The following is a 144,179-nucleotide window of genomic DNA, read 5'->3' as shown; positions in this document are numbered from 1 at the left end:
TTCATCTAATAATTCATTTATTTAATGCCTGAGGTTTTCAGTAGCAAGCAAAAACTAATTAACATTTCAGTTCCTGCACATAAACATGTCAGATGATACAATGACAGCCAAATGCACAGGCTCTATACACTTTACTTGCATTTTCATTTCTAAGAATAAAGAAAGATAGTTTCTCCCATTTTCTGAACTCATAATGATTGACAACTTGGACTTGCTTTCTGACAACAAAAGGCGCACAATTATGTGCACATCACATGTAGTGATAAGGAACCATAAACCAATCAATGATGAAATGTCTGCACAACATATTATTTCAAGTATATATATATATATATATATATATAGAGAGAGAGAGAGAGAGATAGCTTTTGACCGTCACAATCCATGTATTTAATAATGCATTTATCTACCATTCTTTCTGTGTACAGCCATAAAATAATAAGGGAAAAATAGAGTGAATACAAAGTCCTCATAACACCCACGATAAGTAGACCAAAAATATACTGCTGTTGGGTGCCTGCTCAATTCCAAGCTACAGATGAGCAGAGTAAGGCAATAAGATGCACTCACATTCTTATATTTACCCTTTAACTGTGGCATTTCAAGAGTCTGAACTCTAGCATTTGTAAAAAGTTCTCAGAAATAACCTTGTCACTCATCAGCATTTTACTTCATGAGGTCTCAAAAACAACACGGTCAACGCATCATTCTGTGTGCTGACATCCTGAAAGCGCTAGCATGTTGAGTTTTGCATGTATAATGCGAATTAATGCAGATACAGTTTGTGTATTATCATTTATAGTTTTCTGGGAATTGGGTCATACTTAAAAGTTATTATTCATCCAGTGTTTCATGCAAATCATTCTATTGATTATTGAACTAAAACCTGTTGGTGTCTATTTAAATAGAAATCAGGGATCGTCTCACATTATAAGACAACACAAATTGATGGCGTTTGACAGGGATAACTTCTAACTTTATCCTCTTTTCTCTCTGTTATTTAACCATCCATCCGCTCCAGTTTAACCACAATTTTTAATTTCTCCCCAATAACAAAATCTAGTGCATCATAATAATCTAGGATGCAGGGGTGAAACAGATACAAGGCTTTCATGGGAAACTTTTTAAGTCTAAAAATATAGATTCTCAGTCGGTCAGTTGGGAAAAAAAAGAAAGAAAGAAAGAAACAGTTTTCCAGAAAGTTTCCATCTATTTTGGTGTCAAAGGGCCACCTGAAAGTCTTCCATTACACAAACTGTGACACTGAGAACAAAATGTGTCCTTGTTAGGTGACTGTATGTGTGTGTGTGTGAGGCAGGAAGTGTGACAGCTTAAACAGTTGAGGGGTCACAGGCTGACCTTGAAATCTGTCTCTTCAGACAAGATAAGCGAGTGAATGGGAGCCTGGAGGCAGGAGCAGCGCTTGGCCTGGCTTATCCTCCGCTCTGATGTCTGCTGTTAAACGACCGGTTCACGGGGGTTTTTGTCCTCACCTACATCAGCCTCCAGCCTGACAGGGTGACAGCTTTTCATCAAAGGCTTTAATCATCACTGTTATCGCGGGCAGGTAGATGGATATTTCCCCTTTGTGACCATAAAGCAGCATCATTAAGCAATGAACCTTTCAGCAGGCAGCATCATTTGATAGGTAAAGTCCAGCTGAGTAGGTATGCATAATGCTGCATGTGTATGCTACGTATTTTTTCATGTGGTTGGATTATAACAGGGTGGCTTTAGGCAGAGGCAGTGGTGTTGGAAGCTGATAATTATTTGAACTTCTTTATATTTTGTGAACTTGCGAATTTTTCATACATGAAAACGACATACACCTCTCTTCTCTGTGTGATGAAAGGAGTATTACTAAATGGCATTTAAAACATGGGAAAGTACGCTGTTTGGGAAGGTAGTCTTAATAAATGCAGGCAGAAACGTCTGAGTGTTTTGTTTTTTTCTTCCACTCCCAAGGGGGGCTTGAATTTACAGAGTAATCAGTTGAGTAGAATACACCCTCTAATTTAGCCCTCGCCCATCCTGCTCTCCTCTGCAGCAAAGTTTACATTTGGTAATGAATTAAGAGCCTTGTGCTATTAAAAGGGGGTTTTGCTGACATCTCTATAAGCTTAAGATAAGCTGGGCCTAAATCAAGAAAAATGCAGACCAAGCACATTTCAGTCCAAGGAAATCTTAGTGAGAAGAGCTTTCAGCAGAAGATAACAGTAGGTATATTTGCCTTTACATTAACCATAAAAAAATCCCGTTTTGACTTGCTTTTGGAGGGAGCTATTCAAAAGAATAGAATCGTTGCTGCTTCGTATATGAACTGATTGCAACTACTGTTTACATGTGGAATTATAATAAAAGAAATCATATGACAACCCAATTTAAACTGATCATTTGAATTAGTTTCAATCAATGTGGCAATAAAAGCTTAGCTCATAATCCTCCATGTACTGAGTTTTACTGCTCAAGTCTCAAAGCAGCCCAAGTGCACTCGTGTTATATAACCAGAGCCTGTTTTTGCCACTTTCTTAGATATACCCCGGGGATGGGAGCTCACGAAAACAAAGGGTAGGTGATATTTTGGCTTATTTTGTCAGAAGCCGGTGATTTTATGCACAGCGGGCTTTGTCCCTCTTACTCTCTTTTCCACAGTCTACATGCACTATATATTGCATATATCTGACAGCTGTCATCCAACATTCTCCGCCAGCTATTGTCTCCTGTCTGCAGCTCTGTGGTGAACAGGACCTTTTTAAAATGATTCAATAAATCATTGTAAAACGGATGGAAATTAGCTCCATGGTCTGGGTCAATAATGTTAATTATGTTGGAAAATTGGCAGCAATGAAAATGTGATCTTAAAACTTAATCTACCTTACAACCAAAACAAGTGGCACAGAGGGGTTGTTTTAATGGCAAGTGAAAGGTTTGACCCAAAAAAAGTTGTTAAAGTGTCCTTGAGCAAGACATCCAACCCCCATTTCTTACGAAAGGCTCCACAAATAAAAGCAAGTGAATGATTGAGAGTGGGCTGATAAAATGTGTATATTAACCATTTCCATATTACACATACATAAGTTATTTTCATAAGACTTTCTGCAGGTGCTACAAAACCTTTATTTGGGACATCCTGTTTTCTACAAACAGGATGTCCAAAATAAGGGTTGAATTGCTGCTCTTTTACTCATCAACAGTGGCCTCCAGTCTTGGAAATGAAATGACGCATGTCCTTGCATCTGCTGAGATTAGCCTGCTAACCAACTGTCCCCAGCCGATGTTTATTCACTTTCCAATAGTGACTCACTGGAGTCTACAAACTGGTCCTCAGCGGGGGGTATTATGCCTCCTTGTCATGTGAATGCAAGAATAGATGGAAGTGATAACACAACACAGTGGGTAAAGTGGGCTGTAATCAATACTTTAGTAACCAAAATGTATCAGTTAGCATTAATTAATAAATGCTGAAGCAAAGTGAGCAGCGTGTGGTGTTCAGGTTTTATTGTGATGCAAATTGTTGACTTTTTTCCATTGCAATTAAGATAACAAAAAAAAAAAAGAAAAAGAAAACAAACAAAGCTGAAAAACATGCTGCAGGTGTTCAGTAAGGGAAACAAAACAAACACAGACTATTGGATGGAGACAGAATATGAATTAGATTCTCCAGTTTGCCCTCACTCACAGAAAACGTATGAGCTGTAGCTGCTAACTAAGAAAGCATGAAGCCAAAGCCCTGATCCCAGGGCATAAGAGCTCAACTAAAGGCAGGAGCTCATGACATCGACTGAATCTACACTGTTCAATATGATCACAAATTCAGATTTTAATGAGCTTGGGTCTGTCCATTAAGGATGACACAGAGAGATGAATTCAAAGACAGGAAGGGCTCTCCATTGAAAATTAACTTTTTTTTTTGCTTTAGACAAAGTGCCAAAATGTTTTACTTCAAAAGTGACAGCAATCTATTAGAAATGTGTGGAAGGACACGAACACTGGTCGCTGCATTGCAGAGATTAAAATGAGTCAGAAGCCATTTTAACACAGTTTCCTCTGACTTTTAGTTTCCAAAACACGACGTCCATAAGCATGCTGTTACATGCACATTATAAAAGCCCGGGACGACTTCGACTTTTGCTGAATAATGGGGACTCAACTACTGAAATGCAGCTACAGCTTTTTTTTTTTTTTTTTTACATAAAATTACTGCTGCTGTAAATTTATGCGCTCATTTTACTCACCACAATCTTTTTCAGATTCTCGTGCATTTGTTTTCACCAAAAAGTGACTGAAACAGTGGAGCATTAAGCAGTGAATACAGTGCTTACTTTCAGCAGGTGGACACAGACAAATTTGAAACGAATGCAGATGTTGCTCTGTTTATCTGGGGTGATTAAAAAGACGGGGAAGTTAAACATATTAAAGATCAAATTTTATGTTTCTAGCTGATGGATTTCAACCAAATTCATGTTGACCTTTTGCTTTCACTTTGTCTTTCACTGTGTCTTTGCCCTGTTTAAAGTCCCAGTTTTATGTCTGACAGAGCTGTTTGTGATGCAAATTAATTCCGAACTAATAAACGTTGCACCAATGGTCGAAGTTGAAGCAGATTTAATTCATTTATTGTATTAGGAGGAAGACGGGAACCTCAGCTGTCCTTCAGCTGTTCATTCCTTCCAGTTCCAGCAGTTACTGACCCATCTGTGGAGGGGCGAGCGGTAAAAGGATTTCCAGAGCTCAACAGAGGATCACATCATCCTAAGACAGTTCTGATAAACGTTTGTGCTCAAGTGCAGTTTTTTCATTACAGTGATGCTTCTGCACACACTGAGGGGTCAGGGTTTGTCTTTTAGGTGAACACTAAAGCAATCTTCTTCTTCTTCTTCTTTCTAATCTTTCTTCTAATTCTGGAGGTTCTGCTAATGATCAGTTTTCACATTTTTCACATTTCATTTCATTTCACATTTTTGCTAAATAGCATATTTCAATTCGCGTCACAAAATTGTATTAAATTAGTTTTAGTGGATACAACTTGAAATTCAAATTTGAATATCTTTTCCAGATTATATTTAAAGTCAGGATTGTTGAATGTAATCAAATAAAAAGTCAACTTAAGAAAGTGTTGTACTTTTATGTTGGCTGTATTGTTATTTGATAATCCATGTTCAATAGCAGCAAGCACTGGTGTGCTTTTGCATTTGTACAGTATCTTGTGAAACCTTGTCGTTAATAATGTTGTGAACCATTTGGCCTAAATACTGTGTACCCTTCCACTCTTCAAATGAATGAGCTGGTCATAAACTAGAATATAGTCTTCTGTATTGAAAACAACCAGATGCCTTTGAACTGGAAATATATTGTAGGCTCACATTGTATTATTTAATCTTAATACTGTGTATGGCAGTGTGTTTATTGGACTGGCAGAGGGTGTATATAATGATATAGTTTGTATAATCATATTAACAATGAATTATAACTTAAGTACACACACAAAGTATAGAAAAGAGGTTGAAATTACTAAATAAAATACAAAATGGCCCTCAGACTGCATGACATTGTTATACATCATCTTATTAGTGTTATTGCATAGCAAAATTTCACCATTACTACACAGCATTAAAGTCAACGCAGCATTTCCTGATTATTTTCCAGATTAAATTATTTGAAGAATTGTTTAATTAACACAATTTCCGAGAATAATGACACCTTCTCGAGCCCTGTTCTGTTCAAGTACCAGTCGTAACGTTGGCAATACTGAAAGAATTAAATATTTGGCTTTTTTACATGCAAATAAATGTACATGGTTACACTCTACTATGGGCTGTGTCTTTACGTGTCGCAATCCAAGGACATTTTTCCACAAGTAATTAACAATACCTTTTTTTTTTTTAAATAAATTAATCTCAATAAACTTTCTAAAACTTTATCTAATTGATAAAGATTTTACAGTTTATGAGGGAGGATAAAGAAAGAGCATCCTCATTAGTAAATTTCTATCCCCCTGCACAGTGCTGCAGCGTTTATCAGCAACATGTATTGCATGCACAATTAATTCCACTGTGCAAACAATTGATGAAGAAGCTCAAAGAGAAATCACCCCCCTCCTCATAATCTGTGACCTCAGTTTTTTCTTCCTGCTGTATGCTGCAGCACAGGCTCATTCATGTTTCTGCCGTGCAGCGGATTGGTTGACGACACTTCCCGACTCACACAACCAACATTATGTGACACAGCAGCGTTATGTGAGCAGGTGCAAATAGCTGATGGCAGCTTAAACTGTCACCCTTGGTTCTGATGCTCAGTCACTAAAAGGAGTGAGGGTTGAGATCTGGTGGAAAAGTATCTGGCAACAGCGGAGCTTAATGAGCACTAAGTTGATTTAGGAAATCCAAAGATAGGTGGAGTCCTACTAATTTAGAGGCCTTTATATGTCTGCTTTTGTGTACTCTTCTTTCATTTTAGGTAAGTGGAACTTTTTTTTTTTTTTTAGTAGATCAAATCTGCAGTTGTAGTCCACATCCATGAAAATGCGTTTTCTAAATTTGGCATCCATTTCATTTTAAATGATTTTCACATCTCAGTCCATGGAGCCTTGGAGGAAGTATGCACAGTCTACACAAGTGATGCAAAAATACTTTAGTGCATTAAAAGGAAAAGTACAGAAGTATGATCTGCAGTGATTTGATTAAGATCTGAAAATGTTTTGGGGTGAATGTTCTATGAACAGCCCATTGAAATCTAAAACATGACAAGGGGCCTCAACTAGAAAGTTGAGTTTCTCTATGTGTAATTTACGGCTGTCCGACAAATGTAGTAGAATTAGAAGTGCAATATATCATTTCGTGATGTGGCTGTGTAGAGAGCTGAAGTAGCATGAAATGGAGATACTTCAAAATAATGGAGGCAGCCCAAACCGGTACTCATATGTGCAATACTGAAATAAACCCAACATCACATCCATGCAACTATGTTTGCTGAAGATTGCTTTCATCTGCCGTGGCTTCAGTGGGTGTCGACACATCCCATCACCGTCACATTTAGAGGCGTAGCTGTCAACTGCTTCTTATCCCCAGTAACTGGAATCATTCATTCATTCATTTTCTACCGCTTATCTGAGGGTGCTGGAGCCAATCCCAGCTCACACTGGGTGAGGGACAGGTCGCCAGTCCATCACAGGGCCAACACACAGAGAAAGACTGAGACCAGCAACCTGGGAGCTCTACGGCGTACGGTTTGGTAGGGTACCACATACCACGTAGGACTCCACGTCCTCGTGGCTGGGCTTTGTCTCCTGGCGCTGTGTGGTGCTGGGTCAATGGCCGCTCCCTGGTGGCCTCTGTTGGTCCGATGCTGGCCGGTGTGTGATGGCTTGCCGCTTCCTCTCTCCTGAGTGAGGGGAGTTCAACGACATTGACTCACACACTGCATCAGTCTGTGTGTAGCTGGATGGTTAATTTGATCATTTTTGAGGATTCGCTGAAACTAACATGTATGAACACATTGTTGAAATTGATCAATTTATTTGTAAAACACACAATGGTCAATGGAAAATTTGCTTTTGGACCTCAAAGTGAGGTAATCTTTTTCTCCACATCATGAAGAAGCAATTCCATCTGTTCATCTTTAGGTATGCTATTATTTGTCAGGTCTTATGTAATTGCGTTATCTATCCACCACATTGTTGTGAAAGTTACAGTTTGGGCTCAAAGGACTTTTTAGGCTGGTCTCGCACACTACTGTGTACTTTCTTGTTTGTTTCTTTCTTGCCTGTGGCTCATCATTATTGTTTTTTTTTTTTTCTTCCTGTGGCTAAAAGGCACCTTTTTCTGTGTTTATCATAGTCAATAGATTTCAGGACTTGAGAAATGACAGTGCCTACTGTAGACTGTATCAAATGGAATAGAAAGGCAAGTACTCCTAATTACTGTCTTTAGAAAAGCGGAAAAATGTTTGTGTTTTGTTTCTTTTTTCTTTCCTACCTCAGGCTATGCATGTTAATATTATTGTGTTCCCCTTTTGCACTTGCATTTCTGAGACATCCCCAAAAACACATTTGCATAAACATGTAATCTGTGAGTGTCCACCCCTTTGTCTTTCCTTTGTTGCCTCATTATTTCCAATTAATGCTCAAAATCTTTGCATCAAAATGGAATCAGCATGGCCTCTCACAGACACGGGAAAACAGCTCTTTATTCTCCTGCACCCTAGCTTATTATTGCAAGCTGTCAGGCACTGTGTTGTGTGGGGCGATGCTGTAAAATTGTTTTTCTAAGAAATGTGCTGTTGAATTTAGAAACATTTATGTAATCGCTGTCTCATTTGCATAAGACCATGTGTAGTTTGCGAGGGAGGGAGTAAAATCACTCCACGAGATGATTGTATGCTTCCCTCAGGGGAACTGAGAGCTCGTCTCAGACCCTGCCTCAGCCTTTAAAAGGTGGAAATAGATTGATGTCTTTGAAATGCCCTCTGGAGTTCCGTCCTTTACAAGTGAAGGATGTGATGATGGTGTTGTAGCGCAACATTCAGGCTGTTTACACATAGTAGCAAACATCTGTTTTGACATCAAACTATTCGTTTGGTAAATAATAATGTTCAGGGTATAATCTTTTTTTTTTTTTGCATATTTTCTACTCATTTCAGTATGGGAAGACATGCAACATATCATCAGTGCAACAATCAGAGGACATATTTCTGCTAATCACAGTGGAAGCGAAGCGTCAGGCCTATCTTGCTGTCACAAAGTTCAGGATCTGCTCACTCTGCTTTTTGTTTTTTGGTTTTTTCACTCGGTATAGAGGGGTTGTGGAGACTAGAGCCTGACAAATGCATATTTTCTAAGCCAGATACTGGTTTCAATATTTGAGGATGTAAAAGAATGTAAAAGAAGTAGCAACTGTTTGTCCCTGTGCCAGGACAGATTAACATTATGCAGATATTTAAAATTCCTCGAAAAGTTCCATCATTTTTGAAAATTCTTTTGTTGTCTTGAACTATTAGCTATGCTGCGTCCACGATTTACGGTGGCACTGCTTCGTTTCATCTGTATCTGCAGGCATTCAAAAACTGTGCACAAAAATGGATTAAATGAATGCAGAGTATGGATGGAAAGCTAAATCTGGATCCTTAGCATTAAGCATATATGAGCCTTTAAGCTACACAGTAAACTGACAGTCAGAGAAAATGCTGAATCCATGTTGAATGCATCATCGTGACTATTTGAAAGGAGGACTTCTGACTTTGGGATTTCCAGCTGCACATTAGAGAGGGAAGCTAGATGACTTTGTTTGGCTACCAAGCCATGACAGATAATTGTCCAGCTCATATTTATTTACATGGTATCTCAGGTTTAATCATTTTTGGTGCACCTTTAGTAACTGGAGACATATGAGTGAGAGCTATACAGTATTAATCATTACTTCATTTAGACAGAATAAAATAAACACCGCAGTTCAACTGTTAATCAATACTAGTCTTCAGCTGATAAACAGTCCATTTGCTACATAGCTTTGTGGGTAACCTCACTGAGCAATGATACAATTATAAACTGCTGTAAGCATGGTGCCAGAACATTTTTAGAACTGAGGGAGAAACGATAGGACTACTGTTCATCAGAACTGCCACGCTGTTTCATAAATAAAACTACAATTAAGTTTGTCGACACATTGGCCGACAACACTCGAGCCTGATGTTTAATCTCATTTTGATGTTTGACCGTTAGTGCTTTCAAATAACTGCAGCAAAACGGCTGACATGATTCTTGTCACGCCTATTTAGGCAAAGAGACGAAATGATTGGGAATGCTTATTATTTTCATTTGAGTAATATACACCCTTACCAGGAACAAAGATGATATCTGTCTTGGGCAACTCTGCCCCCAGTCAGTAAGAGTTGCCTAATCTGTCATTTGTGGCTTTTGCATGTGTACTTACCAAATTTTTAATCCGATTTGTTTTTACAAAAGTGAAAAACAACATGTCTGGCTAACTGAACTCAAGCTAGCTGCAGAGCTGGCCTTGCCAGTCTTAGCAACCTGACCTAATAAACAGACTGTCAATGGTTGAACCATCAAAACAAGAGCGGATCCCAACAATACGGTTTGCTATTATTAACCAGGACTGGCAGCCTGCTGGAGCCAATCTGAGCTGGGATTGGCTCCAGCAACCCCCGTGACCCAGAAACGGATAAGTGGTAGAAGATGAATGACGAAATAAATTATTAACCAAGCATTTAAACACAAGAAACTTGCATTCATTAACTGTTCATATATCTGCAAAGTATGATATAATCATATAATCATTACAAAATACGTATGTGAAATACCGTTGCAAACCTCCATTAATTTACAGCAGTGTAACACAAATACTGTTTCATTTATTTACTGTTATTGTTCAATGACTGATTGAACTGTTAATTTACATGAAAGGGCTCAACCCAAATTTACAATGACAAAATACAGTAAGACACTGTTTTAATTTATCAATTGTATATGCGCAGCAATTTGGGAAAGCAGCTCACTATAACTGTTACTTTTGCAATTTTTTTATGACAGCTGCTCATGTTGTTTATTACTTTAAAGGTGTCAGACATATTGTGAAAGTACCTGCCACATATATAGCCTTTCAAATATCTAAGAGTGTACCTTGTACCTAAAGAGCGTACTGAAAGCCATCCAATATTGAATAATATCCAGTTTATATAATATACATTTTTTCATGTAAAACTTTGACTGAGGCATTGTGAGCACATTCCTGGTGTCTGAGGACAGGTGAACCTTGCTTTCACCTGCTCAACACAAATGATGTTTGACCAGATCGAAGTCCAACGAAAACAAAAAGAAAACAGTATGAAGAATATTGAACGGGCTCTGGTTCCCAGATTGATGTTGGTTCTGGTTTACTTACAGACCTGTCTCAGGCTGGGATTAAAAGCTTTGTCCTGTTCACGGTGTAATTTGTTCTCTTCTCTCTTGTAATTCTTGTCTTTTCAGCGACGCAGCACTTCCTACCCGTCTGCCCCAGCAGTTGTTACCCCAGAAAAAGGACCTTAAAATGCAGCCCTATTTATGGTGACTTGTCACTCCAGAGTGAAAAGGACAAAGTTGGGTGATTTTAATACAGGGTGACAAAATGTTGCTTTTTCAAAGTTGGAGACTGCTGTTTGTTTCCCGTTTCCTACTGACAGCCAACATTAGTTTCTTTCAAGCACCACAATCATAGTCAGTCCCTAGCCTTAGCCAGGTACCCATGACAACAAAGGTGCCCTAGGTTTTCTTTCTTCTATTTTTCTGTGAACTTCACTGAGCAAAGGGAGCTCCTTATGGGCCAGGAATAAAGAGTTTCATTCACCAACCAAAGAGATTTTAGATTGTTGTGCAAAAAGGGATTAAATATGCATGTTGTTACTGAAACCGTAGTCATAGGTGATTTATCATTGCGTTACAGCTGTCTGCACATCAGTCTAAGAGGACAAAGAGAGCAGTCGCCAGTAGCATCAGAAATCAGCAGAAAACTATTTGTTCCCTGGCGGGCTTGAAAACATAACACTCTTACATCAGTAAAAAAAAAAAAAAAATGTATATTTTCCAAGGCTTGAAAAGAACTCAAATGAGTCAGAACATACCCCTGGAGTTGTGACACTTCACTGTTATGTCAAAATAGTTTAAAATCAGAGCATCCATGATTTTTTGTTGAGTTTTGAAGTGTGTGCGGTCAGTATCGATTTACTCATTTGTTCAGTGCCTTATTGAACTGTGTGTCCATGTTTACACAGAGCTGGAGTGTGAAGCATGGTAAAGTCTTTTTTGTTTTGATATAATATTCATCCCCTCTTTTTTGAGGGTCAAACCTTTTATATTCACATGGAGCTTGAAAAAAAAAGGGACATTGTCTTCAAAGCCGTATTTGCAGGACTATTGATCGCCTTTTTGGAGAACAAGCGAAGTATACAGAGTCCCTACAGCAATAGCAGTTGAGGTAATTCGTCTGTGAAAACACACAGAGCAGATAGGGTCATGGTGGTAAATCAAGAAAATGTGTGGTGTGTAAAAAAAAAATACAAAAAAAATAAAAATAAAGGAGCCAAAGGTCAACAGCCACATGTGAATCCACTGCCAAGGTAAAAGGTGACGAAACCAAGTTGGGCCGAAAGCAGCGCTGCCGCAACTGCAAGTAAGTTGCAACTGACTGCGACATCAACCATTGTCAGCTGTTGTTTTGATGCCTTGGGGTTGTAATTTGGCTCGTATTTAGGGCAGAATGGCGCCGTAGTGGTTAGCTCTTTTGCCGCACAAAAAGAAGAAGAAGAAACTCTAGTTTCCTCCCACCATCCAAAGACATCATGTGTTGGTCAGTTGGTGACTAAGTTGTCCGTATGTCTGAGTGTGAGTGGTTGTTGGTCTCTGTCTGTCTCTGTGTGTTGGCCCTGTGATGGACTGGTGACCTGTCCAGGGTGACCCCGCCCTCATCCAGAATGGGTGGATGCCTCCAGCACCCTGCAACCTGGAAACAGAAAAGATGGCTAGAAGATGGCTGGATGGATCTAATTTTTAAGAAACCAAAAGTTCCAAAATTTGGAGGGAAAGGTGGAGCTGAAGAGGATTGCAGGCTGGAACTGATCTGTTCTGTACTCTATTCTAACTATGTGGTACAATCTGCCAGTCAAATGGCATACCCCTCTGTTTTCCTCTCAATGGGACCATCACCTTGTATTAGAAAGGAGACATGAAACTAGAGACTGACACCATAAACTCATTGTGAAAATGTTTGTTGTGCTAATAATTCAAGTCAGAAGTATGGCCATTTACCCATAGATTTCAGTACAAGCTGACTTCTTTTTACAGTCAGTTGCCTCCTGATGATCTTTAAATGGATACAGGTTTAAGGCTCTTCAGCATGGGCTTCACTCCACAGCCCTGAAGATGACACCAAATTCTTATTGACAGTGCTTCAAATTTCAAAAAGTTTTCCTTCAGTTTTCCTCCATCCTTTTTTTTTTCATGCTGGTCTTAAAATATGTCAGAAGAAACAAAAAAAAGTCATCAAAATGTAAGCATCTGTCTTTCAGAAAGGGACATAGAGCAGGAAGGTAAACAAACCACACGGCAGCTCTCCATCCGCAGCTAGTTTCAAATGTCATCGCTTTTACAAACACAACATGACAACTATTTCTAATCCAGAACAATGACCATTGATTCACAACTATTAACCGCCCACACTTTGGCAGGCTCCATGTGACAGAGAAGACCATGCTATTGTGGTTTTATTTACCATACAGCAGCAATAAGAAAAAAATAAACTGAATTTAAGCATAATATTTAGAGTTTTGAAGACATGTTTTTGCACAGTCGTCTGCTCTGCAGAGATCAAGGGCAGCTGAGTTTCCTGGCTGAATTGCGTCGGACACATTCTTGAATGCTGTCCCCATTCTGTTCTCATTCTTTTTACACTATTCTATCACATATATGAATACAAATGGCCAAAAAATAACAAACACGCATAAAAGCGTTGCATAGGCTGACTGGCAGCAGGGAAATAACATGTTGACAGGTGGAAGTTGCTGATACGTTTACTTTGTTGACATGTAGGAAGTGCCAGTGACAGGGAAACTGAAAGCAAACACTACTGTTTTTTCGGCTGAGGTTATCAAGCTGTTGAGTTTCGTGTGCTTTCGTCCTTTTTCGTGAGAACGTGGTTGTCTGCTTTTGATAACATTACGTCTGTCCATGCAGCGTCCAAACGTAACATAATATTATGCAATGAACGCAATATTTCTTTGGGAAGAATAAAACTAAATTGAGCGCCTCTCTTTTGCTGTAGTTTCTCTGCTGTTGCCACCGTGTCAATGCGAAAGGCATTTCAAAGCTGGAAAGTTGCTTTAATTCATTTTACCTGCAGCCAAAGACAGATGGTGGGGATTTGGTTGTTGTTAAGCACACTGACGAGAAGAAATGAATTTTAGAAACTTGTTAGCTGGCCTGCATCCATAAAACTACACTTCAGTCATGATTCTACTGCATCACGATGTTGACAGTGATAATTTTGCCAGCAATGTGACTTAACAGCTTTTATATCACGTTGAAATTCAAGAATGAAATATTCCAATGCAGCCTTTGGATAAAAAGAAAGAAAAAAATAAAAACCTTGGATGGGGGCGGAGGACAGATGAGCACCAGGCGGTTTACTAACTGCGTAGTATTCTGCAGCAGCCTACTGTCGTTTCTGCGTCATTGAATGAAATTTTAAGATGATGGGCAGCTGTGCACGATAGCACTTCCCTCTGGTGCAGCACAAATCTGACGCTAAAGCTTTGCTAACATTATGCGCCCGCTGAAGGCTGCCAGGATTTGATGAGCTTAAAAAGAAGCTTTTCATAGAGTGGTCAGCAAATACTGTGACCTGTCTCAACTGTTTGATAGGCAGGCAACGTTACTGTTGCTCTGACCTTATTCTGGATGCTGATTCATCAGGTTTGAAAGTTTGTAACTACCAAACGTGTTTACACAATAACATTGTGCAATTATTGCCGCTGATTTTTATTCTGTTTAGTTTTAACTCTGTGAGGTTCTACAAGAAACAAATGTTTAATATCTAATTTCAGATATAGGATATAGCTTTAACCTGCTGAATGAACCTTGCAACTGTTTGTGCCTCTCCTCTTCACATTTATGGAGGGAGGAACTACTGTCATTGCACTAGCAGGTTTAGCAGCAACGCAGTGATTAGCCAGAAAGTTTATTTCCTCAAACTTGTGCAGCGTCTCTGAGGATAGTTTGGTAGGTCCTTCACATTTATATGTCACCAGTTCATGGCAGGGATCTATTCATCAGTAAAATAAATGATGGAAATGTTTTTTGCTCCAAGGTGTTTCAGAACATTAAAAGAAGCCAGTTTGGGATTTTCTGTGCCTTTGAACTTTTCCAAAATCAAAGTTAATGTAGCTTCTCACTTTGCTTGTATCCTTAATTGAACCTGGCAGGCAATACAAACCAAATATATATTTTTTAAGACATAGTGTCCAAACAAACAAACAACAACAACAACAACAAAAAAAGATTTACCTTGCTAACAGCTGCTTTAAAGGAGAATAAAAAATGTCCCTTTTAGCGTGTCCCCGACTGCGTGCACACATCTGAAAATCAAAAAGTGGCAAACTGTCAGCTTGTGTGTCAGAGGATGTTGCTCGGTGACAGGAAAGCTCAGAAATAACCTATTTGGCTTTATAACACCATGAGTGGTATGGAGAACCAAACCCAGCTGGGGGCAAAAAACTTTTTTACCCATTGATGTCACTCTTTTTTTATTTCGCTCCCACAAACTCTGGCAGGAAGTATGTGGCTTTTTACTTGCTAAATGCTCATCTCTCTTTACCAAGTACTCCTCAACTTTGTCTGGGTGCTAGGCTTGTGGTGATAGTGGGAGATTGATCTTTTTCCCCCCCAAGCAGGAACGTTTGTGTTCATAAAACCCATTCAAGGTGCTGAAAGCAGCAGGAAGTCACAGTGGAGTTGCAGGAAGCTGCAGAAAATCATCATTAAGGGGGATACTTTGTAGGCTGCATATAATAAGTCATTTGAGGCGATGTAAACATAAAAATTGTGTTTACTCATATAAAAATAATTTCAACTCTCAAATGTTCAGACTGTTTTAACTTTAATCTGTCATGTCAAAGACAAATTTCCAGTGTTGCACAGTGGACAAATAAAGGGTTTTTGATTTCTGATTTCCCTCCTATCTGTAACAAGAAGGGGAGCCAAGAAATTGTGATCTTAACACTGTTTGTCACATTATTGCAAGAGGAGCCTCCAAGTTTCTGTGAGACTTTAATGCAGTCTGAGTCAATTAAGAGATAAAACTATGCTGCAGTTAACATTCATGTTCACACTGACTGATTCATCATGACAGGAGTCTCAGAGTTAGCAGATTATCAAAAAAAAAAAAAAGAGAGAGAGAGAGAGAGAGAGAGAGAGAGAGAGAGAGAGAGAGAGAGATCCAAATATGACATGCTTCCTGTGGCGTCCCTTAGATTAAATACATCACTGTGCTGGCAGGAGGCATCCACGCTCGGCCAAGAAATTCGCTGTGTTAAGCTGCGCCCACTATCCCCATACTGCCCCCCATCAAAGCCCCCACACACAGGCCAGAGGGGTTTTCTGTGTCCCCTGTTAGCGGAGAAAGAAAGCCTGCAAAACTACAGCTCACATTAAACATGTGCATCTATATGCGTAAATATATGATTCGTATAAAGTTCTCGCCCTTACTTTTGTTTTGCTTTTATAAAGCTGGTGGCTTTTTGTGAAGTACAGGTGAGAAAGTTTGGTGTTTATACGGTACTAACATTCAAAAGAACAAAGGCCTCCTGGGAGCTGTTGCCTGCTTTCTGGCCAACCACAGCTGACAGCCTGTTCCCAGTTCCTAATGCGTACTACTGCTCACAAGTCGAAGAATTATGCTTTTTATTACACTTGTGCAGTGTGGTTACGTGTGCCTGTGTGTGTGTGTGTGTGTGTGTGTGTGCGTGGTCATGCTAATCGAAACCTGTTTATGACATTGAACCTTTATGAAAAATATGGGACAAACATTAGATTCCAGTCCCAGTACACCTCAATGTAAATGTTATTGTGTTAATAAAAACTGTAACTGAGTGGGAACTGGTGGCTGTCTGCAAATCTTGAGGTACCACTGACTAACTGAAGGAAGAAAAACATGAGTTTATTTAAAATATACATTTGTTTTAGGAGCAATTTCCTGGGAATTGAATTACATGAAGAAAACTAACATGACTTCTGTAATTTGTTGTTGTTGTTGTGTTGCTCATGACATTGCGAAAAACACAAATATTATGCCTTGTTGATAGCTGAGTGTTACAGAACTCTCAAAACCAAGAACATAAACCAAAAAAGCGAATAGAGCGGCCTTATTTCTATTGAATTTACTGAGAGTGTAATCAGTTTAATTTCTCCTCCAATTAAGTTGGGGGGGGGGGGGGGGGGGGGGGGGGGGGGGCATAGGTTCAGAGGGTGGGGAAGAGGAAGAAAACATTTCCCCTAATTAGAGACATCTTTCTCAGGGGATATGTGTCAGCCAGAGCCTTCCAGTTTGTGATCAACTTGCACTCTGTGCATTGAATTAGTGAATTCTAAAAATGCATCCACTGAAATTATAATCAAGATTGAGCAGCATATTAATGAACAGGCAGTCACTGGGTGAGAGTGTTTTGTCGTCAAGGCTTTTCTCCATAGTACTGACATCAATTAAATGTACAAGAAACTCAACTCAGGGTTACACAATACATTTCTCTGTGATTTCCTGTTCACTATTTCATTGTTGTAATGACTGATTTGAAAGGCAGCAAAGGTGACTGTGGGAATCAGAGAGAGAGAGAGAGGTGAATTTATGATAATTCTGTGTCGAGGAAAAAGACACGTATAAGAACTGAAGTAGCATGTGCATGTTGTCATTGATGCTACTTGAGAGAAACAAACAAGGGACCAGATTTATTCCAAATGAATGATTGAGAACATTGATATACCAGAGGCCCAGCATGGCAATGCACTCAGGTTTCATTACTTTTTAAGCAGCTGTGAGATCCTGCACTCATACATGGCTAAAGTGCACAAGACGTTATAACTTCTTCACTAAAGTGCTGCTTTGAGCTGAGAAAAAAGAGAAAGAAAGATTAGTTTGTGGGTTCAGTGCATTACTCTCCGGTTTGTTGGAGCACAATGCTCCACAAGTTGCTCTTTAAAGTGGCACTAAACGACATAGTTTTGCCTAAAGTGCAGAACATCCTGCAGTTCAACAATGGCCTCCAGAGAGTGAAATTTAAAACAAAAGGCAGTATTGGGATGGAGCTGATGGCCTCTTATTGTGCTGGCATACAGGGAAATGGTACGATAAAAGCCGCTCACGCATCCTTGCCAAAGATGTTACAACTTGCAGGTTCTGGGTCCTATAAGACGGCTCCTTCACTTTGGAAACCTGTCAAAATACTGCAAACACAAAAACTTGGGAGAAAATGTAGCACTAGCCTCGTGACTATCCACAGGTTAAAATGTCTTTGAGCAACACATCACAACTCCACAAAATAACCAACAGCACTGGTTGAAAGCACAGAATCCCTTGGAAAAAGATCAGCAAACCGAAAACAAGCTAGTTCAAGACTGAGCAACAACTGATTTTATCACCATCAATTCCTCTCAGGTAATTTCTTTTCATACTTTCACATTTGTGACAGAAAATTAGAGAAGAAGGCGAGAAAGCGAAAGAAAGAGGAAGACATACAGCCACAGGCCAGACTTGAATCCGAGCTGCCATAAGAAGCACCGAGACGCAAAAGCACAAACTCTATCTCTTAATTTGTCTCTTACACATACAGAACCCATGTGGAATCCACAGTTTATGCTTTATTTAAATGCAACTCCTGAACGTATGGACAAGACTTTTATTAGAAGCATGTCTTTATGTCCAGCTGTTGGACATATTGGATATATAGAATTGGTCATAGCTGTTACTATGAAACTGCGTTACTGACGACATCGCTCTCCTTCTTTCCCACTTGGTGTGTCAGATGTTGAGTTATCTCTTGGTTTGGTTGAGTAAAAATGATCCATACAATAAAAGTAATTCAGTTGCCATAGCAAAGCCAAAGCACAGTGTAGTGGAAGTGCTTCACTGCGTAACTGCTGGTAAACAAGCGCTGCTCAAAAGAGTGTCTGTAAAAAAAAAAAAATAATAAAAATAACTCTTGTCTGCATCAGAGACATCTAGCCAGTGATGAATAGTGCTGGAAATATGTTCAGACAGTCAGTTGCTTTCTAGGCCATGAACCTGCTGTTTCAGTCCAGCCCACAGGTAATGTAAGCATATACTGCTGCATACTTTAAGAGCACAGTCGCACAACATCGATCTCAGCTGATAGACTGCATTTGGCAGGAAGTATGAACTGGCCATTTTCACAGCTTGTTTTCTGAGAACTACATGCAGCTCTAAAAAGGGGTCGCTGGAGCTCAGTAAATATCATAGAAAACAAATTAAGGCGTGAGAGTCTTCTGACTCAGTTTTTCAAGTGACGGTTTGCATTATTTTTAATGCACTTGTGTCAGGTACTTATCTGCTGTATAGTCGATTCAGATCAGCATGGCATCACTTGAGAGAAGCAGCCACACACGGACAGGGGCAGTGGAAAAAACATTGAGGAAAAAGTTAATCTCACTTAAAGTGTATGCTGTAGGCGGGATGTTTTCATCACTTTATCTTCAAAAGCTCCTTTCTGTTCTGATTGCACAAGCTTCCTTCAGGGAAAATCTTCGTTAGCCTACAGTTAACGCAGCCTCACATTCTCCCCTTCCAATCCTCAACGCCATTATCACGCCCATCCTGTTCCCATGTTCCAAACAAGCTCCAATTCATTAACCATAACAACAACCCAAACCTTTCCACAACAACACTGGGCTGTAAGCGGCATGAGATGGAAACAGCGATGCGCATCGGCACATCTCCCTAAGCCTGTTTTTTTTCCTGGTTTGACAGCATCCAAGACCGCCATCTGAGATTATCGCCGATTTCTCCTATACTGAACCATGCTTGGAAACATGTTCTGTTTATGTTTCTACCCTTTCATCCTCTACTTTCGCCCTGCACTGTGAATTTTCCAAAGCATCTCGTGAGTGCTACATTTGAAGTTGCATCATCTTCCAACCCATCCCAGGTAATACATATTTCAGTGTCACTTGCACTGTCATTGACACTAAGTTATGGCTTTGTCTCGACAAAAACTTGGCAGCGCTTCATGCATGACTCCCTGTTCAATATTCGCGCAGGAGTCACAAAGGTGTTAGTGTGTTGCTGTGTACGGAGCAAAATAGGGTCCTGCTGTGATGAATCCAATGTGAAAGTACAGGAAAAACATGAATTTGTTGTTTTTCTTTTGTTTTTCACCCATGTTGAGGCTGAGTTATATATATTTCTACATCTATAAGTATATGTGTTTTTGGACAGAAGGGTGGAAAAAAATCTGCCACAGAAAAAAGCAAACTTACCTCACATCAAGCTCACATTGTACCACCCCACAGCTTTTTTTTTTTTTTTTTTTTTCCCTCAACAAGTCAGGAAGTTTCTTCAGCTTTGTAAATATCTTTACAGATCAGTTTGTATCCTGTAGAACAACAGTCCAAAAGCAGGCAACCAGTCAGCAGGGTGGCTAAAAGTCAATGGTCAGTCAGCTTCGGTTCATCTCTTTTCACTGGACAGCTTAATGTCTCCCCCGTCCCTCCCAGAAAAGTTAAATGAATGGGTCGGAGCATGCCCATTTATTAACAGAGAGAGAGGCTGCTGCAGCAGGTGCCTGGCAGCTGTTTCTTCACTGCAGTATTTGTCACATCAAAACCAAGAATAAATACGAGCCTCACAAACCTTTCTCAAGGGTTGGCACTAATATGAAAATATCATCTCTCACGGACAACAGCTAAAAGCAGTTGTGAGCATCAATGTTTTTCATCCGTAGAAAGATCTGTAGCATGAAAAGCGCTGGAGTGAGACCACCCTAAAGAAGAGAAAATATAAATCTGATTTGCGCAAAACACTTGAGCAAGAGAGAGAGACAAGGTCAAGTAAGTTTGACACAACTGCAAGAAGATGAAATATAAAGTTATCCCATGTTGACCAAAAGCCAAAAATGACACAAATGAGAGATTCTGATTATTTGATTTGGCGTTGTGTGGGCTTACACATAGTCGATATGATATGTGCTGTAGTTTCAGTTTGGCACACAGCTTGTATAGAGAACACTGGAGGCTCCATTCATAAAAAGCAATTGGAAGCAATGCTCTCCAAGAATATCTTCACCACTTTATCCTGGCCCATCAAACAGCCTTATTAGTTTGGAACTACGCCTTTTCAACTGTTTTATAACTGTATTACCACACACACAACCCCATGTCAAGTGACCTCAACTAATAAAAGGAATTAGAGGTAAATCATGTTACATCTGTAGGTTTTGCCAGAAGCCTGTCTTGTAGGGTTGTGCCGAAATAATCGATTCATACAAGCATCGTGATTCTCATTTACTATGATTCAGAATCGAGTGTGTCCCAAAATCGATAAAAAAAAAATAAACCCGCAGACTGTCTGCCTCCATTTTGTATGTGGGACGTCCTGACATCACCATGGAGCCGCATGCTCAGTAAGCAACATGACAAGGAGGAAACTACAATAATGGAGGAAAGAGAGAGTCAACTAGCCCCATCCTCACTGGAGGCAAAGATTTGGACTCATTTCGGTTTTGACCTAGAGCCCTACAAAATCTGTATTATTTTTTTCCCAAATTCCGTTACTATTTCTCCCATATTGTTTGGGTTTCTTTTTTTCCAGTTTTTAATTTTTGAGAATTACGTTTTCAGCGTTTTACTAAAATGTAACCCTCACACAGTGTTTAAGTAATGAAATATAGACAGTTTCTTCAGTTATAACTGAAATCGTTAATGCTTCCACACATTTATGCAAAAACATAACAGTAAAACAATGAAACATACGTCCCACAACTTTGGTGGAAATGTCAAATCCACTAAACTTTCTTCTATCCCCATGCTCTTTGGTTTTCCACCGATGACTTACATCTCCATTGAAGTTCATGATAGTCAACCTCTTTGTGTTGAGCTCAGTGAGTGACTCTCGTTTGCCTTAGCACGCAGACGGCCGCTTCACTGGTGGGGGTGTACATTATTAATGACGGCCTCTGAGAATTTTCCCGACAGATACGTTCCTTTTTATTCCAAAAAAAAAAAAAAAAAGACCGGGGTCCTGTTTCTGTGGAGGGGCCCAGTCTCTCATCTTGTCTAGGCTTTAGTCGCTGGAGGGGTCAGTTTTAGTCTTTGGGGGGGGGGGTTCCAGTGACTCGTCTAGTCTGGTCTGATCTGGTCTAGTCTCTACCGTCTGGTCCGGTCTAGGACCTGGGGGAGTTGCCGTTCCTTGCTGTAGCCCAGTCCCTTCTTATTGCGCGGCGGCAGCACTAACCACTATGCCACCATGCCGCTCAGATCGCCACATACATTTACATCAATGAACCTAAACATGTCCAGGTGCCCCCACTACGCTCCAGTCCCCACATTCATTCATTCATTGGTAATTCTGTAATTGTGGATTTTATAGGTCCCTATTTACCGAATGCCCAGGAAGACCGAGCTTGACATGAGCTTCACACTGTGCAAGGTTTGCAAAATGAGGAATCCATGTTTTACTGCACTATTTTTACTGAAGCAATATGTGATATTGCTTTTATGCAACAATGGCAACAATTCCATCTTAGCGTGGATACATTTTTAAAACTTAATAAATGTGAAAAAGACACTTAAGAAGTGATGAATAAGGCTAAAAGCTAAGCTAAATAAAATCTGTTTCATTTCTCTGTAAATTAAGATTATAGTATAATTATAATTATTATTGTGCATATGTTGTGCATATTTCATTACAGATGTATTGCTAGCCTGCTGTCTTTGTAGCGTCAGCCTGAGATTACAGAGATTTCCAGAGCACAAAAATAAAACCCAAGTTTTAAACTCTGGTTTTCCTTTAAATAAGTAATTATTTCAGCCCTGGCTCCATTCAAACTAGGCCCAAGTTTACTGTTTTTGTCACTACTCATTAATGCAGTGTTCCTTTGGAGAGAAAAAGGGTGAGGAAGAGAAAAGCCCCAGCTGTGATCAAAAGCATAATTTATACTGGCCGTGTAGAATCTGTCAGATTTCGGTGCTGATGCAGTTTTTAATGTATGAAACAGAGATTCATTGTGCATGGCAGAGGTTAGTGCAGAGAGACTGCACTCTGTGTATAAAACATGTCACTTCATCTCTCTGATCTTCCAATAACTATTGATAATGACTTACTGTAAGATTTAAACTTCAAACCGGCGCAGCCTCTGTGTCTGCAAGATTAGACAGCATGTTCAGTTCACTTGACTAGCGGTTACTGGGTTTGATAAACTGCCAGTGACAGTAGCTTTGGATTCTTCTTCTAAAACTCCTGTCATTTCAGAGTATTTTGCTGTTTGGGGACCGCATCATTCAGCGCCGTTCTGACTACAACAGCCTTCCACTTATCCATCTTGTTCCATTACTGATTCAAACTGAATCTTTTATCAAATTGAGAGTAAATAAGGGTTGTTGAGCTGGCATGGAGAAAATTGAAGATTATTCACTTTGCCCTGCTCTGTCAACAAGTGCTGTTTACAAGAGGCACAGTCATACTGTGAAATTATAATCAAACTATGTGTCACAGTTTCTCTCACAATGCTAAAGGTTTAGCTAATGATGATAGATTAAAATGAGCCATTGATTACACGAGGTTCACATGACATCACCAACAAATAGATACAGAGTTGGATGCTCTCCCGCCCTTTATTAGTTCAGTTTCTCATCATTTAGTCTGATACAGACCATCTGATAAACTGCAACTTCAAGTTGAAAATGACACAATTTCTCTTGATTTTAACGTGCACATTTGATAATTATGAAATTAAATTGGAAATTGGAGGATTTCTTATCCCAATCAACCGTTCGTCCCATAAGTTTAACTGTGCCACCTGTTTTCCTTTTAGAAAATGATTCAATCTCTTTCTCCACTTTCCCTCAGAACTGAAGTGACATGATTCATTGCGCTACGTATTGATTATTGATACTGATATTATACACTCTTCTGTTCTTTATCCAGCTTCGACAAACATCCATAACAGTAGACATCTTGGGCTCCAGTGTGCTCTGATCTTAGATCCCTTATCCTAATATATGTAATGCATCTTTAATGAGGACTATGACAATTTGAAGTGGCACTTGTGGGGAAGTTGTGTGTCTGGTGACGCATGAGTGACACAGAGATCAATACAGTGCAAATCACTAAATGGATCAACAGTGCCACGGAGGACAGACAATTTCAGTAGTATGTATGCAACATTTTCACATCTCTGTGTGTGAGGTTTTCACTTGTATGGGTGGAAGTGTTTCAATTATAAATGTGAGCGGACACTTCAGTTATTTGTGTGACAGGGTTTCAGCTGTGTATGTGAAAAGTTTCTGATTAGAGACATTTTTCGTTCGAGGCATCTCCAGTCGGATATGTGTGAGTAAAAATTCTCTCTTGTATGTGTATGAGTGGAAGCTTTTCGCTGCTGTGTGAGGTTTTTACATTAAAAAGTGAGTGGGTTTGTTTTCAGGTATGTGTATGCATGGTAATTCTAAATAATGTCCCTGGTGTCTTATAGTCAATGATGGGGAGACATTAAAAGACACACTGATCTATGACAGGGGGCCTTTAACAGTTTACATTTATTAAAAGATCTAAACTGCTTGATTCAGATTTATTCTTGTATTTATTACAGCGACAGGAAGGTGGGGGGAGAAGAGGTTAACATTCAGCAAGGGGCGCAGGTTGAACCCAAACCCAGGCGGCTGAGGCCTCAGTTGAATGTGCTCTGCCGGATGAGCTACCCAATTTTACTTTCTTTAAACCACTGATTTAGTTTAATCAGTTAATCACTAAACATTTTCCTTTCACTTTATTGCTTAGGTCCACAGCACCACAGGGAGGCCCAGCAGTTGAGTCCAGTGCACCAGCAAATGAAAACTCAGGGCACATCCTTCCTCTACAAAGGCTTTTTCTTTTTCTTCGTTCCAAACCGTAACCTCAGACAACTTGGGCTATTTCTGTTGAATCCTCCAGTGACATTATAAGCACCACAAATGCCATGTGCTGTCACTCTGACCACTGACAAACATTCCAGATCACTATTTTGTAAGGGATTAGAATCCCCTTTTCTCAAATCTCAAGCCTTTTGCAGACCTTGCCCTTCTACCATGACTCCACAACTTTGGAAAACTTGGATGTGTCAATCCAAAACAGACGTAGTGTCATCCAGCCTAAAACAGTATGACCATTTCTGGCAATCTTGCATTGTCTTTACCTCCCATTTAACAAAGGGGTTAGCAACAACTGTTCATCAGACAAATGACGGACATTGGGGCAATCTTTTCCACTCTGTCCTTCACCTTATCCTTGGCTGCACCTGATCACTCTGAGGAGACTGAGGAGGCAACTGTCTGAGCTGCCTTGTTGATAGAAAGAAAAGAAGAGAGCAGGGAGAACACCAAAAGGAGATGAACGTCTATCCCTCATCTATCAGAATGGATAAAATAGAAATGTCATATCCCAGTGACCTCCTTGGCACTGATATAACCTATTGGTTACTTCACAGTGTGTGGAGACACGAAGAGGACAAGCAGCAATAATAAGAGGGGTGGCTTTTGCTGTTTCTGTTGGTGTAATAATCTATAAGAACAGATCTCTTCCTCCATGGAGGAGGATTTACTTTTTCTTGGAAAGAAGTGCTTGAAAAATTAGTAAAATGTGAAAGCTCTTTGTGAGCTGGGATTTGCAATAATTAAACATGACAAATCAAGGCAACAAATAGTTTAATGTTACTGCAGCAACGTCATATGTTAAAGCTGAATACAGCTTCATTAGCTCAGCTTCTTCTGCCACTGACATTAGCAGGAGTGGCTGTAAGAAGAACCCCCACACTCTTTGCTTTCTGTGGGGATTGACTGTACACGACTGCTGCATCGGATTCAATCCCGGGGCCTAATGGCAGGGTCAGATTTACTTTAAAGGCATTCGCTACGGTGGCCGACAAGGGCCAAACACACTGCACCGGCCGAATGCTTCTCAGTTAGAGAAAACAGCTTCGAGTACAGAAACGATGCAAATTCACAAACTCAAACTAAACGAGGTACAAACAGAGGGATGTGGTGCAAATGAAAAAGCGTGCTGCAAAAAACAAAAACAAATGCATCATCATCAAACGCGCTGCAAATAGAGATACCGTGCAAAGCACAAAACGATGCAAACCAAGAGAGCCTCCCCTGCAGGTTGGGGGCACACCATTTATAGTAGCCGGTTATGCAGCGTTTTTCATTTGCAAATGGTTTCTGTATTTGCAGCACGTCTGTTCATTTGCACCATATTCTTCTGTTTGTGTCTCGTTTAGACTTGTGTTTGAGTTTATGAATTTGCATCGTTTCTGTACTTGAAGCATTCGGCCGTTGCAGTGTGTTCGGCCCTTGTCGGCCAGCATAAATTCCCAGGAGAGGGAGGAGGAGCGAAAACACACCAGCTGACCGATCCGTAGCATCACCTGGCTGATGAAGTCACAACTGTTTTTTTAAGGCGCATAAAACCACACAATATCACCATTTAGCCACACAACCAATTACATCAGTGCTTTATATATTCTGAGGTTAACCATTCATTGACTGTAAAAATGCTTTTTATTTTTTAGTTATTTATTTATTTATTTTTTACATTTTCTTTGCTTTTTCACTTTCAGCATTTGAGGGGAGGACATTGAGGTGGTGCACACTCGGAAATGCCACGGTGTGCACCATGACAATGAGCTGGACTGGTCTTTGATCACTTATGCCATCTACAGGAAGGAGAAGAAGTGGCTCTTTTTCCCCAGGAAGTTTCAAAATCTGAAGTGAAAGCGGTACCTTGTTTTTTTTTTATTTTTTTTGCTTTTAATCAGGCAGACATGACAAATGCCCCAGAATGTCTGACATGAATACAAGGAGACTGGACAAGATGGTCAAAAAGGCTGGGTCTGTACTTGCCAGGAGTCTGGAAATACTCAGGACTGGTGTTGCAGGCACTGTAAGATCCAGGACGTCCTGGACAACCTGTCCACAACATGAAGCAGCTACATCTGCAGCCAACATCTCATCTCGGTAAACAACAAAATATAGAGTTTCAGCAGAGCCTTTGAACTGCTGGAAACCTGAATTTCACCAGGGGGATAAATAAAGTATATTTCTCCATGTTATTTCATGGTTCCGTCTTATCAGTGGGAGAAAAACACTTTTTTTTTTGTTGTTGTTTTTGTTTGATGGTCTGCCAAAAAACAAGACATTAATCATCTTACTTACTTACACCGATTACATTTTTCCTGTAACTTGAAATTTTAAAGATTTTGAGGCAACAAAAAGTTTTCATTTTCAGAGAAACATCACAAAGGACATAAAGAGAAGAACCAAGATTCTAGGAAAGTGACAAAGCTACACAGGTACATACAGTACATATAGTAGATGTAATAGATACGTCAAGGCTCACACTAACAAGGCCACACACTTTTTGTCCAAATAATCTATTCAGAGGACATTCTGTCTCTATGCTAAATCATAACACATCTCAAAGCCCTTCACAGTGCCGTGTCAAGACCTTCCAACATAAGCAAGCACAGTGCATCTCGTTACACAAAAAGACCTTTTGATCTTTGTTGAGTTGATAAAGATAATGAAGAGCCAAATATAGCAGACATGCCAAATTACGCCATTTAAGGGCAGCTACCACCTTCAAGAAAATAGCACCATGTGGTATGTGCTGAAACAAACGCTGCCTATGCAATTATTCCAATTATAAAGCAAGTGAAAGAAGGATAGCAGGGATTGTTCAGGTGCTTTTGAAAGTGCTATAATGCCAGTGTTGATGCAATGTGAATACAAAGTTTTAAAATGTGATTTGGTGGAGTCTCTTCTTTAAGTACATCTCACATACTGTTGTGGAGGTGGACAAAATGATCACTATGCAGGGTGAAGAGATGAAGCTTCTGCACTACAAGAGGTAGCAGGGTAAGCATGGTGACAAAAAAAAGAACCCCCCCAAAAAAACAAACACTGGAATTGTGGGTGTATTATGGACCCATTTTTCTGTTGCTTCATTTAGCTGTTGATTTTCAGTCTTTTTATATGTAAAGACAAGAATAAATGTTCTCCAAGTCAGTTGCAGCTGGTTCACAGACCACTTCAGCTCAAAAGAGGCCACAAAAAAAAAAAAAAGGGAAGGAAGGTAGGATAAAACAACATGGAAAAATAAGACTTTAAACTGAACTGACTGCGTGGCCAACATCTTGGCTACCCACAGTGATTCGTTTGATCCATCTTAACAACAAGGAGGCCTATAGGAAGGAGGCGTGGGAGCTGTATCAGCGATGTGAGGAAAATAGTCTGCCTCAGAAACAAAACTATCATTGATTTTAGGAACTTTTACTTTACCATCAGTTGACTGCATCAATGGTGCTGTTGAAATGGCCCACACTCTAAATGTTTTATGATATCAGAGTTCTTATACCTAAAAAAAAAGACATTTTAAAGTGAAAAAAAAGGAATGCCAAAATACACAGACCTAATAATAAGTAACCTGGTCCGTTACAAAAAATCTGAATAATCTCAGAAAAAATGTAGCTCTGGCTTTTACAGTGATGGAGATGTAGGTCTCACGACAGCATCCAGTAATATCATCAAAGATAATTCTCATCCAACCCATCATTTATTTACTACATTGTTTCCATCTGATGTTTTCTAGTGCACTATCAAGTCTCACACCACCTGCTTCAGAAGGAGAGCTTTTATCCACAGGCGGGGAGACTCATCAACAGTCAGCCCACAGGGTCACGGATGGGAGGAAGATCCTCTTGTACTGATTATTCATGGATGAAATTAGTGGGCCATGTTCATTTTCAGCACTTTACAAAGAAATTTTCATTTAAGCTGAGTGCAACATGTTTGTAAGGAGCCTCCATATTTTTTTGGCACAATTTATTCCAATGCCAGTAAGAAGTAATTATATTTTTAATATATAATACTTCAGTCGCTAACGCTTTCTGTATATGGATGGATGGTGAGCAGTCCAGAGGGGCATAACCATTTAACTCCAATGGAAGGCCTTGCTATATTTTTTTAATGTGTAACAATAAACTGAACTGATTCTTGGTCCAATCTGAAACCCTTTTTCCAGAGAAGGCTGAAAAAAAAAAAACAACAACCCAAAAACCCCCCAGAACCACAACCCTCTGCCAAGTTGGCTGAATGTATATACAGCTTTACAGCTTTTGTGTGCACAGGCTGTTTAAATGCACACACTGTATCAGAAATATGGCAATGGCAGACAGAGTGTGTCGGTTTAGTAAATACCCAAGAATTAACTGAGACATCCTTGGACCACAGCTTATGTCCCGTTCACACATGCAGACAAGTGATAAACTGAATTGGAAAAAAAACAACAACAACAACAAAAACAACACTTGGAGAAACAACTGAGAGTTCACCCATTAGAAAAGATCCCGATCAAATTGGAGGGAAAAAGGACAAGTGATGGAAGCAAATACAGAAATAAAAACAACTAAACTCACACAAGCAAAATAGTGTTCGAATAAAACAGGTAATTACAAACATTAATTATTCCACAGGGAACACCATACAGTTGGGAATACAGAGCTCGACACCTCCATTATCCAAACAGTATTTCTTAGTGAGACATTAAGTTATGATAAATTAATTATTAAATTCACAATGAAATAACAATAAAGTACACATATTGCTGGAACTGAACTGTGAGAAAATGTATAAAATGGAAAAAATGGAAATGCAAATGTGTTGGGCGTTTATAATAAAATATAAAATGGATACATTTTAAATATCAGTGTATGTGTCTTTAAAGTCTCTCATGATTACACCACTGTGTGCATAAAAGTTTTTGTTTAATCATATCTGCCACAGAGGTTAGCTGCTGAACTGATTCGATCGAATTTGGACAAGCATGATCTGTCGGGATAACTTTCTTTAGGCTGGCTTATTCCATCAGCCTCATTATCGCTTTTTCTTGTTGTGTTTAATAATTCCAAATCTCCATTTCCCTGTAAAGTTTGGCATGAGAATGCAGCATTATGCCTTCACATTTAATTTACACAAACAGCTAATCGTCATGCATAATGCAGCGAAGCAAGTGTGCAAACAAGCTCACAGGCTTTGGATAATGCTAATTGAATTTGAAGATGGAGTATCTTGTAGACAAATTGTCTATGACTTCATTCTGTGCTATAAGTACTCATGTTAAATGAGGGCGAAACATGCAGCAATGTTAAAAATGCATTCCTCCAGCAAACAAACACGATTCTTTTATTTTAATCTCCTCCCCACCATATATTGTGCATGATGCAAATTTCACCAGCTGCTTCTTTTGTTCCTCTGTGAATCTAAAACAAGAAACTTAAGAATTTGCATGCTTCATTTTAATTGCATCAATAATGGACTTTCAAGTTTGAGGAATAAAAGTCATGAATCACAGCTTTGTCTTCTTCAGTGATGAAGTTTTTTACATTATCAAACCTCATAAACCACAATTTTGAGGGCATATGTCAATGTTTTGTGCAGCTTTTGATTTTACTGCAGTAACTTCACCCAGAGGATGGCACAATGGTGCAGAGGTTTGCACTGTTATGGAAATCTTCGGGGCTTTTCTGTGTGGTGTTTGCATGTTCTCTTTGTGCATGTATGGGTGAACTTTGTGTACTCTGGCTTCGCGCAGTGCAAAGACATACATTTTTCAGTTAACCTGTGTCTCTGAATTGCCCCCAGATAGGAATGGCCGTTTGTCTGTGCATTTTGGCCCTGAGATAGACTTGTAACCTGTCCAGCGGGAACGCCGTCCTTGGTCATTGTCAGCTGTGATTGGTTCTAGCACCCCGCTGTGACCCACACAGATAAGCCATATAGATAACGCACACATGGAGTGACTCATCCCAAGCATTCTCTGTGCTTTACACGCATCTTTAAAGAACCTCTCACCCACATAAATACACATTGTTCACATCCATGTCAGTTTGCCAAGACTGTCATTTACGATAACCTGAGCACAACGTCCTCATTCGTGTAGCAAGCAAGCACAAAAAATGTGACAGAAAAGTAGATACAGTTTCAGGACTAGTAAGGTTTCCCCACAGGTCCCACCCAGGCCACTCGGAGCAACTGAACAGACATGCAGGCCATGACATGTGAACATTAGTCTCGTGAAAGCAGATTGCACAGATTATAGCACTTTCAAAAGATTACGGCCAGAGTAAGTTTCAATCCAAATAAACATCCACTTAATTCCATTGTGTCAGATAAAACCCTTAGTTTAATAGTTAATAGTTTGCTCTCTGCATCATAACAAACAGATCGAGCATTTTCTCCCCGAACTCTTAAATTGCTCTGCAAGGGAGCATCAGCAGAGGCAAGATTATAGGCGTAGTTAAAAAAAATAAATAAATAAATAAGCAGCTGTATATTTATCCTTACTTATGTACAATAAGTATACATTTTAAATCAAGACCTTGTGATGTTACCTGGCAGTGCTACACTTTGCCAAAACTGAGAGCTCTTCTGGTTGAGTGGGTGGCAAGACCTTTCAGGGCTTTGGCACTGTGTCCTATGCTCACAAGGCATCATTGTCAGGCCAAGTTTTCTTCTTGGGCTAAAGCACGGGTAGCCCATAATATCTAGTGGGCACTTGGTTCAGTTCACATTAGGGGGTGAAAATGTTTTGAAGCTATATTTCTCCTGAGATTACGGACTGTTACTAGTATTAGAGCAAGCTCTGCTAGTTTGATACTTATTTGTTTGTTTGTTTGTTTTTTCTTTTTTGCCCGCAGTAAAACACAATCTGTGTATCCTTGAGATACGGGTGCTTGAGGTTTGGGAAACATGTTGGATTCACGCTGAGTGCATAAACATTATTAAAAGATGAAAACCATCACAGGATCTTTTTGCCAGTAGTGATTAAACCTCCCTGGGGCTCCTTTAATTAATCATCTAAATCATGAAACTTAAAAAAAAAAAAAGAAAGAAAAGAAAAAAAAAAATCCAAAACCCCCAAATAGTCAGTTAACAGTGATACTAAACAAAGATAATTAACACTGATTGTCAGAATTGCTACTGTTAAAAACCTTCTCTTTTTTTTTTTTAACATTTTGTGTCCTTCGTCACTTAGTCTGGGACGAGGCCACGATGGCAGTAGCTTACATTTTTAATCACATTATCTGGGTCCTCCTGGGGGAACATTCCATAGGACATTCCCAAATATAATATAAAAGCCCTGTAAATCTTGGGGGCTCTTCATAGCTGGACATGAGCAGAATACTGTCCTTCTAGCCTGTTATTTTGGTCCACTTCAGTTAAAAGTCTATTACACTGAAAACTGTGCCTTTTTGTGTCTGGCAAAAAGCTCACAGCGGGTTCAGAAGGAAATGTACAGCTGTACAATGTGAGGATTTTTCTTTTTTTTTTGATGATGATTATTTCCTGCAGCATGCTGCAGAAAGACCATGAGTGTCTATCATACTGCCAGTTTCTGTTCAGCATGAACTGGATTGCAGTAATTGGTCCAGTTCTTTTTGATGTGAACCTTCAGAGTCTTTGTAATATCAAACTTGGCTTCAAAGAGTCATCATGTGGCTGCAATATCCACCTGTGAAACTCTGCTGTTGACACTTTCTACTGATTTCCACAATACTTGGAAAAAGTCCTCTTATGCAATGCCCCCCTGCCCCCCCTCGAAAAAAAAAACAAAACCAAAAAACTGTTCAAAGTTTTACTGGTTTAGTTGAGCATATAATGCCTCAAAAATAGTTCTAGATATTTAGGGTTTACTGTAACCATTTGTTTCAAAACTATATGTGGAATTGTATTTCAGTGTTGTTATATTAACATAAAAAGCCCTCGAAATGTCTTTGAGTTCCAAGCTTTTCACAAACTTTCTTTATAAACTGATTGACACACAAGGGAGTTTGAAAATGGAAGATAGGAACTGATAGTAATTAATAAGTAAAGCAGACCCAGAAAAGGCATTCGATAATTTGACTGCAAGAGATAAATATCAGCATTAACAGAGTAAGAAAATAGGATCAAGGTGAAATGTGAAATGTGTTCAAATCCAATGAGTAAAATGAGCACAATATAATGGGGATTTACAAAAAAATAATCCTCAGCTACAAATGTCCAATATGGTGAGTCTCTATACGGTGAAAGCTTTCCTGTACCTTAAATATGAGCAATAAAACTTTAATATCAGTTCTGAAGAATTGACGCCTGTGGCTTGAACCCATGGCAACAAAAAAGAGAAAGAATATGGTTGTAATTTGTGCCAGTTCCCTGGTAGCAGTATTTCAGTTGTAGGCATGAGTAGGTGTTTCGGTTAAATGAGTGAATAGATCTAATCATAGCTATGTCCCTAAGCTGACAGAGGCTGTCATTGTAATGAAGATGATGAGAGAAGTTGAAGTCGGAATGAAAAATCACCTTTCAGTCTCTTGTCAAAAAGCTGCTGGAGCACACCCTGGACAGGCAATGATTTCTGTTTTATCTGCATTTAACATGGGAGAGTCACTGTCCACTGAGGGCAGGTTGAAACTGAGGTAAGAGAAGGGAGGTATGTAAGATATGCCTGTGTATCATCAGCATAGCCGGGAAAAAGATTATGGCTTGGCTTGACTTGAATTGTAATTGGAGAACAATAAAGGGCCATGAATGCAGCCCAAACAGGCACTGACTGCTCTCAAATGATGACTCACTAACACACATAATTATCAGCTTGAAACAAATCCTGTCACATCTATCCTTTGTTTTATGTCAGTTGATTTGTAAAGATGGAAGAAATGTAACCCCCCTGGACCTGCATTCATCTCTAAATGCGTCTTAAAATATGGCCGGATCCTCATCAAACTTAATAACAGTCATGAACAAACAATCTATTTATCCGATGATAGTTATTTTATTCATGCTGAAGACATCATTAGAGCAGTCAGAGTTGAGGTTAAGGAAAAAATGTGTGAGAGCCTCAAAGCATAGCTTCGACTACAACTTCAAAAGCTAATTGGAGTCAGGGGTTAACACACTCCGGAGGTCAATCAATGAAACCAGTTTACCAGAATAAGCAGTTTGGATCCACATAGTGAATACTATGTGAGTTATTTAGATGATACGTTTTAGTCTTTTTTTTTTTTTTTCATAGCTGCTTCATGTGCTCTATCTCGCAGGTATCCTGGAAACGGGTTAGGGTTAAAATCCTCCGTAAATCCTGTCATCAGCTAGCAGGCCTGCATAAAAACAGCACTAAGCTCCACCTCCACAAAGTCTCATGACCAAGTTCCTTTCTGTTGTCCCTCCTGTTGTTAATACACTCTTGTTTGGCTTCTATGTTGATTTCCTTGAAGAAGGGTCATGAAGTGACACATACAATAAATTACAGCACAGTGGTTGCCCCTCTGTGCCCACATTTCAGCCACTTGCCTCAGTAGTTAAAGCGTGTGACTGTAATTGAGGGTTTGAATCCAAATGGACTGATAAATTAAGAGGTTCGACCTCACCTCCTTGTCCAGCCCCACAGTTCGCCTTCTGCATGGATGAAGATGGGTCTTCATGCCACCTGCTGATCTGAAGCACCCCCTAATTCTCACTAAGACCTTTCACTTGGAGTAAGCCTCCAGTCGTAAACTGCAGGGCTTTTTTTCCCCCCTTTATTTATGCTTTATCTTCTCACTCATATGTGGTCGCAATACAATGATTTTTACATCACAATGTTGGCATTACTAATCCCATTTCTCATTTTCAAGCCTAATAGTACATTGATTCTTTCACTTGAATGAATGCTTTAATTACAGTAAAAAGCACAGTACAAAAAAAAAAAAAAAAAAAGCGAAGCTGGAATCTGAATGTTGTTTACCTAGCAGCTATTTGCTTGCCTCAGTTTAAACTTGTATCTTCCATTAATTGGTTCTTGAAGTGCATTAATCCCTCTGAGATAGCTTTATAGTGCTCTATATTCAATGGCGGGTATTAGAGAGCCAGCAGCAGCACCTTGCCTCCTCCTCTGAGACGGAGAGAAACAGTGGGTGCTTTCTCCAGAGAACAGACAGCCGTATTCATTAGGATATTCATGGGTGCAGAGGGATAGCTGAGAGCAGCTCTGCGGCATACAGTATGCACAGCAACAGTTTAAACAGAAAAGTTAGTGCCTTAGCAGCCTTAGTTAGCAATTATTCAAACTCGACATCACATAAAAACAGGGAAACGCTTGGATCTACCAGACACACTCACCAAATCCATGCTTTGCTTCTCGAAGCACATTCATCTATGAATGCCAACTGTAGCTGCGTGTTTTCACCCTTTGCCCATGGCCATTAGCCTGTTCCTTTTGCTTTTACGAAGGTGCTATGTCTACCCCCTCCCCACCACCACAAAGCCATACAAATGAAGTCGGGCAAAGAATTGTTTGGAGGGGGCAAGTTCTTTTAGCCGCTTTTGATGAGTTTCCATGGATGCATCTGCAGCTTTTGGCTGATGCAGAGTAGCAGGCAAAAATACAATGTTGCCAAAACAAAAAAGATGATGCACCGACATGCTGCTTGTCATTTCCTTTCACAAGCTGAGCCTCTGTATGGGGATTTGATTTATTTTATTTTATTTTTTTCTGGATAGATGTGGATTCAAGGAAATGTCCTCAATCCTCACGCATACAGGCACATTAATGCATGTAAGCACGCACACCCCATCACACACACAATTATCCCCTCCTAAATGTCCTCCCCCAGCAGAAAGCAGCATTGTGGAGTTTGAGCTGCGGTGTGAATTAAATTGATGTGGTGAGTAAAGTACACTCTTCACTAACAGTTATCAGCTGCCTGCTGGTGGTGGGGGGGGGGGGGGGGGAACAGTGACAACTGTGCACGTGGGCGTGCGTGTGCGTGTGCAGTGAGAAAATGAGAGAAAAGGGGAAACACTCACTGCGTCAGTGGAAGATTGCAAAAGCAAAAATGTGAAGGAGGACAGTATCAGAAGAGAGAAAGAGGTCACTCAAGCTTTTCCTTTCAAAACAGAGGGACAATGTCTGTGTCTTATATAAAGATGGCTGCGGTATTTAATAAAGGAATGGACAAGGACTCTAAAAGAACCACAGACTGTAGCCAAGTTCATGCTCAAGTAACTCAAGAATGCATTGTGTGAATGTTTGACATCCATTTAATATGTTGGATGAGTTTGGAAGTCCTTGAGTTGCTGTCCTTTTTCTCCTATCTGAAATGCATATATGTCTCCATCATTTTTCCCTATGTGCTGAGAAACATACGATGGCTTCAATGTTATTTTAAACAAACAAAGCGTTGAATTTGCCAGGAAGTGGGCTGGGTGGATTAGAGTGTCCAAACCACAGAACTGTCACACCACATACTGAGATTGAGTCAGAGTCCTCCCTCTGGTTAGCTTTCGTCAACAAACACATTTTGGCTGAGGCTCGATATCAATCTAGACCACAATCTGTCCATAACCATAACCAAATGCTCTGAGTTTCTAAAGACAACTATATAAGAAAAAAAAGCTTTAATAAAACTGTAGTCAGAGAAAGTTTGGATAGTTTTAAAGGGGGAAAAGTCCAACAACTTCCTAATTATATACGTAATACTCCTTGTTTACCCCTCTCCTTTTGTTGTCTTGTCTTCCTGTCTTGCTTGTGTGTCTGTCTGGAGCTGGGCGGATCTGGAGTCACCACTCACCTGCACAACTGCCAGCCATCTGCAATCCAGCTGACTGGTATCTATCAGCAATCAGGCCACCGCCTCTCCATTGTGTTTAAAAGCCCAGTCCAGTTCGCGTCTCTTTGACTGATTGTCTGCTTGCCCGTGTGGTAGCACACACTGACTCTAGACGATGTTCAGTCCCAAGTTCCTCTACCTCTGTTGTGACTTTGAATCCCAGCAACCTGCTTTCCTGCTTCCATCGCTGCTCTCCCCCTTGGACCTGGATCCCCCCAGTCAGTGACCCCACCCTGTACTGCCACAGCAAGTCGCTTGAACAGCTAAGTCACTGATAAGACGGACTCTGTATCTCAAACCCTTGTGTTAAATAAATCCACTTACTCATGAGATTTGAATTTATGTTTTATTTTTTTGTCTGCATTTTTGGGTCCAGCAGTCCACTCACTATGACACACCATGGTTATTTCAGCTGATCCTGTGGAGAATGCCAGTGGCAAATTTATTTGCAAATCCAATTTTTGTAAAGATGTTACTATGATATGGGTTATAGTTAGGGAAAGGGATGAATACAAAAAAAAAAAAAAAACACAAAACAAAACACTCAGGGAATCAGCCAGCCATTCATGTATGATCATGGATCATGGATTCATCATCTGGGGAACATGAATATCTTGTCTGGTTTCACAGTAACCCATTTAATATCTGTCATCGATCAGATGGCCTAGCAGCGGCAAATTACAACCATGAAGGCTGTTTAGAGATTCATTTGCATTATTTGACCTTCTGTTACTGGAAAAGAAGAAGATTTTGTTTCCTCTAAACTATGTTAATTACTGTGCTCTTGTAGCATTAATCCCTTCAGTAAACGGAAAATCTGTCCTGGATGAGATACAGTTTGACATGGTTTCATTCATATATATGAAAAAAAAAAAAAAAAATCAAAAACAAAAACAAACAAACAGTGTGGCTGTTTTTGCTAAAAGACACATAAAATGACTATTCCACAATAATTTTGTTGATCTGCTTCTTCAATAAACATTGCAATTGTGGCACTGGCAGTTTAATAATGTTGACATTGTGGCTTACTTCTGTCCAGTGTTGATTCAAATCAGAATCCTTGTGACAGTTTTGACTTTCCCCTTTATGGGATTTTCGGAGAAATCACTCAGGTGATTTTTTTGTGTAAGCTGAGAGTTAGATGTTGGATTAACAAACAATTCCTTTGACATCTCATGAACTGTATCCCAACTGTGCATGTCTGTTTGGCTTGAATGTAACATTGGCTTGCATGTGTGACTGGTTTTCCAGTGTTATACTAAGAATGACAGGCTGATCTCTGAACTCTTTAGGTGGGATGATCATTCCTGTCACACTCACTTCCATAGTCTCACTGCCTCAAAAGTTGGCTATTATTAGTCACCAGATGAGAGCTTGGACACCACTGACATTAAATAACTTTAATGAGGTGAAACACCTGAACTTATCACGGAGCCAGTATGAAATGATTTGATGTGTGTCTGTATATGTTGGGGCTCTTTGAACTTGGTGTAAAGTGGCATGTTCACCAATCGGGGATAACATTATGACCACCTGCCTAATGTTGTGCAGGTTCCCCTTTCGCTGCCATTGTTGGTGCTTTTGGCTGTGCACAGGGGTCATCAGGGACACCCTGACTGGTCTGCAGCTATGCAGTCCCATACACATCCATAATACACCTTGGCTGCCCATGACCCTGCTGCCGGTTCAGCACTGTTCCTTCCTTGCACCACTTTTGGTAGATGCTGACTGCTGCAGAACAGGAACACCCGACAAGAGCTGCAGTTTTTGAGCCACTCTGACCCAGTCTTCTAACCGCCACACGTTTGCCCCTGCCCAACCCACTCAAATATTTACCCTTCACATTTTTCCTGCTAATAACATGTCAACTTTGAGGACAAGAAGTTCTCTCTCCTCACCTAACTGGCCGACCCGCTCACTGGTGCCATGATGAAGAGATAATTTGTGTTAATCACTTCACCTGTTAGTGGTCAGCATTTTGTGCCTGATTGGTGTACATTGATTATAGCTCTAAAAGTAGCTATAAAAGAAATGTCATGTCTTTTTGTAAATGATTACAGAAACACAGCTGTAAATAACTTAACAAGTCCCTTTCTATTTGATATACATGAGCTTTAATATCAGACATTGTGGAAGTGAATGTCTTTGGTTCCTCTTAAAGTAAAGAACCTGGAGAACATGGAAGGAACCTACGCAGATACAAGGAGAACACACAGGCCCCAGGCCCAGGGTTCAAACCCAGAACCCTCTTGCCGAACCTTCTTGAGGCAACAGTGCTAACCACTGCCTCACTGTGTACATTCGCATGTCTTGTTTCTTGCACATGTGAAGCATCAATGATTCCCTTATAGTATCTGTCAGCACAGAATCCTTTGAATCCTCTAGGTTACAGATTTATTTGTTGACCAAAGAGAGTATACAGTGAAACGAGTCCACAACATAAAGAGCTTATATTGATGTCTGTTTTTTAATTAAAAACCTTGAAACTCAGGACATAATTTTTGTTTTGGCTGCTGTTTTTTTTTTTTTGTTGTTGTTTGTTTGTTGCATCAGAACACAATAAAAGCAGCAATCCAATTACCAATTGAAAAATCAAATTTAACTGTTTTCCATTCAACTTTATACAGTATATAGTGAAAATATATTTAAATAGGTTACTATTGGTCACTTCAGTTTATTGATTGATTCAATGAGAAACTGAACGGAATTATTCAGCAGCACAAAGAATGGAAATATCCTGAAAGGGGTCAAGGAAAAGAAGAAAAAGAAACTGAAAGACAGGAATAAACATGGCTATAAGGAACTATATAACTTTTCTGGATGATTCAAGTTGAAGGAGAAACATTTCAGCATAAACTTCTGCAGCTGTAGAACAAGAGTCATGGCTAACAGTAATGGTTATGAAAGCTAATGTGATTTTATGAGTCACTGTGCTACCCCTCCAGTCACTTGACCAATTAATTCATGCAAACCAGGCTGTTGCAAATACCTGTTCACAATTGAAAAACACAAACAGCCTGCAGTCATGCTAGCAAATCTGTGTGAGCACACAAAGGCAGAGTAAGCCCTTCGATTAAAAGAGGTTAACAGTATGCCAACACGCTTGCACTGACAATACTGACTTGATGATGCTAAGCAGATGGAAATTAAAATGAAAAATAAATAAATGGCGTTCTCAAGGGGAACATCTTACCAAATTTCACAGTCCAGTAGTTGCCAGCTAGTTGGTACTTTGCTCAACCTCAACTTCACATTGGATATAGACAAGAACCTTCAAAGTAACTGGGATTGCTTTTCCGCTCTGATGAGCACAAAAGTTTTCGTGGAACCCCATCTTATAGTTTGCTTTGGAAACCCGATCTGTTGTTGGTACACGTTTAAAATGAAGAGGATCATATAAGTTATTATGATTCTCCCTCTGGGGATCATGAGCTGTTGATATATTTTGGCTTGGTTTTATTTCACTCTTTTGCGTAAGTGTAACGTTCTCTTGTGTACCGATGTATGCCATAAGATGCCGACAAAAGAAAAAGTATTTGTGTTGTTTTCTGCCTTCTCCATATCTAAGCTCTAAGTTAACTGTGCGGGAGCATTTATTTTATTGCTGTGTAACTCCTCTTCAGACAACCTGTTTATGTGTTGTGTATTGAGTAATAGTAAGAGAAGACCACATTCAAGAGGTTTGTATAGTGCTACTTTAATTCAGATGTGTGTGCCAAGGTGAGCTATTTTACTGTGTCTACAGTATGTATGACATAGTTAAGATGGGAAATGGTTCTTTGAGAGGATACATAGAAATTTATATTGTATTAATATTTATATTGTATGACATAAGATGAGATTTTGTTCCAGGTTGATTTTTGCTTTCACCCATGGCCTGAATAAACACATTATAGTGAAATGATGGTTAAATTCAATTATTTATTTATTTGGTAGGAGAGCCACTTTGACAACCAATGGACTGAGAGACCAAAGAGCTTATTTAGCAGATTTACTCCACCTAATGGAGTAAAAAATAAATGAAAAACAAAAAGAGAAAAGAATTTTATAAATATATAACTAGTGTATATTATATAATTATGTTATATATGCATATATGGACACACTTTGTGTCCAAACTTTTGACTGGTAGTGTGCAAAAATAGTTTATTGATTATAATGGACACTATGGAGTGTTGCCTTTGAAGGTTTAAATAACCCTAAAGTCTGGTCCTAGTAAGGGAGACAAAGGCTAGAATTTAAAAAGCTAAGATGTGCTGTTGTTCACATTTTTGCTGCACTGCTTTTGATTGTGAACAGTTTACAGGATGGAAGGGCAGTGACTGTCTCTGCTTTATGCAAATTTAGTTTAAAATTAAAATGGCTACATGCAAAGAAGTTCTCTTGACAACACAGATAGAGAGAAAAACAGCAGCTTTTCATGACAGATGGTTGTTTGGCGAATTGGCAAGAATCCTGAGTAAGAGGCAGAAAAGGTACAGTAAGCACGACAACATCAGCAGTCTGTGTAAATGGACCGAAACAGAGAATCGAGTTGGGAACGGTGTGCGTCCCTGACCAGTACTGTCATCAATAGTAGGCATGTCTGCCCAGGAGCTAAAGAGTTGAAGCTACTCAGACGCTCTTCAGCATCATATCAGTAGAACATGTGTGCAGAAATCCATGAGAATGTATTCCACCACTTCTAACCACAGTCTCGCCTAAAGCCTGCCAATCAAACACAATCCAAGACAAAAGTGCATAACGGACAAAGAGCCAAAGGAAGAGAATAAATGCGCATCCGTCAGGTAAAGGAGATCCACAGGGAAAAGTGATTAAATATCAACAGCATACCAAGCTTGCCAGCTGTTACTCTTTTCATATTAGTTCAAACACGACAGAAATGTAGCCATAAACGCAGTTTATTGGATTTTCTCTGGGAAATATCTGATGCAAAATGAATAATAATCGACTTTGATACAAAGCTAAAAAGTACAGTGTTAGTGAGGTGTAATGGCATGCAAGGGCCGCATTCTGACATTTGACTGACTGCACCACGTAAATATTAAAGTGGCTCTATCTAAGTGTGAATCTGTCAAGTAGCAAAGCAACTGAAGAGTTTATGGGTAAATAAATTGCCTGCCTAACTATAGCAATATCCGGAGGCCACCAACCTACGAGTGAAGTACGTCCTGACACAACTGGACATGAACTTGATGTAAACTTACACGGCGAAGGTAAGCATTTTATTCACAGTACCGACAGGTTTCTGGTTGAAAAGAAGATTATGCGCCGCTGCGCCGGCAATTCTGATGCTTTACATCCACTCAAATGAGCATATGAACTAAAAAGGCAATTTTGAATGGGGGACTTTAATGTGGTAAACACGTGGCAGGGTTGATATTTTCCTGCATGGAGAGAGCGATAGTGTGCTTTCATTTATTTCGTTAGTAGCTATATTTAAAAAGTAATAAAAAATTAATTGACGAAAGCATCAGCACGTTGTGTATCTTCCTGAAGAGCAACAATGAAAGAAAAGACAAACAAACACACCACCTTCTGTCTTCCAGCTGTGGGGAGGCTTGCCCAGCTGTTCACTTCTTTTCTTTTCTTTTTTTTTTTTGATTTCCCTTTTGGACTGCAAAGGTCCCAGGGACTGGAATCACAGGGCAAGAGCATCCTTTAAAAAAAAAACAAACAAACAAACAACGGCGAACCCGCACGATCATTCACGAGGAGAAAAATCCAGGATGACATCACATTAGACAGGTGGAAATGAAATATTTAACATAGCCAGGACAGATTTAGGGCAGAATATTTGAGTATGTTACTTATCTAGAGTCACTACACCAGAAATGAATCCTGAACAATTTTGGTGTTTCTAGTAGCAGAGTTAATTTGACTGAGCTGATAAATGACAAAAGTGGAAATTATCAAGCAAGTAGATGACAACACTAAATAATTTGGAGATTATGTTGATACAGTCTGCAAACAATTTCAAAAGATTAAGCAGACTGTGAAAGTGGATGGGGGAAACAATGTAATGACTCAGGAGCAAAGTAACACAAAACACACACACACACACACACACACACAAAAAAAACTTTTCGTGCAGCTTGAGGAGAGGAAAGGGGGAGAAAATGTGATTTCGACATAAAAGCATGAACAGGCTTATCACTGCCTGTCGTTATGGCACAATAGGAAGACAGTCAATTGGTACAACATTGTGTCACAGTGAGTCTGGGAGAAGATCTCCTATTCATCTGGTGTACTGCAGGACTGTGCCGAGGGAGCATTTCAGGACAATCTGCTGCATTAGTCACTGTGGGGAAGCCAGTAATGAAACGTCAGCACATTAATATGCAACAGTGAATGTCTAACAACGACAAACTACCTGAGAATTCTGGAAATGAAATAAACAATTCTGACATGAGCTTTAAGCTGCATTGCCATGCAAATAGACCTCTGCTGTATGTGAATTAATCTACACAGTTTTGTCACTGTCGCTGCAACATTTTTATTACTATGAACTTGTGCAAACATGACAAAGTTAAGCAGCAGCAACTATATAAATATAATTATGTTTAGGTAATTTTTCATTAGCCTTGACTAGTGAGGACTAAGGCTGCTTTAATTAACACATTTGAAGAAGTAAATAATATGTTCTAAAACTTTTTGTTGCAACCCTGGTCGCCTGATTTGTGCAGACGTAAATCAAATCTTTTTAGACTGAGCTACCATCATAACTTTATCATGCAACTAATATTTTTACTCAGTAATTATACCAAATGTAAAAGTAGAAATGTAAAATATTTGAGTCAATGACTTAAAAAACACTTAAGTACGAGTAATGTTACAGTTTTTTCCCCACATAGAAATACTCGCGCACAAAAAAAGATAAACAAAGTGAAAATAATTGAAACTTAAATGTACTCCCTGCGATTTACTCAACATTGGTCGGCATTGGCCGGCCTTTGCAACAAGTCACTGTGGCCTTCAATCTGCCATGAATATTCTAATCACTTGCCATGTAAATCTAAATGTCAGTCAAAGGGCTTGTCAAGCAACAATTACTACCTGCTACTGTCAGGTGGTAATTGTTGCTTGAAAACACGCTGCAAAATGTATAAAAGGCCACTTAAAATGTCAACCTAACAGTCAGGCAGTTCTGTTTTATCAAGTCAACTGACAACATATATATATATATATATATATATATTGTGTCACATGCAAAATAGACACATCACTTTCCACTGGTTGATATCAAGATTATTCAGCACAGTTTCTTAATTTCCCTCATTTTGCATTAGCAAAGCGAACAACAGTGGCATAGTTTATTAATGAAGCAGCAAAGTGTGCAATGGAGCAGGCAGACAAACTATTTATGAAATACAGGCTTTTTTTTTTTTGTTGTTCAGTTGTACTGAAAATGCAGAATGTGAACAGATAATTACATAACAAACATTTATTGTTTATTGTTTCTTTCTAGTTCACATGGTTGGCTAAAATTCAAGTAGAAATTGACAAAGGTACACTTTTTAGTAGATACGATCAGAATCAGAATCAGAATCAGAAATTGTATTATTGCCAGGTATGTATAAACATACTAGGAATTAAACTCTGGTGTTTCAAACTTGGACAACGGAAAGACAAAAAGGAATAATATATATATATATATATATATTTCCTTTTTTATTTTTTAAACACCATATATATATATTTACACATATATATTGAAATTAGAAATATTTGAAGTGGGATATGGTACAATAGTACAATAGCGCAGTCATGTGCAAACGTTCATGAGGTTGTCAGGTGGCTTATGGGGAGATCTGGGAGACAGCCTGGGGGAAGAAACTGTTTTTAATCTGGTGGTTTTGGTGAACAGAGCTCTGTAGCGCCTACCAGAGGGAAACAGTCTGAACAGTTTGTGTTCACAGTGTGAGGGGTCTGCCTGGTTCCTGACTCTGGATGGAGGGCAGGTCGGCCCCAGTGAGCTTCTCTGCAGACCTTATAGTCCGTTGCAGTCTGTTCCTGTGCTGCAAATTGGACGATGGTGGTGTAGAAGATGACCAGCAGCTGGGCCTTCTTCCTGACAGTCTATGTGGGAGGTCCACTTCAGGTTGCCAGGAAGTTGAATAAGTCCCCACTAGACACTGTTCTGTTGAGGATTGTTAGGGGGGGGTAGGGTGGACGGGTTCCTCCTGAAATCCTCTGTCTCCACAGTCTTGAGTGGATTTAGCTCCAGGTGGTTCTGACCACACCAGAGGACCAATCGGTTCACCTCATGCCTATAGGCAGACTTGTCGCTGTCCTGGATGAGGTCAATGACACCCTAATTGCACATTTCTCCTTACCGGGCCTAATCACATATGACACCATTTCACAATATTCAAAATAATAATAATAATAACAAGCTTTGTTTCATTTTCACGGTAGGTCAATATTTACAAAATCCAACTCAGTGGCCATTTGTTTATTTCTGTGATGGTACATGTCAATCAAATATTTAGCCTGCTCAAAAAATTCTCAACATGATCAATATTCTTTAGTAGGTTTGTTGCCTCAACAGGCCACAGGCAAGCCTTGAAAAGTCAAGTGCAAACCCACTGTGATATCACCCATTGGTTTGTGAGCTGCTGTTCTGAAGGCTGGTGTTGCCATCCTGATTTTTTTTTTTTTTTTTAAGCGTATTTGGAGCACAGTGTGGAGCTGGGGAGGAGTGAGGGCTGGATCTGACCTGCCCTGTGCTCTACTCTACTGATTGTCAGGCAGGTCACTGTTCCGTGGCACAATCAATCAGACACCGGCCACGCCCAATAGCATTCCCATCCCGTCTGTTTATCACCCAGTTTGGGCTGATGGCTAGTGTTTTAATTCCCAGCTGCTCCATGGCTACAACAGACCTGCATACATACACGTCAAACCATTTTCCACCAGTGTATGAGTGCATCATTGGTATGTCTGTGTAGGTCAGGGTTAATCAATAAAAATTCAAATAGGTGCGATTACTAAAATTTCTTCCCAGCAAAGGTTTGACCCTCATAACATCCAAATTGCATCCCTTAACCTTCCCCTGTCTGTGGAATAAAATCAACGTGATACATTCCTTATCATTTTAGCAAAGTTCAATTTTAATTTTCAAATAAAATTAAAAATGCAAACGTGCAAATAAACTTTTGAGCAGTCCCCTTTCTCCAGGTTTTCCTCCTGCCTCCCTTCCTTTCCTAACAGTGTACATACTGTACACTAGTTTTGGCACTTGAGGCCAAAATTTCTATTAAAATATAACTAGCACAAAGAATTTGAGGCCTACACTACAAACGTTAATAACTGTGAATTTATATCTTCTACTGCTTATCCGTTTCTGGGTCGCAGAGGTGCTGGAGCCAGTCCCAGCACCCACTGGGTGAGGGCGGAGTGCACCCTGGACAGCTCACCAGTCCATCACAGGGCCAACACACAGAGACAGACAGAGACCGACAACCACTCACACTCAGACCTGCGGACAATTTAGAGTCACCGGTTAACCCAAACATGATGTCTTTGGACGACACCCACACAGACACAAGGAGAACATGGAAACACTGGACAGAAAGCCAGAAAGCCATGTGGGGCAACAGTGCTAACGACTATGTAGAATGTAGATAGACTTCTTAGTAGGCTCTGGATGATATGTTACTTCATCCCAAAAGATTCTTCATTTCTAAAAGCTGATGGGGAGTTCAGGTAGAGTGTCTATCTCGTTTAGATGCACATGTGCAGCTGAGCTTTTCCCGATGAACTTTGGCTCCTATGTTTTGCCATGCGGCTGTGGAGCTGTTGTTTGGTCTCCACTACGTAAAGGTCTGCATTGCACCACACACACACCACACCGCTGAGCTCCTTCCTGGATGTTTTGTCCTTGGAGGACATGTCTCTCGGGACACAGAAAGCTTGAAAAAAGATTACAGGAGGCCAACAACCATCCTTGAGAAGAGGCAGTGGTTCACGACACCAAGTATCAGCCACCTATGATGCAGTCTTGAGACGACTTCCAGGCTGCTCAGCTCCCATTTACAACTCAACACAAGTGACCCTAAACACTCACATGACCGCAAGGTTGGATAATGACCCTCAAGACCAGCTCCAGGGAGACAACCCCACTAGAGATTAAATACCTGGGATTCCCTAGCGGCTTTTCAAACTGAACAAGCCTTTTTTCTGTGATGTCAAAGAGTTTCTAAAGCCAAAAAGAAATCCTGTTGCCTTTGTCTCAAGCACTTAAGACAATTATGAGCTGGATGACTCAGACATACCTACCCAAACATACCTCTAAGGCGAGATGGTTTAAATGTCCAGAAATGCGTTATGTAAATGCAATTAATTTACTTTTAGAACAGGACATTAGATTTGCAATGACCTTGCTTTGAATTCCACATCTAAATTTAGCTTAAAGCCATGCATCATGACATAAAGAAATTGATTCACTCTACTTGTGAAGATTTGATAGTCCTTAAGTAGTATAATTAAGTCTGAATAATTTCTTAGCTTCATTCAAATAATTTATTTTTAACTCAAGGGCAATGAATAACACTCTGCTTTTAGAAAATGTTATTCAGCGGTCAAAAGGATTTGCCCTGAAAAAGTTTATACTTGGGATTCCTCCCAGCAAATGTTTACATATGAGTCAGTGGTCCCCCGAGCCAAACTAGCAGTGCATGTGTCAGCCCAGTTGCTTTCTGAGCAGATCACAAGCGTTGCAGAAAATGCCAAAAATATGGATGCCGTTGTCACCTCTGCTGTGGTGTATTTTTCCAGATATTGCTTTAAAATGTTCCCAGACAATGAGAAATGCTTGGTCTGTCTTGTCTCCCTGAATGCTTTTGCATATTTTAAGCCCCAAACATAACCCTGCTCTTTTGCATTAGGGCACAATTTTCTTGCTATGATCCATCATGCATTTTGGAGCATATTTAGAATTTTATCCATTTGAATATGACCATAAATTTCAGGCCGGATCCAGCTCACCTTTCGCATCTGTTCAAACTTATGAGTAGACAATAGTCCTTGAAGACGCGCTTTCTGGTTCCATCACAGATGAGTTTTAATCGGGAGATTTTACACTTGAGGGATGTTGAATAACCCTATAGCAAAGATGGGGAGTGCTTTTCTAACCAAACAGACTGGCCCCAGCAGGTGTGGAGTTTGTTTATGTCCTGCTAAAAACATTATATCCACTAACGCAACCTCTCTCTGCTTGAGCACTCAGTGATACACAGTCCTTTTGTTCTACATGTTCCAATTTCTATCCAATCCTTTTTCGAACCCCTCCAACATTCAATCTAGCTTCCACATCCAGTTTCATGTCAAACTAATGCAATCTGACCTTTGGAGAAATTGTTAATGCATACATACATACATGCATACATCTGTGTGTTCAGACATTGAGAGATAATAATACTCCTTTGACATGTAAAACATTGAATCACAGAGAATCAGAGCCTTCATTAATGATTCATCAGTGTGTTCAAAGGAAATCTGAAACAGAAGGTGTTCAGTGCCTCCTTCCAGAGCTTGTGAATTGTCCAAGTACAATAGGAATAGGAATTTAGCAATTGCCTTCCATGCACTGCAGGGAGGCAAACATTAACAGTGCTGACATCAGTCCTTTAAGCTTTCTGTAACCTTGACCAAGTGTTTTCCCCTTCGCCATCATCAGTGCAAGAGAACTCATTTGTTGGTATATCTGTGAACTAAATGTGTTTGACATAAGGTTATACATGTACAGGACACAACTCCAAACAGAAACAGGAGTCTATTTCAGACTGACGCAATTAGCATTTTCCAGCCAGCAACAAAGTTGTTGAAATTGTAAATAGCCACCTGTCATCGTCTTGGCAGTATGGATCGGCGCTCTGTCGCTGTATTTTTATCTTGGGGCAACAAAAGTTGCAGTCAGTGGCACAGCTTTTCAGTGTTATTTTAAGTGAAAGTTATAAAAAGTCTTACATAAGCCTACGCAGGTGGGCACATATTGCCCAAACACTGTGCCTGTTTAGCAATTATCATCCAGACTAAAGATGTCCCATCAGTTTCATGAGAAATCGACAGGTTATTTACATCCCTCATCATTGTGATTCAGATTGGTGCGTAACTTCAGAGATGCACATAGCACATTTATTCTCTCATTCCTTCCTTTCCCCTCGGACACACTGCGTGCGTGTGCCTGAACCGAAGGTACAATGTGTCACAATATGTTATCAATTTCCCACTAGAATGTAGTTTAATGGAAAATACTGCACCAAACAGCAACTCAACAACGTGCAAGTGTGCTTTGCTTTCAGATGGAACTTTGAATGGCTTTCAGCTTTTTCCTGTTCAGGGTCACCACAGCAAGTCAGCGTCCCGCAACTTGATTTGGCTACTGTTTTACGCTGGATGCCCTTCCTGATACAACCCTCCATTTATCCAGCTTTTGGGACCTGCACAAGAGTACTGCCAGTGGGTGCCTTGTGGCTGGGGTTCCTCGTCAGGGAATCAAACCCCGGTCTCTCGCATAACAAGCGGGTAAATTCACCACGATACTAATGAGGCTGACGGGCTTACTGTATGTTAAGGCATAAACACCCCAATGAAGAAAAACTTACTATACAAGTTCAAACAATTGCAATGAATAATGTTCAATGTTAAAAGGCTAAAATTGACATCAGCACCATGTGTTTTGACCATTTTCTTTGGACCAGAGCCCAAATGATGAACCCCAGTGGAGCCATTGTGTGAAGGAGGACATCTCCAACCATGCTCAATAAGAGTCCGGTGAACCCAGACATGAATGTTTTGGGAGGAAAGAGGAGGACCTGGCTCCACACAATATAGCTCCAGGGGTGGCATCAAACCCATCAGAGTATTGCTGTGAGGCTTACCACTGGCACACAGTGTCGTCCTGTGATATGAATGACATCAAAAAATGTCACGAGAGAAAAATTCATACAATTACCAAAGTCATCCGCCTGGGATGTTCAATATATGCAGCACGTTTTATGCCAATACAGCTGCTAACTTCAGTCAGGACCACAAATATCAATCCCAAAAGGGCACAAGAGGAAAAAAAACAAAACAAAACACATCAACCACATCAGTATTCTTTTGAAAACATGGACCTCATGGGGATCCGTCCATTAACTGTACTCCATTGATCTAAATGATACAAACTGAAAACTGAAAACTGAAATATTAGGTTTTTGGGTTGCTGTTTTTTTTTTTTTTTTCTTTCTTTTTCAATTTCGTACAATTTCGGATTTTCTAAACAGTAGGAGTTTCTCACTTATCAACAGTCTGCTGACTTTCTTGTGTGGTCTTTTCTCCGTTCTTTGCTTTTTGTGATGTCTACGTTCGATAAGCTCAAATCAGATATGGCCCTCTGTCTTGTTGTCTCTTGTTGTGACTGTGACTCCTAAAAGGTTGATTTTGCTGTCCAAAAATATCAATCCATTAGACATTGAAAAAAGAATGAGAAATATTGAACAATATATAAACTGTTGGTGACATTTTCAGCATTCAATTTTCTACTATGAAATACATAATACCTAATATTTGTCAAACTCCAGAAGAAACATTGGTATTAGTATTAAGTACTGGTTGTTGGTGTGATAAATCAAACAAACAACAACAATAAAAAAAACAACTATTGATAACTTCTGTCTATTCCCTGTTCCAGTGTTTCAACCCAGAAGTAGCTATCCCCCAGTTTTTCATTAACTTGTTTATCAAATGGTTCCTCAGTCAGTTGGCATCAAGACCTGTCAGCCATTTCAATTTCTGTTTTCTGGGTTGTTTTTTTTGTTTGTTTTTTCTTCTCTTCTCATGTGTATGCTTTCAACTAATCATTCTTTCCCCGTGCTTCAGGATCATCTGCTGGTTACCTCTTTGCCCGCTCAACTCTCCATCTGCCACGCTCACCTGCCCAAAACATACCCATCTGCAACAGCCTCTACCTCCCCTCAATTAAATGTCTTTTTCTGCTAGCTCCTCTCTTTTAATTCCCCAATTAGCTCAACCCAGCCATCTTCATTTTGTCCTCAACCTTTACACGGTGACACCCCATTCATAGTCCATTATCCCAAACCTTTTCACAATAAATGTTTATTTGAACCATCACTACCACAAAGTCTATATTTTGGTTTAAATGTTGAACATGGAGGTGGGATAGATAAAGTCAGGCAGCAGCGTTACTAGAGATCCAACATATTGTGCTTAATTAAGAAGACTCTGAGATGATGGTGGAATGGAAAATATATGAAGTTTAGTCAGAAAGTTAGTCATAAAACTTGTCACAGCTGAGTTAACACACTTTCTTTCTGAAGAACACTGACACGTTTGTGCCATGGTTCACGAACAAGGGAATCCATTTACTGACTCTTACAATAACTGTCTTAATTGCATTGTCAGTTCAGAGAAAATTTGCATAAACCCAGTGAGAAAATTATTACATTTTATGGATGTCATGCAGTAATGTCATTTTATATCAATGAAAACATCCTTCTAATTAATTCATGTTTGCAGCTTTATTAAATTAGAATAATGTGTTAATTGTTTCAACACAGGACTAAAGTTGATAAGGTGTTGTTCACAGATATGTGCAAAACAGAAAATTAAAACAGGTTTTATTATTATTATTTTATTTTTTTAAGTTTAGGATCAACTTATATTGATAATATCTGTGTTTTGTACTACTGTGGATTTTGTAGAGAAAGACAATAAATGAAAGCATGTATAATCTGAAGCCCAAAATATCTCTGAAGTGAAAAAGTGATTTAAATATCTAATTTGGCAAAACAGCTATAGGCTGTTATTCTGATTGTATAATATGCTGAACAGAAGATTACAATCTCCAGAATACCTAAATTATATATATATATATATAAAACCTTTTGTGTGCTCATTCCAGACACACTTGTGTGCCGTGCTGAGAAACAGAAAGGACATGTACTGTAAGCTTGTCTTATCAACATTGAACAAGGCAATACTTATTGCAAGATAAGAGTTTTCCAGGAACTGGGTGTATGATGATGTAATTCCCCGTTTTTTCCCCCAGCTGTGTACAAAAAGTAGTTCATGTTCAAATCTAACAGAGTATAAACTGCAGTTTTTAGAATCCATTTTAAGAGGCCATTAGAGCGCATGTATCATCACCAGAAGGGGAAAAATATCATTTCGCTTTCAGTGAGTGACACGCTATCATTTAACGCTGTTCTGACACGTCTATGGAAATTAGCGCTGTTCACTGACAGCACTAATTTATGACATATATCCATAGGAAGTTACTGTGCTTACGCATGCCTGTAATATAGATTATTTTCATTATGAACCAGACAACATGCCTAACACAATCAATGCAGGATGTTATCTCAGCTTTAAAAACGCTGCCAAGGAGCTGCATGCTCAGTTAGATGCTGCAGCCGAAAAAAGCACCACTGCTGAAAAGATGTGCCGTTCGGGGCACAAATATTCCTAAGTGGCCGGGTAAAAATGTCAGCCATTTATCCAGAGATACAAGAAGCTGCTCAACTAAAACATTTAATTAGAAGAAAGGCCACTAGTTTTTCTGACGTGTTCAGATCCAAAGGCTATCATTTCAATGCCATCACCCCTCGTATCCTCATTTTAACCTGCTTGGAGCACAAGGGCTCACTAATGACACACACTGTATACTTGTTCACATCATCACCATCAGTGTCACTGATGAAAATTTTAACCCTCACACTCTCTTCACTTTCTGTATACACCCACGTGCCCTCAGGGTCGAAAATCACTCGCCTTCACTAAACGCCTATATTACAGCAGCTGCATTGAATTTTAAGTCTCAAATCTATTTTGCATGATGAAACAACCTGTCACTCTCCACAAACTTTTCCTTCACCCCTTCAACCTCTTCACACTGCAGAAAGACTGCATTTAATCAGTGGACGCTGTTTTTTTTCCAACACACCTGTCATAATAAGCACAGGTTACAGCTTGCCCAGTTGTAACATGTTACAGCCCTCTCCCCTACTGTCATCTGCAGCACATTTATCATCATATGGTTGTTGGTTTCTGTCTGTCTCTGTGTGTTGCCCCTGCCACAGTCTGGCGACGTCACCAGGGTGTTCCTCCCCCTCGCCCAGTGTGAGCTGGGATTGGCTCCAGCACCCCCGAGAGAAATGGAAAAGCGGTAAAAAAAAGACATCCCTAGGACAATCTTTGTACCCTTTGTTGTGTACAGCTGTCATGGAAATATGAACAAAGGGTTAGAGTTAGGGTTTCACTTTTTCTAATGTTTGGATAACTGGAGGAAAAGTCATCAAATTTCAAGATTTTTCTGTACTGTTAAACATGGTCAAGAAAACTGGACGGTCTGAAAAAAATTGATTATTGAGCATTTATATAAAGGATATAGCTTAACCTGAAAATGAATAGATTATCAGGAGACAGTTATTATGGCCTCTTCTAGGTTTTAATGAGTATTGTGCTTAAAATCATATGTAATATCTAACGATTCAAATAAGAAGTGAAACACCAGCGAAGTAGCTGCACTGAATCTGCACACCGGGTCAATTATACAAGGACAGAAACAGCCACAACTGTATCTGGCATAAACTGAGACATTTGGAGGATAATCACCCAAACTAAAGAGCTAATGCTAATTAAATGCAAAAGATTTTGCTGAAGAAAGAACAATCTCATCCTGAGTTTGTCTATGGACCAATCAAACTGCAAGCATACGTTCCTGGTAGATTACTTCAAATTAGCTTTTTGCAAGTTTTTCTATTGGTATCACCGCTGTTGCTTGTCAGTCTAGAAGAAGTGTTCAGCATGAAACCTCATTCCTTTTCTCAGCAAGAGCTTTTTCAACTTCATTGCACTACTGGGGTTAGCATATGAATAAAACAACCACTCAATAGAGCTGATCAGAGGTCAAATTCTTGTTTTGTCAATGCAATGGTGATTGAAGCTTTTGCAGAGTCGGGAAAAGTCAGGTGGTTATTGCACAGGCTATGAAGCAGTAGCAAACACTCTACATAGCTTTTAAACTTTAGTCTTTTCGTGCAGCATTTTTTCTGATTATTTTTCAGTAGCAGTTTATTGCAGCCTCTAATCAGCGCTGCTCAGAGGCCATATTATAAGCATTTGTCTGGCCATGAATGTCGTAGCTCTTCTCAAGTGATAGTCGCAACCATAGGCAACAAAATATTGTATTGTAAAAATCGCAGAAATAGCCCTTTAAAAGTAAAACTCACTCTCTTTACAATGGCTGCTACAAGACTAGTTAAAGCAGTTGCCATGCCGTATTTACCCATTGATGTAAATCCCTTCATTATAATGCAATAAGCCCCTGGGAAGTGTTTTGGCACCCTTTAAGCCCTCAATAACATCGACCTATTACTCCAAGTCGACCTCTGATTGCATGTCCTTTTCTCACGTCTGTCTGTTCCCACCAAAGCAGCCCCTTGCATTTCTCTCAACACAGGGATCGTTTCAGCCTGAGAGCTTGGCTCTGATAAATCCAGGTTATTGGATGATATTGTGTGCTATTTCCATATTCCAAAAAATTGGAAATGTAAATGGAGATAAATATTCCATATATTTTACCTTTAATGCCTTGTTGTTAGAGAGTTATGACATTATGTTTCCATTATTCTTCATAGGGACATATATATATATATATATTTTTTTTTTTTTTTTTTTTTTTGGTTTGGAAAAGGTCATAATAATATTTTCAATAGTTTTTATTGTGTGCTGCTGACTCAAAATATATAAAAAAGAAGATATCCTTGTTTCATAGTTCTGTAAACAGTTTGGTCCATGCTTTTGCTGAAGAAAAAAACAACAACAACAACAACAACCAACGATTTAGGCTAAATCCCTGCAAATTGCATCACCATTTCTGCCATAAGCTGCTAAAGAAAACCTCTGTGAAATCCTTTGTGTACTAAGTTATGGTTCATAAGTTGCTACAAAGTCTCTGCCACAGGCTGCAATCGAGATGTGGTAAAAAATATTACAATCCCTTTGAGACAAATAACGACACGTACTGTATGCTCATCTACTCACTGTCAGGCATAGCAAAAGGACATAAACCAGTGGAGCAAGTCTGTGAATAAATTATCGTATTCATGAAACTGTCATGTGTGTGATCTGCTTCACTGCTGTGATTTTCAGCCTCTCAAAAATACAGCAATATATTAATTGAATGCTAAGTCTCCCTCACAAGTGTGCACAGAAATGTATTCATTTGTTCCGGAAACAGTGTGGGCATTTATGATTTATGAAGAATATTAAGATATTTTAAGAGAACCCTTGAATATGCGATGCAGCTCTAAAAGAAGATTTGTATTCTGAAGCAGCACAAGCTGAATGATTTAAATATAAGAGTAAGTTGGAGGTAAGGCTGAAGATCACCTCTGTAATGGACTCCAGCGTGGAGATTATTCTGCTTTGTTTGCTGAAAGCAGGCATGAGGACAGTTTACAGGGCCAGTCCAGCCTGTGTAATATATACCATATTATCCATTCACCAATCACATGCATCTGCTGGCTCATTTCCTATTCAGTGGCTTGAAAGCAAAGACCCAGTGCAATTATATCAGGGCAGGATTCTCCTTTCAGCTTACGTCAAGGGGTGAGGAATCAATGTGTGCTTATCTTGTCTGCTGTCACACGACTACAACAGCAGTTAGGGATGTGCATTTCCCCAAAGACTCTGATACATGGGCAGGCTGGGAGTTTTGTGCTTCTGTGGGTCTGGTCAACAGATTCACTTGGCCCCTGCCGCATGGGGAACCATTAATGGCTTATGTTCATGGGCTAGAGGCAGCCCTGTCGCTCGTCCTCAGAGTCACACAAGAGGCATCGCTGTCAGGCAAAGATGAATGAACCACACCAAAGGGGAGGGTGGAAAAGGCAGTCCAGGTTGGAGTGACAGTTGAAACAGTGTACACTGGGAGTACGCCTGCTGGGTGCGTGTAGGGCACAACTTGACAATTAACTGTCGTGTCACTGGCGCACTATCCACCAGCCGCTCGCACAAATACTGGGATATTTAGAACAATGAGCATCATCCATGCAAGCTGTCTTCCCTCTGGTTATAATCAGAAACCCAGTTGTGCTTTCTCCTATACAGAGTGTGGTCTCAGCGGGCGCCCCGTCAACTTGCACTATTTCAGACCAGACAAGCAGTTACCATCAGTGTCAACTGGAAAACATCTGTCTAATCTTTGTAGAGCAGATTTAATATTTATGTAATTGTCTATAGCCCGGTGGTGTTTTGCATTTGCTTCTCATGGCAGTATTTTATTTATATATATATATTTTTTTTTGGATGTATTACTTCCACATCTGAGGAGATGTTTTCCAAAAGTATTTTCTCAAAGTATGTTCAAAGAAGTGACATGTACAGTTGCAACCAATTATTCATGGACTTCTGGGGGAGAAAAAAAAAAAAGCCATTGTGAATGATGTGAAAGGTATCAGCGCAGCGCAGAAATATTCAATAGTCTCTTATTCAGACTATTAAATATTAAAAACATCAGAGACTCAGCTGCAGGGCAGGGAGACTTATACTTAAACTTGGTCAAACACTTTAAAGGAGCAGTTACTAAGTTTTGTTACTGATAAATGGCAAGCTGTAGACTTAGCAGTTGGTTACTTACCAGTCTTTGCGTTGCATTTAAAAGGTTATAAAATGCCCTGCGAGCCTAACCATCAGCCCAGCCTGGATTTTACAACTTGCTATCAGAAAATCAAATAAAGCCCCTGGGCTATCTGTTACCTTGCTAACTTCAGTAGAAGAAAAGTAGTAATAGAAACAGGAACAAAAAGCTAGTTGATGGATATCAACTGCTGGGCACTGCTCTTGGTGAGCAAAGGCATAAAGTTTGCTGGACTTCTGGGCAAGTAAAGAGAGTTTGAAATCGAAATGTTATTGAAAACTACTTTTGTGTTGGCATGCTACAGAGTCGCTCTCATTTCAAGCTATTTTGTGCATGATTTGGGGTGATTTTCTTGGGGGCAGTTCTATGTGCAAATTAGCCTTACAACCAAAACTGCAGGTTGACTCGGTGAGACATTTGTTCGTAAAATTGTAGTACCCACCTAGAGGAAAACGGCATATTTTTGGCTCCTAGAAAGTAGTGCTGTTTATTGCCTTACCCACCTCTTTCAGGCAGCGACTTGAACCTTATATATTCAGCAAGTGATGAAATCCTAGTCAGTGGCCATTGCTGCAGAGTGAAGTGTGCTTGATAGGGTCTGCAGGGGTCCTGCTCAGCTCCACAACTAATGGACTCCACTGTGCGCCAATCACATGAAGCCAGCGGGAGCCAGAGGGCTCCACTGAGGTGAAACTCCACCATGATTCAGCCAATCAATGCAACCTAAAGGAGGATAGGATGTCCAGTAGCATTGAAGAGGCAAAGAGGGGATGAAATGACAAGGCAGAACGATGACCAATATGACTTGATTAAACTGACTTATGAAGGGGGTAACTGGCCAGACAGACTGCGAGGCCACGCCCGACCTGAGGAAAAAATAAGTTGGTGATAGAGATACATTCTTCTCTTAGAGTACCATCATGTAATTTTCAGGAATGCTGATATTTTAAATAATGCCTGTTTCTGCCTTATGAAGGGAAGGGTTAGAGTTACATGACAGCTTGAAAGGTACTTCATCGAATTGATGAAAAATTCAACATTATCACAAAGAGCCTTAGTCATTAATTTGCTGTTTTCCCCAAGAATGGCCTAATACAAATAGAGATAATGCAAGGCCAAGCCAGACCCATCAGCAAATAAGCTCCACATGACAACAAAGAGTTTTATCTCAATTGTGTTTAATCTGTGAAATGTATTGTAAAAATTAAAGAAAGATTGTCCTTACAGAAGAAAAAATTGATTGGCTGGGTGTGTTGTAATGGATGTGGTGAACTGGGAGTCAAAACTCTATTGAATTTTCATAATGTCATGCTGTTCCTCTTTTCCTGAGCTTGGACTCAGGACTTTTCCATTCACCTGCCGCTGCCTCACTCTGCCTGCCAGCTTACTCCTCACACCTGTCTTCACTCACCTGATCACCCACCTGCAGCTCATCTCTGCCAATTTATCCCTGTACACAGACTTCAGCCCCAAACTCATCCAGTTGCCAGATTGTTCTTAGTCCTCATGCAAGGCTCTCCGGCGTTTTTCTGCCTGATTTGCCGGTACCGACCCTGCCTGTCTTTGACTGACCTGTTTAGTCTGCCTCCTGGTAAATCACCCCAGCCTTCTGTCCCTGATCACATGTTCTGGCTTTGCCTTCCTGGTTCCTGTTCGCCTGTCAGAGATATTCTGAATAACTCAGAGACTTTTCACCCGATCCCTTGTCTCATTGTACTCCACCTGGGTTCACACAACACCCGTTACAAATAAAGAGTTAGGCATCAGTCATGCGTGTGGTCTCAGGAAAATAGAGAGAAAGAGAGACATGGAGCATATTATGTAGACATGACTGACAAATTACCGTTAATAGTTTTCATAATGAACAAACACAAAATATCTTACGGACAGTTAATGATTACAGTTCATGCCAAATGTCGGGCAGCACGGCAGCGTAGGGGTTAGCGCTGTTGCCCCACAGTACGAAGCTTGTTTGGTGGCTGCCTAAAACCCACCGGCCCCTTTTAGATCCAGAATGCCTGTTACAGATGAGGGAAAAATACAGAAACCACCAAAAAAATCTTACCATTGACCAAAAGTAGGGAAGAAATTCATTTTTGATCATTCGATTGTTTTATATTATTATATTTATATTTCGGTGTTGGGGGAAATATCATTTCATGGGGAATTACATTTTCCTCTCCCCTATGTCATGTGATGCTACAGATATGGATACGATAGATTACAGCCCTAAAACAGAAGGATTTTTTTTTTTTTACATTATAAAATTGCATATTATAGCAATCTCAATATCATCCAAAAGAGCCCCAAAAAAAAGTACAATTTTGTATATTTATTACGCATTTTATGCAGACTTCAACATCGTGGGCTGGACATTACAGGACATTGAAAACACATCCTATACATTCTATTATTTATCCAGTTGTCTCCATCAAATCAGGAAAAGTCATGGAATATGAAGCAAAAAAAAAAAAAAGAAAGAAAAAAGATGTTTTTCATATTTCATGAACATTGAACATCAAATAGGGTCAGCCTGACATCAAAGGTAATAAGAGAATTAAATGCATCATTTTACTCCACACAACCGATTGGGTTCAGGTCTGAGTTTATACATATAATCCTGTAAGATAGACTAAAAAATTATTTTTCCTTCTGTCTGTACTGAGGAGTGAAGGTTCTGGTTGGTAAAGCTACGGGAGTGTTTTGAGCCGTAATGTCCCTCTTGATTGGCACATGGCGGAGTCATAAACAGATGTTAAGCAGCTCATATACTTCATAAAGCATATAGCTGTTAAACATCACTGAACAACCTTCATTACGTTTTTGGAATCATCTCAGCTGGACACCAGCGCCTCATTTGTTAATCAGGTCCCTGAAAACAAAGAGGGTTCATCAAAAAAATTCACAGCGCCTCATACAAACCTAAACAGATGTCACAAACAAAGAACTGTTTATTTACATTTAAATCTCAATAATCACTCAAAATCAGCAGAGGGAGAGGCATAAAAACTGTTGTTTCGGTTGCAGCTCCCACTTAATTATTGACTGTCCTGTCTTTTCCCCTCAATCTTTGGATCAGTGCAAAGGGAGGGTGGGGGGTAGGAATTAGTCTTACAGCCACAAATTGGACACAGGTTAAGCGTCTGAACAAAGTGATATGTTCTGCTCATTTAAGTGCCATCTGCTCTGCACTTGAACACAGCGAACGGCCGTTCTAAAGCAAAAGCTGAACAGCATTGTGTCTCAGCACGTTGATGACTCTCTCTTTGTCTCTCTGTCTCTCTCCTTGTCCTCCTTGACGTTCCCTATCAGCTGCTCTCCCAGTATCCTGTTCTCTCTCAGCCCGAATGCATTCTACTGGACTCAGATAGAGAGACTGGCAAGGCCACTGAACATTAATGAACTCATTGGCATGCTCATTAAACCAGTCTGAGACGACGTTTGTGCTGACATGGTGCATGGTCAGGCTGGCAGCGGCCATTAGGTGATGGTAGATGGTGGCCATAAAGGGAAACGTCGGGAACAATAGGTATAAGGAGTTTTAACTATGCCAAGAAAACATCCCCAACAGCATTAAACCACCACCTCCTGCCTGGGCTGTTGACACAAGACAGATTGGGTCCATGGATTCATGCTGCTGATGCCAATTTCTGACCCTACCATCTGTGAGCCTGGCTCTTGTCCTCTGACCTCTTAACACAGCATTTCTCTCCATAGGCTGACTATTTTCCGTTTCTCACACCATTCTGAGTAGATGCCACTCTCCATAAAAACTGCAAAACAGCAGTTTCAGATTTCAGATTCAGATTTTATTACTCTTTACATCTTGGTAAATCACAGCAGAAGTTCTCTACGGTGACTTTTCATATAGCTTAGGTCTATGGTCACATGGTGTAGAGAAACCCAGAGTTGAACAATAAGCAAAAAACTTGCAACAGTGGCGGAAAAAAAACAAAAAAACTTTATGATGATGACCTTTAGCAGATTCAGGCTTATGATGGGTGGATATCTGACTCAAGGTGTGGGGCGGGGGACCGAGAAAAGGTTTTGGTGGGTATAAAAGGTGCAAGGTCCATATTTAGAGGTTTCATGACAACAACAACAATAAATAAAACATTACCGGAACAGTGAGTATTGAGCTGGGCCATTTGGGCAGGAACTACTTTGCAGTCATAGATCTGGACTCTTGAACTCTGAAAGTTGAAAGGAGGAGAGAAAGCACAGGGGGAGAAAAGATGCAGACATTAACATGCATTAGTGGGACACGAATACTGTACTGATTGGGAAAGGAGGCAAGAGGTGCTCATTTCATGAGCCTGGCCAGCCCAAATTATCCTCAAAAAGTCAGACGGGAAGAAAGTTCAACAGTACAGGAGCCTGATATGTGGAGGCTTGAGACTGTACTTCCTTTTCTTCCTGTTCTTAGCTGGTTTGACTGGTGCTAATATGTGTGTTACTTTGGACTGCACGTCAAAATGTTCATAGTTTCTTTTTCTTTTTTTATATAATTTCAAATTTTTTTAATCTAATTTTTTATCTAATGCTATTGCAATTGGTGACTCTCACTGAGTGTGAGTGTGTTGGCCCTGTGATGGACTGACGACCAGTCCAGGGTGTATCCCGCCCTCACCTATTGTGAGTTTGGACTGGCGCCCACTACGCAACCCATAAACGGATAAGTGGCAGAAGATAGGCAAATTAATGAATACTGTAGCTAACGCTAGCTAACAGCTGTCAGCCAGCACTTACTGTATGCAGTTTGCAGCTAACATTAGCACGCTGGAGTGGGTTTCCTCCAGGTAATCCAGCATCCAGTGTGAATGATCCTTTGTCTCTGTTTGTCCCTATTCGTCAGGCCTGCGATAGACTGGCGACCTGTCCAGGGTGTAGCCTGCCCTCGCACAATGTCAGCTGAGATTGGTTCCATCACCCCCCCGTGACCCTGAGAGATAACAGATATGGATAATAAGATGAGATGAGAGGCATATATCAAGCCACCCCATCTGCATCACAGCCTCCTATGTCTGGTGTGTGTCTGTCTGTCTACCTGGCTCACATATCTTGCATTACTCGTCAGGCTCAGTTTAAGAACCCACTTATATCCACTTATTTATCAGCAGATTGTTATGGTCGTTTACATGTGCTTCAGCGCTGCTACCCACTCCTGCTACGTCAGTCTATGTTCTGACCCTCCCGGATCACCCAGCTGCTCCACGCTAAAGCCCGACCTGCAATCTGGTAGCCAGATTCCACATAGCTCCCCAGTCCCTCATCAATCTCAATCTCAATCTCACTCTGAGTTCTGGATATACAATAAATGTGTCACCAGTCTGGTGTTCTGTGTCTACTCTGGGGTCCAAAAACAAATTTAAGGCTAAATTGTAACAATCTGCTCAGCAAATATGTATGCCATGGGTACTGGGAGCTTCGCTGAGGCAAGGACTGATTGCGGTCTGGGTGAGACAGAGGCGGCTGCCCTGAGGCAGAGAGGCCAGGCCTACTCAGGCTCCGAGATAACGTTATCGTGTGACTTCTGCTTAGAATGGTGACTTTAATGGTGACAGCTAACAAGAATTTAACACGATTTAATCTCTGGTTGTTCTTTTTTATCTACTGTCAGCAGAAAATGATGTTGCCCAACTTTCACCAGCTGTCATCTGTGCAATGACGCAATCTGAATGCTGCATGAAAATCCTCAAATAAACCAGTGCCGGGTTGAAAGCCACAGAGCAGTTTGACGCCTGCTCTCTGGAGGATCAGAGAGAAAGAGTAACGTATAGGGGAAATTCTGTTTGCAGGTGAAACACCTGTATCAGGAGAAGAGTTTTTAACACCAAGTTTTTAATTACAGCCACTTTCAGGGCCTCAGGATGGTGCACAGGTCAATAGTCTAAATACTATGTCTATAGGTTTTACAGCTGTTAGATTACAGATGATGAATACGTCTTCTTGGGAGCTATAGGAATACGTGGACCAACAGATATGACTCTCAGCTTGGCCACAGCTAAAAGAAACCTGGAGCTGAGATGAATAAGAGGCTGCTCTGGTATTTAGAATTTGGTGTGGAGGACCTGTCTTTTAAAACTATTTTGCCAGGCTGACAGGGACTTTTCCAGATTGGCAGAGTTTTTACACACTCTGCTAGTAAGTTTGTGGGAGAAATGAGCCACCTGCCTATGTTTTTATATGGGAAACTGCATTAAGAGTCATAAGAAGGGAGTCTACAGCACTATAAATGAGATGGTCAATTTGGGACCCAGAACAGGAGTCCTCTGTTATAGTGAGGCATTGCATTTAATTAAATTCTGATGGAATCACTTCCTTAAATTTTGCTACCAATCAGATCTAGTGTGGACATTTTACGTACTGGCATTTAATTCAGTAATAATTCATCAGTAATTAAATAGTGGTCTGATAAAAAAAGATTTTGTGGAAAGACAACATCTTCCCATTTAATTCTGTAAGCAGACCAAGGTCAAGGGAGTGGTTAAAACAGTTTACAGCCTGAGAGAAGCCCATTAAGAGTAATAATGAGATAAAGGCAGATGATAAGGCTATCACTATCATTGCTCACATGAATATTAAAAACACAAACTACTAATACGTTATCTGCAGCACAGACTAAACAGTACTCTCAGTACTCAGAGCACAGACCTGGAGTGTGGAGCTAGATAACAATAATTTCTATAGTGTTTTCTGGGTTGAAACGTGAATGACAAGGTGCAACAAGGAGTAAAAGTAAGAAGGAATTTAAGTTTAAGCTTGATTAATAAGTTTTAGTAAAATGCCGGCAACTCCACCTCCTCAGACATTGTGAATGTTATATGACTGGGGAGAGTGGATCTGTTTAACGTAGTGTGTTTATTGTGACACAGCCGGGATCAGGGAGACCCAGGATCAGTGTGGTAATCCGATATTAGACAGTTAAGACCTATTCTGTTATGCTGTTACAGTTGTTTGGGGTGGCTGCAGGAGTGACCGTCAGCCTCCTGGTCTCAGATAGTCATGTTTTTGGCTTACTTATAAATTCAGCCAGATTTCTAGATATGAAAACTGCCCCATGCAATGTAGGATGGATGACATCTCCCCTAATCAGGATAGGTCTTCCCCAGAAAGTCCACCACCATTTGACATGTTCTCATTGGTCACATTTAGAAGGGGCTCTGACAAAGCCTGACATTCCCTTGGCATATGCACATACACTGCCTCGACATTTATTTTGAGTAGAAATACTTAATCCAGCCTGTTTGGCATCAGTTGTCGTGCCACAGTCTGTGAGACCATATTTTTTCCTCATTCTGATGTTTGATTAACTGAAGCTACTGATCTCCATGATATTATGCATTACAAGGCTGCCATATGTAATAAAGTGCTCTGTGAGTATATCATGAACTACTACAGTTAGTATTTTTCATTCTCTTTTTACTTGGGACATCATTCACCTCTCTAGTGTTTTCAGTTAACCGTTCATTCATGAAAGCATTATGACTGTTGTTATTTGTGCTTGAATACTGACAAAGCTCAGAAATGTACTTGAACTACTGGAGTAGCATCAAATAGAAACATTTGTGACATAGTTAACCTTTAATAGCTGGTGTCCGCTGGAACACAAACCTGACAACCTCACCCTTTACTTTTTATCTCACTATGCAAAAGAGAACCTGCTTTTTTGCTGCAGCACTGAACATTAACACTGGAGGTAGATCATTAGCCAAATTAAACACAATTCTGAGGGCTAGTCAAACACAAGCAGCACAATAAAGGAAATTAAAATGTAAAACAAACAAACAAAAAATTAACTAAACTTTATAGATTATGGTAAAAACATACAGAATCCATAAATGCAGATGTGTAGATTGTCCTCCGTGTTTTCAGTCTCTGTATTTACATACTTGTATCTTGTTCCTAGGGGACATAGTGGCCGCATTAATTGTACAAAGATAATGTGCTATGATTTAGTTTATAGAGTGACAAAGTCCAAATCAGGAGGAGTCTAGAGATGATGGGTGGATCAACAAATCACAGGAGTCTGACAAAGTGTTGCTCAATTCCCTTATGAACATATGTCTTTGTTACTATTATCCAAACCCATTCAAGAAAGTTCACTGAATTCTTATTATTGTAAACATGACAACTAAGATGAGGCCAAGGGGTTACAAGCCATGACGTATATCTGAACCAAGTTGTGTCATGGTAAACATGGTAACCATGGTATGGTGGGGCTGGCACAATGATCATAACAATTTGTGTAGTAACATAGAGGCAATACACACAATAACAGTGATGTTTCAAATAATATCAGACTGATTAGACTGGATTAGATTAGATTCAATTTAACTGTCATTGTGCAGAGTACACAAAGCCAATGAAATGCAATCAACATCTAACCAGAAGTGCAAAAGAATAGTATTATTTACAGAGAAGTGCAGGTATAAGTGATCCTGAGACATGAATATGTTGCATCTTACTGTATTGTTGACAGTGAGCAAAATCAGATTCAAATCAGATTTATTTATCTAGCATCAAATCATAACTTTACATACAGACCAGGTCTAGACCAAACTCTTTATAAAATTATTTAAAGAGATCCAAAAGATCCCCCAATCAGCAAGCAAGGAAAAACTTCTTTTAAGAGGCAGAAACCTCGGGCAGAACCAGGCTCAGGGGGGGCAGCCATCTGCCTCGACCGATGCAGCAGTGTATATACAGATTAGTATATATATACACATATGTGTAATAAATAATTCTTTTAGATGAATTATTTTATACATGGGGATGAAGTTGACAGAGTGGAAGGCAGTATGTAGGGGCTGTATGTACCGTACAGACAATAGGTTGTACGTACATTATAAATAAAGCAACGAACAGGGGGAGAGAAACAGTCAGTGCAAGATAAGCAAATATAAATAAAAATGCATATGAACAGTGCAATGATGAGTGCAATAATTCTTAGAGCTGTGGTGTGGAGTTTAGCAGGGTCACAGGTCATCTATATGAGTGCAATTAAAAGGATAATATAAAAATCTTTTTAACCTTAGAATTTTTCTCTTACCTCGAAACAAGCATCTTTTCTCAGCTTAGTGCTAAATGTTGACTCTGGGTGTTCAACAAACAACACAAACATTTTCAAGGATCTTTGAAATTTGCTTATTAATTAAATATGCCATGCTGAGCAACACATTTTATAGTGATAAATGAACTCTGCCAGGGCTCTGTGGTGAACAGTTTGTCAATGAACATATCATCTATAATTATATTCTGCAATTTCGTGGTCTTATGCTACATAGCACAAGATAAGAGTGCTATTCCACACTAGTGCCTGTGGAATTTCATCAACATAAGATTTTACCTAACATTCTTTTACGCCCCTGATTGATACCTATTAGTTTATGTATATGACTGACAGTATTGACTTTCAACTCATGTAGGGACAAAAAAAAAAAGGGTAAATTTATGCATGATGGATATGTCCAGGTAATGGCCATGGAGTGAAGAGAGGGATTTCATAGTCCCAGAGAGGGACAGACATGTCAAGGGTCATATCTTTGCACCCTTGAATTGGATTTCCATGTTTGCGTGTGCAGCAAGAAGGTTAAGGTAAAAAAAAGAAGGAAAACTCTCACTGCTCATAGGACATTCATAAAAATGTGTTCATGGAAATCCACGTGAGCTGGAATGACTCTATTTGTGTTTTTAAGACACAAAATGACAAGAGTGAAAACTCCTGACTTCTCTCACTCGTATTGAACATGAATTTGAAAATGGTGATGCACAGATGCTGTCTTCTAACCCAGTGTCACTTAGCCCAGAGCAAAAATAGAAATCCCTGTCAGTGCGCACCACAAGGTGCTTACAAAGACAAAAAACACACAACATATCCTTCATTTCTAGTTGCTATGCAAAATAAAACTGTGTTTATGTTTTCAACTGGTGTCACCAACATCCTTTGGGGTCTGCACAATCTCTTTTTGCAACAACAGTGAGAACAATGAACTGAAAGTTGCCTGAAATAGAAATGCAGCCTGTAACTGAACGGCATACAAATGTGTGTACAGGCACTGCCGCTTTGTGTTTCTTTGTTTATTGATACTCTATAGCAACAGAGAATGTACAGATTAAAGCCAAAACATAATCTGGGCATAGCAGAGCTAGAGGTGACAGAAAACAGAAAAAGAGCGGCATCAACATTAGCAGCTCTCCTAAAAAGAGACAACAAAGGCAGTAGTGAAACCAAAAAAATCAAAGTTCAATCAAAGATTTGCTCAATGCAAATTATTTTGTGATGCCAACCGAACATTTCTGAGAGATTTCCACAAAGGACAACTAGACAAAACTGAGCCATTTTCTTACCAGAAACAACAATATAGCTATTAATGGGCAGGGTTCAGGGAAGTAGTCTAGACAAACCAGCAAAGATTAAATCCTACATATAGTTTTCACCAGTCAACATCAAGACATTGAATATTCCCATGGTACCAGCCATTTTATGGTTTGGGGTATTAAACACCTTCACAGTTGACCTGTTTTTTCTCAAGCAAATATTTCAAGAGTAGCAGTAAGAAACAACAAATAACAACAACAAAAATCCCAACTTTCCCCAGCAATTTATTGTGTTCCAGATACACATCAAACCAATCCGACATTAGATGTTATTTAATGCGAATCTGACTGACTGAGGTCATTTGCATGTGTAATCTTATCCTAATACTCTTACCAACTAAACAAAAATGTGTCAAGGCAAAGTGTTGTTCCATTTTGTTGGCTCATTAAATGTCCCTCGAGATAAACAGCCTAAACAGCTCTAAAATGCAAAAAACGTTACAGAAGTTCCCTTGTAATAAAAAAAAATAAAAATAAAAAAAAAAGAAAGCAAACCAATCAACAAGTGCCACATTATTGTCACAACTTGTCACTTTTCATCAACTAACAACAAGTCAAGCTCTGCCAACAGCACCTATTGCCACCCAGTTCCTGGCAGGATGAAGTGATTCCATTTTCTGCCAGAGGAAATCCCTCTGCCATATGGTACCACATTTTGTACTTCCCTATGTTTTATTTGAACTTTTCATATAAATGTATGACATGGTGACATGTATGATATGAATGGATTTGTGGTTTTAATTCACAAACCCTAACCCTAACTACTTGTGATTGTCTGACTGTCTTAATGATGGCCATCACTGAAATAAGATGATTCAGCATATTTTTCTACGTGAATGGGATTACAATTTAAAAAGTTGACGGAGTCAGTGTAGTTGTGACATGGCAAAGTTCATTTTCTTTGGAGGGTAGCCTTTATGTTAGAAGGTCACGGGTTCAGTTCCCGCATGTTCTCATGTTCTCCCTGTGCCTGTGTGGGTTTCCTCTGACTGTCCAAAGACATCATGTTTGGGTTGATTGGTGACTCTGAAGTGTCCGTAGGTCTGAGTGTGAGTGGTTTTTGGTCTCTGTCTGTCTCTGTGTGTTGGCCCTGTGATGGACTGTCCAGGGTGTACCCCACCCTCAGTCAGGGTGAGCTGGGATTGGCTCCAGCACCACACACACACCGGAAACAGATAGGTGGTAGAAAATGAATGAATGAATGAAACAGTAATGGGGGGGGGGTACTGGAGGGGGTACTGGATGAGTGGAACACGGCAAAGGGACGTGGCAGAGTTTAGGCAAGTTGTTGCAGGGAAGGGCAGAGTCTGAAAATAATCTGGTAGCCATTGGCATACTACCAGGTTATTCAGGAGTTGGCAAGGGTGACGTAGCACTGGAGTTAAGCCAACGAAGGAACCAACACAGGCTGGATGCGGCTGGAAACAGCGCCGTGGAGTGCAGGCAGGTCCGTAATGCACGAAACAGCAAGTAAGGCAAGGAGGCAACAGGAAGAAAATACTGTGCTAAGGCTAAGGTCATTATTTCAGAGAGGTTTATCAAAGGTGGAGAAAAAAACAAACTGGCAACAGCTGGAGAGGCGGACTGGGCTCTCCTACTGCAGAAAGTAGCTTGTGGCCTGTCAGTGAAATGTACGTAATATGTGCAGGTGAGTTGGCAGCTAAGAGGAGCTAGTTCAACCTCACACAGTCAGAGCACACACATACGGATAAATTCACAGGATAAATGGGGACACACGCAGAGCAGGAAGGGAAAAGAGACAACCCCAGGACAATTGGTTCACAGTTTATCTGTAGACCAAACACTGTTAAGTATTTCTACTGCACCCACCCCAACTTCTATAATGCAGGACCTCTAAAGGTGGAGAATGAATTAGACTCGTGCAAGAAATATGCCCAGAGAGGATCTCTGCTACAAGGACAGTTATATTTCACAGAAAGACTTGAAATGGATTAAAGATCTCATATTTCCAATTGTTTTTCTAAGAACTTTTAAGGATTGCATAAGGGTGGTAAAGATGTATTGAGCTGCAGTGCAAGCTTTATTAGGAACTTCATCTCCACTTGTCCACAACTTGTCCATGAAAAAGACTGTGGAGAAACATTAAAGTCTGCAGCAAGACAATCACTTGTCACATGCTGTGTTTTGAAAACTTTGCTGTGATTTGACTGCATTGAAGCTGTCGTCTCATTCAAAAATCCCTGATCAAAGAAATTTAGATATGCTATTTAAGCATTTTTGCTGTGCAGTAAGCTTCCAGACTCTCAGACAAAGGTGTTCATAATGCTTTTCGTTTGACGTCTCTTCAGTATAAATTTATTCTACCATGTTCATAACTTATATTAAATCACCGGAGCAATGCCAATAATTTCATTTAATACCCCCAGCTATGTTTTTTGCAGTTTGTCTAAAGTTAAGGCCCCTCTCAGCTGTATCTATCACTAAGTTTGGTCCAATCTCTTTGGGGTCAAATTCCACAGTTTTGCATTTTGCCTCACAACAGCAACAATGAATATCTAATTCCAAAGTGAGAAAATGTATTCATGGTCAGTAGAATCAGCAACTTCAGCCAAAGAATAAATAAATAAGAAAACAAACTTAGTTCATTGCTGCCAAGCAATTTCACTTCTGTTATCACAGGGCACAGAGATTTCGCAGCATCACACCAGTCATCACTCAGGAGCGGTGGGTGTAGCGAACTGAGCGGCCACGGTGAGAGGGCCTCCATCTATGCTGCAGTTGTAATGACGAACCTCTTCAAACATACTTTGACTCCACAGCTCTGCATTTGGCTTGGTCAGATCAAATATCATCCTAGTAGCTCCTGTGTTTGAACATTTAGACCTTTAAGGAAAGGCCTAAAGAAGAGACAGAGGAAGAAAAGCATGTCCATCTGTGTTTTCGTTGGCTGTGTTTCTGCTTTATAACTGCTATTGGCAGCTCTGTCTTTTCATATAGAGTAAGTGATGGGGATGTTGGATTTTTTCCCATTATTAATCAATTGCTAATTTGTTTTGACAGAAAGTGCCACTGATAAAATGTGTAATGAAATATGTGTGACATAGAAAAGGTGTCAGTTCTGAGTAATGTTGCTAGTATGATGTCAATATGGTTGTCAGGTACTTTCTCTCTCTATGCTCAGAAAAAAAATTCTAGAAAACGTGATTCAGCCGCAAGCGTGTGCACATTTCACAAAGTGACATGTTTTTGGCCTAATCACACTGCGAAACTCCTCATGGGGGATGATGTCATCTTTTTGCAGGCAGATGCTGAGATATATTTAAATATAGGGAAGGCAGAGGGAGGTTTAATGGCATCCACTTACATTTATACAACAAAATGGAGACAGAAATTAAGGTGAAAGTCTGCGTTGCCCTTTAAGGAACACTAGCTTAACTGGAGTTAACAAAGCAAACGGATGACAGCGAGTTTCAGTTCATAAAGGCTTTTTTTTTTTTTCACCTGGCATTCTGTAAATAATCAGGACAGTAAACAGGGGACAGCATGCTGCGGTTCATTGGTGGCCTGACTGTGCAAACTTTTGTGTATAAAATTCAGTCTGCAATCAACAGTCAGCTCCACAAACCATCTGCAGGAAAGAACCAAACTGTTTCATCATGCCAGCACCACCTCAGCCCCCCCACTGCACATCAACACCAACAAAACAGCAGAGTACTGGGCAGCGTCTAATGCTGGAAATCCTGGATTCAACCCTGCTCCTTATCTGCACCCTTTTCTTTTTATACAAGTCTAGTATTTACCAGAAGAAAACATTAAAATAAACACTGCCTCTGGCTCTGTGAGGAACTTTTGGGAGTGGGATGTGGAAAAAAATGTGACAGTGTTTTCAAACTAAACGTGTGTCCACGTGCGGACGGATCCATCGTGTTTTTGTACATTAGCTCCCAGTTGGCAGATGTCAAGTCCCAGGTGAATGACTGCAAGGCTGACTCTTACGAATTCTGTTAAATGCAGCAAATCTGTATGATCTGATTTCTGTGGCAGCAGTGTCTCAATGGCTAAGAGCAAAGATCCTCCTGCTGGAGACAAAGGTCCAGAGTAGGTTAAGTTTTATTCCAGCCAAGTGGCAACCTCCGTGGCTTAAAAAGAAAGCCAAAGCACACTGTAAACCTGAGTGCTCAAATTAATTAATTAGAATAAATAGTGTAAACTTAAAATTTGTTTACATTACTACCAACTTAAAAATGTAAATGAGCGCCAGCAGCATTTTACTCCTTTTGTGTTCATTAAACTGGTAATTTTAGATTAATATGAACTTTGTGAGGGTTATGTAACACATACTTAAAATAATGAATTCATAGTTCCTTAAAACTCTACAGTTTAAATATGCATTTATATCTTATTTTGAAAGAATAAATCAACTTGATATTAGATTAGATTAGAAGATACCATTAGTATTGCTGTCATATATATATATATATATATAGGGAGAGGGAGAGAGAGAGAGAGAGATGACTAGTTAATTAGTTCATTAAATAAAGACTAGACGAGACACCGGACCCCCCATAGACTAGAACAGATCCCTCCAGAGACTAGAGACCAGACCAGATTACACCAGACACCTGGTCCAAACTACACAAGAGACGAGACCTCCCCTGAGACTAGACCAGACCAGAGACCAAACCCCTGCCGGACCCTCCCCAGAGACTAGAGTCTAGACCAGACCAGATTAGAAGAGACGAGAGACTGGAGCCTTCCAGCTTTTTTTTTTTTTTTTTTTTTTTTTTTTTCAGAATAAAAAGGAACGTATATCGTGGGAAAATTCAATGAGGGGGTCACTGATAATGCACGCCCCCCAACAGTGATGCGGCCATTTGAGCGCTAAGTCAAACAAGAGTCACTCACTGAGTTCAACACAATGAGATTCATCATGTACGTCAGTGGAGATGTCAGTAATTGGTGGCAAACCAAAGAGCATGGGGGATAGAAGAAATTAAAAATGGATTTGATATTTCCACCAAAGTTGTTGGATGCATTGTTTTATTCTGAGAATGAATTTTGTGGTGCCAAATTGGTTGGGACTGTTGGGCATCGAGTTTGATTAATAAACTTCAAACATTATTTACACTATTTTTATCTTCTTAGGAATTGCATGACGTCCACACAAGGTGTGCTACTGTTCTCCATGCCCTTCCTGTGTATCCGCATGAGGAAGTCTCTGGATTTTTTGGAACGTGCAGTAAGTCCCAGTAAAGAAATATCAGGGCCACTGCACTGTATATTGTCCCATTCATATTTTAATTCTGTTTGCACCTCTCTGTATAAGGACAACACACATTAACATTTCTGTAACTGTGCCAGTGTTTCAACTGCAACTTTGGACGAGATGTTTTGAAACCTGAAGCGTCTTTTTTGATAGTCGCTGCAAAGAAAAATCAAATAGTCGTCATAGCCTAGCAGTGGCACACTTAGAAGTAATCTCGCCTTCTCAGTGATCAAGAACACAAAGCAGCAGAATGAACAAGAATTGAACAATTGGGCATTCACTGCTTTTTGTTTGTTTGTTTTTTTTTTTTTATGACAATCAACTATAATCAAAATTGCCACAACCTTGGTGTCAATGGTATTTCAGGAGATGTGATTAGGGTATGATTTCTTACATTTTTATCAGTGAACTATGTAAGTGAACTTTTATAAGTTCACTTTTATAAGTGAACTAGAAATTCTCAGAAGAAAAAATTCTTCACAGATATCTTTTGTGAATTAATAGCCAAACTGTCTTCAAAGGACATTTTAAGTACCACTTCTCTAGCTTCAGTGTTCAAGGGATGTTTTTCCCTTGAAGGACAGTTTGTTTATTCAATCATAGAAATAAAGTTTTCTTTTTTTTTTAAACCAGATGTGCAGAAGTAAGCTTCACTTTGCCTTAGTACATAATAACATCTAATGGTGACATTGTAGCACTTTTACAGTGACATTGACTTGTACTTTTTGATGTTTTTCTTTTTTTTTTAAGTTAAGAATACGCTGATGTGTTTAAGGCAATCAGTTGCCATGAATGTTTAAATTTTTTTAGGTAAGTCAGTGTCTATGATTTGCAGCTAATCAAAATATTTAAAGAAGATATTAATAAATGTTATTTTATTAGTAAATTGAATATGAAATATTGAGTTTTCATACTTAAAATTATTAAGTTCCTGTAAGATATTGCAATGGGAAAGATGAATGAATATCCACAGCTACTTTGGATTTAATTATTTCAAGTTGTTTTTGCCTTTTCACCAATAACATGTGAAGGGCTGTGTGTTTGTATTTTGTGAGTGAAATTAATGTATTTCTGGATTAAGTGTTCAGGCAACTTTAAAGGTATCTGTATCTGTCCTTATGAGCTTAGCTTGCTAACAAGCTAATTTTACACAAACTATCCAGCCATGGTCGGCAAGGTTGTTGATTTTTTTTTGTTTTTTTTTTGGTAACTAGAAGTCCTAATTTTTGGAAAAGTTGGAGCTGAAGTGGAGTGAGGGCTGGATCTGCTGCTCTGTACTCTTGTTGCCATGTGCCATAATGAATATGAATGTGTGTTTGGTTCATTTTTTTGTCAGAGGGTTAGGGTTAGCCATACTGATTTAGCACTCATTCCTAATTCATATGCGAACAGATGCACAGACATATACTATAAAGAGCCCGGCTCAGCTGGGGGTTCACTCAAACAGAATTTATCTGCTTATATTCCCGAATGTCTAACTTTATAATAAAAATCGCCCCCCCCCCCCCAAAACACAAAAACTTTATAAAAGCCAGTAGGTGGTGTTTTACTTAGCTTGACTAAGCCATGAGCCATTTTCAAACCTCAACAACTGGTTCTGTCAAACTGATCTAAAAATTTCAGTTTTTGAACGTATGGTGAGGTCCACACATTCAAACATTAACCCTCACCTGACAGCCTGTGGCTCACCTGTGTGTTATCAGGCTGTTTTTGGAATTAAGTCAAGTCTGACAACGAACAAAAAAAATTAACTAGGCAAGCTGCTAATTTACTTTATTTTTAACGTCGGTGTCTAAATGGCCCATATTCAGTGAGAACAATTCTCTTCATCCATTCATGAAAAGGAAGCATTAAATATTAAATATTTCTCCAACTGTTTTCAAAGAGGATACATGTTTGGATGGATTTCAGAACTCCCTTATTAGCTGAGTTCAGCTGTTACTAACACATCACTTCTACTTTAAAAAAGGACCTGATGTTTTATTTCACTTTGGTCGGCATTTTCGCTTCGCAAATTAGCAAACCCTTAACCACTGAAATTTAAATTCTGTCCAGAGAAGACACTTTGAATTCGATGTAATTTGAAACATTTAAACTGTAAATGCTTCGTGTAAAAGATTAACCGCCACTCATTACCATTTATTCCGCTGCAACTGTCAGACACCAGCAGGTCAACAGGACAGAATCCATTTCGGAGTTGAAACTTCCCAGATCATAGGAGTATTTCTTTTATCCCAGTGTTCTCCATCTTTATGATAGTTGCCAACATTTTGCTGATGAAATACACAAATCTGATAATAAATTAAATCATAATTCCATATCTGCAGGGGAGTACAAAGGAGAGTTTAAGATTGTGTGAGATGCATAAATATTTGGTCCAGTCCATATCCAAGTTCATTTTAGGCCATTTGGGATGAGATGCAACAAATTGCATGAATTACGCTGGCTATGAGTGAGGACAGTTAATAGAAAGATGGATACTTCATTACTCTTTCACAGGAAACTACATAGCTACAGCAGCAGCTTTTTCATTTAGTCATCACAAGCAGGCCACAACAGAGAACAGATAGAAACAAACAAGGAAATAGAACAATGTCAATCAGAAAACTCTGTTTTGGTGGAATCAGGTGCTCTGCTTGGTACACACAGTTAATTTTTTTCATATTCCAAAAGGGGGGCTGTTACTTGTTACTTAATAATGAACTGGACTTGCACGTATTAAAAAAAAAACCAAACAATTATTTACTTTTCTCAAATTTTTTGACTTACATTTCCCACAATTAAATTCTACTTTTCTGTTTACATTGTGTAGTTTTCTTGCCCTGCCATTTCATATTTTCAGGCTGAGCTCCAACCTCTAAAAGCCTCAAAATATACTGAAAACACAACTACTAGCGGTAGTGTTCAGGGCTCAAGCAGAGTGGGAACATTTGGACAGCAATTTGGAGATTTGAAGCAGTTTATAATACCTTTTCCAGGACTTCAACACTTAGCCAAAGGACTGTCAGACAATCAGCTTCCCACCGAGCTATTTGGGAAGGAATCATAGTTCACTGAATTCGCCCACCAAAACTGTTGAAAGATCGCGCGCCCCCAATGTAGCATTCATCATTGGGATTTTGAACCCAGGCTAGACCCCCTCTTCTGTCAACTCCTTCATCAGGGTGATGTCATGTCTTATACGCAGCCTATTGGTCCAGGTGTACTTTCTCCCTGGTTCCTGGTGAGGTGACCAGTTGGTGCTCTATACTAAAGTGATGAATAGCATCCCACTGCTTTTCTTTCTTTTATTTATTTTTTTTTTTTTAGAGAATTTTGAGTCAGCTAATCCGTTTATTTTTTTAAATCTTCAACAGCTTTGCCATTGGTTTTGTTCCTGTATTGTTTGTTTGCCCTCAGGTTTTTGTTTTTTTTTGTTTGTTTGTTCGTTTTTTTCGAAGAAGGTTGAACTCAGTTATTTACTTGTTTAGCTGCTCTGTTGCTTTTGATTATTCATTTAGTTTGAGGCTTGTTTTTCAGTACAGCCAATTGCTATGGCGGTGGTTAGCCCTGATGGTTATGACCTTGCATGCAATACATGCATAAAGTGTAGGGATGCGAAATTTAACACTTTAACCTTATTGAGATTTGTAATGTTGCTGTAAGTGCCCTTATGATAGCACGCACAAAGCCTGGGCATGGTAAATAAGTATTTCTGCTGGGAATTCTGTGAATTTTCTCAATTTAAGTTATTGCATTTGTGTATATTTTATAAATATAAATAAAAACATGAAAAATTTGCAGTAAACTTATAATGGAAATTGATAGGTCTTGGGTGTTGTGTAACATTCCCAGTCAAACAAAATGAGAAGGCAACGGAATAATTTGTTTCGCAGACACACTTTGATATTCATGTGTCATTCATCCATTACACCTTTTTAGCCATGGTTTAAGGAGGAAGTTGGACTGTTCTCAGCTTTATTTTTTGTAGTAGTTTTCCAAGAATAACTTAATCCACTCTCAAAAACTCGGATGGATATGTCCACGTGTGAAGTCTGAAATCACAAACTGTTTTTCACTGTCTATTTCCACATCCCTCTTATAAATATGACTTTAGAGTCAGAGGCTATATTAATTTTAATGATTTGCTTTGCAAAATAATATGTCATTAAGACTAATGGCAAAAGTGTTAGACCTCGCCTAGTATTTTGCTCAATTCAGACAAAGCTGGTGTTGACATTGCGGTGGGGGCTGAGGTGTACTGCTGGCATGATGAAACAGTTTGGTTCCTGTCTGCAGACAGCTTGTGGAGCTGACTGTTGACAGAGGTTATGCTGTATACACAAAAATCTTAGGTTTGCATCTTTTATTAATGTTGCTATGTTAACAGTGCTTGCTTCATGTGTCTCCTCCTGCTATGTATGTATATCTTTACTTAATTCTAGGTGGAACAAAAGAAAAAAAAAAAAATCTTCGGCATTCTTAAAAGTTCAGGGCCATCCATCGACCTTGCTTTCTCAGCTCCTGTTACATCTAATAGCTACAGGCTAAACAGGGGCCCAGTGCAGATTCACACAGAGACAGTTTGAAGGTCTTTACTGCATAACAGACAAACAACAGCAGCATGGGGGCAGGCAAAGAAGGGGTGCTGCAGCTTGCCAGGCAGGTGAATGTCTGAATGGCAAAAGGATGCTATTCATCCGGGATCAGCTGCAGAACCTGGAACACAGTCAGACCAGGTTACAAACAACAGTAGGAATTACTCTCACACTCAAGATATGAGAGTGGCTGGAGTGTCGCCAGTCCAAGATTAGCAGAATATCTGTCAATGAGTGGATATATAAAATCATCAACTAAATGTCGTGGGTGATGTAGATGAGTCAAACATACAGTACACACACCACATGAACACAGGAGGCTTAAAAGTTCGGGAAAATAACAGTTTTAAAGGGAACCTATCAGATTATCCAGTAAAGCCAATGTACCTTAAAGGGAAACTTCAAAAGTTCTCCACTTAATTCCTGCTGTTCTAGTTTGGGGAGTAAATGCACATGAATAACATTCAATTTTCTTGTTAATCTGGAGGAGTTTTACAACCTGACTCGATAAATTGTATTTCCTCATCTGTATTCCTCTTTTTATAGGCCTGTCTATAAGTACAGCCACAGGGCATGTCCAAACAGAGCGACAAAAACTGTCCCTCCTCCATGCTGTGAGCAAGAAGGAAAAACACTACTAGTATATTAGAAATAAAAACAGATTAAAGGTATGGCATTGGGTGAAATCCGACACAATAGCATGTAATACAGGACAGAACCAGTTGCTCGATGATGACTTCAAATGTGTGGCTGATGAGCAGTTATGCAGAAAGATGTGAAATGATCTTATTGCAACAAATCGCATTGTGTTTATTTCTTATTTTTCTAATTTTGGATGAAACTACAACACAACACAAAGTGTTAAAATTGGGGAAGAATGCTGATACTAATAAATAATTGGAAATATACTGTTATCATGAGGTGAAGGGCTTTGTAGTTCAGAAGAGCTCTGCAGTTGGAATGACCTGCTCTATAGCCACTAGCAATGTCAATGTAATATTTCAAATAAAGCAAATTTAAATGCTTTTAACTTAAAGCAATTTGCAAAACTGGAGAGATGAGCATGATAAAGATGAAATGACACAAATGTACACAAAAGTAAACATAGACATAAATACTTTCAAGTAAAATTGTATGATCTTCAAAGTAAAGCCCTGACATTGCACACAGAAATTTGAGAATCAACAAAGATAAATTCTTTTGGCAATAACTCAACAACATGCAGTTAAATCAAAGGTGTATTTCTACTTATGAAAACAGGTCTCCAGCATCCCAAACTCTTCTGACTCTTTTCTTATTTTTTTTTTATGGCCAAACCTTTGGCCATAAAAAAAATGATAATTATCTTGTATGTGTGCTGCCCTGGCTCCAAGTGATAATCATGTACACGAAATAATAATTGCCAGGAACACATTGCAATGATCTATTTTCATCAATGGCACAGGTCAGCTAAAAAAACAACAGTTATTCTCTTTTGATCGTCAAATAAAGTTGAACAAAATCATAGCTTTAGGTAAAAATTTCTTGACTAAAGTTTTCCTATTTTTTGTTTTACTGTGGGAGCTGAGTGAAAATAGAACTGCTTCTTTATCTTGCTAGTAAAGTAATACAAGGTTACAACAAAGTAAAGATAAAAAAACTCTTCCCCTTCCTTTTAACTGCTGATATTGCAGCATATGATTTGTCTCTTGTGTCTACAAGATCTTATATGTGGAATGTCCCATGCATGGCTTTTAAGGCTACCTTCATGTCCCTGGAGCTTGTGCAGTATCTCACAATCATGTAGACTGAAATATTGCTTGGCAGGGCCTCCTCTACACAGCAACGTGTGTGTCAATACGTGACAATCATTCAGGACTTTAGAGAGCCATGGCTGATGCTCGGGTGTGCCCTAAAGAGGCATTAGAGGATAGAACCTTGAAACTGTGTAAGAAGTTGTCAAGGTCTCTCTATATCACTTGTCTTCCTTGTTGACATCTGTTACGTCCTGGAAATGAAATACTGGGGATGACAGTAACAATGACGTTAACGGGTGAAGAGAATAAAACAATGAAGGAAGCGGGGATGGTGAACTTGGCAATCAGTAGTTATTCAATTGGTCAATGATTTGAAACAAAAATCAAATGACAAAGGCAAACAGAAAACTACTTTATATGAAAAAAAGCACTGCTGATTAAAAACAATTAACTACTAATGAAAAAGCCAAACAGAACACCACTTTCTATAGCTTTTCTCGAACTATGTCAATTAAACACAATCACTGCACATAACTAAACGCTGCACCCTCCACCACCCTCCGTCCTCATAGCAGTACCTGCCATTAAAGTTATCACAATAGTTTTACATGTTTCGTGACACACACCACACGGCTACAGCGGTGGCCCACTGCTGCCATTGTTTAAAGGGCACATGGCCCTTTAAATTGAAAAATGTGGCCCCGGTGCGTTCAGCCACTCGCCGCAGAAGGAACGAGAGGAGGCAGAGCCTAAAGGAAACATAGCACAAGCTAATCCCATGCCCAGGATGTTAAAGCACCCCAACGTAGAATGACATAATGTCTGAAGTATCAGGTTATGTGACATGATGCATATTCTTGTTGGATGAAACTTTTGGATGGATAGTGAGATTTTTTCCGATGCGACTCTGGAGCTGTTGCAAGAATGCACAAACGAAATTGTGTAGGTTGCGTTAGGCTGTCATAAGATCCAAACCTTCCCATCCAGCTGCAGCAGGACATCCATCTTCACTGGGAACTGCCAATGATCTTGCCCGACCGACTGAGGAGTGTGGAGAGCCAAATGCCCAGTGGCTGTTTGTGGGACTCTAGAAAGAAAACCAACACTCTCAGAATGTGAAGCCTGGGTATTAACAGGGGAATTAAAAGGAATCACTATCACATCTAGCTTAAAGGCCACTGACTATCACAGCTGGCAGCTAGGCTGATAGTGATCTGTGCTATGTGAGGGTTTGACTCGGGGGTGCCTCAGGCCTCAGGCATTACATTTGAAGATAAGCCCATGCCCAGAATTTTTGGGCTTCTGTCAGAGACGCCAGTGATACGTGCACTGCTCAGGTGGGCTCTGTTAGCATAAATGCATGCTCGTCCTTGAGAAATGCTTCAATACCAAGCAGATAGTCCAGAGTTCTTGGATGTCGATATTCTGACATCCCCACTGATGGCGCCGATTGACTTGGACTAACTTTCTCTGCCAAGACATGAAGTGAATTATCTGTTGTCACAACATCTCACCTCACTATGGCTGAGCCTTGTAGTAGAAACTTACTCTCCCGCCATTGAGGGAACTGAGGAACAAGATGTTTCTGTATAATTCTGACCCTTGACCTAGCTGTCCAAAGGCTGTTGTACTTCTTCTATGGGGGGCGTAGATCTTTAAGTACTGAGGCTGCTGGTAGCATCCCTTGCAACGAGAGTCATGTCTGGACGGTGAACTTTACCCTCCAGGTGGAAAGTCTGCTGTTGATGCTGAATCCGCTCACAAAGTGCCAGGCGTGGCAAGGAAAGGCAGTGAATGAGGAGCTAATAGATGAACGGGGGTAAGTGAAGCTCTGCTAAAGATGGCATTATGGACAGGCTGACTGGTAAATACTCAACTTCCTATTTGGTCATATCTTACTAGTACCACTGGAAGTCAGGAAGAAAAGAAGCAGAAACTAAATATAACAATAGTCAATGCCCACGTCTGAAAATACATTTTCCAGCAGCAAAGACCCCCCTTTACGATCTGTGATAGAAAAATTTGTGTTTTGGTCACTATCCATCAACACAATAAAACCTTCCAATATTTTTATTGACAAAGCTTAAATGAATCTTTAGCACTCCTTTGTTGTAGCTGCTTCTCTCCTTTTGGTTCCCCCCTGTGTCTAGCGCTGTACAAATGAATGCCTCTTTTATTTATCAGTGATGAAGGTATCCTCGGTTAGATTCTCTTTGAATGCATCGTTATGATCTGGAGAAGCCAGCGGGAAGAGCTGCCTGTACTGTGTAATGTTTCAAGCTCTATTTTTTAATGTTTCATTTATGTTTTCACTACTTGTTCACAAAAATGGCAGTGTTTATTTGTTTACTTTATTTCAACTGCAAAATTGTTTGCTGCCCTTCACACAAAACCATTCAGTCATGACTGGGAGTTGAACTGCACTCCGTCTACCAGCTGTAAGAATGAACTGCATGATGACTGTCTGCTGGAGCGATGAGAAGTAGCTTCTTCTCTCTTTGTCTTATCCCTCTTTCTCTTTGTCTCAACTTTGAAACAAACACACACACAACCAAACACACACACACATACACTCTGGAGATTCTATTAAGATTAACCTGTATGAAATTGCACAAATTGAAAACCTGAAACTTCATCTTCAGCTCCAAATAAAGTACACTATGCCAGAGGTTCTCTTTTTATCAGTTTGCTGAAAAGGAAGTCCTTGATTCTTTATGCTCTACAGGAGCATATTTGGCAACCAACTTTGAATGTAGATGTAGATTGTAAATTTATTTCTCAGAGGAAGAGCGTTTTATTACCCTTAAACTTACACTTTAATGGGTATGGAACATAAACTTAAGAAGTTAATTTTAAAAATGACTATACTTGGATAAAAGACAATAAAAAAAATACATCAGTGTCACAAAAGTATTTCATTTATTTATTACCACACATATCAGTCTGATTAGTATTGATACTACCCTAAAATCAATTTGCTTGACATTTAAAGTGTTTTTTTAATAGAGACAATTTCTTCAACCTTTTTAATACTACTACATTTAGCACTATTAATGTTATTTTTAACTGTTGCCAGAAAACGTCTCCTCTGAATTTCATTTCTTGACTTACATGAAAGAAGACTAGAATTTGAAGTTAATCAAGCTGAAAGACAGCAGCTTCAAAATTCAAATTCAAAAAATACCAACATTCAACATGCAAGCAAAACCACAAATCGGCTAAACATCAGAATGTCAGCACGTTGGTTTCAAAGTCGATCAGATTGTTAAATTCAATCAAAATTCTGTCTGTCACCATTGTTACACTCAAGTCTGTTAAATAGCAGAGATAGAACAGAAACATGCCTCTACTAGGGTTTATGAATTAAGTCAGTAAGTCAGAAAAGTAAGATAGAATAATAATAAGTAAGTTAGAAAATAAGGAAGACAGAAAACACTCAGATTCAAGACCAGGAAAGTCTCCAAATTGAAACCCCACCAACCTGGTGACTGCAACATACTGTAGTAAAACAGAGAGAAAAACAAATGAAACAGCAGGTAGACGAATGAAAAAACAAAAAAGAAAGACATGAAATGTAGCTGTAAGTTGCATAGCAACTGCCATGCAGTATGTGCAGACAGCCAGGACCGCTTTTCCATTTCCGGGTCACGGGGGGGTGCTGGAGCCAATCCCAGTTCACAGTGGGTGAGGGCGAGGTCACCCTGGACAGGTCACGCCATCACAGGGTAAACTCACAGAGACAAACAAAGGCCAACAACCACTCACACTCAGAGCTACAGACAATTTAGAGTCACCAGCTAACCCAAAGATGACAGTGGGAGGAAACCCACACAGGCACGGGAAGAACATGTAGACTCCACACGGAAAGACCCCAGGCTGGGAACCAAATGCGCCGCCTTCTTATTGTGGCAGCGCTAACAACTACGTGGCCGTGCTGACCGCCAGGAGGACCTATTTATTTTTATTCATTAAAAAATGTACATCGAGAAAAACATCTTAACCATGTTATAAAATCAATTGCTGAGTTATTATATCACCCAAGGGCTGGCCGGCCCTCCATGAACAACGCCCCTTATCTGTGATATTATAAGTTGTTTCCAGGAGTATGAGGGGAGGGAGATAACAAAAGATAAGTCAACCAGGACTGAAAAGAAATACCAAAGAACACCAAAGAAAAGCATTAGAGACAATGCTTTTTATTATGAGAACAGAAAAACAAACCAAAAATCACTAGTCTCACCAGGATGCACTGTAAGCACTAACTAACTAACTGAAAACACTGGTCCACGTATAACCGAAGAAACGACCAGGAGAAACAAACTGCAGGTAAGTATCCAAAAGACAACCACCTTTCCACAGAAAGGGGCACAATTGGCTGTCAGCACCAACACACACCGTAACTGTCACCGTGGCACACTGGCTGTTGCCACAGCAGCCACACACACTTCGGCACTAGGGCCATATCATCAGTGCTTACAACAGCCTTTCAAGTATATAATTATATATAACTATGTAAGTATATCAATTATATGCACTTCTGTTCTGTCAGTTCTGTTCCTGACAGTCTGAATCATTTTCTTTGTTCTCAGATGTTTTTGTTTGTCTGGTTTCTTTCAGTGACTTGAAACATGGTCAACATGAGCATTTATTAACCGTGAAAACTCAAGGTTACCCGCTCCATCCATCCATCGGGTCGCAGGGTTAGGAGCTTCAGTAGGGAGCCCTAGACTTCCCTTTCCCTGGCCTGGACTTGGGGATCCCCAGCCGTTCCCAATATAATCTCTCCACCCGGGCCTCGGTCTGCCCCGGGGCTTCCTCCCAGCTGGACATGCCTGGAACACCTCCCAAGGGAGGCGCACAGAAGGCGTCTTTACCAGATACCCAAACCACCTCAACTGGCTTCTCTCGATGCAAAGGAGCAGCGGCTCTACTCTGAGCGCCTCTTGGATGGCCAAGCTCCTCACCCTATCCCTAAGTAGGAAGACTTAACACATGTGGCTCACTGGGAGAACTACGTTGTGCTCAGGAGGGACCATGTGTCCGTACCAGTTAAATAGACTCATGACTTGTTACATACAGCTCCTGCAGTTAACATCTACAGCGTGGCAGAACATGCACAAGAAACATAAAAATGTCAGTAAGCTCAGTAAGTATTTCTCAGTGCGGAGTGTTGGGCATTGATAGGTTTATTTTTTTATAACAGCCATAATCTGTTTTTCCATTATGTTTTACCTTCAAGAGAAGTAGCCAGGCCAGCTTTAAAATGAAGGTCAGTGGGGGTCTCTGGGGGTTGTAGGAGACAACGGGGGGGGAAAGGTTTCAAGTCCTGGGCAGCAGCTTCCAACTGCTCTTAATCTGTCTGATCCTCAGTACCTCCTTTCCCCTTTCACTGCATTAGCTGATTCCCAGCTGTATATTCTAGGCCTTTGGGCTGAGAATGTAATTTTTCTTCCAATGTTCTCTCAAAACTATATCACTTTATCTGGAGGAAATGCATTACAATTAGTATAATTATACAATATATTCAATCAGATTTTGAAGAGCCTGCAGTTTGTCAGCACTGATTGCCGTTCGACACATAGAAATTGTGATTTTAATGAGAACCAGAGATCGTGATGTTACCACTCTCATGAATCAGACTTTGTGTTTGTATTTGTATCAAATAATTGTGACAAAAAAAATTGCGATAAGCTGAAATCAGAACTCATATGGACATATGAGTTTGCCAGAATCAAGCCAAAATAAAATGCACCTTACTTGTTAAAAAATTGTCTCCAATTTGTGACATTCACATTGAAGAGGATCCCTTCAAAAGATCTTTGGCAGGAAGCGGTTACTATGGAAACCAAGAGGCTTATTAAGTCACTTCTCAGACACATCTCTCATCATCTAAGGATAAAGTTTTTGGGCCAAAGGGTTTTCAAACTCTGAAAGCTTAAATAATCTTACCTCACTGTCTGCCCAGTAATAGGTCAGACATTCATCCATCCATCTTCTACCGCTTATCTGTTTCCAAGTCGTGAGGGGTGCTGGAGCCAATCCCAGCTCACAGTGGGTGAGGGAAGGGACACCCTGGACAGGTCACCAGTCCATCACAGGGCCAACACAAAGAGACAGACAGAGACCAACAACAGCTCACACTCACAGCCATTTTAGAGTCACCAGTTAACCCAAACATGATGTCTTTGGACGGTAGGAGGAAACCCACGCAGGCACAGGGAGAACATGCAAACCCTGAACAGAAAGACCCCCGGCCAGGAACTGAACTGTACCGAATCGAACCCACAACCTTCTTGTTGTGGGGCGACAGTGCTAACCACTATGCTGCTGTGCTGCTCTCCAGCCAGATTTGTTTTAAATTACATTTTTCGTTGTGATTTCTGAAAAACATGTTGCTCTCCAGCCAATTAATGTATACATTTGTTGTCCCATTGTTTGGAGCATTGTGGGTAGTTTAGACTCATTACTTAGCTGGAAAGCAGCTTTTGGCTCAGCAGAGGAATGACGGGATAACCTTTGAAAACACTACTATCTGTCTGACAGCCAAAATTGTTAGTAGACACGCTTTGCCACTTATAGGTTGGGGTTATCGCAGATGTTCTGTGGCAGCAAAAGTTTACCTTTTAACTCTAATGCTTTAGAGTGGTATACTTCTTATAACCACTTAATGACTAAATGGCACACACATGCTACCTACAAGCCCTCTGGATATACAACTAATAGCTGGGCCTCTGCTGCTAGGTAGGTGTACACAAATCCTGCATTTATGTTGAAGTACTAAAATTTTTTAAAGCCCAGCAACACGTTATGTAGTTTTGAGCATTGTATTTATATCATGGTTTTGCAACAGTTTCATATTATCTCTGTCTTCAATTTTTTATTTCATTTTTGTGTTTGTTTTGCTGCAAAGGGGGCACTTTTGCTTCTTTGGCAGTTTCCAATTAAATTGATGTAAAAAGCATTTATAGTATTGTAACAATGTGGGATCTTTTGCTCAACAGATGCTACATGTGATGTAAAAGTAGTTTATGTCAGTCAGGATGTTAATTGTTTGCGTGTGTATTTTTCAGATTGAAAAGCTGAAGCTGATAATGTGTTCATGGATTCAACAGACGATCAGTGTACTGTGGGTTTGCGCTGAAATTCCTTATATTTTGGTAATGAAAATGAAAATTAACAAATTCCTCAAATACTGAACTTCCCTTTCTATGTGTTTTTTTTTTTTTTCACTTTCACTGAGGCTCAGTATTGTGTGCACAGCCTTACCTTGTTTCATCTGAAGTCAAGTCATGATGGAAGAAACTCTTGTCTTAGTATCGATCAACTCAGACAGGAGCTGAGGATGCATACATGAAATGTAATTACATCCTGTGAGGTTGGCGGTTCTTGAAAGGCGCTTGTCTATGTGTTGACAAACTGCTTCCATCTGGAGTCATCGCAGCATACTGTACCCAGGATCCAGAATCCAGAGGAAGGCTTGAGGCAGAGCTGAAAAAAAAATAAAAAAAAAATAAAAAATAAATAAAAATAATAAAATAAAAAAATTGAGCCATTCACCAAATGTGACCTAAACATCCACTGCATCGGTTAAAACAATAAAAGCATCAGATCTGTGAAGAACAATAAAGAGGCTGATACATTGCTCATGTAAATACAAGAAACAACATGCCATGCTATATAACTGTCAGGTTTTCCACATAGTTTGACTATTGTTTGCTTTTTAACTGAAACACCTTTATTATTGCTGAGTTGTAACTCCATCTATTGCAGCTCACTTGAGTTCATTATATTCCGCTGAGGAGGATGCTTCGTCAATGACCATACCATATGTGAAGGTGGAGGGGGAAAATCACTTCAAAAGCCACCACAGCTATATAAACAGCCATGCTTCAGCTGGGACCTAGCAGTGTTAATGGCTGCCCTGGACAGGTGAACTGTTTTGAATATACCTTTTGGCATGTTCATCTTGTGCTTTTGTTGAACTCAAAGTTAGTCAATAACACCTGGCTCCAGCCACGCTTTAACTCCGACAGGTCATATCCAAAGCGTTCCTTTCATCTAAGAAATTACATACACCAGTGGCCTTGGGTATGCCTCAAAGCAAGTAATCACTGAAATGGCATGGCAAGCAAATATCCACATTGACTTGACTCGCATATAGCTTCCATGGTTTCTATTGGTCACAGGTGATATGTTGGGTTTGCTGTCTTACCAAAGAAGCTTTTGAGAGCTCTGTCCAGATTAACCCCGTTGTTCATGTTTTGCCAACAACCACCTTCATTCATGACCTGGTGCCAAGCAAAGAATGTTTTCCAAGGATCCGTTTAAGCTCAGAGAATCAACTACAGCACTCCAGTCAATTGAAAGAACCTATATCAGTCTTTTGGCCAACTGACCCTCTTGCAGGTCCATTGTCGACTGCCAAATCTCAACAAGGTGAAAATGACAGTAGTCAAGTATTCTAAAAAGACCTTGTCCTTAAGCTAGCCCTACATTTTATATCAAAGAGCTCATAACACTCGTCATCTCAAATCATCTGAACAACATAAGGCATGTTCGCACATGTGCACATTAGGACATTCTTTCTGAATGTGCTAATGTTGAACACAATGTGCCCAGAAGGTTATTGATTAAATCATTGACAACCATACTGGTATTCTGAGAACATTCTAAAAGCCAATATATATTATTTACATTCAGACAGTTATGATGGATAGCTATTTCAGTTGTGATTTAAAGATCTGTGACCAAGAAATGTTTTGTGCAAAACATTTTCAGCGGAGAACAAAGAAACTTGTCAGAGCTCTGCAGTAGACAACACAGGTGTCACAGAAAATAGATATTTCTCCTTTATCTCCGATGTGTGTGTGTGTCTATATGCAGTATCTGTGATCAGCTAATAGTCAGCTAAGATATGTTATGTGAAGGACAAGTCAAATTAATCCCATTTATCCCATACAATGCATGGAAGCTACGTTGGCCATGCTGCAGAAACAAGACTTCTCGTATAGGTAAATGAGTACAACAAGACTGGGAATCAGGGAAAGCATCAGTGTCCTCACTTCTTATCTTCAGATCAGGCTGACTGGTCGAGACGGAGACCACAGGCACAGATTAGTGGAGGTTTATGGTTCATTGTCCCATTTGCCTGCAGCCTCATCAACATCAGAACATATGTGGTGTGTATATACCACCAAGCACAACAAATTGTTTAATCCTAATTGTGCTTTGGGATATCCAGGAACGATTCTGTTTGAAATCTTGAATTCACAGAAATACACAATTTCCTGCATAATATCCATATTCATTGGTTTACTCTTAGCAATTACATTAAACACACTAATTAAGGCTTGTAAAGCTAAATTATTTCTGACCACTACACCACTAGTGGTGTGTGATGATAAAACTTGATCGGTCGCTTTTTATGATAATGTGACCTTATCTGGTTGACTGACCTCTGCTGGGTAACTGACATGCATGCTCACAATTTATGTCAAATTGAACATGCACCATTTAGTCGTATTTGGAAAGATTACCTCTGAAGCCTGCTTTTTTTTTTTTTCTTTAAATTATTTATTTAAAAACAATTATGACAAAACACAGTATAGTTTCATGTGGCACTTTTAGGAACTATTAGAAAATCTTAAGAATTTCCCCTCCTCATCATACTGTATTTCTTGCTCATTATTTCAGTTTTACTTTGCTCATTAATTGCAAGTTCATTCTCAGATGATTTTTAACTCAGTTACACTGTGTTATGGCAGTGAGCGGTTCAGAAGTACATGTGAAATGCAACCCAGCGGTTTAATTTTATGTCTCACAGGATGAAAGTGATATTCTTACAGTAAGATACGTGACTGAGTATCTGTTTCATCCAGTTATTCCGCCAGCAAATGATTCACATGCATATGTGAATTGGCTTTCTTGCTAGTTTGTGCAAAGCCATTGACATTTGTCTACCACGTCGAGTTCAGCAGATCCATCTTACTGCAATAACCACATTCTGTACTTTCTAACCGTCACCTCCGCAGAGCTGTAGTTTTTTTCTTTTTGTTTAGCTCTGTAAAAGAGAACACTGTTCCTATCAGGAGGTAAACTCTTAATGACAGAGTAAATTACAGAAATAATGACTTTCTTTTTTTTTTAGTCATGCATCCTGTCATTGTAAGCTTGAATAAAATCAAAAATAAATAACTGGGCGCTTTGAGAGCAGTTTAATCATCACTCTGTTTTGTGGGACAATATGAAGCGTCACCTCAGATAAGGAACACTCAGCTATTACTTATATGCTGTGTAATTTCTCCTTGCAGAACTATTGACTTTTACTGCAGATTGAGGTGCCTTAATACCGAAGGTAAGTATCTCTGTCATTTTCAGCAGTCAGTTAGACAGGCTTTTAAAAGGTGCCATTGATAGCAGTTAGATCAATGATAAACTTTTTTCCTTTAATATGAATAAACATGCCATTGCTCTATGGTGTGTGCAGAAATAAGTTGAACTGTCCTCAAGGACTAATTGTAGGGAGTTATTAACTTTCTCAACACCGAGAGAGTATTTTTTTGTGTGTTGTTGAGAAATATTTGTTAATGGCTTGGCTTGAGGTCTTGGGACCTACCCTGGAAGACTGAAGACTGACTATTTCCTGAACAAATGACAACATAAGGCATAGAGCTGTGAAATCAACATGCTACTTTCAATAACACCCATCTAACAAGCGCGCATTTTTTTTTTTACTTCAGAAAGCACACATATATAATTATCAACCTTGTAGGATAAAAGCCCAGCAGGAGTTTGTGTCTTGAGAATGGCAATTGAAAGCCACTGTAATGCAGATTTAATGGAGCAGGTGTAGGTCTACCACTCAACTCACAGACAGAAATGTTCCAGGAAGTTAGGTGTTTCATATGCTTTTACAGAGCCGGAGCTGCAAAAGCTGATGCCACATCATTCTGTCAAGAGTTTGTTATCATTCAGGGAAATGCTTGGACAAATGTGTGTCCTTATGAGAATGAATTTGACATTTTGGGGAATAGATTTATTTCCGTTCTTTCCCAGATGAGATGATCAGTGCTGCGGACAAATCTCTGCATTATCAAAGGAGCTACAGGCACGCAGACCTTCCCTGGAGACTGAAGGTTAATTCATGGTTTGTCTGTGATCTTTTGTTTTGACTCTTGCATCATCAGACTGCAAACAAAAACAGTCAAATATAACAACCTAATTTTCCTCTGAAACCATTTCATATTTTGACCATTGCAACCTCAGTTTTTTTTTTTTAAACCAGAAGATCCATATTTAAAGTCGAAGGTGAAGCTGAGGAGACGTGAGGGCTGAATCTGACCTGCATTGTTTTCTATCTTGATTGTGCATTAGAGTTTGCCAATCTTGCGGCAGTCACGCCCCCTAATGTGTACCCTGCTTAGTCCACTGACCATAATTTAAAAAACTAGCACATTGTACTGAAGACTTGAAACTTGAGACCTAAGACTCGAAAAGGAGCGTTAGGAAAACATTTACCTTGGCAACAGAGTGAGAAGTAGGACCATTCTCCTCTCTTCAACACAATTAGGCGTCTTCTTTTCTTTTTTGCAACCAGTAACGTTGTCCTCTGATGGCTGTTAGAAAGAATGCAAGTTGAAGTCATTTCCTTGAATTTTTTCCTTTTGTTTGCAGTCTGATGATGAGACCTTTATTTATTCATAATTAGAATTATAATTGTAATTGATATGCCATTCATTTCCAAAAGTTTTTCCAGCATCAAAACAATCATTTATACATTAAAACACAAAGTATTGTTCAAACACTCACTCACTCACTCATCTTCATCCGCTTCATCCGTATCTGGGTCGCGGGGCTGCTGGAGCCAATCCCAGCTCACATCGGGTGAGGGGCGGGGTACACCCTGAACGGGTCACCAGTCCATCGCAGATTGTTCAAACATTTAACAATAAAAACAATATCTTGAATTAAAAAAAAACTTTTTTTTTTATTTTATCTTTTAAAATAAATTATTATGTTTTTCTTTTTTCTTTGAATTTCAGACTGTTGGAAAGGAAAAAAAAAAGACTCCTCCGCAGTCTCTGTGAAACTGCAATGACTTGTTCATCACTTCCTGTTTTTTACACTTTGGCTATTCACAAGTGGGCAATTCACATTCCCCCCAAAAAAATATGTTATCTCAGCATTTGATTCTTAAAGTGGAAGGCATTGAACTGATGAAGTGAGAATTTCCTTTCAGTTCAATCAGATGACTATAGTGTTTTAATACTCTGCAGCCTTTCCTTCACAGCTTCCCTCACTTTAACTCCACTCATCGATTAACTGGTTGATGAGCACAGACGGGGGCACGCCAGTGATCGTGCCATTTTTTTGTTGCTGCACAGCATTGTGAGCTCCTAGTGGAGCTGTCCTTATCTCTGCCTCTTAAACTGAGACTCGTTGCTGCTGGAAAATAGGGAATTTATAAACAACCCTTTGGTCTTTGGGGCTGACACCAAAAGGGTTGCATTTGATGTTTCAGAAAGAGAAAATGATTGAGTTGAGCTTTTAATAAAATAAATAAAAGACTATTGATGTTTTCTCACCTGATGCGCTAGATGAAAAAACAATTAAATAAAAAATGCTCATCTAACCACAGCCGAGGAATGTGCTGTACATTCCCAATCCATTTTAACACAAATTTAACAATGGAAAATTTGTTTAAATCTGGAGTCTGCATTAAAAATTAAACCGTCTCTGATTCTTCTCTTCGTCAGAGCACTGACTCTCCCCTGATAATTTTCAGATGGCAATGGCTTACAACAGTAGGCGTGATGTGATAGGGAAAGATGGCTGCCTAGTTGAGACATTTAACATTTGTTATTCACAGTACAAGATATTGTTGTCCTAGATATGACAAAAAGTTTTCACCACGAACTTCAACTTGCGCCCGATTCAACAGCAGAAGCACGGGCGGTTCCTTATTCTGATCACATCAAAACAACAGCGCACTGAAACATTTACGGCAATGTGATGCTCACTTAAACCTCAAAGAAAAAAAGAGCCGGATTGTCATGAAAGCGAGAGAGCCCTTTTTTTCACCAGTCCTCTCATAGCCGATACACTATTTTTTCCTCCTACTTTTAAAATAACAACACGGAGGACTGTAGAATATTCATAGCATCACTACACATTCACAAGCATTACCTCAGTGCGTAGATGTAGGGGAGCTGCTAGTTTCATGCTGAGCTCAGAGGCCAACCTGTAGCTGCAATGAGATGATTTCATTATGCACCACTGCAGGGGTGCACTGTGAAGGTATTTTTTGAGCCCTTGCATCATTAAAATGTTATTCAGTCAAAATATTCAGAATTGTGTATCAATATTTGTAAAGTCACAGAAGAAATAGCGCAAGGCTGTTGCAATCTTAAAAACAAAAATGGAACTCACCGGTTACCCATTCAGAAATGCTTTACGAGAATGTTGTCATGACCCAAGGTGTCACCACGCTGAAAGAAAAAGTAAGCTGTACTTTTCTTTGCTCTCCTCACTTTCAACTCTCAGTGGGAGCAGCACGGCTCTCAGAAGCAGATTAGCACTTTTGCAACCTGGAGCTTCTTACCTGCTGGCCTGCCCATAGCAGACCGCTCCACCGTACTTGTGTCAAGCTGTTGATAGGCTACTGCCAGCTGCCAGGGAAAAGGGGTCACTTATGGATAAAAACAAAAACAAAACATGAATACATAAATAAAAACCCAAAATGAAGAAAAGAAAAACAATTACAATGCAGACAAATGTCTGGGCCAGTGAAAGATGCCAGTAACCTGGAACGCCATTCACACAATATAAAAAGTAAAAACTCATTACAGCTAAATAAAGACATCTGATCCCACAACTGAACACAAAGAGGTACATATAGTACCTGACCAGTATGCAAATCAGACCATTTTGAAACAAAGGGGAGGACACAAAAAGAGCATCTATTGATTTGTTTGTTGTGTAATCCTCCTACGTAAAAAAAGTTGCAATAATGAACACACAGAATTACTTTGACTTATTATGACATACTTCGGGGTTCTCCTTTGTTATTTTCATTCATAAGTTTTAACAAATCAATATCTGACTCTTGGCTTTCAAATTTGATGTTTCTGATCATAATAACTTACCAACACAAACTGCCTTATTTTTAAGATTGCTGCCGCATCTGGAGATATCTGAGCAGCATCCGCTGCAGACAAATGGTAAGACAAGCCACCAAAACCTGAACTCTGCATCAATTCCAATTGTGGTACATTTTGTTGCTTGATTTTCTTCTTGTGGATCGTCTCCCTCGCATCTGCTCAAGCATATGAGTGCTGTCGGCTGAGTGCCTGGTATCATTGAGGCTTGGGTTGGTGCTCACAGCAGGAGAGGCAGACACTCCTCTCATGCACTGCCTCACTTGAACATTCAGCTGGAAAACAAAATTCTGATACAGTACGAATACCTGCAGGAATTCCCCTCTCTGACTGTGGAATTCGAATTTCCAGTTCTCTCCCCCCGGCTATTCTGTGGATTGCACTACCTTATGTCACCCTATGTCACCCCAGTCCATCCACACACTGTGCCTGGATACTTGGAAACGTTTTATATTTAATTGCATCAAGTGAGTGGCTTCACTAATTTTGTTTTATGGCATCATACATCATGACAATAAAGGCTTCTGATTCTGATTCTGATTCCATACTCTGCCAGTCTTTCATCACTGACATTCTGGGACTCCAGATTGGAAGATATGTAAAAACAATGGCGATATACTATCTCTGGCCAGTGAAAACCCACGTGCACAGTCCTACAGTGTGTGATGCAGCAGCAACCCGAGGTTTGATAACTATTTTTTTTCTTATTTATGAACTCTGTCTCATCACAGGACCCTTACCCCATGTGGGTTGAGGAATTGGACCCTTTGTTGGCTGATCTTTCTCTATCTCACTAATATCTTGGCTGCAGCTGTGCCAATTATACAAATTGGTTTTCATCAAGAATTTGTTTTAATGAACAAGTTTCCTTTTTAATAGAGATAGTGACCAATCAATGGATGATAATTATCTATAATCTTCAAAACATCAGTGCAAGTGTTTCTCTGTCACTGCTGACCAATGTCATAAACTCTGTAAACCCGGAAAGCCACAATCCAATCCGCCTCAATTAAGTGATCACATAAGAGCAATAAGATTTGACTTAACAAGAGATTCCAGCTTAGTTATATGACAAACTTGCAAAAAAATGCCACTGGCTAGGAAATGATAGTTTCAACAGAAATGAAGTTGCCATGGATGAACTCTCTAAAACATCAGACTAAAACATTTCATCAAGAGTTAAAACAGATGTATAATTGAATTATAGAAGGCTAGGGCTGTTTGGGTTCAAACCATTTTTAACTGTAAAATATAACCAAAAAAAATATGTGATATTGTCTAACGCTATCTCCCCCTATCCTCAAATACCTCTTCAAAATTTCTCTCCTCTGAGAGCACCTCTAAATGTTACAATCAACAAGGAGGATCCAAACACAGAACACAGACTCAAAAAGAGAGCACCAAAATGGGGTATATTGCAAGTATAATCCAGGAGAAGCAGGCAGAGGGGAGTGGGTAGACGGCAGGGAAGCAAAACAAGGTTGGAGCGGTTGAGCTGGCTGGAAGCATGGCAGAGGGACGGTAGGTAGTTGGGCAGTGACCCTGTGATAGAGAAGAAACAAGATAAACAAAAAGCTTTGCAAGCAAGCATCTGGGCTGAATTCAAAAGGCAGCCTGAAATGTGACTACACCACAGTGACAGACACAACTGTCCTGGCAAGGACTGAAAAAGAAGATGGTGTTTTATACTGCAGGGTTGATATCAGGTGAGCAGCAGGGAGCAGGTGAGTGGAATGAATGCAATCAGGAACCCAGGAGAGTGAGGGAGATGCCCCGCCCACAGCATAGACGCACAGAGACAGATGGGGGAAGAGGGGAAAGAGAGGACAAGGAAAAAAACACTGACCAGAAATCTTGGGCGCACACTTGAACTTGTTGAACACATGTTGCAATTAAACCAAAGTCTCCTACTGCACTTACCTTCAGTGTTGTCTCTCACAACCAAATTCCTTTTGATGAAAGCTTCTGTGAATCAAATGAGACTTGAAGAAAGGCTCCAAATTCAAAGATGGCCTTCTGAGCTTCAGTGTAAGCATCATCTCCATCTCTCTTTCACCACTGCACTCTAATATCTGCACAAACCATATACCTGATGGAAGAACACAGTCACATCCACTGATTCACCTTGCTGGTGCCATTTTAGTGCTGTGTTGTTGATTTGGTTGTAACATTGCCAAATAGAGGCCAGTACGCTGGGGCAGTGGTTTGCATTGTCGCTTCACAGCAAGAAGGGGCCCACCCTCTGGGTCTGGAGCCTTCGTACGTGGAGTTTCCTGTTCAGCTTGGGCCTCTGTGGCTTCCCTCCAGGTGCTCTGGCTCGTTCCAATGGTCCAAAGGCATGTACCGAAGATAAATGGTGCCTCTACATGACTGAGCCAAAATAAAATGCTGGTTGCCTCTGATTGTCTTTGTATCTCGGTCCTCCGATAGACTGAAGACCTGTACGCGGTTCTCACCTGATTTTGTGATGATGATTAAAATGCTGTTAAAATTTCAGAGAACAGTAAGCAGAAGAATGCTTTGACTCATGATGGCGCATGGTTGGAAGACGGAGTACCATGGTGAAGGTGAAAACTGATTGAGGTGAATTTCATTGTGATCTGCTGATCGAGTGATCTGTGGCCTGCTGCTCTGGTCTCCCAGGTGGGCGAGCATGGAGTGACGGCCTGAAAATGATAATCTGTGTCTAAAATATAGCCGGTTCCTGGTGGTGTCAAACAGGATTTCCCTGGTTACTCTGTTGTGTTGTTTCTGTAGTGCGTCCTTTTCTTCAAAGTTCATTTCTTTGAAGGTTTCTCCAATCACCGATCGGCTGTTGATTTCTTTTGTCTGAGCTAACGCGTTGTTTTCGCTGGTCAGTTGTCAACGCTGGACGAGACCAAAGCGTCTTTCAGTTATTCTCCCTCTTTACAGGTAAGAAAAGTTATTGTGAGACGTTCTGCGATGCGTTTATGTTTTCTGTGTTGTAGGAGATAACGCCGGCGTCTGCAGTAACTTTGAAAGCTCGTTTACTCCTGCTTTTAGTGAGCAGACGTGAGGAAGAATGTTACGCTCACCGTAGTTTCCTTGCTAGCTGCGCTGTGTGGCGCGAAGAGAGCTGTTTTGGCGGTGTAGTGACATTCATGTGCGATGTTTCCTTCTTCTAACTGAGTACCGTGTTTTACGGGTCTATTTTCATACATAAGGCTCACGATAAAACACACATAAAGCGATACAAAACAGTCAGGTAAGTCGAACTGATTATAACCGGATTATGATATGGATTTGAAAGTTGGGTTTACGTTAAAAACCTAAAGTTGGGTCGACGTCTAATTACAGTAAAGTAACACCGACTAAATGTTGGATGATGGTTGGTTGTCAGCGCTACATAATTAGTTATCTAACGTTGTCCAACCAAGGACCAACGTTAACACAACTCCCTGTGTCAGCTGGGAATGCTCCGACAATCCATCAAGCTCAGCAGCTTTGTCGTTTACCAAAGTCACACTAAAGCAGATCGACAGATTTTTGAGCGCAGTGTGCCACATAAAATAGGTTCGAGGTCAGCAAGCACAACAAGAATTCATACATAAGGATTTTAAGTGCGCCTTATAGGGCGAAAAATACGGTAATCCTTTTGATATGGCAGTTCATGATTTGATAATGATGTAATATTGATACTTTTTTGTGTGTGTGTGTGTGTGTGTGGAAAAGTTGATTACAACACTGAATAAGACCTAAGCAACATCGTCTGTGTTTTTTTCATTTTAATGTCCCCTTTACAGGGGTGTAACAATATCAGCTAGAATTGGCTTCAGCCCTGCTCCAGCCCCACCACACCATGACGACCATATGGATAATGGGTGGATGGACCCGACAGATTCTGAAGAGTTCGAGTAACAGTGCATGTTTTAGCTTCCAGTTGTGTTAAGCACTTGTCACTTGTGTATTAAAAACACAATTTTTGAGCATTTGCAGGAATGACTTATGTCATTTTTCTTGGGAGGCTACATAGCACTAAGATAATTAGGAAAATATACTATGACTTGTTGTCCAGCCTAATCTTCCTCTGCCTGTCCCACATGTGCCTATTACTTCCTCTTTCCCTTGCCCTTCACCGGCACAGCATTCGGCTACAGTTCGACCCTCCTCTTTTTTCCCCACCTGCATCAATACTCTTTCTGTGGTCATAGAAGAGGAGGCGGAAGTGCAGGGATTGAGTCTCTTGCCTGGCTGATTTACAGCTCTGCCTCCTTGTGGCTGTGGCTCTGGGCGACCTGGGCTACCATCACACTTCCAGTCAGCCTGCTCCCTGAGTTTGTTTAATGAGTTTCATGGCCCCTTTCACTTCCAGTCTCAAGTGTCTTTCCAAAGCTACACATCACAAAATGTTATAACCAGATTCAATTTTAAGAAATATGAGAAATCGTAGGAAATACAGCCATGGCTGAATGCTTTCTAATAGCACTTATTATGGCATCCAAAGACTGGAAAGGCCGAAACTGTAGGAGATTCTCATGATGACAAACTTGTTGAGTGACCATCCCCCCAAACCTAACCCCTAACCCCCCAAAGTAGGTCTGATATTCAGAGGAGTGCCAACCCATAAAGGCTTATCATGATACCATCTTTTTGCAGCTTTTTTGACAGCAGCAGGAAACAACTATAGTGACGTCAGAAATTAAACAGTTTCGCATCTTTGCTCCTTTCATATTGAAATGTTTGCAGTTAAACCTGTTATGTTACCGTGTTGTTTTTTTTTTTAATTAGTATAAAAAATTAATGTTGGACAGGCTTCTCCTGGAGAGAAAGTTTCTGTAGAGTACATGAAAACCACTTCACAAGATAGGTTGAATTTTAAACAATATGCCCTCTGGTAAGCAGCCTCAGCTGTCTGGCTTGTCACTGAGAATTCAATGAAATCAATGAGAACAAACAATTCACCATTTGGCTAAAGGTAAATGGACAACCGATCTTAAAAGCTGGGTAAAACATCGATGTCAGTACTGGGCGTTGATAAAAGCAATACAGTAAGCTTGTTCACTTTGAAGCCCTTTAAATGCATGGCATGACAAGGCTAAACCAAGTCCAGCTGAAGCTATTTCTTAGAATGGGAACATTTGTATAACAAATCATCTATCTTCACCTATTGTGTCTGAATTGTTTGAAATGAGTAAGCTCATAACTAGAACCACTCCAGGATTTAATCACAATCTGAAATGACTGGACGTAAGACTAAATCAAATATTTGAAAGTGTTATGGGGTAACTTCAGCTGAGTCTTTCAAATTACCAGTAGGACTTATGTTACTGCCAGAGAGGCATAATTGTGGCTATTTATGATCACATAAAATCCTAAAAATAAATTGGAGCATCAACAAACAACCAGCAGCTTTCTTGTTTTGTTGTTGATGTGCTCAATAATGGCAGTTTGCAATGTTTCACTATAATATGCTTTTAAAATAATATAAAGCCTTTCCAATAGCCTCCTCACTCCAGTATAAATCTTGCATTTAGCCTTCCCGTCTACAATAATTATGCAACATGAGGTGGGATCAGGCAGGCTTCCCACTCATGCTATAATGATAACCACATATAGCCTTCAGCATATCCTCCACCACACCTGAATAATGGACTTATGGAAGGAAAGCCTGGTAAAGATTGGAGACAGCTCCAGCGCTGATGTGTTTGTGTTGGTGGTGATGGAGATGGAGGAAGCAGATCAACGACAAGACAAAAGGAAAATCTCAGATTTGAACAAATCTGCTTGCAGCTGCTAAACACTGCATTGAATGCCCCCTCTCTCTCTCTCATTCTCTTTCTCCCACATGCGCGCGCCTGAGCACGCTCCTCCACGCAGCCGGGCGCGCACACGGGAACCTGCCCGCCTGTGCACCGCACAGGGGTCCCTGACAGTGCCCGTGCCTGGCTGCGATCTCCGCCTGGCGTCTCTTTCCTCCGCGCTCGGCCGGATGTTTGCGCGGAGGACGTTCGCCCTCGCTGCACCGATTCGACACTGGCTGCTCCCCTCATCTTAACTTTTACTCCCTTTTTGTTGTTGTTGTTGTTGTTGCTGCGTGTTGACTGTTTAGTCGCGGGAATCTGCCTCCCAGACTGACTATGCGTGAGTCTCTCGGGTGAGAGAGAAAAGCCCCCGCAGATCCAGGCGGCGGTTCACTTCCAACTTGCGGTCTTGATGGCACAGGTCTTGGAGACAGGTTCTGGAAAGTTGACCTGCGCCGAGGAGCATGGGCGCAAACTTTAGAAGCGTTTTTGTAACAATGTGCCAGGCTTGTTTGCTTTTCGCTTGTTTTCGGCTTGTTTCACTTAGAATGAAGGCGTGTGAGTCACCCGTGGCGTGAGAAGCGCGCAGCGCTCCCGCGGCTCTCCAGGTGCGGGGAAGGAAAGGCGGCGACACGGAGCAAATCGTGATCTGTGCGGCGGATTGCGCTACCGGAGGACGGAGCTGAGCGGACCGATGAGACGCCACCATGGGTAAGTAAGTGGAGGGCTCTCCGCTTTAGGATACACTGGGTGGAAGATGGAGAGTATGAGCAAAAAAATCACTGTTATTAGTTGAGAGCACTTGTGCTGTTGAATTGGAACAAAAGGGGGTGTTTTCCTCCCCCCCTCCCCCCTTTCTCTCTTTTGGCGCATCTGGGACCGTGTGAATGTTTTACAAAATTCCCCCGATTTTATTATTATTTTTTTGCCCCCCTCTCTCTCTCGGTATCATTTATTGGTAAAATCATCACCGCAGAGAGGTTGTTCCCTCTGTCTGCGGACTGATATAACAGTGCAGGCAGACGGGCAGGAGTGTTTACCGTGCAACTGGACATCCATCGGGGGGGGGGGGTAGGCAATAATTCTCGCACCTTTGTGTCAGTGATGTCGAATCGCGTGCGTGTTGTGCCTTTGCGCGCGCGTGTGTGCGAGAGAGAGGTTGGTGATGCACACTAAGTTGCTGGGGCTAAATAATACATCTGTCAAATAACGTCTTCCCCGTTTGAGCTGCAGTGGCAAGTTCATGCACACAATCTAATGCTGACCTTAAATGTCCGTGAGTCGGAGTGATGTGAATGCCCCCCCCCCTTCTTATTTTTCTTCATTCCTTCAAACCTCTGACATGTTTTGACTTCGTCCCATTTTCTTCTACCTCCCCCTTTCCTCCTGACAGCTGTGGACACCTACAGTCTCATCCCACACTGCCTATCACCTCCTCCATTTTACTGACTGAGAGTGCTCCAAAGCTAAATTCACTCCTCAGCCTCACAAACCCACACTCCTCTACTTCAATGTTTCAGGGGCTTTTTTTTTTTTTTTTTTTTTTTTTGGTGGGTGTTCAGCAGAACTGTTGCTGAAAGAAATGATGCTGTCGCTCTGAGGCGATCTCATGGTCTTTCATACAGTCTCCCTCTGTGGTTTAACTTTTGTCGTTGGAAATCACAGGCGAAAGGGCTGTTATTAGATGCCCCCCTAATGCCACCCAGTGGCATTAGACCCCCCGCCCCCAACGCACACATTGAAAAAAACACACAGGATATGTTTGAAGGGAGGTGAGGTTGCAGAGAGATGCAGCCATTTGAGTTGCTCTGTAAAGTGCACCCCTGTGATTCATTTTGTTTGTCTTGACCTCTCACTTGTTGAATCTGCGCTGCCTTTCTTTATTTTTACTTCCTTCTTCTTTCTATTTTATTCCCAAATGAGGAAAAAAGCTGCCACAGGCTGGAGGGATGCACGTTGCCCACACATCTGTGCCGAATCGTGGCATTTTCTTTAATTAGCTGAGTGCTGCTAATGAGGAAGTGCTATTACTGCTTTAATTATGTCACAAATTACAATGAGACAAACTGTTTGCCTTTGGTGGAATATCAACACTTATGAGTGAAACTCTCTCACTTTACTCATTCCATTCATCATCTCCCACTCCTAAGATTGGACACAAAAGTTTAGTGGTATTGTCCTGAATTCGACACGACTGCATTTACATTGAACAATCATTACCAGTACTGAAACGACCAGCACTAATTTTCTGACTAATCCTTTGCTTATTCAGTCTGAGTGTGGATGATTCCACCCCAAATTCTGTCAAAGTGCTTGTTTCCTACAATTAAAAACTGTCTTTGCATTTACTATGGCATAAAACAGAAAAGCAGGAAATCCTCACATTTCAGAATCTAGAAACTAGTTCTTTCACAACAAGAATTTTTATTTTATTTTTTTAAATGAAAAACAACAAAGAAACACTTGGGGAACAAGCCCAACACAGAATTTTAATCATAACTTTGTGGCCTAACCTGTGAAATTACATGTTTTGCAAACACTTGCCAATAGAGGTGGAAAACATCAAAAACAAAACAGCTGGAATGATTTAAAGTTCTGAAGTTCTTGCTTATTTTAAAATTGCCAAACCTTTACCAAAGATATTTTGTCTACTTCCCCATTCAGGGTCTGATTGAAAGGCCCCATCAGGCTCTTTCTGCAGCAGTATAGCACTGTTCACTTCACTCCTCTCTCTTTCTATCACAGACACACATGTGCACAATATATCTAACCATTTTAACACACAGCACGAGGCATTGAACTATTTGTCTTTTGGACTACTGCAAACAGCATCACTTCTTCCAGGCTTTAAATTCCAGTCTCTTCTTTTGTGTTTTGTGGAAATTTTTTAAATAACTGTTAAAGACCTTCCCCAAACAATGTGTCCTGCACATTCGACTCTTGCAGTGAAATATGGGCCATGATACAAAAGTGAGAACAAAAGTCTGGCAGTCAGCAGTGGGAGCTTAGCTTGCATACATGAACAACCAAGAGGCGCACAACAATGTGTTGTATGTCACTACTGCACACCTGCTTTTCACTGTTCATTGTATCCTACATTTGATTGGCATTGGTTCTTTTGACTTTACGAACAAAAAAAGAAGAATAATTGACTGTTCCCTCAAAGGCAACATAGTGAAGGCACATCTTTAACCAATCTGCCACATCTGTCAGTCACCTGACACGACTTAGCTTGGTCATGGTTACAAGATGACTTGGTGATACATTATCTACATAGCTCTAAATAATTTTAAGGCCAGATGATGTCACCTGTTGGGAAAATGTTCATTCGTTCCTTCATTCATCCTCCGTTTTTGGGTTGGGGGGGTTGCTAGAGCAAATCCCAGCTCACACTGGGTTAGGGTGAGGTACACCCTGGACAGGTCACCAGTCCATCAACAGGGCTGGAGGACAGAGGCATGGGGAGAACCAAACCCACGACCTTCTTGTTTTGGGGCAACATAAGCAGAATGTCATAAGAAATAGCTTATAAAATGATTTTATATGAATCAATCAATTATTCAAAGTTTATAATGCAACTTATAGAATTTGACACTTTAAACTCTAATTTTAGTAATTTGACTGGATGTAAGCCCACAATTTCTGATTATATGATCATCTTTTTCCCGCAGAGAGGTTAGATTAAGACATAAATGCAGAAATGTCTCATGGGAATTAATTAGTTTTTTAACACAGTCTCTGAAATGTGTGCTGATGTATGAGTCAGTTGCTCATAATTAAGAAGCTGGTTTCAGAACCTCTGACAAATGACCAGAGCTGTCATTGGTCATCTGGAGGATAGTGTCTTTATATAAAGGAAGAAGCCATTGGAGGGACCGTGGAGATGATATAATTTATTATATCATTGACAGAATTTATGCAAGTATTGGTCCAAATATCTCTTGTTGTTGTTGTTGTTTTTTTTTTTTTTTTTTAACTTTGGAGAGATGGTGCCTTTATTCAGAGGGGTCTATGCCAGGAGTCTTAGTGAGATATGAGTCTTTTATTTCCTCCCATTTATATTATTTTCCTCCACATTTATCCATTCAGGGGTTCCATGGACATAACCAGTTAACTAATTTGCTATAGTTGATTTGTCAGTGTAAAATGAGCCACTTACAGTGTATTAAACAGAAATAATTAAATTCACTCTAATGCACAGTAGGACTGATTAATCACTAGCATTAAGTGCTAAACGTATATATTGCTTTTTACAGGCCGGGGGGTGGACATCCCCTCGGATTTTCTTACCTTTACTGATTACTAGGATACCGCACATGCACACGCACACTCATCATCTATGATATCAACTCCTCTGCAGGCTCACCATACAGCGGCCAGCTTTAAGATCCTTTGACATCAGCACTCGTATCGATCAGCACAGCTCTCTGCTTCGCTTTGCCATTAACTTCTGTACGTGTGTGTGCGTTGGTGGGCAGGAAAGCCAGAGTCAGTAAAGTTCCTAATATGAGTGATTTTTATGAGCCTGTGAAGAGTTTTAGCCGTGACTTTTTGACAAGCTGAGCCCAGATGTGGATCTCTGCAGGACAGAGTGCTGAGTACTCTGGTGATGTGGCGGATTTATTGAGTCCAGCTACTTAAGAATCTCCTGCTCACTGGTCCAAATGATTGATCAGCATTTCTCGTTGTCAGTTGATCGCCAAAATTCAAACATCCAACCTTACTGTGCTTCCTAAATGCCATCGGATTAAATAGTTTCTATTGTGTTTTAATAATTTATCAAATCAATATCATATTATAAATCAGTGAGTTTAGTGTATCATTATGGTCAAGGAATTAAGCTTCTGCCAGGGCCTAGGAATAAGAAGTAGCTACAGTAGGAGGATAAAACTGCAGATATCACAACCACAATAACATCTCTACACTGTTACAGATTCCTCGTCAGACATTTACATAATTTCAGATCAAACACTGCAGCAACAGACTATTAAAGTTATAATACGAATATAAAACATCAGCTTTCATGGCTGCACCAGTAAAAACAAGAAAAACTGCTGCTGTAAAGACATTGACATTCAAAAATAACCAATTAACCTTTTTCATACAGGTTTTCGTCCGACTAAATTATATTTTACACCCACAATACAAAGAGTGTGGGGTTTCTCCAAATTGACTGTAAAAGCTGATGGTTTCACAGATACAGCATGCTTTTTCGATACCTGTTGTTGTTTTTTAAATATTTTTTTTGGAAGCCCCCTTCAAAGCTTTTGAGACATCTGTTGGCGGAGAGATGGAAACAGTATCTCTAAATGTATTTCCAGTGCATGGATAAATAAAATATATTAATCAATGTATTAATTAAAAAGTACTAACTTATTAATTTGATCTGGTTACAGATAATCACCTTTGAGGATTTTCTGTCTGAGGATTTACTTGTCTCCGTTTCAAATAACTGTAAATTTAGTGTCCTTTATTCTTCCATTGTTGGTCAGATAAACAAGGGAACAAAATGCAGAGTAAACAACAAATCAATTAAGTTTTTCAAAAAAGGAATTGTAATGATTGCCATCATCTGTGTCCAATGCTTTTTAAATTGACTTGACTTTTTAACAGAAATATGTTCAATTACATGTGTGCTATTACCACCTGCCGTCTTGTTGATGATTTGGAGGCTATAATCATCCATATATCAGGCCCTTGTCCAACAAAATGTCACATTTCCTCATGTTAGATTTACATTTGTTCGCTTGATCTAATTTTTCTGTTTCGAAAGCTCCTGATATATGGTCCCGCTGTCCTAACAGTTCCAATGAGCGAATTCCTGCTGCTCTAATTGCAGAGCAGCAAAAAAGTCGGAGGAAGGAGCATGTTTCGCTTGGCTGGCCCCAGAGTTTCCTAACCCTGATAAATTTCGAAATGGAAAGAAAATTTTAAGATGATGTTATTTATTTATTTATTTGTTTTTTGCTTTGGCATCTTAAAACATACCCTCATTTCAAGAGCAGTGCCCAATCCAGCTCCCATTAATGAAGCTGAAGAAGCTCTGACACACACATCCACGTCCAACACACACTACTTCTCTCTCCCTGTACCTGTCACACGCCCACAGTTGTTCACTTTCTATTGCACCTTATATTTCCCTGTCACAATCTTTGCACCAGCTTCTCTGAGTTTCTTTTTATTTTCTGCCGGTTATGTTTCCTTTCTGGCCCACTCTGAAGATAGCTAATTATCAGAGGCTTCTCTCTTCGTCCTATATACTTTGTCTCTCCAAATCGTCAAACACAAGATAAAGGAAGCTTGTTTCCACCGTGGAGTGACTTATCCACCACTTGCGCAATAATCCATACCTCAAAGCTCGTTTTGGTCTAACACGCTATCACTCTTTTGAATTAGCATCAAGTAGTGGAGCATTCATTCAGAAGTACAACCGAAAGCACTTCCACTGCAGGTGTTTGGTTACACTGTGTGGCTGCTAAAAGGCGCCTTCCACCAGTCAGTCTGAATCAAGAACTCTCATGGGGAAGGATAGACACTTCAATCGATAGACACGACCGGCCCCGCACTGCTTCCCTGAGCAGCTTGTGAGAAGCTGATCTATGTTACAGGCAGTTTTTCTTGTGGATAAATAAGAATCCTATAATTCGCTAATCTCATTGATCTGGAATCTATACGCCTAATCATTTCATTAGTTCTTTAAGTGGTAATAATTCAGCCCCTACTAGTTTTCCCATAAAGCGGCCCGCAGTCAAAGTGTGAGCGGGCTGTCTGTTTTCATTCCCCTCTCTCACTGTTACGCTTGAGTAAGTCATGGGCCCACTAGACCTCCGTTACTACATCCCTCACAAATCCAGACAGAATAACTGAGCTAACAAAATTGACTGCTCATTTCATTTCACTTTTTAATGGATACTGCCCCATTTAAGCTGTATTTTGCCATTAATGGCAAGATATTAACCAGCTGAGCTGTGTTTGCCATATATCTTATTGCTGTAGTGTTTGCAGGATTGGCTGCTCCTCTGCATGTATGTGCAGTTCCAGTAGTAGTAAAATAAGCTTTTATCATCAATCAACTGTTTTTCTTTTTTTTTTTTTTTTTTACTGTTTTGTGCTTTTGCTGCAAGTTGAAAATTACAGCTGACTCCAATTATCAAATTAATGGGTGTAAAATAATGGGTTCTAAGTGTGTAAAAAGGTACTTCATTTCAATATTGGTATGCCAGTGTATCCAATTAATCACTGTTGCATGATGAGCCCCGTGACTGGTTCTATGTCAAATACTACTGTGCCCTGAAAATATTTTTCATTTTATGTACCTTGAATCTGAGTGAACACACTCACTAATGTAATATATCAAACATCCTGCCGTGCCCTGCGATTTTGCTTGCCTAAGCTAAGTCACACATCTCACACTTTAAAACCCTTGGCTTCTGTGTCAGGGTGGAAGACAGTGGAAGAGGGAAGGCTCGGGTTGGGGCTGGGAGAAATAAAGTGCATCTCAGAGGCTTTCCGGCCTGGAAATATATGGAATATCATATATTATTATGTTATTTATTTATTTTTTTTTTTCAGACTGAAGCTTCATAGGTCTGTGGTGATCTGTCTTTCTCTAAATCATACTCCATATACACCGATCAGCTGCACAGTGAAACAGGTAGCTCTTTTTAATACAATGTAAATATATACTGAAGTGTGTTAGATAACCGGACTGCCCACTGTATACATTTTTTATGCATTAGAAAGATGTTGGGAGTAAGAGGGTAAATAAGGATGAAAATTAGATTTTATGTTTCTGTCAGTCAATAACCTTGAAAAGCCGCTAAAAAAGGCACACACCCTTCCATTTAACCTGTGCTACAGTAGACCATTTAATAAGAAATTGTATATATTTTTTGTTTTCTTGCGCACTTTTCATTTCTTTGAAGTGCCCAAGCGTGTGGCCTTAGCACTGTTGGCCAGCCCACTAGGGCACTCTGGGTAATAGCCTTTGCATCAGTGCTCAGAGCACCATGCATTCAAATGAAATATCAACTTGTCGCACCGCCAAGGAAGACGACAGCTGACTCCGCTAGGCCTGCCAGAATCCACTCTGTCCTCAGGCGGGGAGGCAGTCACAATTTTATGGGATTTCAAAGAGGTTGCCATTGGAACCTAACCTTAGATGAGGTAATTGGGGAAAAGATGTATTTGAGGAATTAGGCAATAATTTAACTTTTGCTGTTTTCAACATTTGCAGTGCAAGCCCATTTTAGTTTGACGTTTAGTGCAGGTCTAACTTCAGCAACTTTCATCCTGTGGCTGAGAAGTGGAGCCCTGGGGAGGACACTGGAGTACAGTGCCTGTTCTTTAATTGATATCTATTGGCTGAAATTGCATCTTTATCAGATGCAAATTGTGTTGAAGTGTTTCTCATTGTACACAATAAAATCAATGTGCTCCAGCTTTGCTTGGAGGCATATCTACACATTGTATCCCTCCCTAAGAGTCCTTCTACAAATGCAATCAAGGGTATTGTGGAGACGAAAAAAACATTTTTAAATGGTCTTAACCATCCATGATTTTGGGGTTGTATAATAGGGAGATTGGTACATTCAGAGCGGATAATTATGGCAGGAAAAACACTGCATAACAATGTATCAAAAGGCCTGACAAAAGGGTTGACAAAATGAGAGGAAAAAAAAAAAACAACTAGACATGCAAGACTCATCCATATAAATCGCATCTGCATCTGTGGCACCAAGCACCACGTCAATCAAACAATGACAATATCACATCTGCTGTAGAAAGCCCTAGTCCGTCAGTCAGCCCAGCTTTAAAAATATCTCATATCACTGAAACAGAGTGACAAACTGTGCATGTTTGCCAAGCTAAAAATAACTAATTAAGCTTATGTAACTGAAGATGAAGGTAAATGAACTTCATAAATGTTAGAGAGTAGGAATTCAGAAGAGTTTAAAAGTCAAGTTCAACCAATCATGGCTCATTTGCAGTGTATTGTGTGATACTTGAACCTTTTAATCCTCAGTGAGTTGATGAAATCATATGCTGCTCTGGCTTTGCCTTTAAGGATGGAAACTGCGTCAAGAATCTGCTATAGTTACTAACCTCCTATTTGGGACAAGGCTGGGTACACATTTATTATTTTATTTCAGATTAGTATTTGTGAATAATGTTAATCTGTTTCTTGTACAGTTACATTACGTTGTTTTGGGGTCTGAAGGCCCAGCTAGGGACAAGAGTTGAAAATACTGTGAATGCAAATTAATGAATATTAACAAGAAGAAAGAAAACTAAATGATATACATTTTTATACTTTTACCCAGCTCAATTGCACGTAAAGTCTGTTGGAGAATTACTGCAATGTGAAAAAAACTTTCTCTGGTTTCAAATTGAGCTAATCTGAGAAGCTATCTGAATTGATGTCACTTGAATCTTTATATGTAGGTGTGTGTGTGTGTGTATACATGAGCCATGATTTAATCTAGCATTTTATTATGTATCCGTACATCTAACTGTATACAGGGTTTAGAGTTTTCTTTCAGAAAGATTAGGGACGTGTTAAGCTAAGGCCATAAAATCCCATAAAATTTCTTTTTAAGGTTAGTTGCATTTCCATTTAGATTTTATTGTGAAAGTGACAACTGGAAGTTTCTATCCAGCGGCTACAATTATACTTTGGATGTCCTCTCACCTAAATTCTACCTCTAGAAATCTAATTGGTGTCCCAACCAATAAGACTTTTTCCTCAGTCCACATCGACTATTGTTTTGGACAGTATTTGGACTGGAGCTGATGCTAGATGTTGTTCTGCTGATGTGGAGAACTGCTACATTTGAGGCTGCAGAGCAGAACAAGGACTGTTGTTGCCAGCTGCAGTTACTGTGAACCAGTTAACACAGTCCGGTTAGCAGTGACCTTTGGAAAATGAAGATTTAAATATGAAACAATGGGTGCTATTCATCTATGGGAAGGTCATTTGTGAAAGTAAATAAACTTGAAATCGTCCACCCATAAGCTTTTCCTCTAGAGAAAAATAAATCTCATAGCACTTTATAGAAAACAACACTCACTGTAAAACTACATGAGATTAAAAAGTTTCTTCAGAGCAGATCTACCTTTGTGATAATTGCACTCAACTTCACTTGTGTAGTGTTGTACTACAACTTGTTAAAATCGCCAAGATTTAGCTTCGACAAGATACGAAATCTTCAAAGCCCTGTGGCTCTGATTGGTCATGCTCCACTAAGAAGAGAGAGCCAAGTAAACAGACATGCATGGCGCTTAGCACATGAGATTAAATCTCTTCTGAAGGAGAACAGATTTGATAGCAGCGCCTGCACAAACTGCTATTGCATTATAGCACTGATGTTTCAGGTTAAAACATGTCTTCTCTTTAAATATAATTTTCTGTAATCTGTCACCTTGGCATAAAATCCATGAGACTAGAGGCAAACCTGAGTAATGCCTGCATGTAACATCACATTTAATGATTAGATAATCCAAACTAAAGTGAAAGTCTCTCTTCATTTCGAGCTGTAAAGTCTCCCATGGGAGCACAGTGTACTCATGTCCAGTGGTTCACCGTTACTTCTCTGTCGACGCAGCTATCCGGGCTGAGCTGATGTATGCTAATTAATGAAGCTGTCCTGTGAAGAGGTAGTGGATGAGTGCTGTGCTGTGTTTCTAAAATTTCTTACCCATAAAACACAGCTGATGCCTCCTCTTTCTGTTTAAGAGGCACATACACCCCTTGATCCCAGATGTCGTTCGCTTTTGTGCCACGTTCAAAACAGACCTTTGTTAGTGGTTCGTTGATATAAAAAAAAAACAACCAAACAAACTGATGGATGTGTATGCTGTTATAGATACTTGGCCTGAGAGTACCTAATGGAAGTGATGGAATACGTGCTGAATCTCTTGCATGGAGAAATTGTGATATTTATTTATAGTGCACATTTTCACATATTCTGTGACTTAACTCATTCTCACACAATGACCAACGCTGGACCTCATTTATGTTTTCTATCACCCTACTTCCTTCTAGTGCTCTCCTTTTCATTGCACTGTCTTAAAATTGTGACTCCTTTATTTAAAGTTACATTAAAGCACAAGGCTCGTGGTTGTTCGGGGACAGTCGAATAATTGTGAGACAAATGCTTTCATTCAGTTGCACGGTAAACACTCCTGCCCATCTGCCTGCTTATTATTATTAGTGGAGGCTCTTCAGAGGTCTCTCCCCTTGAAGTGCTTTCCAATAATCACAAGGTAATATTTATCCGGACAGATCCTCTCAGTTTCAGTGATGATGTGTGAGCCCACGGATGCTAATTAAAGAGCCCTTAAATGATCGTTGATAACCTAATGCGTGTGGGGGGAAACTGGAAACCCATACAAACTTCCCGCAGAAAGGCCCCAGGCCTGAGAACTGAACCCGCAACCCTACAACAGAAGGATGGAACTTAATTCTCTGCTCAGGGCACCATTCATATACGTAGGAAAAAAGTTGTGCGCTGAAGTATCATTGTTTGCAATCCTTAATTTCACACAGCTCAAACCTATCACCCAAGCCACATTTGTTTGATGCTGACTGCTGATAATTGATAGTAATTGCAAGGAACTGAAAAGCAAAACACTTAATTTGAAAAATGTAAAATAAGGGGGACATTTTATCATTTGTTAAATGTTATCTTCATAAAGTCAAAGTGTATTTGTTCTTGTTCAGGTGTTTAAAAGCCCAATAGAAAAACCTGCCTGCATGGAGGTGTAGCATAATTATGTAGCTTGTGATTCATTCAGCTCATGTGCAGCACTGCATGGTGGCTACCCACTTTACCGTGAAATTGTCAGTGTTGTGTGGCACATCAGAAGGTGTGGTATAATGGTGCATGTTTAATGCGCTCTGCATACTCTGTGCCACAGCAGATGAACACACAGTAATGATGTGTATATATATATATATGACAGTGACATTGAAGTCACTGGTGGCATCTCACAGCCCTTTACATGCTGTTTATTTACAGATTCGGGAAAACGTCAGTGTTCCTCTGTATTGATTACAATACACAGTTAAAACTCCCACTGTCATTGTCCTCATTTTTCATTTATTTATCTTTCATAATGTCTGTTTGGCTGTCCAACTGGTCTCTCTCTCCAAAATCATCATGTACCATGGAACAGCATCCTACCAATAATGTGATGCTTTTCTCTTGGTATTCATGTCATCCACTTTCTGTTATTTATAAACCTCCTCCAAGTCAAACCAAATCAGAACATTTAGGATGTGTGTGTATGTCCTTGCTCTGGCTTTGTGAGGACCAATTTTAGACATTAAGAGCGGGTACTTTTTGTCCACAACTGACCTCTTCAGGAAGGGTGTTTGGAAATTGGGTTGCTTTAATTAGTTTAGAAATTGGTGTACTGAAGGTTTAGGTAATGGCTTTTGTGAAATGTTTACAGGGTAACTTGGGGATGGGTTGTGCCAGAGTCCTCTCACTAGCGCACAACAGTAGGACAAAGGTGTATGACATATTCATAGTCAGCATAGTCAGCTCCTGGGCAGCTAAGGTATATTTAAGAATCCATAGTGTTGGACATGATTAATTTGATCACTTAATTCTGCCAATGTGTGTTTTATTGACAGCCTGTGTATAAGGGAGGAGATCGATGGTGTTTTTTATTAACTTAGCATGTGTGTACGCATTGACTTCTAGCCTGAAGCTTAGAGCACATGATGTAGTGTAAAAAACAAAAAACAAAAAACTAATAACTACAAGACACAAAAGCCTGAAGAGTAAAGTAACATCTAATCATTATATAACTAATAAAATATACATAAAAATAATATCTTACAATAAAATGAATCCCTATCTCCCTCTTTCACACACACACACACACACACACACACACGCACACACACATAAAACAACACATTCCTTTTCCCACCCTACAATTAACAAACTGCATGGGTAATGCAGCATTTTTGATTCTCATACTATTTAGAAAAAAATCAGCTGGCCTCTCTTGCAAATACTGCTTTTTACATCTCCACAATGCTGACAGCCATGCCTGCCTCTATTCACTTCCTACTCGTAGGCTCTGGTGCCTGTCTGACCAAAATTAACACCCTCCTCCTCCCCTTGCATTATTGCAGAATAGTTCTTCGTGGTTAATTGTCATGTCTGTGGCATTTAGCGGCACAGCAGCTGCACGAGAGCAGAGAGAGATGGCTGAGGGGAAGCAAAAGCGCATTGGAGAGCAGTGTAGTCGTGAAAAATGAACATCTGTAGTCTGAATGTTACTCAGAGTGAGACTTGAAGAGAGCCCTGGGTAAAGGGTGCGTTCCTTGACATATTGGCTAGTCAAACTCTATTAGGTCACCGACATATCTTTTAAAGCATTGCATCTCTACTGCGTGTTATAAAAGTTGAATCAACCTGGATCGCTTGGTAATCGCGCTGACTGTCAGCTTTGATTTAAAGGTCTTTTTGTTTTGTTTTGTTTTTTTGTTTTTGTTTTGTTTTGTTTGTTTTTCACACCAGTAGACACACTGAGCCATAAATTGGGATCTTTGCCACGTTGCCCAATAAACTGAAGGCTATGTATGTGATGGCTCCATGTGAAAAGGGACCAGACTTTTACTTGACTAGTAATTGCACGTACACGGATTGTAAAGGTTAAGGTTGTCCTTGATCCGGATAATTGCATTATTTTATTCATAGAAATTCAAGTTTTCCTTTTAAATCACTCTTTGGAACTTATCAGCAGTAAGCTGAAAATTTTCAACTTCCTGTTTGCTGGGGTAGTTATTACCATATATCATGCTCCCCAACATTGTAGCCTTCAAGGATTTTGTGAGGGTAGAACAATGCAGTAAATGTTTCTGCGAATATATTTGGAAGAATATGATAAATCAATAAACGTCTATCGTGTCTAATGTCTAACGTCTATTGTGACTATCTCTCTGTCCTGCATTACTTTTTGGACAAAAATGTTTTTGTCAAAATGGTTGTCAACCAACGACAAAATGAAATGAAGCAATGATGACTAAAATTGAAGAAAGCTGACATTTTCATCAAGTAAAAACTACACAATGAATTGGAAGGAAAGCCAATCAGAGCATTTTTTTTTTTTTTTCATTTTGATAAAAGCTAATCTCTTTGTGAGATTGAAACCAGACAACATTTGTGCATTTCACGACTGAAATATTGACAAAAACTTAATGGCATTTTTGCATAAACTAAACTAGAACATTTAAACAACTGAAAATTTCCTGGAAAAATTTACACTCTCTCCACTGTTACCCCAGCAGGTACCAAACAAATGTCTTGGCAAGGAGAATAAGGAGTTTTCAAGGAGGAAAACTGATGTGATTTCCCTTTCAAGCTCAGTCATATGGGGGAAAAAGTACTTGCACATTCTGTTAGAAGTTAAAAACTAAATGTTGTGCTAATCATAAAACAACAAAACCTTCACATGATCCCATGAAACATCTCAACTCCTTAGAGCTCTTGACTGTTCACAATTAAACAGTAAATCTTTTGGAATCTTCACCGATGACAGATGTGTGGAATATTTGCCAGATGTTCATTATCTTTAAGAAATCTGTGTCAGGGATATTAATATGTTTGTGGACCGAAACAGTGTAGAATGTACTTCTGTAGAATCCAGTGTTGAGATTTAGAATCCTGTACAGACATATGGGAGGGGCGGTATGGGAACTACATTACGATTTGTGGTGTTGCTGCTGTAAGAGCCAATATTATAAGCACTTACATTACATTCATCATGTGTTTCAGGCGATCATTTTCTTTCAAATCACCAAAGAGTTGTAGCCTCTATATTTCCAATCCAACAGCTCCTCTGGTGACTGCTCAACAGTAAATTTAGATTTTTCAGAAGTCGTGAATCATTTTTGCTTGATCGAGTACACTGGCTTTATTTTGGAAATAACACCATAACATGTGATATTGTTTTCATTAAATTCCTGTTTCCTGTTTTCTCTTTTAGGTCCCCTGCTGTGTGATGGCCGATTGACACACCTCCTCTTTCCTCTCCTTCTCCTCTTGCGGGCTCCTCTGCTGTTAAGCTTTGGTGAGCGCACCTGCCCCAATAGCTGCCGATGCGAGGGGAAAACTGTCCACTGTGATTCCTCTGGATTCATCGATGTCCCTGAAAATATCACAATTGGCTGCCAAGGTCTATCCCTGCGCTACAATGAACTGCACACCCTGCTACCATATCAATTTGCCCACCTCGGCCAGCTTCTCTGGATATACTTGGACCATAATCAGATTTCAGCTGTTGACAGCCGAGCGTTTCAAGGGGTCCGCAGGCTCAAAGAGCTGATACTGAGCTCCAACAGGATCACATCTCTGCACAATTCGACATTCCACGGGATCCCCAACCTTCGTAGTCTGGACTTGTCCTATAACAAATTGGAAATTCTCCAACCAGGTCAATTCCATGGCTTACGAAAACTGCAAAACCTACACCTACGCTCAAATGGTCTTTCCAACATCCCAATACGAGCGTTTCTTGAGTGCCGAAGTTTGGAGTTTCTTGATCTGGGCTATAATCGAATCAAAGCTCTTACCCGCACCACCTTCTTGGGCTTACAGAAGCTGATGGAGCTGCACCTGGAGCACAACCAGTTCTCAAGGATCAACTTTTTTCTCTTTCCACGCTTAGCAAATCTGAGATCACTGTATCTACAGTGGAACCGCATTAGGGTGGTTAACCAGGGCCTTCCATGGACTTGGTATACACTGCAGAAACTTGATCTGTCAGGAAATGAAATCCAGACCCTGGACCCAGCTGTGTTTCACTGCTTGCCCAACCTTCAAGTCCTCAACCTGGAATCCAACAAATTGTCCAATGTGTCCCAGGAGGCGGTGTCAGCATGGATCTCACTGACGTCCATCAGCCTTGCTGGGAACATGTGGGATTGCGGAACTGGCATATGCCCCCTCGTGGCTTGGTTGAGGAATTTCAGGGGAAGCAAGGACACCACCATGATATGCAGCAATCCAAAATATCTCCAGGGAGAAAAAATTATGGAGGCTACGAGAAACCATGGGATTTGTGAGGAGACTGATTATGTTCTGACTGAAACACCTTCACCAACATCAGAGCTAATTTCTGAAGCCACTGCGGAGCCAACCTTTGCCCCGACCAGCAGCTCCCCACCAATGCCTCCAAGCAGCACCTTTGGTCCTCTCCCGTCATTCAGACCTCGACCTATTCCTCATCCTACCTTTCCGGGGCATATAAGCAAAAACCCTAAAGACTCAGTTTCACGCACTCGACCCACTCAACTACCACCACCAGAGATCGAGCACATGACTCTGCACAAAGTGGTGGTCGGCAGTGTGGCACTCTTCTTCACCATGTCCCTAATCTTGACAATTATCTATGTGTTGTGGCGGCGCTACCCGGGTGCAACCAGATTGCTGCAACAGCGATCCATGGTGGGCCGGAAGCGCCGCAAAAAGAGTCCAGAACCAGAGCAGAACCTGAGCTCCCAGCTCCAAGAGTATTACATGAGCTACAACCCTGCTGCCACACCAGAAGCATTGGAGGTGCTGGGCAATGGCACTGGATCCTGCACTTGCACAATTTCTGGCTCCAGGGAGTGTGAGGTATGATCCATCGCATCAGCCTAAAAATACAAACTCAAAATCAAAACACAAAGGCTCAACAGAGAGGTAAATCCTTCATCTGGCATACCTTCCAAAAAGACACTGTTGAATCACAGTTTAGAATCCTTGATTTTTTTGTTCATAGCACACGTGACTTCTTATGTTAGACGTCTCCAATTATTCAGGGTTTTACTCTCACATCCACATTATAGCACGACTAATCTGATCCAGGGAAGCAATCTATAGCAGGGTTTCCGAGGACCACATTATGACTATAATGCAACACTAAATTTTGTGTTCGCTGAGATTAATAGAGTGTGGCTTTAATTGCTGCTCTGAAACGCAGTATTTATCTCAGCATTATTTGCTATCTAAATTCTTGCACTTTTGGAAATGTTCCTCATGGTAAATCCACTTGGGGGACCGTGACTAATTGGACACTGTCTAACTATATCACAAATAACACTCCACAGCAGCATGGCATGGCTCACACATGTTTAAGAAATTTGTGTGGCATTTGTGGTTGTATCTCTTCTTGGGTGAGGGGTGGGGATGTATGCACTGCTGCATTCATATGTATGTACAGGACTTATTTTGCTGAGAATGTTCATTTTATTTTATTATTGCAAACCTCTAGGTTGCCATTCTATCACGCAAGTTGTGAGTCATAGTATAATCAATTTGTGCAATATTCCCAGCAAGGGCTGATTACACACATTAGTATGGATCAGGAGTTTTTGCTTGAATTGCTTTGCTTGAAACAATAGTAATTGAAAGAAGAGCTTGTTCATAACAAGGCCAAACATCAGTTATATAGGACAAAAGTTTGTGATCTGCGTGTTCTCAGGTATGGTTGTGTATTGTAAGCGCCTTCGGTTCTCTGGAACTGTGCACACCTCCGCTGTTGTGTGCGGAGATTCCTTCCAATCTGCACAAAGGCATGGCGATCCTGATATCCCCCAAACTATGTTGCTGTGATTAGGACTATATTTGTAACCCTGTCATTTGAACCACAGACGAAAAAACTCTGAATTATAGGTCATCATTGTTGGATCCAAGGAAGCGTGCAGGCTTGTAAACCAGTGCACATCGATGAGAGCAGCACCTGAAACCTAAAAGGTTAATTAAAACACTGCTTGCTCAAGATTTTCTTAAAAAAGGAAAGGGCAGAAACATATTGGACACCCTTCAAGTATATTTCTCTTTTTGTGACTTTTTTCAGAGAGGCACAATCAGAATTAAAATGTATGTTCTGAACTTTTCATTTGAAGTTACAGAATGTAATACAAATGACGATAAGAGTGATGAGCATTTGAAATGAAAGTACATTTCTTCTTGAAATTATTACGTTGTTCAAGGCAAATTATCATTATTACTGTATCCTGTAACCTAAAAAAAAGTGGAATATATAATAAGGAAATATGTGACCTGGTCACATGCCTCCACCCGTTCCAACTATGATTAGTGCTCGCTTACCCGTAGCAGAGCAGACAGTACAAATGACACAACTGCAAACACTGAGCTTCTGACCTGACCTGCCGCTCACACGTGTGTGTGTGTGTGTGTGTGTGTGTGTGTGTGTTTGTGTTCGCACCGGCTGTGTGTCTGAGGCTGCTGCCAGCTCCATCTCTCTACATAGAGCTTGCCTTGGATAAGCCCATCCATATTCAAACATTGGATTTCTTTTCATTATAAACCTTATTAACCTTATTTACCCTTGTCGAGAAAAAGAAAGACTCAAAGAGAGGGAGAGAGAGAGGAAGCACAGATAAAACACTGCCCTTTATCTGTTAATAACATGTTATAATTATCGCCTATATTGGCTTTCTGATGTGACCATAGAGCTTGTTCTTTCTTTAAAAGAAGTTGCCAAAATAGTTTAAAAATCGTTGTAAAAAGGTCAATCTATATATTTTTCTCGACCATTTATTTGCTCTTTGCAGTTTTTATTGACTCAAGCATTTAGCGAAGGTCAAATTTAAACCAGCGCAACCTCGTCTGTCTGTTTTATATGAATCAGAAACCCAATATTTAGTTGCAAGCACTTCCAGTTTGTTATTTTGAAGCTTCAAATCATGTCTTTTTTTTTTTTTTTTGTGTGTGTTCAGTGTCAGCAAGGTTGAAATCTCGTCTGCTTCCAAGATCAGCTAAACCGGATTGTGCATAGATGAGTAATGCTTGGCCGATGTTAAACGGTGATGGTAGCAAACAACGCTGTGAGGCCAATCAGATTTTGCAGAGTACAACTGCATGAAACCTACCTTTGCAAGCTGGCTGCCAATGTGGACATAGGAACACAGTCCGGAAGAGTTATGATTTATCAGGCAGCAGCTAATTAAGCAGCCAGTGTTACCTAGGTGCTGTCTCAGAGTGAAGGAGCGCTTCAGACAGACGGTCCGCTGGTGGTTAAAGGGTGAACTCAGTTTTGAATCTAAAGCCAATTAGGCTGATCCGCATGCAGAAAGTTTTGACCCCGCTCAGCAATTCAACTGTTTATTTTAATTTATTTGTTGATTTCCAACTCATGGCAGGGCAAAGAAGTTTTCCGATCAAACTTTTACAGTAGAAAACTTTGTGCTATGATGTGAGAGAACTCCATTGTCATCCAAAATCATGTAATAGCATGAGCACCTTTGCATTTCCATTCGTGGATTTGTTTAGTGTCCACTGCCATCTGCCCGGCTCTCTGCCACTCTCCGACGAGTTGCAGCTTCCTCTAAATAAATAAAGTTGGTTCTTGTGCATTGTGCGTGAAATGAAGAACAAAAATCGGCGTGGCTGTACTCTTGTTTGACGTGTGGGTTCACCAGTGACAGCAAACTGCAAGTCGAGTCAGGACATCAATGCACCGAGTTCAGTGATGTTTAACTGAAAACCCAATAAGGTGACTGCTGTGGTGTCCGTATGGCACAAACAGTGTCAGTGTCACTGTGAAGAAGAAGAAGCTTCATTTTGTGCCTGTCTGTGTTCAAAGATCTGCCTTTTAAGCCGCAGTCACTCTGGGACTCGGGTAAAAAACTGAAAGTTGGCAGGAAATTTCATTTACATTTCAAAGTCGTCTATAGCGATGGAGATAGGCTGCTTTTTAAAATGGTTCAAAAAGCACAATGCCTCTATTCTCAATCTCATTCATTTTTAATCAACATGAACCTGCTGCCATGTTCGATGCTAAATATAATATGATATTGTTGATATATGACAATAAGAAATTCACATTATGACAGATGTGTTTTGAAAGCTGAAATCAGGCTCAGAAATGGCTGGGAGACCTGTGTTTAGGCTGTGCTCTGTGGCTGCTGTGTTACTCATACATCTGGCAACAGTGCACAGCTTGACTGCAGTTTGCTACACAACAAAAGCACGGTTCTGTTTTTTTCATAGCCCTGCAAATATCGCAGTAGCAGTGTCAGTGTATTGTCTCCTGCCACATAACTACAATCCAAATCTCATTATGCCGAAAACAATCTCCCGTTTTGGCCATCACTGACTGGTGTCGAGAGATGTTTGTTTGGAGGAGGAGAATGGGGTTCTAAGCTGTAATTCTACAATGTTGCTTATTTCAGGTGTTCAATAATTGAAAAACTGCCGTCAGCCTGGGTTACTTTGATGAAAGTGCCATTTTGCTGGTCAACACAGCTGGCTGCGCCTTTCATTATGACTCTGTACAGAACCAGCAGTCCCTGTGGATGGTCATGTGGGGGAACAAACGCCAGCACACATTCACCCTGCTATGGCAAGGTTTTCAGTGAGGTATTTTCAAGAGAGGCACCAAATGATGTCAGAGCCCAGCGAGGGGAAGAAAAGGAAAGGAAAGGAGAAGGAATTTGAAAACGTCACTGTCTCTTTCTTTTTGGTTTAAAGAAGATGCTGGAAACTTGAAAGCCCCCACAAACTCAGACGGTTTTTTTCATTACTCCGGCTGATTAGACTTCTGCTCAGGTTGAAGTTGGATGCAGCTATGTTTGCTGAGATCGCCAAAATCCATTCACTAATGCCGCTCTCACATCTCACACAGAATATAAATATGAGCACAAAAACACAGTGTTGGCCATCTTGTAGAAGGGTTATTGAGAATTTCTGACAGCTATAATATCTCCCACTTGGAAGAAAAGAACAAAAGAAGTTTGAACAAACTGCTCCCAAAATAACGGCGAACCCTCGGCTCAGGCTAATCCAGCACTAATCCAATCAGCTATAGTGTTTAAATTTGGTAGGTTGGAATGATTAATTGTTTTTGAATTGAAATTGCTATTTTAAATAGTGCAATTTTCAAAGCACCCGAGCAAGACTTGTAATTGTAATTTACACAATTATTAGTGAATTAAAAAGTGGGGCACAGGAGACTAGTGTTATTGATTCAGGTCATCGATGGTCGTCGAATTAATCCTCAAGTGTTGGAGCCGAGTCTGATAAGGCAAAGAATACAAGTCAATCCACTGTCTGTGTCACGTCATCAGATCAGTGTCTAAACAAAGGTGTGGATAAGGATGGATTTGCCTTCAACACAGAGGCCACGACTTCGTTTTAGCCCGTGTTGGCAGCCAGTAAAATACTTTCACGCTTTCATGTCATTACTGCTGTTATCTCTTAGTACAAACCTGTCAACTCCCACACACACTTCTCTCTGCTTCTCCCTGGTAGGGCAAACACTGACATGAGTTGAGTTGGATTTGCATTTCATTGGACTTATACGTGAATGGATGGTTTGGCACGGAAAATGGTGAAAGCAAGTATACTAAACCCAAATTTACCAAACTTTTTAAAGAAAGCCAACAGGGTTTTAGCCACCCTGGAATAAGTGCTGGAGCAACCTTCTGTGTCTTCCCCCATTGATTTAATAAAGATGCAAATTGTCCCACATTTTCAGAAAAATGTCAATCAAACACAGTCTGCACACAGTCATTACAAGAGGTCCAATTACATGGCCCAGGAGAAAATTGATGTGAGTGAGCCACGATTAGCTTTGAAATATGTAAAGTACGCATTAAGTAGCACAGTAAGATTTCAATTTGAACATGGAATGTCAAACTATTGTTACTCAGCTTTCTATTCAATTGCCTATAATGTGAACTTAGTTCTATTCAGCAATACTATTCAACTATCATAACCCTGATAAATGGATTAACACTTACATCACTAAGGATGTAAGTGACGGTTATGTATGGATAAAAAAATGTTTTTAGAAAATAGTACAGGTACTGTGAGTTGTTAATGCGAATGAAAAATTCATCCATGGCACTTACCTTTTGCGGTTCTTCACGGATTGTTGACTCAAAGCACTTTTCAAACCTGTGGAGCGTGAAATTGAGGGCGGGGTTACATCCTTGAATCTGCTTTCGATTTTAAAGGTTAAAATTGTGATGTCATTTCAATCGATATCCGATTTGCAAGTGAAATTGTGACACCTCTATTTATTAGACATCATCAAAACATCTGCAAAAAGAAAGTGCTGCTCTATGGGACCAGTTTCAAGCTCTGGTAAAGCACGTAATGGATCCAAGATACTGCACTGTGGTACCCCACAGTTTATTTATTTAGAACCAGGAAACCCAATTCCAGTATCTATCTGTGAGATATGACTGGCTGTAATTGCTGTGATAACTCTTAAAGGTATACAAAATCAGGTAGGAGAGCTCAGAGCGTGAATGCCATAATTTGTGTAATGCAAGTTTTTCTCAATCCTGACAACACAATGGTACAAGTTTTCTTAATCCAAAGCAAACACTTCAAATCTGTTGAAACTTTCCGCTAAGACTAATTAATTATATACACTTGATATGGAGACATCATTTCAGCTTCTTTCCAGGTCAGTGCCTTTGCCATAGCTTAATTTGTGAGCTCAAGTTTTTTTTCATGTTCCATTTCATTTAATTAGCAACTGGCTGGCTCTCGATATAAAAAGCTGAATGAAAATAATCTTTAATTTATTAAATGAAACATTTTAGTTTCACTTCATTCCATTCAGTTGAGATCAATGCTAGTTCAAAGGGCACACTTTCTAACCTGAGACTTTGTAGATCCTTTGAATCCTTTGAATGTTCTGAATGGTTTTTTTTATTATTATTATTATTATTATTAAATAACATTTTAAAAGTAGATTTATTTTCATTTTTTATTTTTTAGATCATTATAGTTCATAACCTAAAAATAGAAAGAAAGAAAGAAATTAGCAACTCAATAATAAATCTGGGAAGTTGAATTTAATGGACCTCTAAGTGACAGTTTTTCTGGAGGTGCAGCAGGTCAAGTGTACTTGAGGAAAATGGTCATCTCAATTCATATTTTGAGAATTAACTTAATGGGCTGGTTTGAACCTTAGTCAAAGTTGCCTAAACATGCTGGTGTGACCGATATGCTATTTTCACATTTTTCCAGCTCACCCATGTCCTGGTGACTCCACTGTTAAGAAAAGCAAAATTTAATTCTGCTTCTGAAATCTCTGAATTTAATAAAACCAAAAAACCTTACTATTGTATCATTTCTAAGCAATTGACTTGTGCATAAACATAAATTTTAGGAGGCAGCGTTGTCTTATGTTGTCGCACTTCGCATGAATGGTTCCATAATGACATAATGGCTGTCTATGAAATGCCTCCTGTGGAAATACATTTATTTAATGTTGTGTAATGTGTTGAAGGCTTTTATGAAGGCCACGCTCAGCAACCGTCATTAATCAGTTTGATAGATTGTTGAAATCTAGCATTAGTACACGCAACTTTCTAAGTAGCAGTAAACAGAGGAAAAGCATTTATCTGCAAAAGCAAGTCTTAAGTGAGGTTGTGATTGTCCCTTATGAGAAGAAAAGAAAACAGATTTGCCAGTTCACCATCTCTCCTTGGTCTTCGCCTCAAGCAGTCCCTGCATCCTGGAGATACTGTGCCGGTATGCCTCCACCGTCGCTGCACCCCACCCGACCCCTCCCCCCTCCCGTCAGACAGCTTTTGAACAGAGAAGGATGTCACACAGCCAACCACAGCACTCACTTTGCATGTCCCCTGGCTAATTTCCCCTCCAGTCCTGTTCCACTTGACAGGCATTCCTCCAAAAACCATTTAGAAGAACACTTTCATTTTCCACTCCCTCTCCCCTTTACCTCATCAGTTTTAAGCAACCATTAGGAGCTTAAGTGCAAGCAGGCGGAGAGAGATCTCAGTGAATATACAGTCGGCCTCATATTCGAGATTTCAGTGGAGTCTTTTGCTCTCACCCCCCACACACACACACACACAGGCACAAAAATTCTTCCTTGTGGGCACTGAAAACGCAGCTTTAAGTGTGGCATCATGAAGTCTTCTCTGGTCTTGAATAATTAAATTAATCATTTCTGGGATCAAAAAAGACTGAATTATTAAAAGGTCTTTATGATTCATTGAAATTCTTCTGTTAACTGTTCAATAGTATTTCTAAACTCACAGTGTTACACATGGTGCCCCTGTTGGTGACTGAATGAACTGCGGATAATGGTGATGGGGTGGGCTTGGGGGTAAGGGGGTGCTAAATCAGAAGAACACATATTTTTCATCGACTGCTACAGATATTTTTCTGATGACGAATTCAGCAAACCTCTCGATGAGAAGTACACTCATTCAGTGCAAAAACCTCTTGACTATCTCTGAGGTGCAATTTCATGCACTCTTCCTCGATTGCTGGGTCATCCTCCAAAGAGCTCCTCCCTACAGAGGGCGCGCTGGGTGATGATGCGTGTACCAAGATGTTGTAAATGTGTCTCTTTTCCCTCGGTGCTCCTCTCTTTCATATATGCAGCAACACAGTCATGCACACTAAACGCAAACCCCAATGAGCAGTGTATTATTAGCAGCATTTGCAGCCTGGCTTGGCCCTGCAGCTAAGACAAATAGGGATCTTCCTTTTTACTGGATATCACAACAAAAACAGAGAGAGAGGATTCTATGCCTGATTTTTCTTTCTTTCTTTCTTTCTTTTTTTTTTTTTTTTTTTAAGTGTTCATGTATCTGTTTCAGGCTGAAAAGGGGAAAACAGCTCAGTAGCACCTTCTATAAAAGATCCACCCCCTCTATTGCCCTAAATTGAATTTTATAATCTCCTACCTGCCCCCCCCCCCTTTACCATAGGCTTTGGCAGCCGTTGTATTCTTCATCCTCAGATAACAGCAGCATCAAGCCGCCCACCTTCACTTGTTCTGTTGAAAATACGCAAACATCTCATTCTGCCTTGGCCTTTCGAGCTGCAACGCTTTCACATATATACATACTCATGCTAAAAGCTGCAGAGACTGAATGGGAAAAAGTGTAACTAGCAATATGGTGACGTGACTGCAATACACGGAGAAGTAAAATTAAAAAATAACAACGCACCAGCCTACACAGGATCACGCAGGGTCTTTACAAAGGAGTGAACCTGTAATGTTGTAATGCAACAGATTAATTGAGCTTTTTTATCTTCTCATTATCAGACTGAGATGATATTGAGAGATTATTTCTGCAATCCGTCCTGTATAGTAAATACTTCAACACAGAAGGAAGCTGCAGCTATTGTCCCATTACTAACGCATCTACAGTCAGGATTAACTCGCTGCTTCAGCATTTTGCATCTCTTGTTTGCTATTGACATGTCGGTCATGACAGCTGATTATGCATCTTTGAGTTGTGGAGTCAAGTTAAACTGTGCTGTTTCAAACGTTAACTGAGATTCTCATTCTTGTAAACCAAGCAATCCTAAAACAAAAACCATAAGAGTTTATTGCAGGTATGCTGCAATCCATCAGTCCATTAGTGTTCAATCTTTTTCAGACCAAGGAACACCCAGCCAGTAAAATAAAACTCACAGATCACCCAGCTCTGGGCTACTGCTTTGGTAGTGTTATGGCTTTTCAGCATTCTGAAATCTTTATTGGATAGATCGGTAACAAACGAGAGACACAGGCTTTGAAAGGCAAAGCAACCAACTGGCAATCAAACCTTGCTCCAAAAATCGTACCTTAACTCTTCAGTTATCTGTCCAACTGTATCTGATATTCTTATAACCTGTGACCTGTAACACATGAAAGGCTGCCCTTCGTGTGTCATCATAGTTATCACTCATATGTGAACACTGGCCCGGTGTGATCACTCAAGTCTCAGGTATGGTGATGAGAGCAGAGTAACACATTAAGCTTGCTTGTTGCATCCATTGTGTCTTAGTTGACCCAGTGTTGACCAGTAGGTAAGTGAAACTGGCCATTGTCCATTTTTGGTACTCAATTGGTTTCTAATAACAAGTAAAATTTAGATCAATCCCAGAATAAGCTGACTGTGAGCTTCATCCACATTCTCTTGAATGCTACACTGATAATTTTTGATACTGTCAGGGCCAGTTAGTTGTGTATTGTCTGTTGTTTGGGTTTTAGTTCAGTTTTCTGTCTTTGTCTCATCACTTCCTGTTTTACTTTGAAGCCTATGTCTTACAAGTGTCTTTCTGTCAGTTTCCTTCCTGTGTGGTTGCTATCCTTGTCCTTGTGTTTCACTGCTACCCCCCCACCACCCCTCCCTTGTGCATATGAGCTGTGTTCTTCTTCCTTTCCTTTTTGGATTGTCTTGTTGAGTCAAATTCCAGTATTCCAGCCTTCTTTTATCACTGAGTTTGCCTACCAGATATCTGTACCTCTGCCTTATTGCCTCTCATCTGAAGTATTTTCTGAATAAATGACCACTGAGCTTGCCTTCATTCCGACTGATATGCCGTGCCTGCACCAGTATCGAGATAGATATATATCACAAAACATAAACCATCGCCAGTCAAACTCGTGGAGTTGAGTAGGGGAGTTGGATATAGTGAAGTCCAACATCGCTGTAAAACTGCTCATTTGAATCATAATCTTTACATTTACATAGACCAAAACATGAAGTCGCTTTAGACCAGACATTTTCAGAATCTTTACATTTTACATGACAAATTACTCTACAGCAAAAACCAGTGCTTGTGTAGCATTTTCTCACTGTCCTCACAGTGGAGATGCACATTACATCCAGTTAGGTAACCTACACACCAAAAGCAGACTGAAGATATAATTCTGATTTGGGTGAATACCGCCTTCAGCTTAAATAATAAAAATGCTTTTTTTTTCACAGAGGCAGAACTGGTTTAGATTTTATTTGCACCATTATGAAAGCAGTGAATAATGTGAAATTGGACAAGATGTGGCATGAAATCACAGAGCAACTGTGACTGTAGGAGGGGTAATATCCTTTTTATGACAGGCTTGGACAAAGTCATCTCTGCAAGACATACAGCACTTGAAGAGTGTTAAAAGAGCAGGCAAGATAATATAAAAGCCAAATAATGCTCCCTCTTTTCTGAAAAAATAATAATTCTGATTGCATGTAATTTCTACAACAACAGACTTTGGTAGTAGTTTACACTCTCATTTGGAAGCAGCTTTTGTTTAGTGCTTGAGGCCTATTGTGAAAAGTCATGCCAATTCAATACAAATATTCTAAAACTATCAAAAATGTATAAGTTTGTTTTCACTCTGCTTGAAGGACACATATCCCTTTTAATTTTTTATTTTATTAGACCCATGTAAAAATGCCACCGTTCTACAATATTTACACTTTGCACTGATCTTTTAAAGTAAGTTGCTTCTTTTGCTGAAAATAGTCTATTAATAGTTATATATGCAGTATATTTTTTCTCTCATCACATTCATTTTAATTTTACAAGGCTGGGCTTCTTTCTATGCAAATGTTTGAATTATTAAAGTGGAGATCACTTTTTCTTTTTTTGAGGTGGGGGGTGGCCTATAGGCATAATTTTCATTTGCTGGAATCAGCCCACAGCCACAGCCACCCACAGAGACCACTCCTTCATGTAGAACTCACTAATCGTGCCTACCCTTGCTCTTCTTTGTGACCAGTTAGTTTGCCAGCGCCGGTTGTGCTTTTGGCTTAAATGTCTGATCATGCGCAAGATCGTTTTCTGTTTTCAGGAGAATTAGAGTCAGATTATCATTTACACTGATGAGCTGCGTCTTAACCCTATGCAACAGTTCCCAGATGTTTGGTTGAATTGCTGTGTTCACATGTACCCTAATGCAACATGCAAGTGGCTTGTGGCGGCTCTTACCCGTTCCCTCTACCAGCCACTCGACTGAGTCTGATTAAACCAGGCTAAAACATACCATTTCATGACAGTAGTCAGAGCATATCTTTTTTTAATTCATTGGCATGCATTGAATTTCTTTTCCCTGGCTGGAGAGATATTATGTTGGATCCTTTGCAAAGACAAATATGTCAACTGTATGGTGGAGAGCAAAAACATCCGGCATAATTCAATATTTACCATTAAATGACAATGTCACTCCGGTTCAATCCACTATCTAGTATTTCCTTCTTCAGTATCCTGTTTCAAATGTGAAAAGCCTGCTGCAGACCTTGCACAGTGCAGCATGGAAACACTTTTATTATGATAACTACAAAAGCAGAATGTGTACCCATGTTGGGCACATGGTTGACTGTAAATATGTTGTTTAATATGAGAGCCTTCCTTATTGAAAGCTGCTCAACAGGTATGCCTAAGTCCTTGGGGTCTTGCATGCTGTCCAAAATTATTAGTAAGGCACCTCAAACTGATTTGAGATGAAAAATTACAGTGTAATACGTTCACTTGCAACAGTAACTTGTTGGCCGTTGACAAAACCTGCATGCATCCGTGAATGTGTATCGTAATGCTGAGCAGAATGGAGCAGCTTGACGAGCACATTTGTCTGTAACTACCTTGAGGCGTCTGTTAAAAGACCCCAGGAATATCCACTAAGCACATACACAAATATCCATTAAATAATGCTCTCCACTCTGCCTTGACAAAAGGTCACAAACAAGGAAGAAAAAAGATGGAGCTAGAAATCAGTTGAGCTGGCTTCCTGTGAGCAGAAAGGGAAAGTGAATTACAAGTTGAATGCATCCAGGCAATATGTGAAATATGCCAAATTTACTTCCATTGTACCTGACATCTCTTTCTTGATTTCACTGGTCAAGCACTACCAACCTTGCTTGTTCTGACAGTATGGTGCTGGTAGTTGCTCAGTGACAGTTGTGTCCCTGGCTAGAAGAAGGCTGGCACTCTTGAGAATGTGGAGCTTTTCAGAGGAATAAAAAAAAAAACTGGCAGAAACAGAAATAAAACTGCCAACTAGTTGTAGGTTGTTGTTAAGAGGCTAAAGAAACAAAAGTCCAATCTCAAACGGAATCAATCAATACTCACATAAAAACACTGGGCAAGTAGATTTCGAACTGTTCCAGATCAACTTTTTGTCAAATGACCACAAGACCAGACCCATGGTTCAAAAGTCTTGTGCTCATAATCTAATTGATCATTGGAGCACTTTGGTCATTACGTGTAATAAACCAATCACAGCGTCTCTTCCTTGGAATGCCAGGTGTGCTTTGCAGCTTGGCAGATCACTGTTATAACATTTCGGCTGCTAAATGGTCGGAAGGCGATTGCTGTCAGAGCGGGGGTGCGTGCAGAAACAGCTGTTTATGGCTTGGAGCACTCTCTCTGCCACTCATTGACTGACTCCCTCCCCCCATTTCTCCCATATCCGAAGGAAAATGGAATTATAGCAGAATGTTCACAAGTAAGCACATATTTGTCTGTCCAGGATGTGTTGGGCTCCGTTCCAGCATCAGCAGGGCACACCCACACAAATGAACACCGAGGTGCATGTTACTATCTTTTTTTTTGCTCGAGTTTTTGCTGGTGGCTTTTGGCTGCCTCTGGATGCCACCCCACTGTGACGTCACCCGTTGGTTTGTGAATTGCTGATTTGAAGCGTCAAGTTTGTAAATTGGCTCTCAGCATGTTGACCTATTCTGTCTGTACGTTTGCTGGTTAAACTCGAAGCCACGCCCACTAATGCACATCCTGCATTAGAAATGTTTATTTAGTTTTCCTAAAATAATGGCATGATTCGAGAGGTGCACAGTAGCTGATTTGCAATCTGCTAATTAATTCATTGAAGAACACATTTAGTTGTGTCAGGCCTTAATTGTACTGATATATATGTGCTGACTAATATATTCCTGTTCCTCTGACATTGCTTCACCACAGAGTATTTCACTTATTAGAGTTATTTATGTCATTATCTCAGGAAAGCAGAGTTTCATCTCTGGGAAATCTCCAGAAAATCATCCTTTTATATTGAGAAAATGATTAAATTAGAAGCTGTATAATAAGAAGCTGTATGACAGCTTACAGCTTCCACACATTTTCACATAGACCTTGTGGAGTTTGCCTTCTTTAGCAACCCGTGGAGTCTCCCCTTAATGGTCATTGCGTAGAATGCGGGTTTTAAAGCTCTTCCTCGTTGGCTTCGCGTATTAGTGCTGGAATTTTTATCCACTTTTGCATCCAACCTACTGCTGCCTCTAGATACCAAAAATGTTCCAACAATACTCCTACTTGCAGAACATTTCACACTAGGACAATCACGTGGAGGAAAATACATTTTCTATTTAAATTTCCATAAATTTTCCCAAAGCAAAAACAGTACCTGGTCATAATGTTTTTGCCTTTAGATAATCAGAAATACTTCATTGATCCTCAGACGGAAACTCTCTGCTGTTTCAAATCTAAGGTTAAGGAGTTTTAAAGTCTGATGGCAGTGGGAATGAATGATTCTCTGTATCTTTCTGTACTGCATCATACATGGATTAGCTGTCCACTTGTGTGATTTCTCTGATCCACTATGATGTTATGGAAAGCATTGTCTGAATATTTTGAGAGGGTTTCTATCTTCCTCTGTGAGCATTGCTCCACCACAGCCCCCCAGCGAGTCTAATCTGGTTCCAATCACAGAGCCAGCTCTTTCCACCAGTTTGTCCAGCCTCCTTGTATCCATTTGTTTTCTGCTGCCTACCCAGCTGACTGCGGCATGGAACAGTATACTCGCCACCACAAACCAGTACAACAACAACAATCTGAGCCTCTCTGAGAAAAAGAGGCAGCTCTGCCCCTTTCTGTAGACTGCATCTGTGTTAAGATCAGTTAAACTTGTCATCCAGGTTTACTCCCGCATTTCTGTAGGTTGGCACCATCTTAATGTTCACTCCACAAATGTTTACTGGCTGAAGAGGGAGCTTGGACTTTTGGACAGCCACTTAAATTTACTTTGCCTTTGAGCAGTTCATTAAGATGCAGCTTTTGTGACTGCAGTCACTGAAGGCTTGTATCAGATCCCTGCATTCAGACTCCTGTCCATCCCTGATACACGCCACAATAGCAGTGTCATCCAAGGATGTCTGGATGTGGCAAGTTTCAGAGTTGTAATTGAAGTGTGATGTATACACTGAGAACAGGAATGGAGCCAGAACATTCCCTTGTGGGGCCCCCATGCTGTTTATTACTGTCCCAGAGACATACTGTGGTTCTGTGATCCAGGAAAAAAAGTGTGTATTATAATATTGTACACCGCATTACCAGGCAGCCATGCTGCGGTAAGTGAAATTCAAAATCTTGATGCAATAATTACATTTATTTTATGGAATTTTATGCAGTTAGCACATAACACATAAAATGCATCTAGAAATGCAGAGAAATTCTGGCAATGTATTTGACTCTGCATGAACTCTGGATTAAACATATGATCAAGTAAGTGATATAATGGCTCCACTCTAATTCACTTTTAATCGTTTCTTGTTAAAACTAATGATGTAAGAAATCCTTTTAAGAGGTTAGCCATTACACACCACACAGGAGATCTCCACTTAAAAAGTAAACACATGTAGATTAGCTTTCAGGGGGCAGTTTTAGATTGCTAATTGGGAATCTACTGAAAGAAAGACAATGTGCTGGAACATGGGCAGAAATACTGTCAGTGAAAACCAAGTGTTGCCAGAGTCTCTCACAATTTATGTGCGTCATTGTTTGAAGCTGGCTGTGCAGTTTTTTCCTGTCAGTGGTTTTGCCTACTAATAATATGGTAGCGTTTTATACTACAGCCATTTAAAAAGTTCAAGGTATCATGTGCAGGATCATGATATCATCAGCATTTAATTTTCTGTTAAATGTCAAATTACTCCTGCTATTTAGAATGACAGTGTCACTGGTGGTTGCACGAGGGATGCTAATTGCACTACTGGACCCTCTGGCAAGTGTCAACAGCCACTCCAGAGGGACACGAGGGGGGCAAACATGTCACCTACTGCCATCTGGCACTTCTACGGGATTGGGTCCTATAATGTCAAAAAGTCAGACATGATTTGGAACATATTAAGAATGAAGAACTTTTAATACAATTCAGAAAGACAGTAACCATGCCTCGTAATTTCTGCACAAAGACATCAGACATGAAAAAACACTTTTTCATTAGGGACATCGCTTTGGCATGTCAAGGGACTGTCATGACTATAAGCTAATGAATTAATTAAGTTAAATAAAATTGGAAAAAAAAAAAACATGACTAATTAAACATGCTTAACGTTTTGGCTAGAAAACTAGAAAATAGACGCCAAGTAGCCTAAAGACCAAACTGTGTGGGTTTTTGTTGGATTAATAAAAGATTTTAGCCAAAGTCTCGCTATATTTGAATTCAAGTATGTTATTGTTAGAGACATCCTCCGCGGTATAATGTGAATTTTAGGATGTCAAGGAAGTAATGAGGAGTAATGAACAACGAACATTTTGGCCCTCAGATCTACACAAAATATTAAAATTGATGTCTTTATTTAAAATTATATGTCATGAATCACAAAAAAAGGATAATAATTGCCTGAGCCTTATCAAAGTAACAGAAATCTTGTGACAAGCAGTTCTTTTGATTAAAAGGTCAAAAGCCATTTCTGATTCAGAGCCAGAGAAGTGTGTGTGAATAACTCTTTTCCCTTCTCTCAACAAATGCCAAAAAAATATCTGAATGATGCTGAGGCCGAAACTGAAACTATAATTGAGTGTGCACATTTGACATTAAAACCCAGATTGCGCTGTGACTCTGGCTAACTTTTATCAAAGAAATAAGTTCAGTTGCTGAAGATTCAGCTCTCTTAGACAGCCATGACATGTCCTGATGCTGATTAGGATGTAGAGCAGGTCATCCTTTAAAGGTCCCATATTGCCAAAAGATTTCCACATCTGGTTTGATTATAAACCAGGTTTCACTGCTACATGAATACTGCAGTTGTGCTGACGTGCAGAAACCACAAAGAAATGAATAGAGCCCACTGTCAGACGCTGTGCAGGTTATTTTCTGTGCACGTGACTCAGAAAACAGCCAGCCAGAAGAGAGGCTGAATGATTGACGTAAAATCCCCTGTTCTCATTCAAACACCAGCGAGAAGCACAAGAAATGTGAAATAATATTGAGTTGGTTTGTAGTATGTGTGGTACTAACCTAATGAGGTAACCGGACCCAGACTGCCTGAAAACATTAGATTCTTTTTATGTCCTAGGGATATGAAAATGAATCCTTAAAAGGTGCCATGTTAGAAAGTGAAATTGTCTTTTAGAACTATGTGAATCGAATAAAAAGACAATTTTTCAGCCTCTGAGTCAGAAAACCGCTCCTGACGACCCAGCCACTTGCAAATAGCTGCTCATATTGAAACTACAGTCATTAGGAGACAAGAAAACGGGTAAAAATGTCAAGTTTTACTCACAGAAAGAGGCGCACACACTCAGGCTGTTGTTTAACACTGACCGAGGATGTTCGCTGCTCCTGCTACTGCCCCAGGACTTAGATGCAAGTGACGATTACTGCAATGCCTTCCTCGTAAGAAAGCGCTGAGAACAGCGAGGAAGATCGATTCCATTTTGAGCTAAGATTCTATCCTGCAGATGAAGTTTGTGGCGAGTAAGGGAATTGACTTACTGCTGCAAGGACACAATGCATCACATTGCATGTGTACCACTTCCTTAGGCTGATTTTGTCAGTGGCTGCAGGATGACCTGTGCTTGCTGCCGGAAAAATGCCACCCAGAGTGCAAAGCATCTGGAGAGGACTGAAAATCAGGGGATTAGAAATAAAGTTCAACTTAAAATATCCTAAAGGAAATTCATGCTAAAAGTTTCTTTCATTTTCCTCATGTAACATGATTGAATTTCTTATTCAAGCAGAAAGAGCAGAGACTTTCACAATGTTTTCCCCGGCTGGGCCACTTCTTCTCACAGTGAGGAAGGACACTCTTAACCAGGTGTTGACATGCGCTTTATTCATATTCACCCAAGTTTTACTCTCTAGTAGTCAAACTGCTTGAAATTAAACCTTTTAATCGGTGTGTGCCATCAACTTCTTGTTTATGAGGTCAAGAGCAGATCTCTCTTGGCCACCATTTTTTTTTTTCTTTTCCAACTATCTCTCCCTCTGAGAATAGGTTTGCATCTTATATCCTGCACCTTAATACATCACTGACTTACTCCATACTCTTAGATGGTGGCCTGGTGCTCAGTTCAACCTGAGTATGAGAACATGTTGCACTTTGAGATGAATGTTTTTTACATCTATAAAATATAGAAAAAAGGACATGTCATGCTACCTCAAAAGTGGTAGAGACTCAGATAGAGACTCAGAGGGGTTATATATCACAACAGTATCTTTTTATGTATATCAAAAAATAAATGAATAAATAAATAAATACATCCAACATTGCATCTTAAACAGCATTTTGAGCTAAGGAATTAATTATATATTCCCTTTTGAGAGAATGGAGCCAAGAAAGTAAACATTTATAAAATAAAGGAAACAAATTTTATTCCTGAATATGATTCAGTTATCGAACATATTTTTCTACAGATCGAGGAATAGTTTTGTTATCAACTTAAAATGACTTGTTAGACATTTTTCTAAATTTAGCTGCTTACTCTACATTTTCTTGAGAGCAGAAAGAAGCGCAAACAGCATTAATAATAATAAACAAAAACTCAGCCTTTTCCTTCTGTTTCGGTTGTTTTTCCACGTGCTTCCTAATTGTTCTGAATATTCTGTGAATAGGAAACCGGTCCTCCTTTTGCGTTGGAATGCAAAATTAAACATTATTCACAACGCTTTTAAATATTTAATAGGCATGTGTAAAGAGGTTTTCTACTTTTCTCTTCTCAAACAGACAGGTGTGCTTGTTTAGGTGTTTTTTAGCGTTCTACATCCCCTATTGATGCGTGGCCTTGGTGGGGTGGGGGGGGACAGGATCCAGTCCCAGCTGACATTAGAGCAAGGTACACCTTGGTACAAGTTAGGACAAGGGCTTTCAATTAAGTGACTTGGTTTTAAATGTCAACTCCGCCAGTTTGTCTTTTGTCTGTGTTCAATAGTTAGCAGGCTGCTGAGAATAAAGTCAAACAACACTTGAAAACAGCACATACTGACCACTCACTACCAGACTCTGGTGTCACTCAGTGTGACGAAGACTGCATTTAACATCTGCATGAATTTATGCGATATCTTAATGAATTCTCTCCAGCAGCGACCCTGGACCACGCTTTGAGAAAGGCCGGTCAAGCTGCACACCTTACAATGTTATTTGACACACACTCGCTTTTTCAGTTCGCCACTATCAGGTTGAATTATAATTAACTGAGCACCCAAATCCCAGACGGGGAGTTGAGATCAGCGATATTTATAGCATTTCATTTTAAAAGTGGCTCCTAAATGTCTATGATTTCTTTGAAGTATCCACTTTACCTTCAGCCAGCTGTAACGATGCCATCAAAAAGCTTTCACTATACAATGTTCTCAACAGCTCTGCACGGTCAGAATCACTTACCGAGGACACCAAATGAACAACATATAAAATACAGCAGCAAAACATTAAGATTCAACGAAGCGGGCTTAATGCGAGCTGACTGGTTTCCATTTTGCTTTTAATTAAATAAGATGGTATCGATATCTGTCCAAGCACAACGTAATGAATCATCTAAAAAGGTTTTTATCATACTTATAACAATATGAAGGAGTCCATTTTAATTTACAGCTGTCTTTCTTACTGACGCCAACAAATTCCTGCTGCAACCAGTGGCCAAAATAGTGTCAATTATAAATAATGGAATGATAAAAGTGTTTACAACAATTCTATCATACTTAATCATATTAGAATGCATTGTGTTGCTCCAAGTCAGGCTTGAACTGATTTGCACAGAGTCAACGGATGCAGTTCTTGATTTATATATAAGATGTTTACCCAGTCAGTATAAGCAGTAAAGATGCAGTGACATTTTCTAACATTGCTTGGTACAAGCATTCTCGCAAGACTGACATGCTGCAGCACAGTTTTGCATAATTTTATATGAAATCAAACACGAGACTCTTAGTTCCCTCGTGTGGCTCTGGTAATGAGTTATTCATGCTTATAAAATGTTGATTAATTGAACTGTCTTTGACCACAGAAATAACACTGATTTGGGGCAACTTTTTCTTCCCTCAATTAGTTATTATTGGGTTATTTCATACAGCAACTCATTACAGCCTGTCTAACACCCATCCATCTAATTTCTTGTGGAAATTATAAAAGTCAATCGGAGAAAATAAGAAAACAACTTCAGTTCTGTGGCACATTTGCAGCGAGGAGTAAATAGAGAATATTGATACTTTCTTATATTCCCGTATACAAGCAGGATGGCCCTAAGGACGAAAAAACTTAATTTTATTCAAACACACAGTGAAACCCAGTTGTAGGAATGGAGTGTTAGTTACAGAGAAGAGCTGAGGGGAAAGCACTGAGCCAAGAGAAGATGATCTGTGGAAAGCAGACATGACCAAAGCAAAAACCCCTGTGACGCTCCATTTCCGGCAGGGCCACAGTTGAAATGTGGCAGAAAGAAGATTTAGAATGGAATATAATGTCACTCTTGTATTAGCGCAGTGCACAGTAGGGCTGATATTATATATGCAAAGAGAAGATGAGAGAGATTTTGCTGTAGTAGGTCTGCATCTATTAAACCATCCACCCACCCATCCATCCATCTATCCATCCATTTCCTTCTGCTTATCCCAGGTTAGGTCGTGTTGGCAGCAGGTCAAGTGAAATAGTCCAGGTGTCCCAGACCTGATTGGATAAACAGGACCCATAAAGTTGAAAGGTCTGGCTTTTTGTGGGAATTGATGATGGAATTATGATTGGTTTGTTGGATCTGAAGCCCAAAACACCACGGGTAATTTGTGGTTAACACAGTATGCTTTGGACCGTTAAAATAGAGCCCATAATTTCTCCAGCGTGTTCTCGGTCTACCGGATGCCTCCTACCAGTTGGATGTGATTTGAAAACCTCCAATGTGAGGGCGTATTAAGAAAACTGCGAGCTGTTGCTTTTTTAATCAAGCACCTTGTTTTTTGAAGTATGCAATCCACTGGATTAGGAAAATGCAGGCTTTCCATAATCTGTTTCTAAATTGAATTTCCAGAAAAGTTAAGCGTCAAGGCTCAAAATTAACAGTTTATGTGCTCATCACATACCAAGCACAATGAGGAGTTAAATGCAGGCTGACATGTTTTTAAGGCTGAAGGAGTACAGTGAAAACAGGAGTTCCAGAAAGAGAAATACATGTATGAAGGGGAACAAAATAAATATCATAGAATAAAACTTTGTTTGGTTTATGAGTGAGCAGATTCACAAGGGACAGGGAGCTTGACAAGGCAGAATTGAGGATTTACAGGGGCCTGAGTTCAACATCCTGACGGCCTGAAGGAGCGATTCTCTGACCTGTTTCGAATTGGACTTGGCAACAGAGTTGATTAGCTGGGCGGACAGGTACACCACAGCATCACGCCTGGAGTATAGTCTGTTGCTATCCCGGCGTGGCGAGGATCATTCATTTATAAATCACACCAGCTGATGTTCTGCACCCTGTGGAGTCCAGAGCCTCCAGAGAGGAGAGCGCAGATCACATAGTCAGAAGCCTGTGAGGGTGTTTTCCAAACCACCAGCATATTCTATCGATGCCTGCCCTCTTCTGCCTCCATTGTTTGTCTTTCCACCATTTGACTGAGTTCCCTGCCTCTGTGTTCAAATAAATATTGTCCAACTCCACTCATGGTCCCACATGCAGCTGTGAACGGAATAATCCACCATTGCATTTGGCCTTCTCGAAAAGTCAATAATGCCATTAGAGGATTAATTACTCTAATTTGTGTTACTAATGTGCTAATTAGTGCATCGATGATGTCATTGCGTCATATTTGCATTCTGCTGAGTGTGACCTGGTTTTCGCCCTGTTTGCTGCTCTTCTATTCGCTGTGCCCACATTAATACATACATTATTTCAATACAGCGAAATGCACAATGAAGCTATTCTCATTCCCATGTTTTCCCTTTTCCGGTGTCAAACCTCAGAGCAAGTGCAGAACAGACACTGAAGCACGGCTCATTAAGGTTACATAATAACCAGCGGTCACTTCCGAACCATTTCCAAGCTGCTGCTTTTTCCCTGCTAAAATTCTGACTTATAATGGCCAGAATGTCTGTCTTATTTTGTCTCTCACACAGCACACAGCCTACGTCTGGGTCACAAACTGCTGCTCCGCCACTCTGCCACTCACTGAACAAAGCGGACACAGAGAGAGGTGTGCCTCTCGCTCGCGGGGCGGCTCTCTTCCACGGAAAGTAGCTAAGGTTTGTCCAAAAAGTCACTAGATTTTTTTGCTTTGGACTTTTTTTTTTTTTCTTTTCCTTTTTTTTCTTTTTTATCTTTGCTGAACGGGTCATAAAATAAAAAACAACCCTGATGTCATGATACAGTTTTTTTGCATTTTGAAGGGAAAAAGTCCTACCTGTATTCTTGAGGTTAAGTGTGATGTAACCTCATTACTCATTCATGTAGCTCTGGACTGTGGTGAGTCCACCTAACAAATAGGAGTACAACAAGCAGTTTGGTCCTCTGATTTTTTGATCCAGTAAATTTACTCTCTTCGTAATCATAGCCATTCTATGACATGAATCTGAAATTTTATTTGGAGAGCTGAACGAGGCTCCTGCAGCTTCCTCTGATATACATTGTGTGGTTCAGTTCCTGTTGCCTTAAATCTCTACAATGGAGTTGTCTCGTACAAAGTTAGTCTGACTCATAGAATTTGAAGTCTGTGAGGAAGACTGACTGTCTCGTTGAAATATACCACGTTAAAGTCAGTGATAGAGCTGATCCTGACCATGTTTTAGCCACAAAGTGACAACTACTAGGTTTTGGGGACAGTTTTAGGGGAATGATGAAGGAAAATGTGTCTTAAACTGCTGAGGCGAACATAATGAACAGATTGGAACAGTTCAAAAGTTTGAGAGTTAGACAGAAAGAGAGCACAATGGAATTAGACTAATGGGACAGATGGGGAAGAAAGAGGGAGAGAAGGGAGTGACAGTGCTGCCGTTAGGTGACGTACATCTCCATTGCGAAGACCCTCCTCATATCCTGCTGTCTGTGAAGTGACACTGCTCTGTATTCCCGAGGTTAAGTGTTGTCACTGTATCAGAGCACAAACTGTGATGTCAGCTGGTTCAGAAAGCACAATCTGGGCTCAGTCATAAACTTGTCAAAGTGAAATCGACTCACTGATGTTTAGCTAGGCTGCGGGTTGCCTAGCAACCCAGCAGAAGAAATTCCAAGGCACAGGAGCTTGCTATAACTTTTTCCAGACAAGAAACAAAATTTATTGTACATGGATATGATATACACACAGAGAGAGATGGGGGGGGGGGGGGGGGGGGGCGTGGTGGTGGTAGGTTGGTGGGGGGCCTGCTGTTCCTAATGTGGTCATCTATCACCTGCATAAATCACAATCATCATAAATCATTACAGATGAGCATGCGTGTTCATGCAGTTACATAAATATGCACTCACACTGAGACATTTCATCAGGGACATGCTCTCTATGCTCCTAACCACAGTTCAGTGGATCGGATTTCCTAGGGGAGATGTTTGAGCTCTACCTTTAGACCGTAGCAAGCATCATGCTTAATGCATACACGCACAAAACTGCACTCCCAGTTTAACTTCAAATGATGTTCTTTTAGAGCCGCCTGCTCTCACTGGCCCACTTAGATGTGGGTCAGTATATTCTCACTTCTAATGAAACACGGTTGTGTGGTTAGAGAAAAGCATAACGCAAGCGAGAAATGCAACTTTGGCTTTGTGAAACGTGTACCTGCCCTGTATACTCACGTCCTCAAGCTGGCAATTGAAAATTAGAAGTTCACTGAAGTAAAGCTAAATTCAAAAATTAAGTAGCATTTGCTACAGCTCAGTGACTTCTGGAAACCCTTACAGTTTATGTTCGAAGAAGAGATCATCACTGGAAAATGCAAATAAATCTGTATGTGGAATAAAAAAAACTCCAGTAACTAGTTTTCAGCATTCGATTATGTGCACACCTTAATTATGCAGAGAAGCATTTCAACCTCTATTGGTATCTGACAGAATTCAGTCAATGCAAAGTCATAAAACATGGCCGGAGGCAAAATACAGCACTCAATATATTCATGCTCAAAGCACCAATATTAACCAGTCTACATATATTTGTGTTCTTAAAAAGAGATAGGGAAAGTAATAATTCTGCAATAATAATAATAATAATGTGCGCTATATACATATACACCTATATGCTTTATTTCTATATTAGATGCAGTAGCATTGCATCAGTAATATTTAGCATGATTAACCAGCCGTTATTGCTGTGACCTTGCTGGGGGAAAAAAAAAACAAAAAAAAACAATTAGAAGCCTTAAATTAATGTAAGTTGTGCGTCTATTATTTTCAAGTATGTTTCAAACAAGCAGCACGACCACTACAACTGCATGTGCGGCTGTAATTCATGTGTTTAAAATTTAAAATCAACTAAAGAATATCCCCTGCTCATGAATAATCATGTGTTTCTATCTGAGGTAAGCAGTAGTATCCATGTTGCAGAGATCAAGAGCTTATACGTTGATCAGCACCCCAGGAAGAGCTTCCTTTTATGAGCTTGTTTACCTTTAACCAGGAATAAGCCCGGCGCTTTAATCTGTCCTTTGTCTGTGTCGTACGTGAAGATTAGAGCAGATTCACGTCTTTCGTGATCTCATTTGACCCAGCGTATTGATCTCACGCAGGCAAGCAAATCCACGCAACGCATACCCCACAGCGTGGACATACATGAACGACCTTGTTATGCTAATCATTTCCAGAACAAAGTTGCAGTGCAGAAAGCATTCCACTCGTCTCATTAACTTTTACTTTTCAGAGATAGTCAACTTGACACATTGAGTTCCCATTGTCTGGCACTCTCTTCCTGCTCTTTAGGGAAATAAGGAAACATGCAACTTCACACTAAAAAGGGTGGGAAGATAGAACAGGGTAATTGGAGCCCTGAGTGGTGTGATCCCTTTGAGAGTCGCTGGCATATGGCTGCGTAACTTTCAGCTGTCCTGACTGAGTGCAAACTAATTACATTATGTTTGCATCCTGCTAATTAGTATCCTAATTAAAAACACATGTCGGTGCAGTGCGTGGATGAAGAAAGGGACTGGACTGGACATCTAACCCCTGTCTTGCAAACAGCAGAACTTGGTCTTAGAAGTAGCAGGGACAGCATCTACAACTGCTCGCCTTTCAATTATCATTGTTAGTGTTGTGTTAGCAATTATATCAAAGCAGGGAAATTCTGTGTCTGTTGTCTGCTTAAAGTTCACTTATGGTTCAGTGTACCCACCATGACTCCTTATTAGATCTAAACTATTTTGTCATTCAGAGCTGTACAAATAAAGCTGCCATATCATGAATCAGATTAAACAATTTTTATCAAGTTTCTTCCAACCCCCCAACCCCCCCCCCCCCCTTTTTTTTTATTTAAAAATGCAAAATGCTGACAAATAATGAAAAAGGGAGGTTTTATGTTCCGCTTCAGTGGAAAACTTCAATACGTCTAATCTAACTGTATGAGGAGCAGAAACATCTTCCTATTAAATCATGATAGACATGAAGCCAGCACTTAACCGCACGCTCATCATTCTCCTCTCTTCTTCCATTTAATGGCACCAGCTGATTCCACCTTCTATTGACCTTTGCATATCAATAGTGAATTTAAATTCATCCATTCATTCATTCATCCTCACTTGTTCTACCGTTTACTGCTTAAAGTTCTGGAAAGTTAGTCAAATTTATGGCCAAACTGTTTGCCTGCTGCATTCTCTGATAGCGCTTTAGCTGAATCAGTAGTGACATATTGTAATCCTCGTTCTTAAGGTAACAGCAGGACCTATTTTTGGTGTATGTTCAGAACAATGACAGTGGATGTAAGAACACTGAAGCATTTTTAGCCCTTTTATTTGTTTATTTCTATTTGTTTTTTTTTTTTCAACCAAAGTCAACAAAGAAGCACAGCGGGGGATCTGTATAACAAAATCTTCACGTTCTCCCTCATCACATGCTTCCGCACAGATCCATTTGTGCTTTTAACCTTCAGCCAATACCTGGTCAGTCTTGTGGGTGTTCTGACTAGTGAACTCATTCACCGCCACATGTCAGATGCATGAGAGCACTCCATGCATGCAGATTAAAAACCTTATAGCCTCGATACAGTATCATGAACTTGTAATGTTTCCCAAGTGACGCACACTACTTCAGGGGATGATTCTAGTCTGACAGGCCAAGTGCTATCATGATTTGAGCCCTTGAGCGTCTGCCCTTGTGATACAGAGTCAGGGGGCTCTAGGGTCGGGGCTACATCAGCCAAGCCATCCTCAGGAGTCATGGGGTAGTTGCCCAGAGTCACTGAGAATGTAGTGAATGAAAGCTCATATATTGGGAAGGACAGCATTGAAATGCCCTTTTTTTTGCTGCAGTGTTTGTGCAAACACATCACTCCTGAGGGTAGATTATTATAGGATGACCAGACCCATGAGGGACAGTGAGCAAAAGTGGGCTAAAGGCAAACAAATCTTTATTCTTTTACTCCAAAATGAGAAAAATTTGACTCTGTTTTTTCCGAGATGCATCTTGACAGTTATTGGCTTGTCACTGGATATCACTTTAATCCAGGCATTTCATATGCCTGCTATGTCGTGTGCTCTGAGGCACTGACAGAGCTTCTCTGCGATGCTGGAGCGAATTAATAACCAGCCGCTACACTTCCAGCACACAGCTGCCACATGCTCCCACCAATAAAAGGCCCCTGACCAGAATGTTTGCCAAGTTCATGATGGGTCATTGTCACTTCATCATAACTTGAAGAAGTTTTCTTGGCCTTTCTATTATAGAGGAGCTACTTTTTCTCAAGGCTGCAGGATTTTCAGACGTGGCAATGTCTCAAAAACAAGCTGCAATATTGCTCTTGTTGGGAAAGGCCACTACTCTTGTGTCAGAACACGATATTGGAGAAAAAGCAACAGAAGATTCCTCCTCTTCACTGCATAATCAGGTTAATCATCAAAGTAGCAAACAGTTGATATTTCTTGGCAGAGGCGAAACTAATCAGGACTGGTGGACAAAAACTTGATTTTTTTCTATTTTCAGCCAATTTATAGCTGAAAGTCATTAAACAACTAATGACTATTTCAGTGCGTTTGTTTTTAGAGGTGTGAGTAGCAGAGTGAAGTACAATGCTCCTCATTTAGTCAAGCACTTGAGGAAAATCATGTTGAAGAAGCATAATTAGTTTCTACAAGCAACTGCTCACATATCTCTGAGGCAAACATTTGAGCTGCGCTAAAATAAAAACATAACATATCACAGCAAGAACAGGAAACAAGACAATGATTGGTTTAAGTTTTGCTCGTGGCACGAAGACTGTGTGCTTTTGTGTTCACATTGGAAAGGGCACGATGAAGCTCTATGACCACGAAGTGTAATGATATATGTGTGTGTGTGTGTATAACACATATAGTTCTATGGGCATTTTTCAGTGGCCAATCCATCATCGATGAACTAGCTTGCAGCCGGGGGGAATCCATGACACCTGGAAAGGCCTGCAAGTTTTAAACCCAGAACTGTCCTGCAGTGAGGCGACAGGGCTAACCCCCTGAGACCAAATGGGAAAATAAATGATCACTGTTCTGCCAAATCGAAACAATATATAAAGCCATTAGTACAAGCTGCCACATTTTCTTTTTTTTTTTTTTTTTATGTGATCCTGGATTTCTTCTCTCTTATTTCATTACCAGATAAATAACACTGTCAGCGCCAGTGCACACTCCATTACTGGTTGCAATGGGGCCAGACGTGTCCGTAATATGCACTGGGTAATCACAAAAATTAACTGGATAGATGATCAACCAATTTATGCAAGCATTTGTTTTACCTACCTGACGATGCGTTTCTGTTGCAGCGTGTGTGTGTGATGCCTCGGTTCCTTGCGTGTCTTTGTGTTGCGAGCATCAGGGCTGACATTAATGTGCATGTTCAGAGCACAGCCTGAGCATCTTCAGCGACGCGTTTCTGTTCCTTTTTTTCTTTTCTTTTCTTTTTTTTCATGCTCTGCTGAAATTGTCTAAGGTACGACAATTTGTGCAGAAGTCTTCACTTCCACTCACATCCACCTGAGAGGTAGATAAAGCGTCGAGTGACGACTTGTCAGGCTGTTGATAACATTTAAATCACTCAGGGCATACTCGTCTGAGCCCCCGTGTTACAGAGATCTGCTTCACGCTGACAACAATCTCAGCTTCAGCTGTAAAAACAGTTGAAGATAGATTAATTTTTATCCTGATTCTGAAAGCCTTGGAAATTGCTTTGCCAAGGAAAACTTTCCTCATTTGTGCTATTAAATGTAAAAGGTGGATTTACCTGCAAACAGGTCGTAAGCAACTTCTTTTAATGGTTAAGTCATAATGTCGACGGTTTGAAAGGCATTACTCTGCCTCCGCCGTATTCAGTGTGCAGATCGATTCAGCGCTTTTGCTTGGGTTAAATGAGGAGGAGAATGTCAAAAACTCTCACTAATTTGCAACAAACATCTTAACAAGCTGCAGCTGACCTGTGGGAAAGCACTGACATTTAAAGGTCTCGAATTATTCACTTGTCATAGTTTCTAATTCACTATTCTAGCGATGGAAATATGCTATGCGGCAGGACAAAGCCTACTTATCCCTTATAAATAGATTTTATTCCCTCCATAGAGATAATTTACCATTACATCTGGGATATATTCAAGATGTAGGAAAATGATGAAGGTTTCTGTCATGCTTTTATGAAAGACGTATTCAGATATGGCTACAGGTTGCTCCCATGATTATGCGTTTCCATCCTTTTATGGTATTCAGAAACTGTTGAGATGCATGTACAGATCATGATCATCATCATGTACAGAAAATATATTCTTGGGTTGTTTTTTTTTTGTGTTTTCTTTCTTTTTCTTGGTGTTGTTGCGATTTTAGCAGTTCAGCACTTTCAATTCAACATTTTTAATTTAATTACTTCAGATTTAATTAACATTTCTATAATGAACACTTGAATAAGAGTTCTGCATGTTCATTTAATATGTGTGGAGATACTGGAGAAGTCAGTCTACCTCAGCCTTTTGAGCTATCTACAAGCACATTAGATTTCATCATCTGCTTAATTGCTTACCCTAATTTGCTTTACTGGCACTGTCACAGCCCCATTGTACTGTTATCAAATCACAGGGCACTGTAATTAACTTTACATTGTAACCACCAGCTCTGAAAGAGCCACAGAGCAGCTGTTAAATGGTTTTAACCTTACTGACTTTTTCTTTTCTGTTTTTTTTTTTTTTGCTGTTGTTTATTTTCTCTTTCCCTTTGCAGAGTGAGTATACGTGTCCACGCCCCCTACCTGGTGCCTGGCTGGGAGATGTGCCTACCATCCATTAACCTGACCCCCACCGGCCTCCAAAAAGATAAAATAAAATAAAATAAAAAAAATAAAATATAACTGGTTTGGATGGTGCAGCAAACCACAGTGATACAGGGATACCGCAGAGGGGACATGTGAAGGGAACTCATCAGGATCCTATTTCCATTACACGCATTCAAGAATACATTCGAAAAGGTCCTCCACACTAACAAGGACAGCCAAGGACCAAGGCAAAGAGGAGATAATACTGTCTGTTTCTTTTTCTTAAGATTTTATAACATGTTTCTTTGGCCTGTGGTCGCTGGTCATCAGCTTTCTTGCATCTCTCCATGCTTTCACGACACAAACTCTGACATCAATCGTTGTGGAAATGCAGTCGTACGGTGAAAAGCAGAGCATTGGAAGAAGACTCATGGGCAATGATGGATAGTTGGAACCAACTTGGGAGCTTACTGTATAGACCGCAATAACTTATTGTCTCCTAGAGGACGACACGGCATTGTTCTTAAAACACAGACCAACGACTGTATAAATTCACGAGGCTTTAAAAAAAAAAAAAAGTGTAAACTGAGCAATGAATCATTAATGAAAATGCACTGACCGCTCTGCTAACACAGCTGTGAATAATTTCAAGTGGGTTTGCATATTTCAATTCCATATGAAGCATCATGTTATCATCTTTCACATTTTTTTTTTCTTTTTCTTTTTTTTGAAAGACTAATCAAAGGAGGATGTAAATGTGCCTCATCGGAGCAGAACAATTATGAAATGAGTCAGTGATTTCCTGTCCCAGGTGAACAACAAAGTCAGCAACTGGAAGATTGTTTGAAAGGTGTGAAAAGTTGCCAGCGGAACACAAACTATTCCCCAGTGGATGACTTTTGGTGAGGTTTTTATTTTTTGTTTCA

At 40.0% G+C, this 144,179-nt stretch overlaps 1 protein-coding gene across 1 annotated transcript; it reads left to right on the top strand.

Moving 5' to 3' along the window:
• The first annotated feature begins 98,625 nt into the window (after positions 1-98,625).
• lrrtm4l1 (leucine rich repeat transmembrane neuronal 4 like 1) lies at positions 98,626-143,288 on the top strand. The gene is made up of 3 exons (XM_029516426.1): positions 98,626-98,629; positions 112,925-114,555; positions 143,223-143,288. Exons 1-3 carry the CDS (start codon positions 98,626-98,628, stop codon positions 143,286-143,288), a joined length of 1,701 nt encoding a protein of 566 aa, XP_029372286.1.
• Positions 143,289-144,179: the final 891 nt, after the last annotated feature.

Source organism: Echeneis naucrates, chromosome 12, assembly GCF_900963305.1.
Source record: "Echeneis naucrates chromosome 12, fEcheNa1.1, whole genome shotgun sequence".
Taxonomy (NCBI): domain Eukaryota; kingdom Metazoa; phylum Chordata; class Actinopteri; order Carangiformes; family Echeneidae; genus Echeneis; species Echeneis naucrates.
Note: the sequence above shows the minus strand (reverse complement) of the source record. Positions and strands in the feature narration are given on the sequence as shown.

Coding starts and splice junctions, on each gene's coding strand:
- lrrtm4l1 (XM_029516426.1), top strand. Junction 114,556..143,222: donor CTGGCTCCAGGGAGTGTGAG/GTATGATCCATC, acceptor TTCCCTTTGCAG/AGTGAGTATACGTGTCCACG.